Raw genomic sequence first — 106,957 nt, forward strand, 5'->3', positions numbered from 1 at the left:
TGGAATGTTCCCAATTTAATGCTAGGGCCAACTCAAAACCCAGCAGCTGGAGATTAGACAAGGTAGTCTAAGATTCAAGCATGGCTGTCATTTCCTTGTAAAATCTCAGTATCACATAGAGTTTGTGCCATAACAGAATGTCAAGTACCAGTTCTAAAAGTATGAGGAACAGTTATTGTCACACTAGCTATTCAAAGCAGCCCTGCATGGGAAACAATTCAAGAATAATGATCATTATATGACAATCACACGTATTTTAAATATTTTTATTTATTGTACAAACTATTTACATCTATTGGAGACACAGAATCTCATTGGAATATAGTCTTAAGCTAGCTAGCTGAAAACAGGCCTGTCCTAGCTAAAATTAATAGGCATTGGTTTCTAACACATGCAAGAAAGTTCTCAGAGACAGGGCATGACCAAGGCCCTGTGGTATCCATTGCAAGTCCAGCACAAAGAGACCTATTTTGAGACAGTATCATGAGGTTAACCTCTATCTTGGAAACTGACACACATTAGATGGAACAAACAAAGACCAAAAAGGAATTTCTTCAAAATTCACACAAATACACACGATCAATGGCTACAGCACAGCCTGTACCATGTCCCCACTCTGGAATCCGGCAACATACAGGGGGTAGGAAAGAACAAGAAGCAAAACCAGATCTTCTGCACTGAAGTTATGAAACCCTGCTAACAAGGGGGATGCAGACCCACACAGAAGTATTAGCTATTAACCTAGCTGCAGCCCCCACTGTTCCAACTGTGCTTGTGTGTAAAGAAAGTCCTTGGCATCTATACAGCTGCAAAAAGGCAACAAGTGCCAAATACATGTTATTAGAGGAGAGTGGTTTCAAGCAGAGGAGAACTGCTGAATTACCAGCCACTCAGTCCTTAGTATAAAAAAAGGAGAGGATTCCTGAGGAAGATGTAGCAGAACCAACTTCAAGCCATGGCTGAAAAAAGCCTTCAATAGATTAGGGAACAAGACAAAAGCCTAGATCAGTAACAAGCAGCTCCTTCCCAGCCATTCACTGCAGCATCACCCGCCTTTGGCCCCCAGGGTTGTCATAAGTCAATCAGGAACCTCAACTGCACTCTTTTGATATAAGTCACCTTTAATGCAACAAGATGGCATAAAGATGCTCTCATAACACAAGTGACTTGCTTTCAAGAGAGCTTCTGCTTGAAGAAAGACATCTGCCATGAAGGAAAATACAGTGGTGGTCTCTAAACAAGCCCCCAAAGGGAAAAGACTCCCTGAGCTGTCCCCAGTACTCAGAGTACAAACAATTATTTTTGGCAGAGTGATGGCTTGTACTTCTGTACAGATGCAATATGCATTCACCCAAAGGAAAAAAAATGAAAGCCTGCTTTGTCCCCTTTTAAATTGTTATTTCACATTTTTAAAATATGCACAATTATCTTTAAAAAAAATGTAAATCTGTCATCTCAAAAAGCTATAACCATAGCCTATAGCAGAATGGTTGAACTGAAAAAAACTGGCACCGCTGTAAACTATTTTTAAAGAGTTTGCTTTTATGAGACACCAAATGGAGATTCCAGCCTTGGGGGGGACGGGGGAATTCCAGTCAGTCACAGTTGTTAGCTCCTCTCACTAAACAACCTGCCACCAACATCTCTTTGACCTCAAGAAATGCACTTTAGGTACCAACAGATTATTGACTTTACAATCCACTCAGATTTTGGCTTTGCTGACGAAAACTCACTGGACCGCCAGCTAGGATCCCTGAATTCCCACTCCTTTATTGCCAAGGAAATAGGAGTGGTGGAGAGGATGCTGTCAGAATTAGTCAAGAGACATGATACATGGCGGCTCCCACTGTCCCAAATAGCGTGGAGTGGGTAGTGCAACATGTTGCCCTGTGGGCCCACCTGCTGAGGTGCCTGTTATGGACAGCTCCAGTTTAATCCCCATAAAAACAAATGGAATGCTTGGGAACACAGAACACAGGAGAACTGGACAGACAGGAGGGCACAGGTACCAATGCCTGTGACATACTCTGCATGAAGTATGCTAACGTAATAAACCCTTACTACCACATGGAAGAGGTAGACACCGGATCCCATGAAATGGGAAGGAGAGACTGAGGAGTTAAACTCTATCTGATACTTATCACCCCAAATTGTATTTCTATGCAAGCAGAATTTTGATTCACAAAATTGCTGCTTCTTGAGCTACTGCTGTTTCTTCTACGGTACCCTGGAACAGGCATTGGATCTCAGGCACACTTACATTCATCCTCTATGGTGGAGGGGGGGAAATTTCCTGTCAGCGTTCATAACCACTGTCCGGACCAATGATTGGAGGAGGAATTCCTCTTCTAGTTCAGCCAGTGGAAGTCACTGGCTTCACTACACAAGTACATTCTGTAGCCAGTGCTTCCAAGACATAGTCCACTGCCACTGCCCCCGCCAGGTAAACACTTGGGCTCCAGTGACAGAAATGCTACCTTCCCTCTCCAGCAAGAGCAAGCAATGGCAGCGTGCAGTGCAAGGTAGCAGAGAATTTAAAGCCCTAATGGATCAGGCATCAAAAGGAAGGAGGGTTGATTTTACATCCTTCCACAAAACCCAAATTGAAGGGTAATTAGTTATGTGAAAATCTGGGCCAAGGCATGGAAAGGTATTAAGGCTTCCCAAAATCTGGGGATATAGAGCTTCACACTCATCTCTAAAACAACCAGAGTATTTTACATAAGAAACCTTCTGTACCAGATAGCAACTTTTGCTTATGGGATTCCTTCTTTAGAGAGCCACACATATCATACACTGTCAAAGGCAAGTCCTATACCATCCATCCCAGCAGATGCACCCCACTTCATTTCACATACCAAATTGAATGGAGAGAAAGCAAAGGGGGCAAGATGAGCTCCTATTAACATACTCCAGATGTGGGAAGGCCTCCATGTGACATTTGCTGATTGACATTCCTGGTTGCATGGTGCTGCTGCCCTGTCTCCACTACCCCTAAGATGGGGCATCAGAATGAGTAGTGAAGTGGGGCTGGGCTTTACCCTGAAGAACAAAGGAAGCTAGATGGGCTCCTCCCGGGGGGAATCAGAGCATGCCAAAGCCCTCACAGCCCTCACTGATGGCCAGCTGCAACATCTTGTGCACCTCTTCATAGGAATCATATGTGGGGAGGCACAGCTGGTTAAAACTGAAAGAAAAAACAACACTAGTAAACAACACTTGCACACTTCCAATAATTCCTAGGCAAGAGAATCTACTGCACTGGATGGATCTCAAAGAAGCATTAGCTACAAGATACAGGAAGGGGGGCAAGCACATTATCAACATGCAGCGAATTGCAGACACCTGAGATATACCTGCTCTCAATGTGTGACTACCCCAGAAGGTAACTCACCAAGTATGAGCAGTTGGCAGTGTACTGTGCGTTGGAGCTGCAATGATCTGGAAAGAGGGGCAGAGTGCGGCAAATCCTCCAGGAGGCAGCTGAGAAGAGCCGGTAGTGAACTGCAACAGCCTGGCCAGTTCCTCCTGTGTGAAACTGGAGACCACAGTCCAAAACCACCGCATAACCTAGAGGACACAGTATGAAAATAAGGGAACAAAGGCAACTGTACACCACAGGGAGAAGAAACCTGTTAAAGTCTTGCCCAGGCTAAACTTACATTCCTGTATCGTTTTTAGAAATGGGTTTTATCGATTTATGACATTTGTAGACATGTTTTTCTCCAGAGTAGGTAAAGCAATAAAAGTACATCATAATCATAAAAACAGTGAATAAATATTAAAATCATCAACAAATTCAATTATAACTGACTAGTTTCAAAGCCCCTTTATAAAAAGGGGTTTTGAAAGGGGAGAAGGCGCGTCAGACCGGCAGGGAGGGAACCCCCAGCAGCCGCGCTTCACGCGACTGCTGGGGGTTCCCTCGGGTGGCGGTCTGACCGCGTCAGTCCGGGAGCAACTGCAAGCCGCGCTGTGCGCGGCTCGCAGTTGCTCAGGCTGGGAATCGGAGGGACCAATCGGCAGGCGCTTCGCGCCTGCCGATTGGTCCCTCCGATTGTCTGTCGTGAGGAAGGGTCCAACCCGGACCCTTCCTCATCACGGACAAAGCCCACCTCTAGGGGGCTTAACGAATTATTTAGTCCGTGGCGCCCATGGCGCCACGGGCTGTTTAAAGATGATTCTTTTGGGTGGTGGAGTAAGATATGATCCTCCACAAACATGGGAATTTGTTTCCTTTCCCCAACTAAGAATGAAACATAGGAGCATACAGATAGCTTTAGTCTTCATTTAAGAGAGATTGTTTCCTTGTAAATTACTTAAACCTGGGCTAAGTAATATTTTAAATTTACTTTTATTTCTTGACTTCATTATACCCTTTCTCTTTGACGGGGATTCAAAACAGCTAATCAGCTCGAATCAGCCATCTCAGGCTGGTTCACAGTACTTGCAAGTGAGTCTGAAAGGTATGTGAGAAGACCCACGTCACCCAGCAAGCTTCCATACATAGCAGAGTTGGCATTCAAACCTGGGTTTCCAAGATCCTAGGCAAACACTAACCCTAACCCCTAGCAGAAAGCACGTGTATAAACCAAATGTGCAAAGAGCACAGATATATTAAGGGACAAAAGACTTGATAATAAACAAATGTAACAAGAGCTTCTGAAAAGATATACTTAGTCTCATCTTTTCTCCAGTTCTTGTGTTTTTTTTTAAATCCAAAAAGCTTCACTACCTTGACAACAGACACTGGCTGCCCCTTTCACAAGTGGAGAACAATCTATTCATCGTGACTGTGGCTTACCCCGCTTACCTTTTCTCGGAAGTGCCAGGAGCCACCCACCACCACAGCATGTGCTTTGAAATCACAGACACTGATGTCTCCAGTACCACACATCAGCAACTGATGGAAACAAAGGTTAAGTTCTTCAACAATACACCCAAGAAACCATCATTTAAAGCAACATGTGGGATCTGGGAACTCAAACAGACCACCAGAAGATACACAGCTTGTAAGCTTATAGTTAAAAATAACAATAATTGACTTGGACAAAATCCAATCCAAAACATTATAAGTTGGATCCAATCCTTATTTTCTACAGGAGGAAAGGCATTTCCATTGGGGGTCGGGGTGTATTTTTCCTCACTAAAGACCCTCACATTATACCAACACCATTCTCAAGAGTCTCCAAGCTCTGGCAACAGTATTTCAACAGTAGCATTGTGCTGACAGGGGAAGAGGAATTCTATTCTGCAAGTGGAGCTCTGATTGCAGCCCTTTGGACATAACCCATTGTCTAAGGTTCCGTCTCAACATTAAATCTATAGGACTCACAAGCAAGAGCTATATAGGTTAGAATGCCCCCTGCTCCATCTGCCTGCAAAGGATAGGTGCCTCTTGGTGCACTATAACTATACAAAGCTGCTTGAGTCAGATCATTCATACATCGGTGTCTACTCTGACTGGCAGCAGTTCTCCAGGGTGGGAGGCAGAGAAAGACCTTCCCTAACACTTGCTACCTGAGATGCTTTTGCATCGAGATACTGAACACTGAACCTGGGGCTTTCTGCATGTACTTGATCACCAACACACAGCCCACACAAGGTGGTGTTGCTGGAGTTGCAACTTCACAGTTGCAGGGTTTAGGAAGGCACCTTGCAGCAGTGAGGGCATGGAATGGAAGATAAAGTAGACTCAGAAGGATCTACCTATTATGGGTGAAGATTTACTTGGCTTATATGGACAGTCCTGTTAGCAACTACAATTAAAGTTGGGGAAGGGGGTGAGGCTCTGCTTGCCATGCATATATTTCCAGCCTCAGTCCCTGGTATCTCCAGTTAAAAGGGTCAAGTAAGAAGAAGTGTTGGTTCTTATATGCCACTTTTCTCTACTAGAAGGAGTCTCAAAGTGGCTTAAAGTTATCTTCCCTTTCCTCTCCCCACAACAGACACCCTGTGAGGTAGGTGAGGCTGAGAGAGCCCTGATATTACTACTTGGTCAGAACAGCTTTATCAGTGCTGCAGCGAGCCGAAGGTCACCCTGCTGGCTGCATGTGGAGAAGGAGCAGGGAATCAAACCCAATTTGCCAGATTAGAATCAGTGCTCCTAACCATTACACCAAGCTGGCTTAAAGACCTATACCTGAGACCTTGGGGAGCCACTGCCAGTCTGAGTAGACCTTCATGGACTGATTCAGTATTAAGGCAGTTGAAAGTTATGTGTTTTATGCAGATATACAGCATTTAAGCTGGGATTTAAGCTCCTAATGACATTTATCTGAGACACACACAAAAAAAGTTTGGCAGTCTCAAAGACAGCTCTTCCCAATCTTACCTCTAGTTCATTTTCATCAAAAATAGCTAGAAGATTTTCAGGAACCAACTCATTGAGACCTTAAAGAGGATAGCAGAATGTAAATTTATTTAGAAAGGAAGGACCATATACACCAAAAAAGGGCACCATATACAACATTACCTTTCAAGAAATGATCCACTTCCTCTCTAACCTGATTGGCTAATCTGTACTGTGCAAGCAGATTCAAGTAAAGAATTTTGTTTTCATTGGTTACTGGTACTTGAGCACCACCAGTTACCAGCTCAATCACCTGAAACAAAGACAACTGTTCAGTTCATAAATCCAAATGATAAGAAATCCTAAATATATCTCTTCCCTCCTGTTTAAACACTGTTACTTTCCCAATTTGCCCAAACAGTACAATCTCAACCAGTGCCTCTCACCTTCTCAAGTTGGCCCAATTTGCTGTATTTTTCCTCAGCAAAGACTAGCTCCATCTCACTCACATCATTGTTCAAGATAAAGCAAACTTTTGATTTATAAAACTCTGGGTCATCTGTCTCAAAATACTAAGAGGAAAAGCAGTGTGGGAGGGAAGAGAGAGAAAAAAATTGAAATATTTGCCATGGAACCATGATTTGGTCACTGTTTCATACTCTAATCATTGCAAATATTTAAAAAGAGATGTCACCTTATAATGCATCCGCAGTCCTATAATCTGTGCCAAGAAAGAGCGGGTGAAACGAGCTCTCACCAGTTGCTTGTAAGCCCCTCCCAATGACGACTCATAGAGACACTTTCCAACCAAGCGCCCTGCAAATTCGTACACTTTCAACCGCAAATGAAGTGGCCTATTGGGGTTGGGGTGCACCTATAAACAAAGCCCATAGTTACAAATGTCATTACTTGGTTAAAGAAAGCACCTGGGAAAGCATCCAAAGCTCCTCCGATTGTACACCTTCACACCTTTTTAACACTGCTTGTGAGCTAAAGCTCAAGTATAAAGCTCTGTAAAAAGAAAAGGGACCATCTTCTAGTGTGGGTCTATGCAAAAGGATGTATAATTTAATTTCAGTGCAGAAGTGTCTGAATGGAAGCCACATGCAGACATGGCTTTTTCCACCAATGAATGTAAGAAACACTTACCAGTGCTTGGTTGTTGTCACTGAAGCGTGTGAAAAGTTGATTGACTGTGTCAAATAAAGCTTTGCAGATCAATTCAAACCACTCTCTGCGAGGGCCTCCCCAATCCAAAGCTACAAAATAGGACAGGTTCAAGACCAATTAGACCTTGCAGAAACCCTGACCCTTCCAGAAATCAGCTAACAAGAAATGACATCCATCTCTCTTCATAGTGTACTACTATCAAGTACAGTGCTCATAAACCATGATCCTTTAATAATTGGTGGGAGAAATCTAGTAATTCTTTTTTATATTGCGCAGTGTTTTTTAATTGTAAGCCACTTTCTAAAATCATCCAATATACTGAGAGGATGCCTCATAAATTAAAACTATAGTAGGACTAAAAAAACTTGAAGAGCTTTTGGCTTTCCTACATATCTACTATGTACCCTTAAATTAGCCATGTAGCCTATGCCCAATTTTTAATCGATAAAATTAGAACTGTTTTATATTTTATTTGCAAGATATTATGAAAGTTGTCAGAATTTTACAAAGCCAGACTCATCTTACCCCCTCCCCATTTTGCTTAGGTATACTGGCTCTTGTAGTGGGCAAACCAACTCACCTTCTTCATCCTGGAAAATAACTTCAAAGTTCTTGCTCCAGTCCGAAACAGAAAAATTCCGTGTTGCTTTCAGAGACTAGGAATATAAAGGGAAACATGTTAACAATAACTATCATTTCTGTTTGCAAATCAAGAGGTTGACATAAGATCTTAATGATGTGGGACACATCTTCTGGCGCACCTCGTCAAAGGAAATGTAGACGGACATGACATCCATCATCCTGCTTACGAAACATGCCAGAGGAAGAGGAGGGCTCAGCCAGCAGCCATGCTGGCCCATGGGGACTGGGCACCCACTTCGCAACTCACGAGGATCTTCGCAGCAGCTGCCCTGCTCCCAAGGCCATCGCAGCAGCCACACTAGCCCCTGGGGCCTGGGCAGCCGCTACGTGACCCACAGGATGTGGCAGGGAGGAAGGGAAGGGAGAGAGTGTCTGTGTACGTATGTTTGCTTGGAGGGAGGGGGAAAGGGAGATTGGGAAACCAACAGGTAAATGTGGAAATGGGAGGGGGAAGGGGAGAGAGTCTGTGTGTCTGTATGTGTTTGCAAGTGAGGGAGGGGGGAAGAAGCAAGGAGGAGGTTGGGAAACCAACAGGTAATGGAGGAAACAGGTGGGAAAGGGATTGTGTGTGTGTGTTAGGGAGGGAGAGAGAGAGGGAGGAGGCCCTGATCAAGTTGTTCCAGAGCAGATATGTGTCCCACATACCCTCTGAGAGTCAGACTGTCAGGACAATTTTTTCCCATGACTACAACCTTCAGCCAGTTAAACTCTTCCTGAACTATAGAGATCGTGACTATTTTGCAGTGGATTGATTTTAGTTTTGATTTGATCCTCCATTGATACATTCTGCCACATTATGACTTTGGGTCAATCACTCTCAGCATAGCCTACTGTACAAGTAGTTACAGGGTTGAGCTCTGAGCTTCCTATAAGAAGTGCAGCATAAAAATACTTGTTATTGTTATTTTATACAACCTTCCCTATATTCAGATACAACTATTTCTGCTTCTCAATTCATCAGCCAGCTTTGTATTTAATTTCTTCTTCATTTACGTGCAAGACACATTAACTTGCTTTTTAAAAGAAATTCTAGTTTCTCTATGAAATCTAAAACTAGTTTAAACATTTTAGCTCCCTGCAAACTTGAAATTCGCACTCTCCTGTTTTTCATCCTATCCTGTTTTTCATCCTATCCAAATCTTACATGTAAAAGCTAATTCAGTTCACCTGGTATATAACTGTACAAAGTTTCGAGGTCATGCCCAGTGTAAGCAGGAATCCCAGTATAAAGGCTGACAGAGGCACTGGGGGAGGAGCAGGAGAACTGTGTCAGCTTTTGCATGCTTTCACTTCTACCATAGGAGAAGGTAAGGGCAATTTTTTACTGGTTTGGTAGAAGTTGGATACAACTGTGTCTTGAAAGATTTATCACACTCATTATTTAGCAGCCTACTTTTCTAAATGCTCATAAAATCAATTGTTTCATTGACTCATTCTTCTAGAGATTCCTGCTTACTTTTCTAAAGCACTGATCCCACAAGACTAAGTTTGCTTTAAATAAGATCTTGGAAGTATCTAGAATTACTTAGGAATACATATTCAGCCCCAGTTAGACTCACAGGAAAAACAGCCAACAAATTATCTCTGGTAACTCTTAGCTTACACTTAAGATATTCAAATGATTTCAGTCCTTTTTTCTGATCACTAAGCAGAGCCTACTCTCTGGTAACATTCACAATAATTATCCTCCACATTGTATTTTAATTTCTCTCAAATGAGTTTTAACTCCTTTGATCAAATCTGTCATTAGAAGCAGAGCTAGAACCAATTATTTTCTTAAAGTTCATGTAGCAAAGAGTATGGGATTCAATGGTAAATGCCTTTTGAAATTAAGAACAGTTTTTACAATGAGTCACAGGCAATAAATAATACATCTATTTGCAGTTACATGAAACTACTTACTCAACACTGTTGCCTGAGCCAGAGTTAAATCATTCTTGCATATCATACGGAGCTGTTCAAAGCAACAAGAACTGTATGGACACGCAACAGTAAATTTCCCCAGGACTATGCATTTCTCAACATAAAATATGAATAACCTAGCTCTAGGTGGCCCTGAGGATTAGATCCCCTGCTCCTCTTCAATTAATGCTAGAAGTACAATCTGGACATAAAATCATGTACAATCATGCCCAGAATTAAACTTTATTCATAATCAAACAGTTTTCTTCAGTGCCTATTAGCTGGGGATAGAACTAAACTCCATAAATGTATTTAATTTCCTGTTAAAGCCAGCTAAGCTAGTGACCACTACTATACCTTGTGTCCTAAGTCTTGCTTTCACGGCACTCCATCAGTGTGGATGTAGCCCTCTACTAGGGAACATATTGTTAGGCATTGTATATGTTCCAACTCACTGAAAGACACTGCTCTTGCATGAGTGGAAGCACTTGGCTCAAAAGTAGAACCAGTTTAACAGAAATGAGCATATCATAAGTGGAAGCAAGACATGATCCAGACCCATATTTTGTGGTGGCACATTCCATACACTAGCATGCATCTTGTGATGAGGTTCTTTACTTTGTCCTGAATCTACTGCTCAATTTCAATTAGAGATCAAGTTTTTGTGTTATGAGAGGAGGCAGAAAAAAAATCAGTTTTAGACACTTTTATTCTGAACTAAAGAGCCACCACCACTGCTGTCCTTCCTTACATGGAAGATGTCTGAAACTGTGGATCACTTGATTGCTCTCTTTCAGATCTATGGCATCTTCCTTCAATTTGAACTGTGGCCACTCCAAATGCAATTGCTCCATACACACATACATATATTTAGGCATTATGATGCTGGCAGTTTTATTCTTAGTTCCTTCCCTAATACCCATAGAGCAGATTTCACCTTTTTTAAGCTGCCACACACTGACTCATTGTTTTCATAGATCCTAAATGCTGATTTTTGGTTCATCACTGACAGTTCAGACATCAGTTTATGGTGACTATTTGCTCTACTATAAATCATTTTGCTTTTATTTTAACTTAGCAACATTTGACATGGACCTTACGTAGATTTCTTCAGTTACAAGAGCCTGTGTGGGCAAAGTCTGCCAATTCCACTCTCCCATGGCAGCAGAAATCATACTCCAAAATGCTGCTGGTGAGGGATGGGGAGCCCCCAGGAACAACTTAGGGGAAATTCAGAGAGTCCCATGGGATTAGGCAAAACAGGTAAAAATCACTCTCCTCTGCACCCACAAAAATAGGTGGGATACAAGCTGCTGGCATCTTGCTGCTCACTTACAAAGCCTGAACAGCTCTTTTCAGAGCTTGTCACGGTTTACTAGGCTTGTAACCATCTTGAGCAATAAGACCGATCACCTTGGTACTCAGGCTGCACCAAGCCAAACTACTAGCACTCTACTTGGCCCAGAACACCTAGCCACAGTGATCCATGTGACAGTCACCTCTAGACTGGATTTCTGCAATTCACTGTATGCAGAGCTACCCTTATCCTTGATCTGGAAACAACAACTAGTCCAGATCTCAGCAGCCAGGGTTCTCACAGGAACACCTTGGAGGGCTCACATTCTGCCCATACTCCGACCGCTGCAATGGTTATCAATTGAATACCTGATTAATCTTAAGGTCTTGGTTATTACCTTTAATACAGAGTTTGGATCCAGTGTACCTAAGAGACCACCTCTATGCCCATGCCCCCCAAAGAGCACTACACTCAGCTAACAACAACTGGCTAATGATCCCTGGCCCCAAAGAAGCATGTTTGGCCTCAACCAGGGCCAGGTTGTTCTCTGTTCTGGCCCCCATCTGGTGGAATGAGTTCCCAGAAGAAACCTGGGCCGCACAGTCTGCATAATAGAGCTCTTCCGCCGGGGATCTGGTTGAGGCCAGTAGCAACACCTATTGGGCTCCTAGAACCCCCTTCCATCCAGAGACACTCATTGTATGGGGGTGCAGCCATAATATTACTGTTACTGTGAATAAATGTCTTGTTGCTACCTATGTTATAATTACTGTTGACAATGCTGCATTGTTAATGACACAATTATTGAACTATGTTGTACTGTATTACGTAATTTACGTTCTGTACTTCTGTAAATGGCCCTGAGCCACAAGGGAGGGCAGTATATAAATATACAGCAAAATAAGAATACTCACTCCTGACTCCATTTATTAACAAATTAAATGAAGGCTATGTGAGTCCCAACACAGGTCCTTGGTAGAAGCCAACTGCTCACTACTTGCCATTGTGAGCACTGCAATGCCTGTTTATCCCTACCCTCTGCTTCCTGTTCTTTAACCAGTTCCCAGTTTATCAGAGGATCATCTTCACCCCATGACTGCTATATTTGCATAGATTTTATGTAAGGACTTTGTCAAAAACATCTAAGCACCTCTCTCCATACGTTTGTTTGGCAATTTGTAAGGCTCTTTTAACTAGCTATTACCCGCAGATTAGTAAGGAAACTATGAAGAATGAGATATTGCTTCAGTGTCAGAACAAAACAGACATCAATACTAGATGGTAGCAATAACGGGAGCTGTCATGAGAGCACCTGGGGCCCTTTCTACCATGCAGGCCAACTTCCCATCTAGTGTCTGCACCATAAGAAAGGGCTAACAAATGTAGAATTCTTTAGTCATGGCCCCAGCGCTACAGGTCTTAGAGAACAGAAGAGAGTCTCATATTATACAGAAGTGAAAAAATACTATCTGAGCCCCATGCTACCCTTGCTCATTCTGCATCAGAATGAAAGAACATGCATACCCTATGGAAGTCTACACTGTCCTCTCTAAGAGAGAAACACACCCTCTTAAAAAGTCTGCATTATAAATATGCTCACTGATTCCAGAAGATTGTGACGGCTGACTTTTAGAGTAATCTTGGAGTGGGGTCTCTTCATGTGCACTTGACGCAACTCCCTCTGGAAAAAGTTTACTTTGTCTTGTAGAGTCTCTGAACCTCCTGAAACCAATAAATCCTATGGTCATATCTCGATTAGCAAATACCACTGGTATCAAGGCTAAATTACCAGTCCTTTGTTATTGAAGATTGTGATCAAACATGGACAACGTAACACCATACTTGTGCTTCTTCTCAGGCTTTAGGTTTACAGTTAGTCAATTCCACAAGCTCTCAAATCACAATTTTATCTAACTGTCCCAAAAGGGTCACAACATCAATAACAAAGTTCTGAGATAACAAGAGAGGGCTCAACATACTAACAATGTAAGCATTATTTTATAATGCCCAACCCCTCTCCATCCATTCAAAGCTTCCTTGTCCCATAACTTTCCCCCTTTCCTCAACACCTATTTTTTAATTCAATTTATAAGATTCTTGCATATATCCCAGCTCCTTCCCACAAATATGCAGCAGTTCCATATTCAAAAGCTCTTTTCACCTTTTCCCATTCCATGACCACAAAAAAAATTGGAGAAAAGAGGAGACTAGATAATATAAACGTTGTACATACATTTGTTGCAATTGTGCCAAACCTTTCAAAGGAATACCAATGAAATAAATGAGCTGGAAAGCTGAGGAGATGGCTTGTGGCTCTCTGTCACTTGAACAGTCCTAGCTTAACCTCAACTACTGTTTCAATAACAAGACTGTGCTAGACACTGTGCAAAATGCAAAAGTGATGCAATCCCCAAGGAGACTGCTTGCAGTTTGAACCACGTCTATAAAAACCTTGCTACTAGCTGTCCTATTAGTTTATGCCAGCCAGGATGCATTGGAGACTAAGCCATGGATCCCCAGCATGATGCCCTTGGGAACCATGGTGCTCACAGGCATCTTTCCTTGGACCAGCCAAGAATTTTAAAAGAGGGTGAGGCTTCAGCCCAGAAGGGCTTCTGATAAGCTATGTGTATTGAAGAAAATATTTTAAAGCAATGTTAGTTTTAAAAGGCATTCTGTTAAGTATATGCCTGAAAAGTTGCTAAAAGAATTATGCATAACCTCATTCCCTGACATTTTGTGGTCACCTCTGTCTCCTGCAGCAACCAGTCTCTGGTTGCATCCACTACCCCTTGTTGAAACTTGAAAGGTGCACACAAGCGAGTAAAGGTTGGGGACCCCTGGACTAAGCCATAGAAGTTTATACCCCTTACTCTCTTTACCTATATTTTTATGTAGAGAGCGAATGAAAGTGGCTGCCAGGATGTTCCTCTCCTTGCAACTGAGCTCCACGGGGGGCTGTATCCCATCATCCACCACCAGTGTCAGCAGCTTGTGCACAGGATCAGGCCCATGGTAAGAGAACTAGCAGCAAAGAGATGCAGGAAAGGGGTGAAACCATCATTCACCAGAAGAGCACAGCACATGGATTAGATATAGTAAGATCGCCCTCTGTGCAAATTCCCTTGCCCTTCCTTCCACTCAGAGCCACAGCTGCTGTCAAACATCCAGCTAAAATGCCCTGCATGAAGCAGAGTTGATACAAGCAACAAGCCTCAGTGCAAAAGGGACCAGAGCTAGATGTTCATGGAGACAGGAGAGAAAATTATAAAGACAGAAGATGAAAATTATGACCAGGAGCAGAATGCAGTATAAATGGAAACCACAAGCAGGCTCCCAAGCTTTATGGAAATGTAACAACCTATTTCAAATGTCTCTGGTTTTGGTTGATAAATGGGAACAATGCATTCTCCTCAAAGCCTCTTCATAAAAATAGACATCAAAACCCACCACTCAGCACCTGGGAATTTTAAAAAGTCACACCTTGGTTCCGGGACATACTCTGAAGGTAAAGAGACGCCATGGAATGATCTTCAAGTAGAATTCTTTTACGGAGAATTGCTGTGAAGCCAAAGAAAGCCATTCATGGTATCATGAATGCAGTACTACAAAAAAAGTTCAAAAATGGAAAAGTCCAAAGAGAAAACTTTTTGTAACAGAAAGGAAAATGATTTTCACAAGTCTGGACTGCAACAACACTTCATAATATTTCTACTTGCTGCCCTTCCATTAAGCTAAGAAAAGAAAGGTGTGGGGAAAAACCTTTTATCCTTATCCACTGTTGTTCCTCTATATATTTATGAAACAGCCTAGGAGGTGGGACGTGTCCGGCTGTCCAAGTTGGAATAGAGCCAATCAGGGTGCAGCCAGCTTTGCCCTGATTGGCCCTGGCCCTGCAGCTGCCACCCTCCATCCCTGGACTCCAGCCTCTTTGTTCTCAGACGCCTCAGTGTCTGGAGCCAGCAGCAGGTAAGGGGAGAGGCCCTGGCCCCGCCCACCCCACTTGATCTGGCTGCGAGCTGCCACCCAAGGCCACCTTAAGCTGCCTGGCTAGGGGAGGGGGCCCTTTCAAGGCCCGTTCTTTGGAACGGGCTTTGAAGCTAGTATAGTATAACAGCAGTACTGCCTGCTCTGCAATGACTAGGCAGTTAGGGTAAAACTCCCCCTCCCCCAATAAACCTGAGTCACATGAACCTGTTTGTCTGCACACCCTGAATTAATATTTTTCCCAAAATGCTCTGTGAACTTTTGACACTCAGCAACATCCACACTCTAAGTGTTAATCCTTTGCTAGTAGGCATGATAACCAAATCATACCAGTTCCTCACAACTGTAATTTTTTGCAGCAATCAAAAGACTAGTGATTTATTTCTTATGGCGTTCATCCCATAATTAACAAAAATACACATTGCAGGCTTGTAAAAAGCAAATAATCTATTATATCAGACATTTTACCCTCCTGGACCAACAGGGCAGTGACTGTCTAAACCAGGGGTCCTCAAACTACGGCCCGCGGGCCAAATCCGGCCCCCGGACGATTTTTATCTGGCCCGCCGGGTGTTTTTCCCTCCAGCCGCCTGTCAGCAGCCGACTCCCTGCGGTGCGCATGTGTGAAATTTGAGCTGCAATCTCTGAGTCCCGCCTTTTCTCCGTCTCTTCATTCTTCCTCTGTCTCTGGCGTGATTGGAGGGATAACGAGTGTGCCTGTGGAAAGCCAGCGGCTGCCTGATCGAGGTTAAAAACAAGCTAGGATTTTTTTTTTTACGTTAGGAGAGCCTTTTTTCTTAAGTTGGTTAGTTGGCTTGAGCTTAGAGTAGCAACAGGAAAATGAGGTTTACAAAGCAGCGCAGGGTCTGCAGCGCACAGCGGCTGCCTTAGAAAAACTGCTCTTGCAAGGATTTTAATCTTTACCCCCCCCCCCTACCTTCCCGTCGGATCTCTTTTGCCAAGCTCTTTTTGCTGCCTTCCTCCGAAGAGAGACCCGCCCCCCCACCACGTTAAAACAATTAGGATTTTTTTTTAACATAAGGAGAGCCTTTTTTTGAAGTTGGTTAGTTGGTTGGGGTGGTTTCTAGGTGGGTGGCATAACAATGATAATGCAAATTGTCAGTGCTCAGAGGAAATGCAAATGGTCAGTGCTCAGTGTTATTGCATGGGAACTTAATCCAGCTCTGCAGACAGCGAAGGAGTAGGAAACCCAATTTAATTGACAGTAGAAGAAGAAGAAGAGTTGGCTCTTATATGCCGCTTTTCTTTACCTGAAGGAATCTGAAGCGGCTTACAATCCCCTTCCCTTCCCCACAACAGACACCCTGTGAGGGAGGTGAGGCTGAGAGAGCCCTGAGATTACTGAAGAAGAAGAGTTGGTTCTTCTGTGCTGCTTTTCTCTACCCAAAGGAGTCTCAAAGTGGCTTACAGTCACCTTCCCTTTCCTCTCCCCACAACAGACACCCTGTGAGGGAGGGGATGATGAGAGAGCCCTGATATTACTGAAGGAGAAGAAGAGCGGGTTCTTATATGCCGCTTTTCTCTACCCGAAGGAGACTCAAAGTGGCTTACGGCCGCCTTCCCTTTCCTCTCCCCACAACAGACACCCTGTGAGGTGGGTGAGACTGAGAGAGCCCTGAGATTCATGCTCGGTCAGATCAGCCTTTATCAGTGCTGTGGTGAGCCCAAGGTGGCTGGCTGCATGTGGGGAGTGCAGAATTGAACCTGGCATGCCAGATTAGAAGTCCACACTCCTAATCACTACACCAAACTGCATTTATATTCTGATTGCTATTCAGTTGTGTATGATGTTGTATGCTGTGTGCTGTGTAAGCCCTGGTTCACACTGTTGTGATCTCTGAGCAGTGCGAGTTCAGCCATGTGCTTGTATGGCTGAACTCACATTAAATTTGGAAGAAAAAAGGCATATGTGCCTTCTTTTTTCCTGCAGTGGAATCTGATTGCATGGGTCTTAATCTCACCTATGCAATCAGATTCCTATGCGAGTTCACAAATCGCAGTGCAGTTTGCACAGGGTAGTGTGAACTGGAATGGTGGTGGAGGGACCGACTCTGTAATTGTGCCGGTTCCCACACCACACCAGTTTGAGCCTGAAATAAAAGTGGAGTTCCACCAATATGGGCACTGGTGAGGCTTCTTCATTTTATCTTCAAAATAAGATATGTGCAGTATACATAGGAAATTGTTCAGTTTTTTTTTTTTTTAAACGATAGTCCGGCCCTCCAATGGTCTGAGGGACAGTGAACTGGCCCCCTGTTTTAAAAGTTTGAGGACCCCTGGTCTAAACTGTCACTATCAAATTCTGCCTCAGTTCTAATATCTGGTTAGATACAAGGATGGTATGGGCAGTTTGAAATTTTAGATTCTTGCAAAAATTCCTCAGCTGTTTTACAGCACTATGTATGAATTCCCACAAAGCAGTAGTCAACCATCAGACTGAAATGATTTTTGATTGGTTAACAGCAGCCATACACAATTGCAACAGGAGGAGCTGTGCAAAAACAGATACTGCTTCCTCAAATATATTCTTACCTTGGGTGAAACATAACAGTACACTTTTTTGGGTTTCTTCACTTTCTCAGGGGTCTGGCTATCAGATGGAGAGTCCTCATCTTCATCTTCAGTAGCAGTGGAAGGGCGGCGCTGAGAGACACCCAAATGGAGGGGTGGAAGCTGCCACTGGGTGTTGGCGTAGCCACTAGCATTGTAAAGATAGGCCTCAAAATAGATACTGACCCCTGAGGTAGAAACATTGCGTTCTACAATATTCTTCTCATTCTCTGCAACATAAAAGCATATGAGTTTAAAGCATAATGTGCCCACTGGCCAGAACTCATATTGTCTACCAAATGTATATTCAATTCAAACAAGGACCTTCTATACACAAAGTAGATGCATTACTACTAAGTTATCTCCCCACACAAATAGGCTGGATTTATAAGCTTGATGGCTGAGAGATTACTTATCTAAATCATATTCCCACCCCTTTAGACTAATGGTTTCCAGCCTGAGGGGCAAGGAGTTACTACAAGCAGTTTGCGAACCCACATGTAATCTTTGTGATTAGATATTTTCTCAATCAACGGTTGCTAGGAAGTACAACTATGATCACGTGGAAGGTTTACAAAAAATGTTGATGCTAAAAAGTTGTCCTCATTGTGATAGACAGGAGGTTGTCCTGCCTCTGAAGGGAAAACCAGCCACTCAGCTACTTCATCTCTAAGCCTACAGGAATGCTACTTCAGCATCCAATTGCCTTTCAGAGGGGGCATGGATTGTTGGAGGGATCTGCCTTAGGGAAAAGGTAGTGATGGTATTGGTCTGCCCCTACAAAAGATCAATTTGAAAGGTACCTCTGCCTCATACGATGGCAGAGTGGGTTAACTTGATCACTGGCAAAGGACACAGTACTTGGTTGTACCTGTCTCTATTGATTAAACAGACCTCATACCGTTTAGACTGAATCCTGAGAAAGGGCAGGTGTGGGTGGAATCCTGTGTTTGATAAAGGATCCAACCTAGTGGCTACTCACTGAAAGCCTCTTTGTACCTGCAAAAATGTAAAAGAATTCAAACCAAATTCTGAAGCCATAACTATCTTAAAATTATATGCCTCAGTCATGTTTCTCCTTTGACTGTCTGGAAATCTCTACTGCTGATCTGTTCTTCAAAAACACCCTTTAAATAAATAATCCTCTTTATATTTACATAGAACTTCTGCCTCAGTGATCACAGTTCTACTTGCTCACCCCAAACCTCATCTCATGGTAGGGAACCCACCAGCTATCCTGATAACTTCATGCAACTAAGGAGAAGGTTTACAACCTAATTCACCAACATTAAAGAAGCAGCCCATCATATACTGGAAAAGGCTGAGAACCTTCCAGTCAAGCTAGTTAATCAAAATGCCGGATCAAGTTTTGGCACTAAACAAGCAAACCCCTGGGCTTACTCATTCCTCTCCAGGGAAGCACAAGGTAATAAGTCTCTATCTTGTTTGTGGCAAACAAGTTTGCTGTTAGATCAAAGATAAGGAACTATGGTTTGTTCTTGCCCTGCAAAACCAGGACTGCAAGCTAAGAACACAACATATTTTGCAATTCTGCAGGGCAAGCACAAACCAAAGCTTACCAGTTTAAAAGTAACAAGCTACAGTTTGCTGTGAAAGAGAGAGTAATTAGCCTGGAAAATGTCAAGAAAGTAGTGATCACACAAACCAGGCCACAATTCTTTCATGGCTTGCTCATCTAACCATCAAGCCATAGTTTGATACATATCTGAACCAAAATTTTAAATACTTTAATATCTGAATCAAAGCTATATGGACAATCCTTCCTAATGAGAGGAAACTAATTCAAAATTTGTACTACACAGGGAAAAGAATTTCTTCAGATTTAGTTCTCTGGACAGTTTCACCAGGATTCTTTACTATTCATACATTATCAAAAGATAAGCATGGGAAAAACTAAAATGTCAGAACGAACTCACTTCCTCAACAGAATATTTTTTAGTGCTTTCATAAATAACTGAAAACAGTTGTTTATATATATAAAATACAACAGCCCTGGCCCTGAAAGTAGATCCATCAAAGTCCCGCTCGCTACAACAGAAATGCCCTATTCTTCAGGAAAATAGCAAATCATTCAATTTCCCTCCAAAACCATGTCTAAAAGGACTGTACGAGTAAGATTTCCTTGTGCTCTTGAGAAATGGTCACAGGTACTAGCCCTATGGCAAGTGCGTGAACTGTATTATAGGCAGAAAAGCAAAACTATGGTAAAGTGTCTCCTGAGATCCTCCTTCTACCCTGCATAGCCTCAAAGAACAGTGAGAGGGGACTAACCAAGGATAGCAGTAGGGCTCAAAGCCCAATACTCCTTTATTGCCAAAAGGATTGTAAGAATGAAAGTTAGATTCAGGTTTCCTCCAAACTTCATTATTCTTTCTCCTCTCACCCCCTACTTCATGAGTGGGTTTTTATGAGTGAACCAATTGTCTTGCATCATATTTTTGTTGACACTTTAAGTGAATAAGTAGATTCACAAATGTACAAGAGGAAATAAGTGTAACTGTAAGATTTATAACAGCACTATAACAGAAAGGAATGAAACCTACATGGCTTTTAGATGAGAGAATCTTCCCTGCCCATGTGCACTATAATGAAAACCACCCTGCCATGGACATTTTTAGCTTCCCCAATCCAAGTTTTCAACTACAATTGAATTCCTCCACAAAAAAACAATTACACATGTTCATGAACCAGTGCCATTCCTCGGGAGTTCTAAAACAATAAAAGGGAAAGGGGAACAAGGACTGGCTATATTTTGCTTAAAATGTTACTAATATATTCTTCTGGGGTACTATTTGCTTGAAGTGCAAGATAATGTTAAGTTTGCATTTCAGATGCCAGTATGAAATAATGCCTCTAAATGTGATCGTTATTTATTTTTGGCCTTACAAACCAATGGAAGAGAGGTTGCAGATTAGCCAAGCAAGAGCTCAATCCAGAAATAGCAATTATGCTCAAAACGAGGGGCCAAGCCCATTGCATTCAAGAAAACAATGGGCGCTAGATGGGGGGTGGAATTACTCTCCAAACAGCCTCCCCCTCCCCCTAGGACTTGGAAAGGCAGCTGTTAGAGAACTCACTGGCAGGGGCAGCTCTCACGCAGCAGGGATCTGCAGCCTCCAAGTCTCAGAGGGAAGTGGAAGGAGGAAGGGGTGGTCAAGGGTGCGAAATGGAAGGTTATTGGCTGGCCGCTGGACAGACAGGCAAGGCAATCAGGGGCGGAACAGCCACTCTGAGCGGGTATTAAGCGTTGAGTGGCACTTAAGCCATGAGACATGCTCCTCCTCCAAGGCCTTACCAAAAATATTGTGGAACAGACTGTATTGAAGTCAACATTAGCAATAGTTAAGTACCTAGTACTTAGTTGCTTAAGGGACTTGGCAACTAAAACCTTCCATTTTTTTATATTCTGAAAAAGGGAAGGAGCTTGGTGAGAAAAGATATAGAACCCTGAAATAACGGGGAAAAAGGAGAATAGTGTTTAGCCCTTTTTTCTCTAGTCATTCCAAACTGCCTAATGCTAAAATAAGTATTTAATGAAAAGCTTTTGGAGCACTGTTTAAACACACATGAACACCATGTGTAGTTAAGAATAAATTCTTTATTCTTTGGCTCACTCAGGTACATAACTGAGTGACTCCTTGTTCAATAACAGTTTTGCACTGGTTCACCATTGCCCTATTTTACCAGAACTACATCGCTGAAATCAATAAAGGGACAGTGAGTGGTTCGCTAAAGCTGTCACATTTGCATAAGAAACCACACTTCCAAGAAGGAGAGCCCACTAGCATGGCACAGTAGCAACAATGTTTAAAAGGGAAACAAGGGTCTGAAACTCTATTCTTTTATTAAATCCACTTGGCTGACTTGGCTAAGCCAGTACCTCTCAGGCTTCGTTAACTTACAGATTTGCTGCATTACTGCAGTATCAGATCTTTGAAGGAAATGAGATATAAATAAATAAATGCAGTAAATAAAAATCTATCCATTGCAAATGCTCTCGTAGGGAACAGCATTATATGGATGAGTAGTGTTCTTCTCAACTTACCACTCAAAACAATGATATCAAACTCTCCATTGCTAATAGGCTGGTTTTGATAGGAGATGCAGGCACGGAAACACCCCCTACGGAGCAGGGTGAGTCTCAGGAAAACCTGACAAGTCTTTTGATTTGATACCACAGACTTTTCAAACAAATCATCAGAAAACTCTTCTTCTTGGGGACCAAGCTGGATAAAACGAGAAGTATTTTATTAGGATGAATGGGTTTTCTTGTAGCCCCTGAGAAGGCAGAAGGGGGACACAATCTTGCTTACCTCATGGATGGAAAGGCTGTAATTGTGCTCATCTATTAGTGATACTGAGTTACTGGTGGGGTTATCATATTCATCTCTGGGGACTATCTGTAAAGTGTGTGGTTGCCCATAAGTCAACACCAGAGTGGAGAAATGGCAGACAATTTTGGTTTTGGAGGGAACCACCATCCCTGCAGTAAAGGGGGAAAAGGTTTAACCTCACACTGGTGTTGTGAGAGACATTCAGAGGGAATTACTCAAACACTGATAAGACAAAATCAAAAGATCACCTAAGTTTACAATCCCACCTTATCAGGAAAAATACAAAGAATGGTGTCAAGACCTAGGTAGGACCATGGCCTCTTACTCGGGGACAACTAAATATGGTCTACTATTGAAGTGAATGCTTGACCCTCTTGGAGCTTTCAGTTGGTACTACTAATTCTCCATGGGGAAAAGAATATGTGTTTATACAGTTTTATTTGATTATTCGCTATTTCTGCAAGTGTGCGCTACTGTATTTAACAAACCATTCTGTTTCATAAATCTAACTGGCAGCATTCATGGGTTGTCTTGAGTTCACCAGAATCCCACAGCCTACCAGCAGCATTATAACAAAGTGGAACACAACACAGCATGCTAAATAAGTAGAGCAGTAACAGTAATGGAGCATATTGTCATGCTTTTCCTTCTCTTTTGCCTTGGTATTAGCCTATTCATGCCTTACCTGGCTTAAAGACTTTGTAGTAAGGGCTATATGCCACATTCAATCCCCCAATTTTCACGCTGATCTCATAGCGTCCAGCCTTGCGCACAGTGAATGCCACTTTCACCACATTCGAATTGGGATCCTGAAGTACTTCCTGAGTCACTGGAATATCCATTGCTAACTCCACATGACAGATATGAATTCGTAACCCCAAAGGGCGGTGAGCAGGGAAGGGCTGGCCATTCTTGTAGAACAACTGAATTGAAGAATTAAGAAGCTTGAGTGAATAGTTTGCCACAGACATACTATGAACATGGTAAGTGGTGCATCAGTGAAAAGGAAAACATCTTAAAGCTCCATGTTGTGAATTGTGTCCCAAATTAAGGTAAAGTTTGACAATGGAAATACCTCCAGGCTTTCAACATGCTTTGATAAGAGTGATTATATTATTTAAGAAGAGACAACCTTTTCAAGCATGTATCAACATAAGTAACCTCCAAGTTGTATGCTGGTATATACAGCAATCTCAACAAAATTATGCCCAGAAGAAAAGTGGACAAGATCCAAATTGGATCTTAACTTGCGTGAATATGGAAGTCCACACAAACTCACTGCAAAAGCATACGAGATGCCCTTTAGACATCCCTGAAGTCTTTCATAATGATATACATTAGCATGGAAGAAGTTTATCCTGTGTCATAAAGCCATATGCGGAAGGCACGGGGACAGGTGGCGTGGCCTAAACTGAGATTCCATCCCCAGATTGTTGTGGAAACAGAAATATTCCCTTACGTGCACTCGAAAGGCCATGCTGTGGCCCACCTCACAGGGGTCCTTCCAATCCCAGCAAACTTTGCAAGAGCGGGGGTCCAAGTAGTTGCCTCGCACGTAGTCATAAATAGTCCGCTCCCCTCGGCGTTCCCGATCCTCATGCTGGAGGAAGCTGACTACACGTGCGGCAAGCTCAAAGAGGAACTTAATGGTGAAAAAGAAAGCTACCACAGACACTGTGATCCCACCTGTCACGAGTAGAAAATGTACAGCAGTTAGAATTCAGATAGACGTGGAGATAATATAAAGAGACTGAGAACATCATGCTGCTCAAGACTACTCAAAGCAGAATTCAGAAGCACCTAGAAGTCTCACAGGGAGAACAATTTCACCACACCAGTCCTTAAAATTGTGACCTATGAACAGCTGATTCTTTGCTTACCAATAACGTAAAACATTAGGTCCCCTTCAATGAGACACACAGCTGAGGATCACAGCTGCATCTGGAATGCAAAAAAGAAAACCCATTCAGTATTCCCATCTTTGCATATCACACAGGAAAGGTCTGGTTCTTACCAATATACCATCAACTATTTCCAAATCCTTTCTACCCCCACCCCCATCTACTTTATTATCATCATCATTATCATCATCATCAAAACAAAAAAGCAACTGATCCTTCTACAACTTGGAACTGTAAAATCAAGTTATAATGTTTGGTTCTTCTTAGCCAATATTTATGTTAATTTGTGTCAGAACTGGAAATCACCAATATTCTCCACTGCATATTGACAATTATTCAAGTTAATCTAAGCAAGAAAAATTATTGAAAATGAATAATAATCTTAGCAATTTATAATTTCAGGAATTAGTATATGTGTGTTATAATGAAATAAAGAAGATGCCAAGTTGTTTGCAAAACTTTCAGCACGTGTACTGATGCCAAATGACATCTCAAAGCAGAGAAGAAAAATCCTTCTTCAATTTGGGCTATCAACCCCACCATTATCATTGTCCCAGTATGCATCAGTTATGCACACAAATCTCTTTTCTGAAAGAGAATTTAGCAATTCAGATTTGTCAGATCCAGAATTTAAAAAGGGGCTATCACACAGGAAAGGAGTAGCGCTTGCTTCCCCCTCTTTTTATTTAAATCAAATTTAAGTCCAAAATAAACATTGCTCAAGTCTTCTATTCCAAAAAATATGGAGGGTTCCAAAAAGCACATCACAACCCACCAGGTACCTTTATGTATGTTACTCTCAGTGCAAAATGCAGCAAATTATATTACATTGACTTTGTTTTCTGACTGTCAATGATCTAAACCAGGGGTTGTCAACCTGTGGTCCTCCAGATGTTCATGGACTACAATTCCCATAAGCCCCTGCCAGCGTTTTCTGGCAGGGTCTCATGGGAATTGTAGTCCATGAACATCTGGAGGACCACAGGTTGACTACCCCTGATCTAAACTGTAGTTCACTGCTTACAAAAGCATGTCCTCCACACCTGAAGTCACATACCTTTACACAAGCTCCCATGCCTTGAAAGACAATAGGGGAGTCCCCATTCCTCAGCACCTTTTTGTTCAGCACACAGAATCTAGGCAAGCGTCAGGAAGTGATGAAAGCCAGGTCATCATGAAGAAAAGCAGTTTGGGAATTCACAATTCAGATTCACAGCTAGGGATTCAAACATACCAAAGAGTCTCCCATCCCAAAGTGTGGCAGTCTGCACTGTCACCCCACACAGCCCTAGATTTGTCGGCACATCCTCCTGAAATTAAAGACAAGAAATTGAAATCACTACATTCGTGAAATAATCAAACGGCTAGTCAAGCAGATGAAAGAAAAAAATCTTTACTACTACATTGTACACAAGAGTCAAAACAGCCATAGACGTTCTGGAGGAAGGACACGGCATTGGAAGAATGATAAAATATCCCAACACTCAACTTAAAGGAAAGTATACCACCACCCATGCCTACCAAAGCATATCTGCATCTTTATCTTTACCTCTAAATAAAACAGTAAAAGGATCCTGGGAGGGGCTGAAACTCACCGCCTAACCACCAACCAGGTCAGCTGACCTATTCCTGATTGGCAGTCCGTCCAACAAACGGCCAGTCAGGAAGGATGTCCCACCCCTGGTTGCATCCCCTCCAACTTCTTCCGTTTGGAAGAAGTACCAGCCCAGTAAGCAAGAACTGGGAAGGAGGCTGGAGGGCCTGGGACTGTGAGCCGGTGGGGGTGGGAGGGAGCCCCAGCCAGTGCTCCTGCTGCCCCAAGTAGCTCTAGCTGCGGAACAGCGGGAAGAGGAGCGGATTGCCTGCCAGAGTTTCCCCCTGCCCTGAAAAGGGCTGCTGAGGCCTCCACAGCCCTCAGCAGGCCTTTTGGGGGCTGCAGGGGGGGAACAGACTGCCCATCAGCACTTCCCCCCTCCCCCAAAAGGCCCACCGAGGCCTCTGCAGACCTTTTGGAGGCAAGGGGACAGACTGTCCCCCAGCGCTTCTCCTCCTCCCAGAAAAGGCCCACCAAGGCCCCTTATTTATTTATTTTTATTTATTTATATTTTTATACCGCCCTTCTATACCGCTCTGGGCAGTTTACATAAAACATTTTTGAACATTCACATAGAACACTATCAAAATCAATATAACAGCATCAATAACAATAACAACATCAACTGGAACAATTAGAATGGCACTTCAGTCGGCCCCACAAAACACCTGGTGGAAGAGCTCCTTTTTGCAGGCCCTGCGGAATTGTGGAAGTTCCGGCAGGGCCCTGATCTCTTCGGGGAGCTCATTCCACCAGGTGGGGGCCAGGATCGAGAAGGCTCTGGCCCTTGTTGAGGCCCGACGTGCCTCTTTAGGGCCAGGGATCCGTAGCCAGTTGGAGGTGGCGGAGCGTAGAGCTCTTCTGAGGGTATAGGCAGGGAGGCGGTCTCTCAGATACACTGGGCCCAGACCGCATATGTCCTTAAAGGTGATTACCAAAACCTTAAACTTAATCTGGAATTCAATTGGGAGCCAACCAAGTTCTTGAAGTACCGGCCGGATATGAGATCTCCATGATGTCTTAGTGAGAATCCTGGCCGCGGCATTCTGCACCAGTTGTAGTTTCCGGATCAAGGATAAGGGTAGGCCTGTGTAGAGCGAGTTGCAGAAGTCCAGTCTGGAGGTGACCATCGCATGGATCACTGTGGCTAGGTGCTCTGGTTCCTGGTAGGGCGCTAGTAGTTTGGCTTGGCGGAGGTGGTAAAATGCCAGCCGTGCTACCTTTGTGACCTGGGTTTCCATTGTAAGGGAAGCATCCAGGATCACGCCCAGGTTCCTGGCGGAGTGAGTCGCTAGGAGCTGCACACCATCCAGGGTGGGCAGGTGTGCTTCCTCCCATGGTCCCTTCCTACCCAAACACAGGACCTCCATCTTTGCAGGATTGAGCTTCAGACGACTCTGCTTGATCCATTTTGTCATTGCTTCCAGGCATCTGGCTAAATATTCCGGGGGGGGGGGGGGGAGGGCAGTCATCCATCAGGAGGAAGAGCTGGGTGTCATCTGCGTATTGGTGGCAACCCAGCCCAAACCTCCGCACCAGCTGAGCAAGAGGGCGCATGAAGATATTAAATAGGATAGGAGAGAGGACTGCTCCTTGTGGGACTCCACATGTGAGCTGGTGACGGCTAGATACTCTCTCTCCTATTGCTACCCTCTGTCCGTGACCCTGGAGGAAGGAGATCAGCCATTTGAGGGCTGTCCCCCGTATCCCAGCATCGGCAAGGCGGTGAGCTAGGAGCTCATGATTGACTGTGTCAAACGCTGCCAACAGGTCTAATAGTATCAGCAGCGCTGACCCACCTCAGTCCAGTTGGCGGCGGAGGTCATCCGTCAGGGCGACTAGCACTGTCTCCACCCATGGCCAGGCCGGAAGCCCGACTGAAATGGGTCAAGGGCTGAAGGTCCTGGCCTTGGCTGGCTTGCCTGGGATAGAGGGGTGGCCTAGCACCCATTGTATTCAGGGATACAGCGGCCTTTTCTGCTAGTCAATTAATATTAAACAAGGATTGGTACAGTCTCATATCTTCTATGCTGAAGTGCCATGTCCCCTTCCTCTGTGGTGTCTAGTTTTGGTATTCTTCCTCTGCTTACTACAAGCTACCCAATTCTTCAGATACTGATTAAAAAAACTGAGAAAATTTGCTCCAAAGACTTATAACTTGTGTTTCACAGAATCCCAGCTTCCAAATGACTTTGTTCTATACATACTCGGGAAAACACTATGTGATCACACACTTCTTCCTTTTCTAGCTGAGGATTCCAGTTCAACAACATTTGCCTATTGCTGAGCTAGCTATCTGAGACATCAAGTCAGATTTTCCAGTTTCTGACCAGAAAGGCTTTCTGATGAGCAGTCTGAAAAGGTGGCTCAGAACTTCCACTATTAATTGTCCGCCTGTATTTGGAAAATTAATGGGACTGCAGACTCAACTTATAATACAGATTTGGAATGGATTCTACAAACCTTTCTTAACAATATTACTGAACAGCAATTTTAGGTTTACAATTGTGCCACATGCTGGATAGAAAGTTGATGGAAACGGCAGCCTCACTCATTTGCACATGCCCCAACTAGTTTTCATGGAAAACACTCAGAGGGCTACTGATGTTCCCAACCCAAGTGGGTTAGGAACTCTACCAAGATGGACAGACTGGTAGATGATTGGTCTAGCCCTTATGATTAACTGGGGTGGGATATACACAATTTTTGTCAACTCAATATAGTCAGTGCAAAAAAACCACTTTAACCAGGCCTATAAATTCTGAACCATCTATATAGATTCTACCTGTCAGCAACCTCTCCCATAGCATACAAAATTATCCATATATTGGGTAGTTCAGAAACAAGATATGGATGATAAAATGCCTAAACTTGTGCTGCTTAAATTATCTGCAAAAGGTTGCGATAATTACAAAAAGAGCAGACAACTTAAGTGTTATAACCAAAGCATAATTTTCCAGTGCAGGTTGAAGCCAGTGACAAAAAATTGAAGTATACGCATCTTATATCTTTATGATGAAGGTAGTTACAAAGCATTGAGCTGTTTGTAAATGCCACTGAACAATTTTGAAGCTTTTACTTTCAAAGAAGATTCCAATCAAATACAGACATAGAGACAAGAGAGATCTCTTCTCTACTAGCTGGTCTACCATCAGCATCTTCCATGTTTCAGTAATGACATGGATATTTTCTGATTTAATTTTGTATCTGAAACCTGACATCTTTCCTACTCTCTGGAGGCTTGTTTTACAATAACAATCTGTGACTATCCTTCAGTACATTATTTCATAGTTCTCCTTGTCTGAAAGCCTACCTTACTCTGTAAGTAAATTTAACTCTGATTTCATTTGCTTTATGTGAAATGACAACCAAGATTGTCAGACCAGGAACACAGAAAACAGAAGAGTTAACCATCCAAAGCTTGCTCCTTTGCATCACATAAACTGCCACCAGACAGCAAACATATTTAGGGCACAGAGGATCAAGCTACTTTGTGTATTTAGTTACTTATAAAACTCACTACTAGTGATGTGCTTTCTTCAGATTAAGTTGGAGACTATTCTGATGTCCTAAATAGTGTGATCTGAGTTACCATGCTTATTCTGACTTACATTTAGTAAACAAACTTTTAGATTTCATATAAGTTTTATGTTTTAATAGCAACGGATACTTGACCTGAAGTATTTTATCAGGAAAAAACTAAATCTGGTTTAAATGTTATATTCAAGCAAATTCAAATGTTTGCAGAATTTATTTTATTGGACTAAGACTTGCAAACAGCTAACCACAATATCACATTTAGTTTCCTTGTATTTCTAAATAGAAGAAAAAACTGGAGGCATTGGAAACTGTTGAGATACTAATGTTAGCACATCCAAAGAACTGTGCATTATATGTTCTGGACATGATTGGTCACACACTGACTTCAATAAAACTGAATTCTCTTCTACGGGGGTCACAGGTTCAAATGAGTAGCCATGTTGGTCTGAAGTAGCGCAATATAATCAGAGTCCAGTAGCACTTTTAAGACCAACAAAGATTTATTCAAGGCATGAGCTTTCGAGTGCTTGCCTTGAATAAAGCTTTGGTCTTAAAGGTGCTACTGGACTCTGATTTTATGGAGGTCACAGAGGCACCTCAGTTTCACTGTCACCTTCTGTACCATCTCTTGCATTACTTGTTGGTTCCATACCAAGCTGCAGTAAATCTTCTCCAGCACAAGAAAAAAAAAGATATTACGTTTATTGGAAGGGAAACAAAAATCATTTACAGTTTTGATTTTGCTTTCACTTGTAATCTGGGATGAAATGAGAATTTGACTTTCAGTTCAGGCTTGCAACCAGATGAATTCAAACTTGATTTTTAAAATTTTTATTATTATACGTCTTTGTGGTTTTATCCCGGTTTTCCAAATAATAATAACGCACATATGTTCTCATATGCAATTCCTAGGAACAATCATGATAAAAACATGAATTACAGCTTTAAACCTACTAAGCTTGTCTACTATTGTGCTGGCATTGTAACCACTCACCTGCAGAAAAAGTCAGGTGAAAAAGAATCTACGTAAGTAATTAATTTTACTAAACAATACATCTTTAGAAATTTCTGCCCCATGTCCACTCAACTCCAAGCAAAATTCTAGGACTGGGCAAGGAGCATTCGGCAGATGCATCACCCAAAGTGAAGCATGACTGTTTTGCAAGCAACTCCAAAAGCCACTTCTTAGACAGTCATATTATCACCTCAGCACACATAATGCTAGGGGATGTGTAGGGACATCCTTCCTGGTCTTTTTGTGCCTCTGACTGCCATACAGTAAGTGAACATACTTTTACTCCTACAATCCAATTTCAAGCAATTTTATGTCCACATTTTATGACTGCATTAAGGGTAGTATGCTCAAGCTGCTGCTGATGCAGAAACAGAGATAATGGAATATAAGCAAAACTGCAGCCCACCACTTTAATAGGACTTATCCAAGGTGCTGTGTGGTGCTTCTTCCCAATTTTCTACTTTCTGGTAATCGAGGATTGAAATACAACCCACAGCAAACTGTAGCAGCTTTATTTCCATCGTACTTTAACATCAATCAGGAATCAACTACAGAATGGCGATTAACAGTAATTCATCAACAGCTGTGTTAAAAAAACTTTATAGCACACTGAACAGTTTGTTATTACTTATGTAGTTAGAACACAGACTACCAGCAAAGCAGAAATATCTTTTAATAAGCTTAGATAGGCAAAATTAAAGAACATTGATGTATAGTAAATGTAAATTTATAACCTACAGCTGACACATTTACACAACTGTGTCAGTACAAGTGGCAAAGTTCAGGTCGCTATGTCACATCAGTTGCCACCACAAAAATGAACAATTATTAAAAGAAACCCAAAAACCTACCATTCTAGCAGTCCAATGGTACCCTGAAGACTAATGAAATTTATTCCACCTTGTTCATGCTACAATGAATGCGCACACATCTACCTCATCCCATATGCTTAGTAATTAGTTTTCTGCTGTACTGACACAAAGTGAAAGTGGCATAAGTGGTACACTACTGGAATAGGAGGTATGTTAGCAGACCAGAACTATTTGTTTTAAATAACAATAATTTAAATGTTATATTGTTTTTAGTGTATAATTTTGTATTGTATGTTTTAGCTCAAATAATCCACCCTAAACCTTCAAGGAAGGATGGCATATAAATACAACACACACAAAACCAGACAAAATACAACTGGGTTTTGCTGGTCTTGCAAAAGGAAACTAAGATCCTCAAGCTGCCAGTGGTAGTTAACAGGATTGCCCCATACAAGTTGATTTTAAAAAGAACAGAAGAATTTTGATGAATCTGCTTTCACAGTAGTCACTGTAAAGAAAGATCAGGAAAAACTATTATAACAGCCTTGCAAGTTAAGATCAGAAATAATTTTAACCAACCTACTAGAATTGGTAATGTATGGCTTTTAGAAAGTTTTATAAGAGCTCCCAGCTTAGTCACATTTTTTACATATGAGTGGCTATTTATAAGCTCATAGTTCAAGACAACCCCCCACATAAAAATAATCGTAAAAAGCCTATCTTTCCCTGTAATATATATGACCCTTACAATTACATGCCACTTTATTTAATAAGGGTAAAGGTATCCCCTGTGCAAGCACTGGGTCATGTCTGACCCTTGGGGTGACGCCCTCCAGCGTTTTCATGGCAGACTCAATACAGGGTGGTTTGCCAGTGCCTTCCCCAGTCATTACCGTTTTACCCCCCAGCAAGCTGGGTACTCATTTTACCGACCTCGGAAGGATGGAAGGCTGAGTCAACCTTGAGCCGGCTGCTGGGATTGAACTCCCAGCCTCATGGGCAGAGCTTTCAGACTGCATGTCTGCTACCTTACCACTCTGCGCCACAAGAGGCTATTAATAAGGGTAATACAGCACAAATTTCACAACATACCTCATTAAAAATATTTCATACACTGCTCTGAAACATTCCATTGTGGATTTCAAACATCTCCAAATTACTTAATGGGGAGGGGGAGATGCTGCAATGGGGCCAGACCATCCAGACCAACAACAACAAGGCACCTACTGGGCAATTCTGACATCTCAAGCAACACAAAATCCATACCATCAACAAAGTAAGTAAAACGCATCTCGCCCTAAGTTGGATTCTTCCAGAACAACACTCCATTCAGGGCTGACCACCACCAGAACAATGAAAAACAATGGAGCGCCTCATTGCAGCAGAACAGGCGGGACACAGACAATGCAGAAGCGACCGCACGAAGGCTTACAAGAAAGACTCCCGTGTGGAAACGATCGCTTGCCCGTCTGTGAGGGGAAACAACATTTCGCCACATTCGAAACACGGAAGCCACCAACTTGACTTTCAGGACTGGCTTCAGAGTCGGGAGAAGGACGAGACACTCCCCGCCCCCACCTGCCCGTTAACCTGTACAGAGCCACGGAGCGAGGGGGGACAGGCCTCCTTCTGGCCCTCAGCCTGCAAGGTGCCCCGGGGAGGGGGGTGTGGCCAGAAAGAGCGGAGGCCAGCAGCCCTCCAATCCAGGGGCTTCCGCCGCCCACACAACTGCCTCCCGGGGGGCGGACAAACTTCCCCTTGCGCTGCCAGTCAGCAGGCTGGAGACAGGGGGCGGAAGCCCACCAGCAGGCCTCACTCGGGGGGCGGGCGGAGACCCCCCCCCCAGCCAGCCCCACAGAACTCGGACGCGTCCCTTTCGGCAAGGCAGCGGAAGAAAAGAGGGAGCGGTACCCAAGGGAGACGCCCCCTTCCCGACGCCAAGCGGGGCCCTCCTCTCTCTTCTGCCTGGAAGCGAGGCCAAGGCGGCGGCGAAGACGGAGTCCCAGCGCTAACCGCCTCCCTCCTCGTGCCCCGTCCGGACCCCGGACTCCAACCACCCCTCGCCTTCCCTCCTCCCCGGTGGCCGGAAGTGACGTAGGAAACCGCTGGCGAACGAGCGCGCCGGAAGCAGCCCCGCAGAAAGGGAGAAGGAGGCCCGGTGGAGGCGCGTGCGAGGCTTGAAGGGGCTCTGCGGGATGGTGAGTGCCGGGTGTCTCGTGCAGGCGACAGAGATTCTTCCCGAGGGGATGCGAGTGGAGAAATGGAGAGCGTAATCCCACCGGGAGGGGGGGGGCAGTTGCAGCCCATAGTGGTTACTGGTTTTCGGAACATCTTGTTAATTTTAGCGATGTTATATGCTATTTTTGATGACTGTCGTGATGAGGGACGGGGCGAGCAGGTTCTCTGGACTGGCGGCATCTACATTTTCGAAATAAACAAGCCCGTTAAGGGGAGTAGATCTCTAAAGCGTTGCTCTGAGCAACGTGAGGGCCCTGATGAATCACACCAACAGTTTTGTAGCTCAGCCCCTAAGCAGAGGTAAAGAGGCCCAAACCTGTTGTAGCTTCAGTTCTCATGGTTCCCTCATTGAAAGATATGTTGTCTTCAATGTAGACATTCCATTTATCTATGATGGCTTGTAGCCATTGATAGCAATCCACCTCCGTCTCCTCAGAGTACCCAAGAGGCAATGGGGGATCTGCATGAGCAATAGGGTTACACCATTTGGTTCCCCTTCCCTATCATATGGGGTAGTTCCCTGCTACTGCACAAGTCTGTCAGTGGTTTGGAGTACTGAAGCTCTCTAACGTATAAGAACCAAAACCAAGGGCTAACTAAGTTGTACAAGTCACTGGTTTTACCTTGACATTCTTTTCTGTGGGATGGTTGCAAGTTAAGCTGGAGTGTTGAAACAGACTAACTGATGCAGAATTCATTCCAGTTCTCCTTGCCTTCACAGAGTGTGCTAAACTTTTTAACTATTTCTCACCTAACTTGAGGGTTTTTTTCTTCCATTTATCCTGAAGTTGGGTTTGAGTTTCCATGTGTACTGCCGTATTATGCCTTTACCCAACTATAACAAAGTGCTAATCATCAACTTTATGACCCTAACTCAGGATGCTTAATCTTGCTCTTTTTTGGCAAGTGGCCAAATGATCACCTCTTTCCTGCCCATTTGTCTCCATAAAGGGTAACCAGCTCCTTTCAGCCAAAATCAGCCAAAATTCTGAGTTTATTGCTCTATTCTCAGGGTGACCTATCTGTAGGCTGGTGAGAAATCCCTACTCAGTCCAAAGCTCAGTGGTGATCACTATTTCTAACCTGCCTCATGGGACTATTGTAAGAATTAAAATGGAAGAGCCATGTAAGTCCTCCTGAGCTCTTAACACGAAAGAGCATAAAATACTAACTTGTGGGTAGAATGATTTACCCAATTTCAGTGAAGACTTGCTGAAGCTTCAAGTCCAGTTATTTAATTATTAGGGACATGATAATAATGAACAGCATGTGTGGGGTGTTTTCCTGTTATTGATGAATAACTAAAAATAATTTACCTGTGCTATAGGCAGGTGTGAGTTTTTGTACCTTTCATGGTAGAACTCAAACAGGACCCTAAGGTACTGCTACAGAAAAATGTCCTATTATTAATACATCCTTTTCAGGGGAAACAGAAGAAAGCAAGAAAATATGCTACTGTGAAACGTATGATCAGCCTCCGTGACCAGCGCCTGTGAGTCTTTTGGAGTTACTGAGTGGTGACTTTACATGCATCCTTCTTTCTGATTTTATCTCCTGACGTATTTTCTCTAAGCCTTAATACTTTGACTCGAAATTACAAAGAGGGCAGAGATACTTACTGAGTGGTTTGAAACCCACATGTGGCTTTTTCACATGCCAGCTATGGTTCTTTTGAGTACTGTCCCCAATTTTGCACCTGCCTCCATTTCAGATAAGTAAACAAAGCATTAGTCCTGTGGGGTGTGTGGTTGGAAAGTGATTGCCACCTTGAAAAAACAATAAGGTGGAGCAATAAGTAAGCTGCAGACTACCTAAGGTGAAGGCCTGGTACCAAGGAAGGAATTAAATGGTGTTCTTTTGCTTGATCATTGGTAATGTGGTTTTCTGAAAATGTCATTCCTAGCAAGGAGCAAGATCGAGCAAAAACCAAGAAGAAAAAGAAGGATGATCCAAGTGCTATCAAAGAGAGAGAGGTGTAAGTACCAAAGGATTTCTTGTTTTCTGTGAAGTGCTGACAAAATGCATTGTGGGAAACTACAAGAACCAGAAACAAAGAAGTGTGTAGGTAGACTTCCTAGATGTGGTACTTTCTGGCCCTCTCTGGTACTTTCTGGCCCTCTTCATTTAAAAAAAACTCTAGCTCCTTGTGTTGAGATATAAATGGAAATGTGTATATTCCCAATGAAAGGGGCTAAAAACTTGCAAAGCGCCTGCCAATTGGCCTCTCCGATTGCCACCCCGCCGCCAAGGGAGCAACTGCGAGCCGCGCACAGTGCGGCTCGCAGTTGCTCCCTTGCCGGCAGCCTGATGCAGCGAGAGGCGCAAAGCGCCTCCGACATGTCAGGCCGCCATGTCCCGCGTGCCGGCGGCCTGCAGAATTGCCGGCCGCGAGATCATTAGCTAGCGCCCGCTGTATTGTCAGTACAGCGGGCTTGATTACTAGTAAAGATATAATACTCAAATGGTAATTTTAAAAAATCTGATGGTGCATTGGGGAGAGGAGTGGCGGCTTGTGCTGAAGGACTGAGGCAGGGAAACTAGGGAGCAAGCTGCCAATTAGAAGCTCGCTTTCTGCTGTGCTATACTGGCAGCCACAGACACAATGGGGACCCTATACAAGCCTGCCCCTGTGTTTTATTTATTTTAGGATTTATATTCTTCCTTGTCTTCATAAACTATCTAAAGGCTTCCCTTCATGCTGTCTTGCATCCTGTTAAATGAGATAATGTATCTAATCCGAAAATGTTAACAGTAATGATCCAAGTACATAAAATAATATTTGACAGAGTTACAATCTCTATGAATCCTTTCATCTCTACAAATGGCTGAAGTAATTTGTGTAATTTATCAAAGATTAAGTCTGATTGCAAGCTCTGTGGAAGGTTGATTGACTGATTACAGTGCTCAAGAGTTGTTTACCATAACAGCCAAAAGATGAAAAACCCTACCAGAAACATGACATTTTAAAAACCCTCAGATAGTTTAAAATAAGTCAGGAAATAACTCACCAAGATAATACAGCTTCACACTGCTTTGAGAACTGAATGGAGAAAGGCAGCCCTTAAGCGGAATTACTTAAGCCAGGTAGATGCATTAATAAAATTACAAGATATATGTTAGGTTTCTTACAATATGCTGCTGGCCACACATACACACAAAGTACACAATATAATTGGCAATAATAATACCCAATAACATATATCAGATCAGTAAACTACTAGAAAGCCTCAAATTAAAAATACTAGCTACCATTTAACAAAAAGCTTCCGTGAAAAGTGTGTCCTTGCAAGCCTAAAAGCCAACAAGGTGGCCAAATTCCTGTTCCATCAGGTTGGGTGTTGGTAAGTACCCATGCAGCAGGACAAGGGTGGCTGATGGTGGCTGTGGCTGGTGGAGATGACAAAGTACCATTATGGCTGGGGCATAAGGAACAGAGGGCAGGCACCTGACAACAGCAGGTGGTTCCAGCTACTGGGCAGTGATGAAATGGAGTTGGGGGTGAACCAGAAGAGGAGGAGCTACAGAAGTCTGAAAAACCTAGAGAATGCTGTTAAGTTCCCTAGGCTGTGGAATGTTAAACCAGCATATGGCAAAGCCTTAATCAATAGAGAAGAAGTAGAATGTGTCTTTTTTTTTTTGGCCAAACACAGAGCTGCGACTCCCCACCCCCAAGCCTACTGCAACTTATAGCACGCCATCACCAAACTAGTTACAGGCACATTTAGGAGTTGCCTGACAATGTATAGACATTCTGTTTTGTATGCCTGTATTGAAATAACTTGTCTTATATCTGTCTTTGCAGCCCTCAACATCCCTCCTGTTTGTTTTTCCAATACAACACGCAACTAGGGCCTCCCTACTACATCCTGGTTGACACCAACTTTATAAATTTCTCTATTAAAGCCAAACTAGACCTAGTGCAGTCAATGATGGATTGCCTCTATGCCAAATGTAAGTTTCTGTTCTTGTTCCAGTATAATTGTTTTTAAGCACAATTAATGGACACACACTGGACTGAATCCTTTGAACTATGAACACAAGGTGCTTGCCCTTTTTGCTTTTCCCATGCCTTTAATTTCCACCTAGTAGCACCTAGGAGCTACTCAGAAATTAATGAGCAGGAGGAGCTTGTGGATGAAATCCATAAGGCATTTAGGGCTTGTGAGTAAGGGGAAACTGAGCAAAATCACCAGATTTTTGTCTTGGACCAACTGATAACTTCCTCTTCCACTAATCAAAGGAATAAAGTGGGGATCCCTTTGCCTAGTTTCTCCTCTTTACATCAGCCAGGAGGGGTCATGGCTTAGTGGTAAGCGTATTTGCTGTGGATGCAGAAGGTCCCAAATTCAATCTCCAGTTTAAGGTATCAGGCAATGGGTGATATGAAATATCTCTCCCGAAGATCCTGTATAGCTGCTGCCAGTCAGAATAAAAAATACTGACCCTGGTAGAGCAGTGCTCTGATTCAGTAGAAGATAGATTCATAAAGGATTGCCAGGGGAAGAGAAAGTTCCTGGTATCTAATCCATTCTTAATACTGTTAGATCTATGAGTAGGATATTAAGTTCTGGTTTCAAAACAAAGGGAAATTCTCACAGGCAATGGCCACTAACACAGGTATGATGGACTGCATTTTAAAAGCTTATAAATGCTGTGTAAACATGTTATGGACTATGAAGGGTTAATGCCTCAGACAGCCTTGAGTGACAGGCTGCTGAAAAAGAAATGTGATTGGTTAGCATCAGTTGAGAAGAAAGATTTGGGAACTGACTCCTGAAGATAATTCAATTTAGTACTGACTGAGAACAGGAGCAGTTTAGCATTTAGGACTGACTGAAGGAAGTTTAATACTAAATGAGAAGGTTGGCAAGTAGAAATGGGCGGATCTGTGAAGACTCCCATTTGGACCAGAAAAAGGGATAGATCTTCTAGTTATAGAAGTGATTCCCTACCCCATTGGAAAAGGAAGTGGCTCAAAGAGTGTAAGATTCCTGGTGTGTTTAGAGAAGGAATTTGGGTACTTGGAAGCGTATCCCAGCCTTCTGCAACCTGAAGAGTTAGATAAACTCAAGAAAATATACTGGAGTGTTTAGAAAACACTGTAACAGAAGGCTCTCATCTCAAAGATTCTAAGACTTGTGTAAAGCTTTAAACTCTCATGCTGGAGAGTTTGTGAACTGGAGTTAGTGATTATAAGAAGTCACCTCAGACATTTTCAGCTGACCTTTTCTTCTCTATGTTGAATAAAATATTTTGGTTTTGAACATTCTAAAACCTCTTGTGCCTATTTCAGAAATATAAATTAAGAGGGTGGTCCTGTATTTTCCTTCAGTTTTCCTGGACTGATCCAGCATCCAAAATACAGTAGAGTGAAAGGGTGGGCCAAAATAAAATGTTAACATGAAAATGACATGGGTTCCACTTTCATTGAGGCAGTCTAGCTCAGTGGGGCTGATGGAGTGACAGAGATGAGTGACTGTTCATCACCTTACTGAATAGTAGACTAGCTGTCCCCTATGTGGGCCCTCCACAGACAAGGTAGGGAGATTACCTTGAAAAAAGTAACATTCTAATTGAGCCAAAAATAGAAAAAGGAAAACTAGTCTGTAAGGGACTGAATGTGCCCAAACAGACCATATATGGGGGGGGGGGGGGGAGGAGAAGGAAAAACGTATTCTGATCAAGACCATAAATATTGGAGGGTCGATGTTTGGGGATAAGATTTTGAAATTATTGCCTTGCCTGCAGTTTGTTGTATGCCCCTCCCTCAGTTTGTAGGGTTTAAAATCTAATATTTGGTGTAATGTCATCTGTAGGGGATGGTTGTATGCTGCAGGTTAGTGATGTTATTGGATATGTATTCTATTCCTGCAGGTATTCCCTGTATCACAGATTGTGTCATGGCTGAAATAGAGAAGTTGGGACAGAAATATCGTGTGGCCTTAAGGTGAGAGCACAGCAAATGTAAATTATTTTGCATTCTATCCATAAGCTATTAAAAACAGCAACAACAATAAATAATTTTATAGTCCGTCCTTCCCAACTGGCTCATGGCGGGTAACAACAAGGGATATACTAGCCATATGCGACTGTGATTTGGGGATAGCTAAGTCTGTGGATTGGGGCCACATATTTGCATATTTAGGGGAGTTCCCAAGTATGCACAAAAATCTGAAATATTAAACAAAATGAGGAAATTAAATCCATCCCAAAGTAAAACAGCTTCTCTGTACGGGTGCAAAGAACACACATCTTCCCATGGTTAATGATGGTGGTGCTGAGTCCAGTGGCAACAGCTGCACAACCCAGGACTCTAGGCTGGACCCAGCAACATTGGCCATGCAGCCCAGAAGCCTCCTGAGCCATAGCGGGGGGGATGGCTTTTCTTCCCCTTGCAAGTTTCTCAATCCCTCCCTTTTCTTGTAGACAAGCTAGTAGACAAACTATAATATTCAATAACATACATTTAAGTATTTCATGAGAAACAATGAATGACAGGTTCAAGGTGCTTTCCAGCACCTATTATAGCCCCTATGTACTCTTAACAATTTTAGATTTTGAAGTGTGTTCTTAACCAGCTATGCTGATGCTGCATAATAAAAAAAGTGAAGATCATATAGTTGCCTGAAATATGTGTTAACCACTCCAATCTCTTATACTGGAGGGAAAAGAATTAGGATCAAATTACAAGGCTCCTGTGGCTTGCAAATCAGTTGACTGGCCTGTTTCCTAATTTTTGATTTTATGATTCTGCAGGATAGCCAAAGACCCGCGATTTGAACGCCTGCCATGCACTCACAAAGGAACCTATGCAGATGACTGTCTGGTACAGAGGGTGACACAGGTACCTTCTTCCTGTTGGAATTTCTGTGTCATATTTCCAGTTACTTAATTTCTGTCAGTACCAGTTACTTTCAAAGAATCAGATTCTATTCTGGCTCTGCCTATCTAGGTTATATTTATTTCTTTGTAAATAGCCTTCATGATTGGAATGAATTGATTGTAGAAGAGGAAATCTACTTGCCTCTTCTAAAACAGCCTTGGATATTCCAGATACTGAGACAGTAAGCATTCATAAGATGCTTGTGAAGAGGCCTGTTATTTCTGGAAATGTGTATTGTCTAGCACTGTATGGTCAAAGGAACAGAAAGATTGAATTTACTATTTCATTAAAATGTTGCCAAGCTTGCATAAATAGCTTTCCCCCCTCTTTTGCAGCATAAATGTTACATAGTGGCTACTGTAGACAGAGACCTCAAGCGGAGAATACGGAAAATCCCTGGAGTCCCTATAATGTACATATCCAATCACAGGTAGGTGAACTCTCAAACGGTCATCAAATATCAAAGCAAAATTGCCATTTTGTTTTGTGATGTCCTGCATTATTTGTTATTGATGATGTGGAACATCTACTGGCGTGGTCCACTCAATGGAAGTCTACGGACATGACGCCCATAGTCCCGCCCTCAGGAACTACGCCAGTAGATGGGCAGTGGCGGCAGAGCACGCCAGATGGGCAGGGCCGGCCCACAGCGACCGACCTGCCAGCAGGTAAGGGAAGGATTGGAAGAAGGGGTCAGGGAACAAGGATTCTCACCCCTTATGTGGATGTTCCACATAAGAGGTGAGAATCCTTGTCAGTAGATTTTTTAGAGTAGTTTTTAGTCAGCACATATATTTTTTGCATTGAGCACATATATTTGTGCACAGGACCTGGGTGTAAAGACAAGGGTTTAATAATAAAAGAAATTTTTGCAACCATGGCATTTTGACACTTCATACTGGCATTGAGTTATCAACACTGGTTAATCTAGGTGAAAAGCAGAGTTAGTTTGCCATTGCCATCCTCTGCTAGATTGTTATCATCTGAGTCTAGTCTGACACCGAGCCCAGGAAACCAGGAGGAGAGAAGACCCTACCGAATACCCTGGGGCTTCTGCCCAGCCTCTACCAAACTTGTGTATCTTGCAACAATATATCTAATCTGTAAATACTTGAATCTGGAGAATGGGGCCATGAACATAGCAGACATATTTCTACAAACCTGAAAAAGTCCCAGGTGGGGGGATGGGACAGATAAAAGGTTAGCTAGGTTGGTGGGTGGGAAGGAGAGAAAGAAAGAAGCAGGGAAAGTTCAGCTATGAGGGCTGCCAGTAGGAGAGACAAAATAGATGAGGGAATGAGGTGCACCCTGCAACTCATTGCAGGTTCCCCACTGTGCAACTGGACCAGGCCAGGTGGCCAGGATTGCACGGCTGGGCTATAGCATTCCTAGGTGGAGGCTGCTGGGGGAGGAAAGGATGAAACTTGAGGCAAATAAAGGTTGGCTGGTGGGTGAGAAGGAAGCAGGATATGGGGGTTTTCAGGGAAGGAAAGCAGGAAGCAGTGGAGGATGGGGAAATGGGATGTATCCTGCATGTCCTCATGCAACCCTTGCCCTATTGACTGTTCACTCTCTCCTGTTGGTAGCAGGAAGTGCCATCAAGTCACAGCTGACTTATGGCAACCCTGTAGGGTTTTCAGGGCCAGAGACATTCAGAGGTAGGTTGCCATTGGCTGCCTTCACATCATGATCCTAGTATTTCTTGAAGGCCTCTCATCCAAATACAAGTCAGAGCTGACCCTGCTTAGCTTCTAAGATCTGATAAAAATCAGGCTAGCCTGGACTATTCAAGTCAGGGCCTCTCTCCTGTTAGTGTGCTCACATTCCTCTTGGCTCAGTAGAATTTTTTTGTTTTGGTGTTATTCATCTTGTGCAGATAAAAAAACAAAATAAGAGCCAATAATGATCAGGACAGGAGGCCCCTTACTGTGTCTTCCCTGCCTTCCACAAAGGAATTGTGATGGAATGCTTAATGTTAACTTTGCTTTTATTAGGAAGTTAGGAGCACTAAATATTTTATAAGGAATAGTGCAGACAGAGTGAGGAGGACCCTTTATTCTATTTTTCTGTATGGTGTAAAGATATTCTTTGTTGTGTTAATTTAGTTGTTAGCTGGTTTTCTTTTTTTCCCTCTCTTTTCTGTCAATGTATTAGTATTATAAATAAAAACTGTTAAAATTCAAAATTAACTTTATTCTAGGTATAACATTGAGAGGATGCCAGATGACTATGGAGCGCCTCGATTTTAGCTCTGCATTTGGAAAGAATCCAAGAGAAGCCTACTGTGTTGTTCTCAAATTCCAGAACTCTTTGCCTTTTGTTAAGACTCTTTTGTTACTTAATTCACTTTCTGTTGTGCTGGGAGCCAAACTGATTTTATGTAGCTCTTCTATTCTTCCAGAAAAAGTATGCTCCATTTGTTTCTTTGTTCCATGTTTTAGAATAAATATATGATTATTTAAAAGTGGGCTGTTGATAATTTCTTTATATTTATTTGCTTTATTTATATCCAACTTTTCTCCCCAGTAGGACCAAAAGTACCTTACATAATTCTCATTTCCATTGGATCCTCACAACCCTGTGAGGTAGGTTATCCTGAGACTGTGAAACAGACTCAGGGTCACCCAGCAAGCCTTCATGGCAGTGTGATTTCAAGCCTGGGCCTCTCTGAACCTAATCCAATCTTGTAGCCACTACAGCATGCTGGGTCTACTTTATATCTTAGCCCTGTTTAATATTAATTTTAAAAAATCCTCACAAATTGCCTATACATAATGATGAGAAAGCCTTCGTAGAAAGACTGATGTGGAAGTTCTGCAACATGCTTAAATCTATGTAAATGGAGAACAAATTACTAGTAAAAAGACACACTCCTTAGATAGATTCTAGGATGCTTCCCATTCTAATGTCTTGGTTTCAGCTCACACTGTAAAGAGCCAGATCAACAATACTGAAACAGATCAATTCTGTACTTTCAGGAATGTAAGAAAATGATCCTACTGAAGCAAACCTGCTCAGAATCCTGTTTTGGGTCTATTAAGTGAGACTTAAGTGAGAGCCAATTTGGTGTAGTGGTTAGGAGTGCGGACTTCTAATCTGGCATGCCAGGTTCGATTCTGCGCTCCCCCACATGCAACCAGCTGGGTGATCTTGGGCTCACCACGGCACTGATAAAACTGTTCAGACCGGGCAGTGATATCAGGGCTCTCTCAGCCTCACCTACCCCACAGGGTGTCTGTTGGGAGAGGAATGGGAAGGCGACTGTAAGCCGCTTTGAGCCTCCTTCGGGTAGGGAAAAGCGGCATATAAGAACCAACTCTTCTTCTTCTACTCACCAGAAAGTGTTGCTAGAATGGCCATGCCCAGGATACTCACTATCATGGAGATCTCACATCCGGCCGGTACTCCAAGAACCCGGCTGGCTCCCAGTTGAATTCCGGATTAAGCTTAAAGTTTTGATAATCACCTTTAAGGCCATACGCGTATCTGAGAGACCGCCTCCTTGCTTATACCCCCAGAAGAGCTCTACGCTCTGCCACCTCCAACAAGCTGTGGATCTCTGGCCCTAAAGAAGCATGTCGGACCTCAACAAGAGCTCGGGCCTTTTCAGTCCTGGCCCCCACCTGGTGGAATGAGCTCCCTGAAGAGATCAGGGCCATGCCTGAACTTCTACAATTCTGCAGGGCTTGCAAAAGGGAGCTCTTCCACCAGGCTTTTGCTTGAAGCCAACTAACTCAAAACACCTACAAGGTCCCCCCCCCCCCCCAGAGAGGTCGAACCTACTGAGGGAGTGTCAAAGTTATTGTTGTTGAAATGTTGCTCTAATAATTCTAGTTAGTATGTTATTGTTATATTGATATTGATATTGTTCTGTGTAAACGTTCTAAAATGTTTTATGTAAACTGCCCAGAGCTGTAAGGAAGGGCGGTATGAAAATCTGAATAAATAAATAGTCAAGCAGACTAAAATACAACAAAGATGACACACTTTATAATCTGCCTACTAAATTTGCTTCTCTTGGTGGCTGATTCTTGCCATAAGACACCTCGTACTTTATTATTTCGTTGGGACTGTTTTCCTGCTTGTCCACCTGTGTTGCTGTTTGTTTGTTAAAATTCTGTTGCGATCCACTCCTAAGACTATGCATTTAGAAATAAGTTTCATTGGACTGTGACTTCTAAACCTGTGTATTTAAGATTAGGGAATAAGTCTTATTCTTTCCCTGCAGAAATAAGGAGAGGGGGTGGGGAGTCCTGCATTGTTTCCAGTGGTGCATTAGTGATCTGGCAGCAAACCCCAGGGAATGCTGTCCTATATGTTTTAATGTGTTGTTTTTAACTATTTCACAAATTGAACTCTGCTTTTCTCTACCAGGAGGAGTCTCAAAGCAGCTTACAATTGCCTTTCCTTTTCTCTTCCTACAGCATACACCCCATGAGGTAGGTGAGGCTGAGAGAGCCATGATATTACTTCTTGGTCAGAACAGCTTTAATAGTGCTGTGGGGAGCCTAAGGTCACCCAGCTGGCTGTATGTGGCAGGGAATCAAACCCAGCTGGCCACGTTAGAAGTCAGTGCTCCTAACCATTACACAAAGCATGGAAGAAATAAATGCTTTGGTTGACAGCGAAAGGACAGTACTAGTGCCATAACTATTCCTAAGCCCACTCAAATATTTGACTAGAAAGGTGAAATGCTCAGGATGGCTCTGTTAGATGCAGTGATATATATGCCATATATAAACTACAGCCACAGTGGCATATATTTTAAACATTTAATTGTTAGTCTGAGGAAGAGTGCTTGCACTCACACCTTGAATAAATCTTTGTCTTAAAGGTGCTACTGGACTCTGATTTTATTGTGAGCATTTAAATATTTGTTATTCTAAACTACACAAATGCATAATTTAAAGCATAACTATTAGTCTCAAGGCCTTGTGAAGGGGAAGGGGGGAGGATTCTTGAGGAAATGCAGGAACAGGAAGTAATGGCCATTTGATGACACTGTTTCACAGGGCCACAGATATATTATTCATAGTTGTAACAATAAGCCCACTCGCAATATAAACAAATATCCAGGGCAAAGATGAATCAATGCTGAAGTGCTCCAGTTAACTGGGCCGCACCTTTTAGGTTGTTATTCCTTATTAAAATATACAAGTAACTAAAGTGCTGGAGGCAGGTGCCCTTCCCCTCGTAAAAGATGTTGTCCTTCAAGACAAGCCGGACTGAGAAGATATAAGAAAGCAGTGCAAAATGTAACCATACTTTCAAAAAAAACCGCCTAGGGCAGCATGTAGCTCATTGATGGTTAGCCAGCTGCATCCAATCTCCACCTCGCCATCCCTACCGCCTCTCGCCCGTAGCCGAACATATTCAGCAGGGGGCGCTGTGCCTCTGGGCGCCCTTTCCTTCCGGAAACGCTCTATCAAGAGGAAATCGCGCTCTGTGGCGTTGGCGGTCACGTGGTCCCGTCGTCGACCGCTGCTTCTGCGGCCTGCGGAAGGAGGATTCGCGCTCCGCTGCCGGCGACGTCCCCTGAACTGCTGCCCCCCTCCCCCCCTCCGACCCCATGTATCCGACGTGGGGTTTGTATGGGGCGGCCCAGGGGTCCTACCCGCCGCCCACGATGCTGCCGCCTCCACCATTGCCCGGGCCTCCGCCGGCTGTCCTGTCTTCTGCCCTGCCGCCGCAAGTCCCAGTGGTGCCGCCGCCTTACGCGGCCTCCTCGGGGGCTCCCGCCGCTGCCCCAGTGAGCGGCACGTCGGGCTTCCTGAGCCTGCAGGAGCAGCACCTGGCCCAGCTGCAGCAGCTCCAGCAAATGCACCAGAAACAGATGCAGTCCGTGCTGCTGGGGGGTCCCCCGCCCCCCGGGGCGCCTCCGCCCAGCCTGCCGCCGCCTCCCCTGCCCAGCTCCTCGGCCCCCGCCGCCCCCTGGCAACCCCCCGTCCCCACCGGCCCGCCTCCCGCCCGCTCTTACCAGAAGCAGTTTAAGCAGCGCGACCCGCCCCCGCCCCCTCTTCCTCGCGAGCAGCAGATGCGCAACCCCCCAATGCCCCCTCTTCCCCGGGCAGAGGAGAGTCAGGAGCTGTCTCAGCCTCTCCAGGAGTGGGAGGCCGCAGCCCCCTCGGCCAGTCCCCACATGGACATGGATATGGACCTGTCCTCTCCACCACAGTCGCCGAGCCACTCTTATATGTCTCCACTTGAGACTGACTCTTACGCCCTCCCCTCTCAGCATCTGCCTTCGCAGACCCGCACTCCACCACCTCAGTCTTACCAGGCCCATTCCCAGTTGTCTCAGACTTTCTCTGAGCCACCTCCCACTGCTGTTTCTCAGACTTACCAGTCTCATTCTTATCAATCTGCTTCCCAGTCATCATCTTCTCAATCCGGTCAGTCCAATGCTCCTTCAATCTCCCAGGCTGAATCTTGCTTCACCTCATCCCAGATTTCACAGCCTACCCCTGAACCGCAAGAGTTCAGGCAGGGCAGTGGTGAGAACATGGATAACAGGTGTGAGCGGCTGCAAAGTACCTCCCATCCAGATCTCTCTTCCATGACACCCCAGGTAAGAATTAAGTGTAGATTGAAAAATCGCTAGACAAGGGGCTCAGGTAAGAAACTTCCAAAAACCGTATGTGCTGTTTTTGAGAGAGAGAACTCAAATCTAGATTTCATGTAGGTGGGAGGCACTTGACTAAAATCAATGTATGGAGTCCAAAAATGCATATATACAGCTTTCCTGGATTAAATTGTGGCTCCTGTTTTCTGTTACCAAAATAAAAATCTCATTGAACTGTGTCCAAACTGATATTCATTGGTGGACATAGGAAAGAATATTTATTGATTTGGGTTTTTAGAATTTTCAAATGTTTTTGGCCCTCAACAGGTATCTTTAATGTTGCAGAAAATAGACAATTATCTTCTATTGGTAACTTAGCTAGATAGCTACTGGGGAGCATCTTCATAACTGTTCCCCCATATTATTATTGACTGAGTATAGATCAACTTTGTGTGGAAACTTTGAATAATAGAGTTGGAAGGGACCTCATGGCTCATATAGTTCAGGGGTAGTCAACCTGTGGTCATGGACTACCATTCCCATGAGACCCTGCCAGCGTTTGCTGGCAGGGGCTCATAGGAATGGTAGTCCATGAACATCTGGAGGACCACAGGTTGACTACCCCTGCTCTATATGGCAGCCTTTTAAATACTTGAAGATGGTTATCAAATCCCCTCTCAGCCACCTCCTCTCCAGGCAAACAGACCAAGCTCCCCCAACCTTTCTTCATATGTCTTGCTCTCCAAACCCCTCACCATCTTTGTTGCCCTCCTCTGGACACGCTTCAGTTTGTCTATATCTCTCTTCAACTGGGGTGCCCAAAATTGAACACAGTACTCCAAATGAGGCCGAACCAGAGCAGAGTAAAGTGCTACCATCACCTCCCATGATCTGGACACGATAGTCCATTTGATAGAGCCCAAAATCTCATTTGCTTTTTTAGCCACCGAGTCACACTGTTGACCCATGTTCAGTGTGTGGTCTACTAAGACTCCTAAATCGTTTTCACACTTGCTACTGCCAAGACAAGACTCCCCCATCCTATATTGGTGTATTTGGTTTTTCCTACCTAAATGCAGAACTTTACATTTGTCCCTATTAAACTTCATTTTATTCAGTTTAGCCCACTTCTCGAGCCTATCAAGATCATCCTGTATTCTGATTCTGTCTTTGGTTATGTTTGCTACTCCTCCCACTTTAGTATCGTCTGCAATTTTAATAAGTATTCCCTCTAAACCCTCATCCAAATCATTTATAAATATGTTGAACAACACAGGCCCCAGGACAGCTCCTTGGGGAACTCCAGTTGTCACTCTTCTCCAAGAGGATGCTGAACCATTAGCAAGTACCCTTTGGTTACGATCTGTCAACCAGTTATCGATCCACCTGACAGAATAAGAATCCATACTGCATTTTACCAACTTGTCAAGAAGAATATCATGTGATACTGTTTTTTTTTAATATATATATATATATGTTTTGACATTTGAAGGAGAGAGTTGTGCGGTTCTAATGGGCCTAATTTTAGAGATGAAATAATGAAGGTGGCGAAAGGAAGGGACAGGAATGTTAAAAATGATTCATTTTTGTTCCAGTATTACTCTGGAAGAACTTGCATGTTCTTAGCTTAGTATGCTTTGCTGTGCACAAAGTATGATCAAGGCCTTTCAGGCTTTGGGGGCCCATGTACACTTGATTAATTTCTTGCAGATTACTTGGTATGTGATGAGATAATAGCATCAGTTTTCATTTTCTCTTATGTTTATTTCCAGATAAATCTGTGAAAGGAATTGTAACTAAATTTGATATGTGTTTAGAAGATTACTAACACTCACTTGTGCTTATCAGCGGCACTGGCTGTATGTGCTTTTCCTTAAAGCAGTCTTAATAAGTATTTTACCATTGAGAAACCCCTGAAACATACGCCAGGCTTTGAGAAACCACAGAAGTGGCATGATCATGAAGAATATGGTTGGGAAGCATAGCTATGTACATGCCCACCCAGGGCCCCTCCCCTTCCCACACCCTTAGGCCCCTCTTTGGCCATTTTGGGAGGGGGTCAGCATAACCATATATCACCTGGTAAACGTTTAACAAAATATATAAATTATTAACTAATTTGGGAAACCCTTCCAGGGCCATCAAGAAACCCCAGGGTTTCACAGAACCCTAGTTGAGAAAGCCTGCCTTAAAGATATTAATACTAGAGGACAGTGTAATATCAGTCTTGTTCTCTTAGCACTTGTGCAATCACTGCAGCTACCTTTAATTAATGTGGTTCTTTGACATCTATGTGCTTACCCTAGATGTAACAGGTGTACTCAGTTCTGTATATGAGACCTCAGATCTTCTGCAAGTTCTTTTGGAAGAGTTTTTGTATAGCTGTTCTTTGAGAGCAGAGCTTTTCTTTTGTCAATAAACTGTCCTGAGGAAAATATTACTTCAGGAATAACACCTATTGCTGCATTTATTGTCGTATTCCCCTTCTTGCTATGAAGGATCACATAATATTGAACCCTTACCGCTCTTGCCTTTGTGAATTGAACCCTAACTAGTTTGGTCTTCTTGGAAATGGGTTCAGATTTGTGCCTTCACAGCCTCTTATTCCATGCAAGGTATTCAAGCTAGAATATGTCTTAAGCATTGAGGGATGTGTTCAGATTAACAAGAGTAAGGTTAGAGGAAAGCAGCTGTAGCCTTCATGTCTTAACATGATTGGCAGCACAATTTAGCATCCTGATTATTGCAGTTATATATATTGTTAGTGTGATATGTTTACATTTTTACCTTGTATATATATTAAAAGTTCCTAAGTCTTCTTGCTATACTGAAATGAAGCATGTTTTTTGGGGGGAAATAACAGGCCTCCATGTTCATGTGTGTTGCTTATGTAGGGGAACATGAACCCACATCTTCCTTGGGCTGTCCTTGTGATGTCCCTTTAATTTCCCAATTACAAGTAGTAAGTGTGAGCACTATTGTTGACTTGTTAGAGGACTTGTTCGTTTTCAGTATTGATAATATGAGAAAAGCTGTGAAGGGTGAAGCAGCTGAATTTGCTGGAGATACCAACACATGAATGAGCAATAGGGCTTTAATTTTAATTGGTAGGCTAAACACTTGAAGCTTTGTTTCTATCCTGCTGCTGTAATTAGGATTGAGACCAATAGAAACCTTTCCTATCTACTAATAATTGACCATTTTCATCTTAGTATCTCAAAAGGTATTGAGGTTTTTGTAATATGCTGTTTATTTAAGCGTAATGAATTCATGAAATTTAATGCATAAAACTAACAGCCCTAGTGTTAAGCAATTAAATGTGCTGAAGTATAATATAAACAGTTCAGTGTTTGGAAATGAAAACAGCCTCAAGGACCTCACTAAGAAATTCCTTCGTTTCAGAACCCTCCCTACTTTCCATCTACCATTACTGGTATGGTCAGAGGGAGAGGAAGCAGCAGCAACCCTTTCATTGTACCAGGAAACAGATCCACTCAAGATGTCTCCCACAGACCTTTTTATATTATTGTTTAGCCAATATAAGGCTAAAACATTTCTGAAGGTTTTCAGTGTGTGGAGCACAGTTTCTTGCCTCGCTTTTCCCCTTGCAGGCCCAAATGCCCCGAGAGCAGCATTTCAGGTGATATTTTGAACTGTAGTGGGAGGAGGGAGGTGAAAAAGTTGCTCTGCAGTCAGGAATCCTTTTGTCTACAGCAGGGGTAGTCAAACTGCGGCCTTCCAGATGTCCATGGGCTACAATTCCCATGCGCCCCTGCCAGCATTTGCTGGCAGGGGCGCATGGGAATTGTAGTCCATGGACATCTGGAGGGCTGTAGTTTGACTACCCCTGGTCTACAGAAACATTTGTTATATATAAGTCAGACCCAGTGGGGTGGGGGAGTTTCACATAGGATAAACAGTAGTTTCCAATATTGAGGTAAACTCTGTTCTGAAAAGCATATAAATCTTCAAGAAAATTGTCTGCTTTAGCCTGTTCTAAATTCATCTGAGGACAGGGAAGTAAAAATAGTAGTCATCACAGTTAAACTCAATGGTATTCTGCCACTTCACTCAGCTAACTATGGTCAGCATATTCAGTCTGTGGAAGCACCTGTTGCATTGGAGAGACATGCCAATGTGGTGTAGTGTTCCAAGCAGTAGTGGGAGAAAACTCAAGAAAAAAAAAACATTTATGGCTTCTGTGCCAGTCCCCCACTTCTGGATTGTGCCTGAAAGTGATGTAGTGATGTCCCCAAACCCTCCTGCAGGTTGCCAGGCTTATAGAGATGTTGTGAGGTTAATATGGAGGAGTGGATAATTATATACACCATTTTGAGTCCTCATTGAGAACAGAAGCAGGGTTTAAATTAAGGCCTTTTGTTAATAGAACATGCCAGTCTTGGGAATTTGAATACATGACACCGTTGTAAAGGCAGAATAGTGAGATACAACCTGTTGTTGACAAGGCTATTGCTAAAGTTTTGTATGGTGAACAGTTGTGGGTTTGGAATACCATAGTCTACTAGAAATCATATAGAATTTCTTGACTCTCTTTTGTGACTCTTCATTGGTGGGTTATGTGATATTGAAATGAAACAATTAAGTAATAATGTTGCCTAAGTGGATACCCTGATTGTGTTGCTATCTGGGCTTGTTGCAAGATCTGAACTTCTGAATTAAATGATTCACTGTTTAAAAATGTGTTTATGATACCATCAGTAGAATATCCATTGTCTAGAATGAGCTGCAGATCATCAGTGAAGCTTTGAAGTGTGTATGTGACAACTGTGTTGGTGATGTCCTGTCACCTCCCCCCCCCCCCTTCTATTGCATGGATCTAAGATGAATTGTCATAACAAGAGTAACTTTTGAGAACTTGTTATTTCAGGGCATGCTCTGCCAAATGTTGAACTGTATCTTGGAGGCATCCCCACCTTTTTTTTCTTCTTGCTAGGAATCTGTATAATGTAATGATATCTGATGGAACCACAATCCCTTTTTTCTACTTATCCCAACTAAAAATTTCCCCAACAAAATAAATACTAGTAATTTATGTAAACAATAATTGTGCTGTTATAATTTGGCAAAGGTTTCATGGGAGATGCTTGTGGAAACTAAAAGTTCCATGGAAACTTTGCCACAAATGCTATTTTAGACCAAAGAGCCATCAGATCAGCTAAAAAAATGAGCTGTTTCCAATTGAATATGTTTGTTTCATATTGTCTCATTGTCTAAAATGTTTTTGTGCTTCAGTTGGTATCTAAAGAAACATGTAACAATCATTCAATGTGGCCATTGTAATTGTTTGTAAAAATAATGTTATGAAAATCCATTTGCACATTTTAGACTAATTCTATTATTTACTTATGCTTTAGTCTTGTTTTCCCAGATGGTACTGATATTCTGAGTTGCAAGTTAGGGAAATCAATACATCGTATATGACTGCAAGAACTCTTAAAGGGAATTAGAGTATTATACATGGGGATGTCAAAGATACAAAAACAATTTTACTGTAAGACTTTATAGCAAGAGAATAAACTGTAGTCCCTTTTAAGTCTCTAAATGACAGTTAAACAAATATTTGTTCCATCACTTTGCACTCAGTCCATTCTGATTTATGGCTAGTCTGAGGTCTCTTATAGAATGACATGTTCTTCCATGGACTTTCTAGAATATTTGTTCTTTATATCAAATTTGTGTCTCTTTAATTATTATTATTTTTATTTATTCGATTTTTAGCCCGCTGCTCCCAGTTGGCTCATGGCAGGTTACATAATCTCACAGTCATGATACAACAATACATAATACAATAAAACAATAACCCATTAAAATCCAGTATCCAGATGGTGAGTCCCTGCTCGATATTATATAACTATCAGAGGCAGTCTGGGGTATGATGTTCAGAACCAGATGATATCGTTCCAACTAGACGGGGGCTCAACTTGACTCTAGCACTGGCCCCAAGCATATACCTGGTGGAAGAGCTCCATTTTGCAGGCCCTTCGGAAAGCAGAAAGCTCTCTGAGGGCCCGCAGCTCCACTAGGAGCTCATTCCACCAGGTAGGGGTCAGGACCAGGCAAGCTTCCCTGGGGCCAGGAATGGTCAATTAGTTGACATCTGCAGAGTGTAAAACTCTGCCAGGGACATATGGCGGTCCCTCAGATATGTGGGTCCCAGACCACGAAGGGCCTTATAGGTCAGAACCTGACCCAGGCTACAACTGGTAGACAATGCAGCTGCCTCAGCTCTGGCGGAATATGAGCCCCCAAGATTTTCCAGTGAGGACCCAAGCAGCCGCATTCTGCATCAGCTGCGGGCGGTGGACTAATAACTCGTGGTTGATCGCATCAAATGTGTCTGACAGATCTAATAACACAAGAATCGCCGAGCCACTTCGATCCAACTGGCTCCAGACATCATCCAAAAGGGCAACCAACACTGTCTAAACCCCGTGGCCAGGACGGAATCCAGACTGGTAAGGGTTGAGGGCCAAAGCCTCTTCCAAGAACGCCAAGAGCTGTTCTGCCATGACCCATTCAACCACCTTCCCCAGAAACGCTAAATGCGAGGTGGGGTGGTAGTTGGCAGGGTCCTCTGGTTCCAGCGATGGTTTCTTGCGGAGAGGGCACACCACCGCCTTCTTGAGCAGTATAGGGAATTCCCCCATAGAGAGGGAAAGATTAATAATGTCCCTTATCTGGCTTCCTATCAGCTGACCACCTCCCTTGAGGAGCTAAGACGGGCAGGGAGCGAGGGAGCAAATGGTGGCCCTCACCGAGCCCAGCAACATGTCCACTTCGGCTAATGAGAGCCACCTGAAGCCATCAAACATTTATCTCCAAAGACAGCCAATGGGCTTCTAGCTCCCTTTCTGTATCAAATGTAGTAGGAAGGTCATGGCAGAGTGACAAAATTTTATTCATAAAGAAGCTCACAAAAGTCTCACAGCCAAGGTCCAAATTCCTAATAATTTAGTGCCCTCCTCAAGGGCAGTGAGAGATTGAATCACCCTAAACAATTGGGCCAGGCAGGAGCTTGTGGACGCAATTTCCGTTGCAAAAGTCACATTTTGCCACTTTCACCGCCATCTTGTACGCTCTCATAAGCGAGCGATAAGATGTTCTTGTCATTTCATCACAAGTTCTCTGCCATACCCGCTCTAGCTGTCTCACTTCCCTCTTCTTCTCACGAAGCTCCCTGGTATACCATGGAGCCTGTTTTAGATGATGGCGAAGAAGGCGTCTGGGGACGATCTAGTCTGTGGCTGCTGTTAAGTGGCTGTGCCAATCAGTCGCCAGCACCATTAACAAGTCGCCAGAAGGTATCGGGTCTGGCAGAGTGTTCTGGAATCCACCCACCGCACAAATAGGGAAGGGGTGGCATTCTTAAGCAAATCTACAGGTCATAGTGGTCTCACCATGGCACAGCCAAAACTGACTCCAGAACCACCTCTATCCTAGCCCCAAAAATCAAACCCTCAACATAGCAAGCATTTTATTCCACCTTGGGTTGGTATGACATAAGGTGCATTTAATCAACTTCCCAAGTAATTACAGTTCCAATTCATAATAGAATTGTTTTGGCATAATTGCAAATTGAGACTATTCATAGAGCATTTACTTGGTATAACACTGCCAAATAACTTTTGCAATATTATCGTGCCTGGCCACAGGCATCCCACTGATGGTCAGTAGAAAGTTTCAGGCAGAAATATATAGAAACCAGAAGAAGTCAATCCATTTGTCAAGATATCTGAATCTTCTGTTTTTATCAAACCTGTTGACTACTGTTTTGTCTCATTCCATAGCGATCTCAACCAAACCTTTCCTTTTTTGCCATTAATCTTTAATAATTTATGAGGCTGTTGCCCATCCTGTTGTTGCATTCAATTGTTGGTCATTTTAAAAAATCTGCATATTGTACACCATCACTCATTAGCTTTAACATTTGTTAAGATTCCTTTTGAAATGAAATGTTTGGTAGCATATTGTAAACCTGAATTAACTTTTGTTGCTTTTCTGTACACGAATCAACAGATCATTCTTAGTTCAGCACCCCCAAAAGTACACTGCTTCTTTTTCAGTGTAATGTCAAATTTTGAACCTTTCCAAACTATTTTCTCTTGCTTGTTTTTTTATTCATACTTCTGATTTTTATCTCAGCACTCCTAGTGTTGCCAGCCTGTGGTGGCTTACAAGAACTTTAAAATAGTATACAACAATCTGCCCCTTCTAGTACAGCTGAAGGAAGGGCATTGCAGTGAGCTAAAGTAAAAGTCCTCCTTCTGGGTACCTCAGATAAATATACCATGGGGAAAGTGAGATACCCATTGCTTTCACTAAGCAGAGTTACTTGCTAAATCATGCTGGTGTTCTATATCCACTACTCGCTGTTTAACAACTTACAGAAGTTGTAACTGGGTTTTAAAAGATACAGCTATCCTATTGAAGAACTGTGTTTTTTTTTCTCCATTTTGCAGTGATTAATCTATCTTCATTCTAGGATATGATCTTATTTAAGCCTTGAAACGACTGTCCTTCTCACATCTTTTCTGTTATAGGAACAGCAGCAATATTGGTATCAACAGCATCTGCTTACTCTGCAGCAGAGGGCAAAAGCACATGCACTGGGACAGAAGCTGCCACAAGATGTAGGTGTTGCAAGTGACACTCCTGAGCAGAGGCAAGAAGAAAGGGAACAGTCTCTTTCTGACCAGCTTTCTGAGCCCACCTTGCATTATGAACCTCTATTACCTCATTCCAAAGATGATGACCTTCCTTTGTCATCTGTTGAACCCAAGGTAGGCTGTGCATAGAGATGTCAGTCTGGGTATTGTGTCCATTCATAGGGATTTGTTTCCCTTTTTTGCCTGTTTCAAATTTATCTCTCATCATTGGAAGGCTGTGCTGAAAAAAAATTGTGCCAGGACGTAGTCAAGCGTTAGGATGATTAGTGAAAGCCATTTGCTGGTGATTGGGGTTCTAATGCTGGCCTGAAAAGCTTCCTGACTTCTTCTCATACTGGAGTTGGTTTATTTTTGTTTTGTTGTGAGTATATACATTTGCTTTTCATTTGCAGTGAAGCTTGAGAAGAACAGTCTTCAGTGGAGCACAATTGAGCTAGAGCTCTTCCCCTCCGTGGGACTAGTTAGCCATTTTGGCTTAAGAATCAACAAGGCTTATAAAGCTCTAGGTCAGTGGTTCTCAACCTGGGGGTCGGAACCCCTTTGGGGGTCGAACAGCCCTTTCAGAGGGGTCGCGGCAGGGCTAGCAGCTTGGGGTGGGTGAGATAGAGCACTTGTCTATCTGGAACAGTGGAAAAGAGCAAGATCAGTATGGTGGGACAAGAGGCAGAGCTGAACTGAGAAACCCCGGGGGGAAAACCAATTTATATACAATCATGAACAATGGATCTTCATACCATTTGTCAGTGAAATAACACTTGCATAATTTTATGGTTGGGGTCACCACAACATGAGGAACTGTATTAAAGGGTCACAGCATTAGGAAGGTTGAGAACCACTGCTCTAGGTGGTGCCATGATGTCAGTGGATGGAGATGCTGAAAAGCACAGAGGCTTTCAGAGTAGGAATACTCAAAATTGACTAGCATTTCAGAGCTCATGCTGGGTTTGCTTGAGACTGCTGTGCCTGAGGCTGTTTTCTAGAGGTTTTAGAGCAGGGGTAGTCAACCTGTGGTCCTCCAGATGTTCACGGACTACAATTCCCATGAGCCCCTTGCCAGCATTTGCCGGCAGGGGCTCATGGGGATTGTAGTCCGTGAACATCTGGAGGACCACAGGTTGACTACACCTGTTCTAGAGGATTTGGGTGTTCGAAGAACAGCTCAGCAAGACAAAGCACTGTAGTACAGAGATACTTAGATTTAATAAACAACAGTGTAAGGATCCTCATGTCCTGTCATTGGCAGCAACAATTTCCAGCAGCTTCAGTGAAGACTCCGGTTGATGCCCCACGCTGCTGCTGTTTCCTCTGTTTTATCATGTGGATCCCATTTGTTTCTCAAAACGGATAGCAATTTATGGACTTTTTCTCCTTGATCTTTTTCTCATTTTTATAAAAAGCCAACTGAGCTAGTTGCTATCTGTTTCCTCATGTGGGGGATTCTAAATGTACTGTGGGAAGTAGTAGGTTTTTAAAACTGTTTTAAGTCTATCACTAGATAATATAATTATGGCATCAAGTTCAAAAATGTTAGATTAGGAAAATATTTTTTCTCTTGTTTCTGTCATTGTTTCTGAGCGCCAGCTTGGTGTAATGGTTAGGAGTGACAGTTTCTAATCTGGCGAGCTGGGTTTGATTCCCCGCTCTTCCACCACATACGTCCAGCTGGGTGACCTTGGGCTCGCCACAGCCTCATACGGATAAAGCTGTTCTGACCGAGCAGTAATATCAAGGCTCTCTTAGCCTCAACTACTTCACAGGGCATCTGTTGTGGGGAGAGGAAAGGCAAGGCAATTGTAAGCTGCTTTGAGACTCCTTCCGGTAGAGAAAAGCAGCAAATAAGAACCATCACCTATTCCTACTCCTCTTCCTCCAAAACCTCATTATGTCTTCCTTAAATGTCTTTTATCTAGATTAAAAAGTGTCAGTCTCTTTAGAGTTTCCCTGTAGGTAAGGTACTCCAACTCCTTGATAATTTTAAGTGTTCTTTATGTATATCTGTTTACTAAGGATTTTAATTAGGTGGATCTGTCTTAATAGTTGGCTTATGGTCTGCTCTGCGCCTGATTATCATTTTAGGTTGTTCCATTTATTGTATATCACTTTTTATTGACTTGGCCTTATGCCCTTGACTTGGTGTACTGTTTTATTGGCTTGATGGGTATTTTTTAAATTATTGTAAGCCATCTTGAGTAGCTTCTGCAGAGAGGACATACAGATTTTCTAAATCCATAAATAAAAACATTTTTTCAGCTATAAGATGCCATACAAATGACAGAAAATACTTCAGAAATCCTAACTTTACAGGGTGTCTAAACCGACTGCAACATCCAGGGAACCAAAAGCATAAATTCAGTGTGCTGGAACACCAAAGAGGTCAAATACACAGCTAGGATTTTTTTATTTTTTTTTGAGACTGAAAGAAAACAGCAAGTATCATGCAGTCAGAAAATTAGAAGAGAGACTGTAGTTTGACCACTCCATCTTTAAAAGGATTTAAAAGACTGCTCTTGGGATATTTTGAGAGGCACATTGAGTGAGTGGTAAAGGGGATATGTTTTGCATGCATGAAGTCCCAGGTTCAGTCCTTGGTATCTTTAATTAAAAGATCTCAGGTAATAATAATTGGGGAAAGACTCTTATTCTGACTCTGGAGAGTTGCAGTTGGAGTGAGAACACTGAACTATGGGTCTGCCTTGGTATAAGTATGCTTTCTTTGTGTTTATAAAATCAACAAAAAAGATATTGCGTTTTAGAGAAATCTTTTTAGTGTGCTCTTGGATTCTGCCATTCTTAATAATTTGTTACTATCCATAAGCCTACTGTTTGCCCATACTTCCAAATTATTTATGAATATTATCATGTCCCAGTGAAGATTTTTGTGGGGTTCTATCACTTGCATATATCTAGGAAGAAGACTATCCATTTAGGGCAGAGTACTGCTAGGCTGGCATGTATTTTATTTCAAGGGTCCCTATCAAGGACCCAAGCCTGGATCCCCCTGAGTCACTGTCTCTTGGGCAAGGAAACCATGCTCAGAGATATAGGTTCTCCGGGCTTAATGTATACAAGAAACCAAACCTTGGTTAATCATATGAAGGTTTATTAAATGTTTTAAAGAATAATATGTTATTAGACAACACAGTCCATACAGTCCTGCAACGAGAAAATAACAATGCTAACTTCTCTATCTCATACTTCAATACCTTGTATTTGGTGGTACACCCTTTAAACATGGAAGTCCAAGCAAAACGCTGAAGCATTTCCTACAGAACTATCCATTGCGTCGAAGCCTGTCATAGTCAGTGCCACTGTCCTGTTGAATCCCAAAGTTATCAGGGCTTCCCTCATGCCTATAGCTTAGATATAGTCTTTTGCTGTCTGACTTCAGGTGGTTCTTCACATCCAGTCAGGGCACTTGCTTGCTGGAACTCTTTAGAAGCTAATTACAGAGATCCTGTCTCCCCCTTCCCATTGGGCTATGAAGTTGACCACAGGTTCCAATGATTAGCCAATTACCACATTCCTGAATTCAGCCTTGAAAGAGAGAGGGATGGTATAGACCAGGGGTAGTCAACCTGTGGTCCTCCAGATGTTCATGGACTACAATTCCCATGAGCCCCTGCCACCAAATGCTGGCAGGGGTTCATGGGAATTGTAGTCCATGAACATCTGGAGGACCACAGGTTGACTACCCCTGGTATAGGCAAGGAGACCCAATAGTGGACAGCTGCAAGAGGACATAGGCAGGCCCACTAGTATTCCCATTAACCCTTGAGGGACACTATGGGTGCTTTACCTCACAGTGCCCACTGAATCATTTTCTGAAAACTGATGTTATGTATCTACGTCTTCATTCTCTGATGAGAAGGTTGGCTGAACAGAAGCTCTAAAGGAGAACACAAAAACAATATAGCAAAGCAAAAGAAACAACAAATCGTAGGGCCAGCTGAGAGTTGATGCTGAAAGCTGAGCTGAACAAGGTTACAGTATATCATTGTTTCAGCTGTATTTCATCAGCAGCAAAAGCTAAGAATGAGAAATAAGATAATAAACAATACAAAATATGTCCCAAGTTAAAATTTCCAAGAAGGGACAATGAATAAATGAGACTTACCCTATACAGCATAGGAAACAGCTCTAAGAAGGAATCGAGCAGGGTAGGACTTGGGTGTTTTTTTAATAGATTGTCTCATCGCTGGAGCGGGCTTTTGGATTTATATGTAATTGGAGGATTTATCATTTCGTAGCCCACCATGAGATGCTGTGCAATAGCAGTGGGTAATCAATCCACATAATTAATTAAAGTGGCTGCTTTAGCTTGTCTTGCTCTAATCAAAAATTGCAGGGAAATAATATGAGTAGAGATTTTTTATTTTTTTTTAAACATAATTTTGCTGTTCTGGCCAAAATTGGTGTGTGTTACAAATCATACCGTACTGGCGAAAGTGAAATGCACACCTCCATTGTAAGTACTTTCTTCCTGATTTGGCAGTTGGACTACTGCCAGCATTTCTATTGAATGTGAAAGAATCCCAACATTACAGTTGTATGATGTACCTGAGTACTATGATTCTGTTCTGTAATATATAGGAGTAAAGTAGTGGCAAAATGGACACAAAAGATTGGTGGAGGACAGTGCATCGTTGATACGCATATTAGCCTACTCTAGAAAAGTGAAATTTATATTTTGAATTGTTACATTATAATTGAAGAACACCATTAGGACTATGTCCTGACCCACTCCAAAAATCAAAGAGCCCTCTATTATGTTTCAGTCAGTGACAACATCAATCAATAAATAGCAGAAGAGCTTAATTGTGAAAATGCACAGCAGGGAGGCATTTGCTTTAATTCAAGCACAAGGTATACCTTCCCTTCCTGAGCTGTGGAAAATATCATCCCACTAATACCATGCTGAGAAAAAACTTTTTTTTCCCCTGGTATAAAAAAGAGTTTCAGTAGAAAAATTTGGTGGCACATAATCCATGCATGAATGGAAAATGATGTGTCTTGCTGAAATGGAGAAACACCTCCATTGAGTGACTTCCCAGTACCATGCCTCCTTTTTAGTCTATGTTCTACATGTAGATTACAACATTTTGTGTCTTAATATTTTTTTATTTATTGACCCTCTATATTGCCATTGACAGCACCACAACAGCCTGTTCTATCCTTTCTGTGGATTTCATCATAGCAAGGGATATTTTCTGATACAAATGCTGTATCTCTGCTCACTTTTACTATGAAGCATTCATGGTATTGAAATGGGTGGCAAGAATTCTGTTGCCAATTGGAAGTCCCACCCCCCCCCCAAAAAAAAAACTTGCCAACAATAATATTTTGTTTCTTAAGTGTTATTTTAAATTTCCATTTGAGAATATATAATCTGTTTTCAACCACACATGTTAGGAATAGAAATTCTCAAGTTTGTCATCCACAGTGCTTGTTTGTTAATATGGTTAATCAGTATCATCCATCAGGAATCATGATGTTGCTAGTGCTATTTTGGATGTTTCTCATACAATAGCAATATCTGTTAAATGATCTCTGTCAGGCCAAACATGTGAACTAGTACCTGTTAGATTGTTCTGTTTCTACTGGATTAGATGAGTTTCTGCAGTTCATTTGATGACACATAACACAATTAGTTGAAAACAGAAAAGGAGAGAGAAAGACAGACTGCCTTGTATTTGTTAAACAATTAAAGTTGTGTTAATATAGTAAGTATATCATTTATTGCACAGTTTACTTGAATACTTTTGTGTTGCTCCAGTCTAAGCCCATTAGTTTCTCTGGATTTATAGTATAGTAGCTGAGTATAGGATTGCAGTTTATTAGTCTTCACCTAGCATTCAGTGTTATTCATATTGTATGGACACCCAACCTTTAGGGCCCTAGCTGTTTTTAAGTTAGGATTTTTTGTTCCTGTCCTTTCAAGTTTTTTTCCCTTTATGGTTCTCTTCCTAATTTATTCCAGAATATCCTGGATCCCAGTCCAGAAATTGTCTAATCTATGTTTGATAGTAGTTTGTATCAAGGTAACTGTATAAACTATGTGAAAGTTTTGGAATGAAATAAAAATCGTAAACCATCTTCTTTGTAAACCTAAGAAATATAAATAATCCTGCTGTATTTCATATTTACAGATAATATGCAATTGTGGCATGCAGTTATATAACAGCATGCTTGAACCAGGAATTAACAAGGAAAATATGTGTAAACTGGGGCACACAAATACATCATTGATTGGATCAAAACCAGTCCTGAACAGAGGTAGTTTGCAAAAGGGATCCTTGTGTTATAGAAGGAATCTCATGCTTCAGGAAGTCTGCAGAAGGGACTTTGCTGTGTGGAAGGGAACAGCATGAGATGTGCACATAGCCAAAAGGAAGAACTGGAAGGAATTTTCACTCTTCCATGAGCAGATCAGAGTTTGCACAAGAAATATCTGCTGATTTTTCCCCTTTCCACTGCAGTCCTTTAACCAGATTTCTTGTCATTTCTGGAGGTCTTGTGCTCCTCAGTGGATGCTTTCCTAGAGACACAGGGAACTGCAGCTGGAAGGGTAGTGTGGTAAAGATGCCTTCCGTGCAAAGGCTCTATTGAGCATTAGTTGTATAGTATCTTTAGTGATGAAAGCCATACAGCACCTAGGCCTTATGTTTCATCAACATTTCGGTTGGTTCTGACATTTATTTGTGTCTTCAGCTGAGCATTGAACCGCCAGAGGATCCTGAGGAAAGCTTGAGGTTGCAACAGCTGCAGGCTGCAGCGACCCAATGGCAGCAGCATCCACAGCAGCGAGTGGGCTTCCAGTACCAGAGAATCATGCAGAAGCATTCACAGTTGCAGCAGATTCTGCATCGCTATCAACAGATCATACAGCAACCACCTCATTTGCCCGTGAGTCATTAAAGGAGCAGGATTAGATTCCTTTGGTCTGCTACTTTACTGTTGTTACTGTGCTTTAATGATGAGTGTGATTATAGTTCGTAATGGTCTATTTTATCTGAGTAGACTTCTGCCTGTTGGCTAAATGTTAGCTTCTTAGTCATTAGATTTTACATTCCAGTATAAAGGGCAGGGGGAATATTCAAACTGCAATTCTATTTGAAAGGCAGTTTACCGAAACAACTCCTGTTTATTTCAGTGGGACTTAAGCAAGCAGTATGTTTAGGATTAGAATGAAAACTATGGTGTTTGTACATTTGTTGCTTGTATAATTTTATTATATTGTTTTTATTCATAAATCTCCTTGAGCAGGTTTCCAGAGATGAGCTTAAGCATTGTCTCAATATGTAAATAATAAATGATAGCTACTTCATGCTCTGACAGTAACAGAAAATAAAGGAAAATTGTGTTTCGAGGCTCCAGTGTATGGCTTAACCATCCGAGCACCATAGCAATTCAGCTGTGACAGCATTAAGTGTTTCATTTGAGATTGTAGATCCAGGTTTCTACTACATTGACTACATGAAATAGTTTGTACCTTTGTTATTACTTTCACTTTCAAACAGACAATGTCAACAGAGATGCAGCTACAGCATTATGAGGCACAGCATAAAAAATTCCTGCCACTTTATAAGGAGTGGGAACGGGAATTTCAGCAGTGGCAGGATCAGCTCCATACCTATCCTCACAAGGACCAGCTTCATGAGTGCGAGAAACAGTGGAAGATATGGCAGGGACAGATGAAAGCCACTCAGAACCACCTGCAGGAGAAAGTGAAGTCCCTTCGGAAGATGAACAGTCAATATGCTGGGAGCACAACTGTTCCACCTCAGTTTTCTCCATATTCTCAACCCCCTCAAGGTGGCATGCCTATTATGCCTTCGACGTTGCCCTCAACAACACTGCCCATGTCATCTACCGGGTTCTCTTCTGGTCCTCACACATCTAATATCTCTGGTCCGAAAGAATCCGGTCCTCAGAGTACCCAGATCACTGAAACTGCAAGACCAGCTGCATTTTCTTCCTCAGCGGCTTTTCCATTTAAATTGGCCGAGCCATCCGCTACTTCCCATACAACAGAGGTTGCCAGGCCAGCTCTACTTCCTACCCCCACATCTTCTCCCTATACATATAAACCAACAGAGCCGCTTGCTGCCTCTCAGTCCATTGAGACAACCAGACCAGCTCTCCTTCCTACCCCTGCCCCTGGTTCTTTTCCTTTTAAAATGACCGATTCTTCAGCTACTTCCCAGGTCACTGATATGGGCAGGCCAGGTCTCCTTCCTACCCCTACTGTTGGTTCCCTTTCATTCAAAATGCCTGATTCACCTCCAACCTCCCACGGCAGCGAAGCAGCAAGGCCTGCTCTACTTCCTACTCCTCCTACGCCTTTTTCTTATAAAGCTTCAGATCCATCGACCGCTATGTCTTACCACCCGAATGTGACATCATCTGCTTGTTCTTCTGATCAAGGCAGTTCTTGCATTCCATTGGGCAAGCAGGCAATGCCATTTGGTTCAGTCTCATCTGAACTAGGCCCTGCTGAAGTGAAGCCCCCTTCTACGGTATCCTCATCATCTGCAGCCACCACCACTGCCACCACTACTTATCAGAACAAACCAGTGAGATCAGCTGCATTTCCTGAAACTCCCAGAGGATCTTGCTTTGATGGTCCCAGGGGTCCAAGGTAGGATTTAGCCCATTGATGGTTTTTAAACATTATTGCAAGGTTGTACAACTGTGTAGCAGAATAGGCTGTTAAAGGTTTATTTTCACTGTAGTTCTGCTGTATTAAGCACTGTAGAGGTGAGACATTTGATGTGAATTTGCTTGCCACATGATATGATCACTGCCACCAATAATATCCCTGTTTGGGATTTAATACTGTCTCCTGGTACATATCAGATACTCCTCTGGAATGACTCTGGAGGGCCTGGAGGTGTGCAGATCTGCTTTGTATTTGAGAGAGATCCTTTGTTAAAAGTTAATCTTGAGACTGTGCTGTGGGGATTGGTAGTAATTTGTGGTCACTTTTGCCTTATTTACCCAATATGTCCTGTAACAGAAACAATCTGCTTTCTTTTCACTACTTTTTAAGTCAAGCTTGTTTTACAAATGGGGCAGAAGGGGGGGGTGTTATATTAACTTCATGGATTCTTAAATGTTTATTCCTTCTGTACTGAAATGTATTGTTAGTCCCATTAAGACCAATGGAAGTTGTTGCAAAGTATGTGCATGTACATAGGGTAATATCCTTAATGTTTTTCTGCATGGTGATCAAGAACATAATTTATTTGATTTTGAAATGTTTAGCAAATTCTTTGACTATATATCCCTTTGGAATTCAGGATCAATTTTTCAAGCATACACGTAAATAATTTGCCTGTTTCCCAGCATGGGATCTTTACAAACTAGAACTGACATTCTTCCATGCAGAAAGTAAGATTAATATTCAGTTGGAATCTCACAGGTCTGAGAATCCAGCTTTCCATTAAGGAGCTTCAAAGATGCAGTGTCCTACACACCTAAAACTAATTTTTTTTAAAAAAAAGAGCTCTGTCCATAGACTTTTATTTGTTTTGTTTATATCCCACCTTGCTCCCCAATGGGAACCCAAAGCAGCTTTGATCATTTCCTTCTTCTTCATTTTATCCTCTCAGCATCTCTGTGAGGTAGGTTAGGCTGAGTGTGAGTGACTGGCCCCAAGGCCTCCCAGCAAGCTTCCATGGCAGAGTGGGGATTTGAACCTGCATCTCTCAGATCCTGGCCTGATACGCTAAGCATTATACCACACTGGTTTCTAGCACCATGTGTAGTTTAAAAATCTAGATTGCGTGACAGTTTTGCTTACTATTTTGAAAGGTGCAAATCATCCAGTACTTCCCTGAAGCTAGGGTACTTTCAGCAGAATTATTTCTTTCATATAGCAAGCAATGAACATTTTCCTCCATAAATATCTTGATATTTTGATATGCTCTAACTACCAGACAGTATGTTGTGTGGGAGATCTCTAATCAGATCTTCTGAAATGTTTATTTTTACTTAATTCAGGTACACCGATTTGAGCCGGTCCATCAGGATGGGCAGTGTAAAAATCATATAAATAAAGATGGATGCTCTGATGTTGATGAAGAGGGGTTTTTTACTCTTTTCCTAATATGTTTCTTATATAAATGACGGTGTTTATAAATTTTAATATTTTCCTTTGTTGCACCAAGGTAGAGACATCCAGATACCAAAACCTCGTTTCAGATCTGCTGCTTCGGACATGTGTAAATTTGCAGCTGATCATATTTTAGGGAGGGAAAGCCCATTATTTGTTTTTATGCTACATAAGTAATTTCCAGTTTCCTGGTTAATAGTGAGGCTCATTACTTTGTGAGGCTTAAATTTGGCAGATAATTTCCTGCCAACCATGTGGGTTCTGTTGTAAGCAAGTCTAACTGAACTGCCTTAACTATTAAAAAATCAGGGTATTTTTATGCCACCCTTGAATCAAATGTCTCCTTGTAAACATACAGGTTTGATGGACCACGAGGAAGGAGCTTTGAGAGATTTGAAGCTCCAAGACAGAGAGGGCCCCATTTGCAAGGCCAGCGTCTAGAAGGTCCGAGACCAAGGCTTCAAAATCAGCATATGGATGGGTCTTCCGGCAAACAAGGGACAATCCCCCGAGGCCCAGCAGCAGCATTTTATTCTTCAGGCACATCCCAAATGCAGGCTTCCCAGGCAACTGGACCACCTTGGCGGGGGACTAGGCCGCTTTCTGGACAGCCGCATCCCCAGGCAGATAATGACTCCTTTAGTGATGTGGCCAGCAATCAGGCAGATAGTAAAAATTCTGGTCCACCTCAGCCAGGGAAAGGCCCATCTACCATGCACCCAAATACCCCCAGAACAGAGGGCAAAGAAGTGACATCGGAAGCAAAAAAATGGAGCAGCACTACAGAGTCTGGACTGCAGACAGAAGCATCAAAAACAGCTCCTTGTGCTTCATCAGTTTCTACTCATCCTCCAAAACCTGGAGGAAAAAAAGCATTGCTGCCAACTCCACTTGGAAATAAAGACTTGAACTCCACAGAGAATAAATTAGCTTCATCTGAAAATAATCAGAACAAAGAACCATCTAAACTAGAAAACAGAACAAGGGGACAAACTAAGCCTGGAGATAACCAGGCGAAAGTACCAGCTGGCAGAGGTAGGGGCCAGGCAAGGATAGAAGATACAAAGGGTAGAGGCCAGACCCGATTAGAAAATGTCAGGGGCAGGGGAATGCCAAATAGAGGTAGAGGCAGAGGTCAGACTAGGGATATAGGTGGCAGAGGCTTAAACAGTGGAGCAGAAATCCATGAGAAGCTGCCAGAGAGACAGCCAGGCAGCTGGGAAACAGGCAACCAGGAGAAAGTACTGGGCAGGCAGTCCAGGAGCCAGGACAGAGGATTGCCAGCTAGAGATGGGGAGCCAGGTCATCGGATGGGCAGCAGAGAGAGAGGCCGTGCACATAGCCGTGAGAGGGAACCAGCCAGACGGCCTAGTAGCCGAGAGAGGGGACTGGATCGGCAGACTAGTAGCCGAGAAAGGGGTGCTAGTCGACAAGCTGGTAGCAGAGAGCGAGGCTCAGATCGGCAACCTAGTAGCCGAGACAGAGACTCAGTCAGAAGGCCTAGTAGCCAAGAAAGGGAACTGCATAGGCATGATTTAGGTCTTGCAGGCAGTACTGAAAATTTACCTCCATTCCGTGATGAACCACGCAGGCCTCCATGGGCTTATGGAGATCCAGGCATAGAAGAAGGACATCCATTTGAATACGGAGACGCTCCTCCTTTAGAGCGCAGGCGATTGGAGGATTGGGAAAGTGACAGATACTGGCCTGAACGTGACCGCCGGTATCGTGATGGACCTATCGATCCATACGAAAGAGATGATTCATTAGTACATCGTCGTCCTCTTTCACCTCTTCCCCCTCTACCTCCTTTACCTCCATTGTCTGGTGACCTTGATAGACGAGATCCATTTTGGGATGACTGGGAAAGGCCAGTGGCTAGGGAAAGGGAGATGGACAGAGATATGGACAGGATCAGAAGACCTTTGGATACATATGATTGTGATTTTGAAAGAGACTGGGACAGAGAATACTTAAGACCACTGGGTGACAGAGATACACTGAATCGTGATCTAGACATACCTCCTCTCCCACCTTTGCCTCCCCTTCCACCGCTTCCTCCCTTGGACAGGTATCGTGAAGACCGATGGATGGAGGACAGAGAGAGAGATTTCTATGACCGAGATCCCAGAGATAGAGGAGAACTTAGAATCCGAGAGTATCCAGATACATGGAGAGAGCCATCTGACTTTCCTCCTGAGAGGGGTGATTGGGAGAGGAAAAGACTTCCAGAGAAATGGTATCCAGAGGACATAGATAGATTCCCACCTTTAGACGATATGGAGCCACCACCTCTGCCACCACTCTCATCTGACATACTGGGAGAAGAGCCAAACTCAGCTTCTGACCAGTCACTAGGAGGAGTAATGGTCCTTAGTCAAAGGCAGCATGAAATAATCTTGAAGGCTGCCCAAGAGTTGAAAATGCTGAGGTGAGCCGGTTGTTTACTGTGCAATAACTTCTATTTTTCTCAGTCTATATTAATGAACAACTCTCCCCCTTTCCCTCTCCCTCTCCCCTTTCCTTCTCAGAATGTTAAGTAAAATTAGGGTATTACATGAGACTGATAAAAGGAAAAACTTTTGGGTAACTTAGCTGGTGATGGCCATTGTTATTCTAGGATCTAGTCAAGGAATGCAGAGCAGGAGATTCTTGCTTTTAAAGACTTGTGACAGGGTAGGGGAGCTCTGTGGAATTAAAAGTCTGTGGAAAGGAAATGGTCGGCCTTCCATGCTGTCTGGCAAGAAGAGTCACTTCACCTCTTGATCCAGTTACAATGCATACGGAAAGTAATGCTAGGACAGATCAGAGGCCTGTGCACCTCCTGAAATTTGTCCCCCAGAGGGAAGTCTCCTTGTGAATGAGTAGGACTAGACCAAGAATTGAGTTGTAAAAGCAACCCTTCTTCATATGCAGCAGATAAAACAGAAATAATGCCATTTCTGTTTTACTCAGTATAAATGAGTTGTTGAAAGCCATCCTCTGAAACAATGGATGGTGTTCAGATTATATGCTCTACTACATTGCATCCTATTGGATGCATTAAATTCTCATCATATCAGTGGATATGTCTTGACATGGTCTTGTTTCTGATAGTAGATAAAGGAGAATTAATGAAACTTGGAGATCTTTGTATCTTTATGTTCCTGTGATAGAATGGTGGTAATTTTTTGTCACCTACTAGGCTGGATGGTATAAATGTTCAGATAAGAATCTTAGTATTCTTAGAATTTTTCTGCATGCTGTTGTTACTCTTGATTTTCTCAGGAGTTGACCCACAACCACTGGAATCTGGGCAGTTTTACTGCAAGTCTGAAGCCAGTTCATTTTCTTCCACATGTGGCATAAATAATGACAGTTGTCATTGGTGCTGTTAACGGTGGCATCATAGCACCCTCCTTATTTTTTTTAAAAGCCCTAAAATATTGATATAATGCTATAGCGTTGTAGTTTAAGCAAGTTTTCTGTTTTCCTGGCCTTATACACTGAAGCAGTCAGAGGCCAAAACTGATGGAAAAGCTCTGTGTCGAAAAGCCCTTAGTGAAGGCCGCCATTTTTTTTGTTCTTCAGCAAGTTGATATTGTCAAGAACTGTAACAGTTGATTTGAGACAAGGGCATAAAAATACATCTTGGGGGATAGCTGTTGGCTGCTCATACGTGACATTAAATTACTAAATGTGCTGGATTAGTCAGGCATGTGTGTTACTGGTATGGATTCTTAAAAGGGATACTTATGGCAAATGCTGTACCTTCTGGCTCTGCAGAGAACAAAAGGAACAAATGCAGAAGATGCAAGACTTTATTCCTGAGCCTGATCTGCCACCACAGGAAATGACTAGAGTGCCAAGTGCAGTGCCTATGGGGCAGGAGAACTTCCAGGCAAGTTTACTGTCAAGTGCATGTTGGGTGAGGGGCAGCTGCAAGGGCAAGTTTGTTGTGGTGTGTCTTCATCTGTATTGGCTTTTAAATGTTGTCATCTGTCCTCTAGAAAAACAAGTCCAAAATCACATTTACATAATTGACATAAAACATTGTCATAAAATTAGAATACAATATAAACATAATGTCCTTAACAGTCCAGTAAAAACAAAGGTAAAATTTAAAAGTTCAGAAGCTATAGTTATCCTCTGTGATAGACTTATCTATTTTTTAATTTATTTATAAGTGGTTTGCCTGTACACCTCGAATAAAACGTTGTTGGACTTAAAGATTCCACTAGACTCGAAGTCTGTTCTGATGCTTCAGACGAATGCCGCTACACACCTGAATTTATTTATTTATGTTACTTCTGTCTTCTTTTTTTCACTGAGACTCATGGCTGATTACGCAGCCTGATAGGATGGGAATAGCCAGTAAACCTCTTTGTTTCCAAGATGGAAATCGAAACCATCGTGTCACCAGTTGTTTGGCTGTATTTATTGACTGTTGTGAACTGCCCTGCGACGGCAGGGCCGATAGGGACAGTTTATAAATTTAATAATAATAAATAAATATAGCAATAAATAATAATAATAATGTTTATTTGTACCCCTTTAAAACACTGAAACATTTTGAAGTTAAAAGGCCACCTTTTGATGCCCAGCAGTAGAATCCGCAGTCTCTTTCCCATGATTAGAGCATTCTTCCTGAATAATTCCATTATATCACAGTCTTACTATCTTAAAAGTTGTATGAAGCAACGATGGTTTGAAAAATAGCTTTGGTGTATGTACTGTTTTTGACAATGAACTTCTCCCAAAAGATATGGATCCATTAAATGCTTCCTTTTATCTAGGCCTCTTCTGAAATGCATCCTGAAATACCAATAGAAGAACAACCAATTACACCATCTCCAGCTGTAATTATAAAGCCACCGGTCTTGTTTCGGAAGCCTACCCCAACAACAAAGGCAACTACCCCCGTAGCAAAGCTTTCTGCCCCAGCAGTGAGGCCACCTATTCCAGCTGCAAAGGTCCCTCTTCCCATGGCCAGGCCACCAGCTCCACCAGTGCAGCCAAACCCCCCCGTTCCTATTGCAGCTGTAGCACCAGCTCCAGTTCCAGCTCCTGTGGTGAAGCCATCGCTTGGTATGAACCAAGAGCGCTGGGATGAAGATTCTTTCCATGGACTTTGGGATACCAGTGAAGACAAAGGAATGAAATCAGAGTACAATTTAGCTAAATCAGAGACATCACCAATCCCAACATCCAATGCGTCAGGTATGCCGCAGGTTTCCAAGCCACCAGTCATTCATCAGACTGTTGACTATGGACACGGCCATAGCCACGGTCAAGGTGAGTACGGCTAATATTTTTAAAATGTTAATTATGCCTAACATAAAGGAAACAAGTAACTGCTGTCTTCAGAGCAGTACACTGGAACATAATCTCTGCATTGTGAATGAGTTGCTGAAGACATCTTTGTGTTAAAATACTGGAAAATTTGATATCAGTTATCCTAATACCTTCCCAGCTAATTGCTGAGAAAAGGACCTTTTATAGACTTGGTTGCCTTCTTATGTTGGAATAAAGTAGAGATTTATAAAATTGTAAAGAGTTAAATGAATAGAAAGGTTTCTCCTTCCTTTAATGCTCAAACTTGGAGTCATCTGATTTAGAACTAACAAAAGGAACTGCTTCTTTATAGAATGCATAGTTAAGTGATGGATTTTAAGCCCTGTTTCTTAAGCTGGGGTCTAAGAACCCCTGGCAAGAAGTGATCAGTGGTAGCGCTTCTCATGCAGGAGTTCCCAGGTTCAAACCTTGCATCTCTAGTTAAAAGGCTCAGCAACAGATGATGTGAAAAACCTCCACTGGAGACTCTGAAAAGACATTTCCAGCACAGTACTAACCTTGATGAATCAGTAGTCTGATTCAGTATAATGCAGCTTTGTGCGTCTCTGGATAATGTAAAAACGGTACCTTCTTGGTTTCTGGTAATGGGGGCAGGAACACTTCACCCCAAAGGAGTGGGGGACTGTACCAATTTCCCCCTCTTTTGACGGGCAAAACCTGCCACCACATTCATCTAGTTTCTAGATCATCTTGGAGCATTTGCAAGAAAACATGATTGGTTGTTTGGGGGGAACCCGCTGCTCAGTTCTAGAAACTGCTAACTGTTTTAGTGACACCAAGGAGGTGCAGTCTTAATCCATATCATTGTTACTTCTAGTATGAAACTGAACTGTTTTTCTATTTCCCAGATGAGAAAGACGCATTAACAGCCAATTTTAAATTAAATATCAGGGTTGTGTTTTTGTTTGTTTGTTTTTATGCTGCTCTATTTCTTTTGTGACCTCTCTCTAGAAGTTATTTTAAAAAGTAAATTTCTTACTGTCCCTGGTGCAAACACCAGTCCAATTAAAGGCTGAAATTGATTAAAACTTGTGAGTTGCACTCCATCAGCAAACCAAGCTTGCAAACAATACCTAAACAGTAAATCTTTTCTCTCTGAAACCTGCTTTTAAAGCCTAGCTGATAATGGCTGGAGACAGAACCACCTGCAGGGGCATACATGGGTTGCGTAGTGTGTTTTTAAAAGGGCTGTGTGGTATGTGCTCGTGAGGGACGTGGTGAAGATATGAGGGTCTGTGAAAATCTTAAAATCAAAGTGAGGCTCTAGGGTTGGTAAAGATTGATCTTAGATTATGTTAAATTTTTAAAAGAGAGAATAAATCTTTCAGTGGTTTGTACAGAAGTTATAAGAAAACCTGAACTTTCATATACATAGTCTATGATGGATACAGAAAAAACATCAAGTTTCCACTGACAACTGGCTTCCTTGATTGTGTATTCACTATTTATTTGCCACCTCTTCAGGCCAAAACACTGATTCTTGTAAAGGCTTAACTATGTATTACAAAAAAAAAAAAATCGAAATGGCAGCAGATTTAGGGGCCAGCGAAATTATTCTAGCACTGGTAAGATATGATCTGTACAACAGGAATCTGTCAGCCATTTCTTATTGGCATTCAATACCAGTTGCAGTTTCTGAACTGACCTTAAAGGCAACTCTGTGTAACCTGGATGGGAGGAGTACATGAGTCACGAGGGACATACCCCATAGTTTACTACTGTTAGAAATCAAATCCCTGCCAGGCTAGATGGACCTTGACAGTATTCATGGTCTGTATTTTGGGCCCTTACCAGTACATATGTTGCCTTTATGCTGAAACATATATTGGCATTTGTTGCACTGTGTCCTGTTTGCTCCCCAATCATACATTCTATGCTCTCAAGTAGCTAGTGGGATTTGGGAATCATCTCTTCTCAGACAAATGAAAAAACAACTTGTGTTTTTTGCTTTGTCATGAGCCATCATTAATAGGCACAGTATTGGCACCTGCTCCTTTGTTTTTGGAGAAAGATATGTTAGACATGTCGCTACGTTGTTAAGGAGTTTTCTCTTGAGAATTTTAGCTAAGTAATTTTTAAAAATTTAATTACACAATTGTTAGTATGGTATATTGGGTAATTTGATGACTACAGTGGGGATTTTTTTTTAAGCAGCAGATTCCTGTTCCTTCCCCTCTTGTGTCTGATGAAAGCAAGCACAGATGTGTTTAAAGACTGGGACAATATCTTTACAATATTGCCAATTTGCCTTTAACAGATATAACAACCAATAAAGGTGGACCAATTCCTTATGGGGAACGAATAACTTTGCGCCCAGATCCTCCTCATGAGAGGCCATCTTTTTCAAAAGGTGAGTATGTCCTTGGTGAATCTTTGAAGAAGGCAGGCATCAGTTTAATATTTGGTAGGTTCCAGATCAAGAAACAGAAATGCACTGTCCTCTTCCCTTTTATTAAAAATAATTTGTGTACTTTCCTCATGATTTGGAGACTTTTAAATGTTAAAAATAATTGTCATTATACTCATTGTGTAAGATGTGACGGCTGTGCACCACTTCAGGCTGCAGGTGAGAGAATAAAAGTATTCCCTGAATGTAGTAAACTAGCATTCAGTGGTGAGGGCTGTATTAAACTTTTCTCCCTGGTGTGCTGGTTTTCTGCATAAGGGGAGGTTTTTCTGTGGCAGTGTGTTCAAAAATGCAGTCCCTATCTTAGGGTTTGACTTTCAGAACAAGAGTTTTATTACTTCATTCTGAAGCCTAGATCTGTATAATTGTCCCTAGTTTATATAAGCAACAGAATGAAGTGGTAGATAGAGCAGTTGTATCTTTTGGGTGTTCTTCCATGAAAATTCAGTTTATATAGACAACAACCTAACCTTGTTACCATACTGTGGGTTTGTTTTTGTTTTTCATACAAGGTGGGTTTTTTTTTGGGGGGGGGGTTAGCTAAACTTCCACTGTGCTGCTACTGCCTATAGCCTAAAGTGGCATAGTTTAAGAAAGCCACTTGATTCTGTTACCTAATTTATAAAATGGTACTTAAAGATGATTTTGATGTCTTTTTTCAGAATAAATAAAGCTGTTCCATTTTTGTTTTTTCAGAACATCCAGGCCAGAGAGATCGATACATTAAGGACAGAGAATCTTACTTTGAGCGACAAAATAATACAAATACAGACCATCGAGATTTCAGAAGAGAACGAGAACCTTATAGGGACCGTAGTTCGGGAGACCACGAACGGGAAAGATTTGATAAAGATCGTTATCCAAGAGAAGACAGGTATGCAGTGTGGGATCAACTGGCACACAAAAGGGTATCATAATCATTGTTGACCAGAAGTCTTACATTTCAGTTTTTTATTGAACCAATAATCCTCAAACACTATTCTAGAGATTAGTGTTATTTATACTTGAGTATCTTTGCACAAAATTACTATGATTCTAATTTAAGTAAAATCTGCTTATATCTTCTGTGCTATCTTTTAGCAAAAAAAAAAACTTTAAAAGACAGGCAAACCAAACCAGCATTAGTGCAAGGATATATAATAATCGAGGGCAAAAGAAGATCGAGGGGCAAAAGAAGAAGGGGACGACAGAGAATGAGGTGGCTGGATGGAGTCACTGAAGCAGTAGGTGCAAACTTAAATGGACTCCGGGGAATGGTAGAGGACAGGAAGGCCTGGAGGATCATTGTCCATGGGGTCGCGATGGGTCGGACACGACTTCGCACATAACAACAACATATAATAAAACACTATAGTAATCAACCACTATAGTAATTAATTTACAATCATGTAAATTAAATATTCAGTCACTAGCCATGTGTGCCCCCACCCCTTGCTCCCTTGTGGTTTAAAAACATCCTTAAAGCAAAACCACTCCAGGTAGGATACAATAAGAGTTTTCTGCAAACTCAAGGGTTTGCTCATGTTTGCAAAAGTAGAGAGAAAAAGAAAATTCCCTCGGATTAGTGTAAAGCAAAAAAAAACAAATAAAACATTTGTACATGAATTGCAACTGAGTGAGAAGTAGAGACAGTGTGGGGTAGAAAACACGGGGAATTTTTCTTCTCTGTGAGACCTCATAGGACCCCAACTTGAATGTTACAAAATGCTTTCTCTGTTGGCAGGCCATCACCTTCAAGAGCTCAGTCTTATCGTGACAAAGACCATTCAAACTCAAGAAGGGGGGGATTTGAAAGACAATCGTATGAAAGAAAACCGGATCGTCCTTCCTATGACCATGGGCCTTCTGTGTTTGGAGGTACGGTTCTTCAGCCTTCGACAAATATTACACTATTGGGATTGGACACAAATATGCCTATGAATAGGCTTGATTAGGAAAGAAAATATTACTTATTTGTGAAGCAGCCTTGTCACTGTTCAGTCACCAGTAGCTGCTAAAGACAAGAATTTAGCATCTTGCTTTTTAAAAAGGACTGCAGTTTCTGCACTCGTGTGTTGGCTTGGATGTAGCATGGACACAAGAACTTCTGTCTGCATAGCATGACTTTCATTGCTACATTCTTGCATACAGATCTTTTATAGCAGCATTTATCCAGAATGTTCAAGGATGTTAAGTGTTCAAAATATTACACACATTTTTTAGTCTTTCAAATGTGTCCCTCTTTGTGGAAGAGAGGTTAACTAAACTACAGAAGATGTCAGTGTCTATGGCCCATTTTATTGTTTTTCCCCACACCATGGTATGTTTTTTATTATTTTAAATACTTCATTATCAAATAAATTAAGGACATATACAGATAGGAAAATGTACTAGTGATCCCTGTCAGAAGCAGAAGCATTGTCTTCTTTCCATTCATTACCAATTTTTACTTTGCTTCTCCTTTCTCTTTGTCTTCTAAATCTTACGTTAAGGTGACCGAAGAAACTACCCTGAGGAGAGAATGCCTATTCCTGCTCCATCAATACCCAGACAGCCACCTCCTGCACCCCGTGTAGAGAAGAAACCAGAATCTAAAAACGTGGATGATATACTGAAGCCACCTGGGCGGGAGAGTAGGCCAGAGAGGGTAAGTGAACATTTACAATCAGTCATAAAGAATATAAAACATACATCTAGGAAACATACATCAGTTACTCTTTTCAGTAAATTGAGAAAGAACTATGCTGTGTATTCAGTATTCCTCATATTTGGTAGATGGTCATTTAACTTAAGCTGTATTTTGTTCTAGATTGTTATTATCATGAGAGGGTTGCCTGGCAGTGGAAAAACACATGTTGCTAAACTTATCAGAGTGAGTAGTAAAATTACATATTCTCCATTTGTACCGCACAATGCAATTTTGTTATATCTTGGTCTCATCCATCTATGTGTGAATTTTCATTTCTGATCCATTCAGAACACAAAGGAGATGAATGTTCTGTATCAGTGGTCCCCAACCCGCGGCCCGCGGCCCGGTGCCGGACCAGGAAGACCATGGCGCTGGGCCGCGGCTCCCTCTCCCCGCCCCCCCCCGCAGTAAAAAACTGCGCAAGCTGGCAGCCCGGGAAGCTTCTTACTGCGGGAGGGGGGGAGAGGGAATCAGGGGCAAGCCCGCGCATCACACATGCGCCATGCATGGCCCAAATCATGCATGTGCGGAAGTGCAGCGCATGCGCAAAAGTGCAGCGCATGCGCAATTTCGGCTGCGCACGGCGCATGCGTGCCATGCGCAGGCGGGCAGTTGCCCTGCCGGTCCCCAGCCTCAAAAAGGTTGGGGACCACTGTTCTGTATGATCCAAATAAATTTGGGATTTTGAATTCCTGCCAAATTCTACTTACTCAAATACCTTGAATGCTATAGGGGTTCAGAAACTCCTGAAATATTCTTCAGGCTTTGAAAAACCCCCGAAGTGGCATATTCATACAGAATATGGTTGGAAAACATAGCTGTGTTCACACCCACCCAGGTCCCCTCTAGGCCCATCATTGGCCATTTTGGGAGGGGAGAGTCAACATGATTATATATGGTCATGTCACCTGATAAATATTTAACAAATTTTAAAGAGACAAGTGTATAGAGTGGAAAGTGGAATTATATTTTACAAATGGTAAGAAGGCTATACTTGGGGCTTTGTATATTCAAAATGAAAGTGCTCATAGCAGAAATCCAAGTTACAGTCCTATGTTTCCTTTTCAGGATAAAGAAGTTGAATGTGGAGGAGCAGCACCTAGAGTGCTCAGCCTGGACGACTATTTTATCACTGAGATAGAAAAAGAGGAACGAGACCCAGATACAAAGAAAAGAGTGAAAAAGAAGGTACTCTTCTTAATATCTTTGCCATTGTATCTGATGGAATGGAACAATGCAGTAGTATGCATAGCTGCTTTTAATAGGCAAAGACCATCCATCCAACTCCAAATAACAGTGGTTTGTCTTGAGAAGAACAGAAAGCTTTTTTGCCCAAGCAAAGTGAAGCATTGCTTTAAAGTTGTTTATGTTTAACATTTTCTTGGATGTTAAGACAGTGAAAAGTTAAATCCAACAATAAACTTCTAAGGCCCTTACCTGGCCCTTAAAATGGCCAGCTGTCAGCCTGTGAGTCATATCTAGTTCTCCCAATCATTTTATCCAACACATGAATATGCTGTGAGATTTAAATCATGATGCAGTAAAAGATTTGCGTACAGTTTTACTTCTAGGAAAAGGAAAATGTTACAAGATGTATTGCATACATTTTAAAGCCATATCTCTTTGGAATTTGTATATAATACATTGTATTGTATGGCTAGTCATGTTGTGTTCCATAATAACAGAAACTTCATGGCTAGTAATTAATGAGCATATCAGTTTGTTTGGAGAATATACTACTCTTCCTCTCCTCCCCCCCCCCCAACTGCTATCAGAAGAGAGTGACTCTTGAGTGTAGAAAACTGTCACTTCTGTCTCAAGCCACAGTAATAGAATTTTAAGGCCTTGATCCAACATTGCAGGGGTGTAGACTAAACCCTGGCTTAAACATGTTGGCAACGTGACAAAGTAACCCACCCACAGGACTTTGCATGTGTACATGTCTCACTCACCCAATGAGGTAGCCGTTAGAATGCTGTGTCCTCTTGTATAAATCTTACTAGGCAAGCTTGTAACAGTCATTGTCTCAGCCTAATCATCTCACAGGGCTGTTGTGATAATAACATGGAGGAGAGAATTATATAAGCCACACCAAGCTCATTGGTGAGATAAAAATATACTAGATTTTAAAGAAGATAAGCAGGGCTGCCACCAAATGCAAAACAGCTGTGCAAGCTTACTAAGCAAGCCAACCCAGTACTTGCCTAGACTACCATACTCTGGTGACCTTAGTTCATCTGGTGACAGTAGGAGCTGAAAATTCACGCTTTTAGTAGGGAGGTTTGTTCTCCTTTTTGCCTAATGTGCTGTTTTTTGGAGTAGGTTTTGGAGTATGAATATGAAGCTGATATGGAAGAGGTCTACCGTGCCAGCATGTTCAAAACCTTCAAAAAGACCCTGGATGATGGGTTTTTCCCCTTCATTATCCTTGATGCTATCAATGACAGGGTGCGCCATTTTGAGCAGTTCTGGAGTGCTGCGAAAACAAAAGGGTTTGAGGTAAGCTTCCTTGGATAACCTTTTAGGTGGTTAGCACTTCTAGAATGGCCCATGAGAGTCAACCCTTGGGCTATAAGGCAGAATCAGGCCTCAGGACCCGGCAGAATCTGGGACCAACATTGCTAAGGAGCTCCAGCAGTTCATCACTCGTCCCAAAGTAGCAGTCTGCAGATTCTGTGCTGCATTAATGTGGCAGGTAAGGCAGAATGCAGAAAAGGTGATCAACTTTGAAAGCAAACTACGCTGTTGCAAAGCTGGAAGAGACAGGCCTGACCTGGACATCTATATAGGCTTGGTGTTGTGTTGGAGCCTGTGAAGATCATTGTGCTGCTCCCTTTTCCCTCTGCAACTTAGACTGGCAACCCAACTGTGGAGCTTTCTGCAGGCATAATTCCCCAAAATCCACCTGCTGTTTTACTTAAGAACCATTCAGCTCTGTCCTTGGTAAACTTGTCAACAGAAATGAGCTAGCTGTTGATGGGAACTGCTGTATTTTACTAGAGATTTGTTTATTCCTGCCTTGGATGTTAATGTTGTATTTATAATTTGATTTATATTGGGGGTTTGGTTTTATTATTGTTCTGTGTCCAAGGGCATTACTAGAAAATGGAAATAGACACCCAAGGAAAAAAGAGGCACCTGCACACAGAAGATCAGGTTCCCACTGCAAGTCCAAATTTGACAGCCTCCTTGCTTCAGCCTTGCTTGTTCTGTCCTACTTTACATATTATCCAGTGTGTTCACAAGTGCTCCTTAGGCCACCAACTGGACCTGGGCAGCAGGTGCATTCAGCATATTTCCTTATCTCCTTTGCATCCTAGGTCTATGTAGCTGAAATAACTGCAGACAACCAGACCTGTTGCAAGAGAAATGTCCATGGACGCAAGCTCAGAGAAATCAACAGGGTAACTCCATATACACTGAAATTACACTGCATATACATTGATGATATTAATTTTCTCAGGGCTGACTGAAGAAAGGGGCTCTTTTTTAGAAGATACATGTTCTAAGGATGTGTTCGTATTTGTTTTAGCAGGCAAAAGCCAGTGTGGTGCAATGATTAGCACAATGTGGGTCTGGGACACTTAAGCCATGGAAGCTTGCTTGAACCAGTTACTCTTCTCACCGCAACTGATCTCACAACATAGTTGTTGTGAAGATGAAGTTTAAGAGGGGAGAACACTATTCTAAGAAACTTTGGGCCCCCAATGGGGAGAGAAGCAGGCTATGAATTAAGTACCTAATCAAATATATTCCATTTATCAATTGCAAATATTTATACATCCTCTGTCATCATGTACTCTGTTTTTATTTGAAAGATATTGCTGTCATGCACGCAGGATAAAAACTACTATTACCAGGAAGCAACAGGCAATACGGAAACCCTAGGTTACATTTGTGTTTCTCGTAAAATTCCCTGTACTTGGGGAAAAGGTTATTTTCCCAACTAAACCCAGCATTTATTTAGAAATTATTGTCCTTTTCTGGATAATCTTCCCCTATGGCCTACTGTTCAACTTTCTGAGATCAAAAATTTGATAGGTACACTGCGGCTGGGTAAGGCAGATGGATTTGATTTAGTCCCCCCGGACCTAATTAAAAGAAATGCAGAATGGTAGGCACCAGTATTGGCCAATTTATTCACGATAATTGATAAGACAGGGAAAATTCCAAAGGGTTGGGAGGTGGCAATCATTGTACCCATACATAAAAAAGGGAATCTGAATGAACCAGCCAATTATAGACCGATAAATCTACTAAGCGTAATAAGCAAACTCTACGCAAAACATCTTCAGTGGAAACTTCGGGATTGGCTGGACCAGAATAATTTTCTGGCAGACGAACAAGGAGGATTTAGAGAAGGTTGTTCAACTCAAGATCACTGTACAGATCATCTCGTAGTTAAATACTCTTCCAGCTCTATGACAACCCTGTATGCAGCTTTTGTTGATTTGAAATCGGCTTTTGACTCTGTGCCAAGGGAACTACTATGGGAGAAATTAGTTAAGACTAACATAGATAAGCGTCTTCTATTTTTGATACGTGCTATGTATGAAAATACTACCATCAGAATTAAGTGTAATGCCCATGGTCATCTGACTAATTCTATTAAAGCTCTTAGGGGAGATAAGCAGGGTTGTGTTTTATCACCCCTACTGTTTAACATCTTTATAAATGATATGGTTGAACATTTTCAGAATAGTGAATTACGTCCCCCTAGATTAGCTAACAAACATATCTCGCTACTGCTCTATGCAGATGATGCTGTCCTGTTATCAAGAACGGCAAATGGAATGAGAAGGGCCTTGGTTCTACTGGGTACTTACTGCCGATTGAACCAGCTAGAGGTCAATCATTCAAAAACAAAGATTATGGTTTTTGGTAACAAACCTAAAACATATACATGGCATCTCAATTCATCACCCATAGAACAGGTCAGATTTTACAAATATCTGGGAGTACTATTCCAATCAAATGGCCGTAGAAACTCCCATATATCATATACTTCCTCAAATGCCCAGAGAAGCTCAGGTGTCATTCAGAAATTTTTCTGGCACAAAGGTGGGCGTAATGTTCCCACAGCCCATAAGCTGTTCAAGGCAAAACCTCTAGCACAGATAATGTATGGGGCCCCATTGTGTATAAATGCCAATATTTCCAGCCTAGAAAAGACCCAGGCTAAATTTTTAAGATCCCTGCTCCATGTACCAACCAGCCTTTCCAACGTTTCAATCCGGATGGAAATAGGAATGTACTCTGTCCAGACCAGAATATGGATATGTACATCCATGCACTGGTTAAAATTGCTTTTTTCCACAAAGGGTTTGCTTTACCTAATGGTGTCTGAATCATTGGTTGTTCCGTGGATATCCACTCTTGAGAAAAAACTTTGCTCATATGGTCTATCCAAACAGTTAATACTGTCTCTGGGTTTCAACTGAGCAAAGGAAACGATAAAACAAAGAATCCTAGATATCCATCGCCAACAGGATTTCAATCAAGTAAAAAAAAACACTTTTTCCAATGCCTCCACTTAATAATTTCAGGCCATTACCTTATTTATCTAATCTTGTTCCCCCAGAACCTAGGAGATCATTTACTCTCTTACGATATAACATGCTCCCATCCGCTTTTAGGGAAGGCTTATTCAAAAAAATACCCATCTGTGATCATTTATGCATCTGCGAGGATGGGAGCATTGAGACATCTGAACATGTATTACTCCAGTGTAGGCTATATGATCAATTCAGGGGAGAACTTATATCTTCTCTTCAGAATAAGCCCAACTCAGAGGCAATCACAGACATGTTGTCAGACAAAAGCACAGAAATAACTTCTGTTGTGGCCAGATTTGCTTGGAGAGAAATCAAAACAAGGAAGAGCTGGTTGGATTCGGAGCAACTTAGGTAGAGATAGTCTCAATTGCTTGAGATAATGCTTGTGAGTTTTAAAACCAGAATGATTCTTATAGCTGGAATGTTTTTATCTTTTATAATATTTAAGTCATCAATGATTCTTTTTATCTTGTTAATGCCAGATGTTTTTGTGTACCTTGTAATTTGACTACTGGTCTAGTACCGTAATATTTTTTTTTAATTGTCCTTTTCTTTAGAAATACTCTAATACAGAAAAACTTTCTGCTCCCATTCTTCCATTTTTTAGATGGCTGATTATTGGGAAATGGCACCTCGTCACATGATACGTTTAGACATTCGTTCTTTGCTACAAGATGCTGCTATTGAAGAGGTGAGATGTTTAAGAAGTAAAATTGCAGAAGCAATCGTATGTAGCTGAGCAAAAGCTTAATTTTCCAGAGTATAGAAGAAAGCTGGTTACTAGTATATGGTTGGAACTACAGATTGAGGAGTTCATGGTTTAGTGAAATTATAAGCAGAAAAATACTAGAAATCTAGAAGAATTAACTGCCAAAGTACCACAGTGAGCAGATTTACAAACAAGTGTCAGTAGTACTCCTTGAGCAAGAGAGGCATTACTTGTAAAGAACACTTGCTTGCCATTTTCTTAGGCTTGGCATGCAGTCTCAGTGCTTTTTTGAGTAGCTCAAGCCATATTGGAGTATATAGATACACAGATAACATACAGCTTGTGTGCTCCACACATTGATTTTGATGTTAGAAGCTGCTGGAAGAGCCAGGCTAAGCTAAGAACAAGAATTCTGTAAAAGAACTGCTGCCTGGTAAGTCCTGGCTTCTAGTGTCCTGTGTTATCGCTGATTGCTTTTTTCAAGTAACTTCAGAGGGGAGAGCAAGAGCTTCAACTTTCAGGAACAAAAATTTCTTTGAGTAAAAAGATCTAGTAGACAAAAAAAGTATTAGGGATGACCATTTGCAGGCTCTGTTCTGTCTCTGAATTAATAACACTGGGGTGTTTTGTTGTGTTTTGTTGTGTTTTGTTGTGTTTTGTTTTCAGTCTACTATTTGAGCTTGTGGCCTTTAGTGCCACTCCGTTTTCATGAGCAGATATTACAGTCTGTTATAATCTTTTATCTGTATGTTACTTAGGTGGAGATGGAAGATTTTGATGCCAACATTGAAGACCAGAAAGAAGACAAGAAAGACGCAGATGAAGAAGAAAGTGAACTGGTAGGAAATACATCAGCCACCCAGAGAGCAACAAAAGTCTTTACTTTCAGTGCTCTAACAGGAATTGTGTCTGTCCTAACCCCTCGCCCCACTATTGCTACATATAGCATAATAGGAGCAGTGGGATATGCTTGGTAGTTTTCAAGCAATCTTAAGTCTTTGTCAGTTAATTTTACTAAAGCTGTGTTATTATTTTCTCTGTGAGTAGATGTTATAATCTTGATGGATTTGGTAACACAACCCAAGGATTTTAAAATCTGTAGCCCAGTGCCTTGGAAGAGATCAGGTTTCAAATATTTTTCGGTTGGGAAAGGAGATAGTTCTCTTTAAATACTGAACGTAGAAAGAGTCTTTCTAGCATTTGATCTCAACAGAACTGTTTTCTAGTTCCCCTACAAATAAAATTGCTTTGACTTGTGGGGGGGGGGTGTCTTTATTCTCATTCCGATGGTAGGAAATGAGTCAGCAAAGAGCTAGTTCCTAAACCAGCTCAGAAAGCAGAAGCAACAAATATGACACTTTGGTCAAAGATATTTTCAGTCTTATCTTCTCTGCTAACATGGAGCCAAAGTCAGCTTTCATCTCAGATGACCCTGCATGGAACATTGGTTTTTGCCTTGTTGTATCTGCCTCCCCACTTGATTTATGAGGCTGGAGGAAAAGGGCAAGGCAGAATTTGTATGCATTTAATCCCAGCAGTCCGTGCTGGCACATGGTTCACCTGCCTGTTCTCAGATGATCAATCCTGCCTCAGTCCTCAGGAAGGTGCAAGGAGTTCTTTTAAGTGCTCTTTTGCTGTTTATGTTGCCTTTTCTGGCTTAGAGATTGCTTTGGGAGCAAGAGCCGCTGTAGAGACAGGACAGGTTCTCTCCATGGGAAAAGGTTGGATGCTACACAGATACTTTATAGGTTGCATGGAAGACAAAGCCTGCCAGAGGAGAGGAGGCATTTGCCTTCATGCTACTTGAAGTCCCATCTGGGTCAGAAAAGCAATTGCAAGAGATCCTCATTTAAGGGTGAAGATGGCCACTCCATCTTCAGCACATTCCAAGAAAAATAATAGTGCCAATGATACTACATTCTTTTAAGAGAGGCAGCCAGCAAGGCATAGTGATGGGGCATTTGCTGTGTCCAGAAAGAAAGGAGAATTATTCTCACTGCATCTAGTCTCCAACAGATTTACCTGTCAAAGGGCTAATGCATCTTCCTAATTCAAACTATATATTGTGGAGTGAAGTAGGGTGGAGATTAACTGGAAATGCAGATAAGAATATTCTCCATGGAGATATGTGAAGTTATCCTCACGTCAACCCAAACTAAACCTATGGATCCAGTTTCTGATTCTTCCAGAGAGAAGAGTTAAAGGATGGAGCAATTGGCAGGATCCTTTGTAATCTGGCTCTTAAAAACAATACTGTGGAGGTTCTCAGATAATGCATTCTGCAAATACATCCTTTGCATCAGCTTTAACTACAGTGGCAATTCCAAGAGAATGATGAGCAAGATGCTTCAGGATCATGAGGGAAAATCAACTTGGTGAAAGAGCTTCAAAGACCCACTGGGATTGCTGATTAATTTTACCTAGGCAGCATTTACAGTTGATGCACGTGGTGCAATGATCTAGTGTAATAATCTGGAGAAATGCATGACTAAAATACTGATATGTGAGTTTCTAATACTCCTTGTGATATGTGAGTTTCAGGTGCATAGTGAAACAAATGCTGTTGGAGAACGGAGAAGAAATGAAGATTCTTCTTCCCTTTTTTCCCAGGAGGACAGAAACTAGGAGAATGTATCTCCTTGGAGAACCTAATAGACCTAAACCTGCTCATTCAAGAGAATGGCAACCCAAGCACATTGATAGCCACTTCAGTTCCAATGGGACAGTTACCTGCCCATGGCTATAAGTGGTAACAATCATCTGTGAGAATCCACAACCCTAAGCAATTGTATCCTGGGGAGAGCACAACTGAATTGCTCCCTGGGGGTAAACAGCATGTCATTGGACAGCTTTGTCCGACCTCTCCACAAACAAATCAAGCAAAAACATCAGGAAGTTCTTGGTAGCATAGTTTCTTTTTTGGGAGACAGAAGCCAACAAGGTAGATTCATATCTCTAAAGATCATTCTTTTATCCATATAAACCAGTTTCTAAAATGAATGAATGAAAAGCAGTTTCTGAAATCTAATATTTTACACCAGTGCACCCCCACCCCTGAAAGAATACTGAATGGAAGTGTTTGAAAGTCAATAAGAGGAAGAGCTCAACAGTCTAGTATTGACTGCTTTGACCATTTAAACTGAATTACTAGTTTCTATAGAGCCTCTTGTGGCGCAGAGTGGTAAGGCAGCTGTCTGAAAGCTTTGCCCATGAGGCTGGGGGTTCAATCCCAGCAGCCGGCTCAAGGTTGACTCAGCCTTCCATCCTTCTGAGGTCGGTAAAATGAGTACCCAGCTTGCTGGGGGGTAAACGGTAATGACTGGGGAAGGCACTGGCAAACCACCCCATATTGAGTCTGCCATGAAAACGCTGGAGGGCGTCACCCCAAGGGTCAGACATGACTCGGTGCTTGCACAGGGGATACCTTTACCTTTTACTAGTTTCTATTTAAGAAGAATGGCAAACAGAGACTCTTCAAGAAATAATTGAGAAATAGATAACTGCATTCATGGACCAGCTTTTCACTTTGGCCAACAGCAAGCAGAACATAATGAGATCAAGAAGCCCAAGTGAAATGTGCCATGCCACTGAAGTGACTTTCTTGGACTTCCTTTATACATTCTTGCCCTTTGGCTGAATGCTCTGGAACATGAGGTGATCCTGATTCCCTCAAGGTGACAACAGAGTTCATGTTACTTTGATTTCATAATCAACTTTAAACTTCCAGGAGTCTCATCCAGCACCTATAATTTGTTGCATGTATATTGTTGGAGCAACAACTGAGGCTGAAAGAGTATGCCTGGCAGTGATTGATCTACACCATTTTGTCCTCGCATAAAGTATCTCAATAGCAACTATGGCAACAAATGCTATGTGGAAAGCATTTCAGAAGTATAAGCATTTGAGAGCCCATCACTTCAGCAGATGTCTTAGTTCTTCTGCAGGAGATGAGAAAAAAATGTCATCCCAACAACCCTAAAACAAGTCAAGGTAGGTTCACTTACATCTCAAAAGAGTCATACTGCATAGCAAGTGTAGGTTATGGAGCCCTTCATTCAGCTGTTTCACACTGCTCAGTACTTCAGAAGTTCCCAGCTTCTCTTCTCTGGTTTAACAAGAGCATTTTCTGAAGCTTTGCCAAGTGATGCATTGCCTGTTAGTGAGATCTTGAAAAGGCTCATTGGAATATCTGCTTTTTATAAGATGCTAATTTGGATTGATTGTGTAGTGTGCATAATGGATGCGCATTTATCCTCATGGATTTCTAGGTGACATGTTTATGTTATATTAAAACTTGAGGAATTGTCCTTGTATAGACAGCTCCTTTAATTTGTAGTATTTACATTATTGCAAGGAAGATACTATCACTGAAGATCAAGATGGTTCGTATTATGGTACTCTTCATTAGTAAGTATCAGTATGAAAGTTGGACAACAAAGAAAGCTGATAGGAAGAAAATTGATTAATTTGAAATGTAATATTGGTGGAGAGTTTTATAGATATCACTGACCACCAAAAAGACAAATAAGTGGGTTCCAGATCAGATCAAGCTTGAATTCTCTCTACAATCTAAAATTACTAAATTGAGGCTATCATTGGTCACATTGTAAGAAGACAAGACTCACTGGAAAAGACAATAATGCCCAGAAAAACTGAAGGTAGTAAGAGGAAGACTAACATGAAATGGATTGACTGAATAAAGAAAGCCACAGCCTTCAGTTTGCAAGACCTGAACAAAGCTATTCCTGATAGGATGTTTTGGAAGTCATTAATTCATAGGGTTGCCATAAGCCAGAAGTGACTTGACTACACTTAACAAGCACACCCACATTATAGCATGTTAATATATTAATGCCTCTTCTTCTGTGTCTCCATTACTAGGATTTGGTACTAAAATGCATTGCTGGATAGGCCTACCATTGCTCTGGAGCGGGGTTTGCAACTGAGTACATATGCCTAGTGAAGAAGAGGAGGTTTTATACCCCACATCTCTACTGTAAGGAGTCTCAAAGCAGCTTACAATCGCATTCCCTTTCTCTCCCCACAAGAGATACCTTATGAGGTACATGGAACTGAGAGAATTTTGAGAGGACTATGACTAGACCATGGTCTTTGTATGGAAGACTGGGGACTCAAACCTGATTCTTCAGATTAGAGTTCACTGTTCTTCACTATGATGCTACACTGGCTAAGTGAACTGTTCCAATACTGTACTACTAAAGCAAGACAAGATGTTGATGTGGCAGGCATAGAAGATTCAGGATATACCTCAGAAGATGAAGATCAGACACTGGAATTCTGTTCAATTTAGGCAAACAATAGGCTCCTGTGGCTGTAAGCATTCTAATCCAGTATTGTCAGGTGGATTATCAGGTGTATGCCTAAAGGGGACTGTTACTTCCTTCTGAGGAATGTCTTACAGGGCTGTAACTCAAGTCTCACAGAAGTATCCACAGAAGTCTCCACTCCATTGAACAACATTCCTAGAACTTGTGCTATAGGATCCCCATTATTCCTATTTGGATCCATTCTTAGGATATGGGTACTGTTGCTGTATAAGCTGATCTCTTACCAGCTGAATGAGAAAGTGAAACTGGACTGGCTGTGAGATTCTGTTCTGTTCAACAGGTGGGAGATCAGTTAGGTTTAGCCTTGTAACTGCATTCAGTGGGAATGGGCCTCAAAACCATAGGTCACTGCAGATATAAGATATGTACCTCTACTGATGTCTATCTCTTCTATCAATCCTTTCCCCTTTTTCAAGTTTTCAAGCCTAAAGGTTGGCTGAACTTTATGTCACTTTAGAAGCTGACCCCTTTTTTTCCTGATGTATGCTTCCAAACTCAGTAGGAATCCCTCCCCATAAGGAATGCCAAGTTTGCAGGCCATGCCTGCTGGGAATTACGTTAATCCGTTGCTGATTGCTGTTCTGCTTGCTTCACAGCAAGGTAGTTCATGAGGTTCCTTTACCCCATCAAGATAATTCTTCCAGAGAGAAGTTTCTGCCTCAGAATTAAAACATGTCTCATTTAGGTAGGTGAAAAATTGAGAATGAAAATAGAAGTTTTAAAAATTAAATTAAAAAAACCCTAACAGCCCCTCTCTCTTTCTCCGATGGAGCATTAGTGTTCCATTCCATGGCATTTTACATTTCGAATTCTAGCTCTTAATTGTTTCACATTAAATTCCTCCCCCACTGAAAACTGAATATATTTTGGTGATAAGCATTTCTGTATTTCTTAATGAAGGAATTAAGCATTGGTTCTTTCTAGAAGGAAAACTTCTTGTAAAAACGAAGTCTGATCTCCTGTTTTTTTAGTCTGTACTTTAGTGGGAAGAAAACCCCAAATCTGAATCCTTTGTTTAAGATCTCGGTACAAAGGTCCTTCCCTGTCCTGGAAGACCATATTTATCGATTGCAGTCTTGCAGCTTTCTTTTACAGCGGACTACATTTCTGAGAATATTTCTTTACTTTCTCATACTTTTTGGATCAGAAGAGTATATGCTGGTGATGGACAGAAGTGATTAAAGTATTTACAGAGACACGCCAAAGATAGGAAGGCTTGGTAGTTCACAAATCTATGTAACAAAAAGGTGCCATATATATGAAATGCTCTCTAGATATGGAAGACAACAAACCACTGCTGTAAAATGGCCTGTTTGGCATGGGGCGCTTTACAATGAGGTATGGTGAATGGTGGCCTCTATCAGTTCATTTTAAGGAATGTACATTTTAAGGAATCGAAGCCACTGTCACCCTCAATTAAGTCATGTAGGGATGTGCAGCAAAAAGAACAATCATAATTTTCAGATCCAGATATATTGGAGCCAAAAGTACCAGTATTCCCAGTTTCCTGGACTTCAGATACCTCTATGATATTTGGATCTGGCTTTCGCAACCCCCTCCTGGTGTTTTTTCCCCCTCTCTCTCTCTCTCTGGGTTTCTGGTGGGTTTTGGCTCCATTATTTCCTATGGGAAATCTTTCAAGTCGGGCTGGGGGAGGGCGGGGGGGTAGAGTACTTGCACCAAAATTGCAAAAGAGCTGATGAGGCCTGTTCTTAAAATAACCCACAAATATTGATTCACGTGAACCAAGGAGTCCAATTCTCTGGGACCCTGAATAAGGTGCTTCCAGTCATCCTTCATTGTTTCCTATGGAGCAAAAAACCCTGCAAATAAAACCCAGGAATCTCTTCTCTCCTGCATCCCCCCCCCCCCCAAGGAATGCGATTGGAAGCTATTGCTAAACCCAACCAATGTAAAATGTGAAGATCTGAAGCTACATAAAACACAGTAATCTGAAACTGAGAATCTCAATGGAAAAATGCAAGAATCTTCCAAAAACTGTCAACTGAACATCCTGTCAACTGAACACAAACCAACTCTAGTGAAGAACAGACTTCTTTAAACTTCTTTAAACAAAAAAACATTAAAACCCAGAATCTTTCCTTAAGCTGTCTAGCAAGCCAATACGAAGATCCAGGAGACACAGAAACACAAGAGAAAAAGAGAAGAAAGAAGGAACAGTCCTGGAAGCCCGCAAATGTTAGCTCCAAATATTCCTGATTAATTCCAGATATTTCTGGAATTTTTCAGGAACAGTTATATATATATTCCACTCAGGAATATCTGAATGCACATTCCTAAAGATACAAGAGTTTAGGAAGCCCTCTGAGGCATATGTGGCTTGTGAGCGCTGCTTAGAGATGCCAGGGGAGGAGGAGGGATGAGGGAGTCCCCTGCTGCTGCCCCTGGAGGGTGGGAGGACCCACCACTGCCTGTGAGGCAAGCAGAGAGTCTGTCATTTGCCTGTGACGTCGAGCAGATGACTGTTCTTGTGTTCATGACATTTTTGCTACCCATTGAGAGGACCAGTTTGACAAGTTTGTCTCTGGCTGCAGTTCTTAAACGTCTCATTCCCCAGTGGCCCTGTTGAAGTCATTATTAATTGAAAGAAGTTGGAAGAAATCCAGCGAATAGAATCAGCAGGTTTATCTCTTCACTATGCTGCATACTTTTCACCCTCCCCATCAGAAGCACTCCATTTTTAGCTCAACCTTATCACGTTACTAATGTTCTCTCTATTTTTATTATTGCTTGGACAAATCAGTATTTTGGGTATTGTTTTTATCTTTGGATCATGGCATGTATGCGGTAACTTATGCAAGACAGGAGTCTTTTTAACCAGTTTATAGATAGGTTAGATTTAGATATAGATACAATAGATATAACTTTGTTCATGTACTAGTAAAAGTGTCAGGATTCCTAAAGACAGTAATCCAAATCTTTTTGTACTGTCAAATTATTGGTATGTTTATGACAGTCAGTGTAATGATATTCAAAAGAAAAATGGGGTAAACACAGAAAGAACTGCTAAACGTTTCAAGAAACCTACTAGTAAAACACTGTTTATTTCTTTTACAAGATTAATGTCAGATTAATATCCATATAATGTACTGTACTGTATTGGTATAGATTTGGGGGTGTAAATTTTCTCCTCTTTCTGATGAAGCCATTGGACACCAAAAGTCAGAACTAAAGGGGGAAGAGCAGATTGGAAAAAATGGCTGCAGGAAGGAGACCTGGAGAGGAAAAACAGCTAGGAGCGAAGAGAAGCACCTGTTCCTTCCCTGCCTTTTCATCGCTCCTGAATCCTCCGCTTTAGTAGATTACTTTTAAAACATTAATCCCAGTTAGTGGCCTAACAAATCCACAACATTGCTGAAGCTGAACCTGGGCGGGCTTGAGTCAGATTTTTTAATGGTGGATTACTGAGATATACAATTTTGTTTTGAAGTTGATGATAATTGCATGGTAAGCTTAGTGTAAATAAACAAACCTGCACTGAGCAAAATTTTACTTTAATCCATAAAGCTAAAATATTTACTTATAGAGTTCAAGCTATTGACTTGCACGAACTAAATTGCCTAAGTATGATTAAAATATGTAACAATCATTTGAGATAACCTGTTAGCCAGATATGCACTATGGTAGGGTTTTATTTGTTTACTTAGAGACTTTCACACAGATCCATTTAGGGGTAATACATGTCTGTCTCTCACTGGATGGGACCTCAAGCACTACACTCCTCCTACATTCACACTTCCCCTTTCTGATTTAGGAGCCAGGGCTGTGTGTGGTTTTGGTCTGTTTAAAAAAGATCAAGTTATGTTTATCAACTGTTTGGTAGTACAAACAGAGGACAGGATTCAGCACGACTCGACACCAAAAAAGCTAATTGTCAGTGTTTCAGTTTTGCTGGCTGCGTTACAGATGCTGCAGCAGCCCAGAGTCAGGGTTCTTTACACATTCATAGTAAATTCACGTTACATGTTGTGTTGGTAATTCTTACCCCTTGACCATAACATTTTATTTAAACTAGTGGAGGACTAAAACTCAAGTGACTCTTCACCAGTAGACTCACTTTCTGCATACTAATTTTTTCCCATTTCTAAAACCCAAGTATCTAGTGAAGTCTGACTGTAAAGTAGAGTGATATATATTAAGAGGATCTCTGTGGCAGAACAGTTATTTGCAGTTGTACATGTGGAGAACATTCTGGGCAGTATCTAAAGTACATCTACTCACACCCTTCATCTTCTGAGATTCTGTTCCCATCACAGCCTCCCTGCCTCTTTTCTATAACCGCTCTAAAAAATTGGGGCACTCCAGCTTAGCACATGGAATTACAGTTGTGGCGTAGGGTGCTGCAGCAATGCTTTGGCATGTACGTTGCTTCTTTGTATCTATACAGTTATGCTGAAATTACGATACATCTTGTGTGAAACAAAGCTCTTGTAAGTTGAGGAGTGTGAGTTTTGTCTGTAGAAAATGCTTCAAGAGCTCTTTGTTATAGTCTTGCAAACTAGGTGCCAACTGAATGTATGAAAGTTTAGATTATTTCACATTTAAGATCTTTCATTTCACAATCTAGAAAGCAATGTTTGCAGTATTGTGCTGTTGTAATGTGACATGTCTGAGTATCTCTTTCGCTAATCCTTCGAGCTTCTCTCTGTATATGATTTAGGGTTACATTCCGAAAAGCAAATGGGAGATGGATACTTCTGAAGCAAAACTAGGTGGGTATTTCATTTCTTTAACAAAAAAATAATCTGATAAACGTATTTGCACAGCTTTAGTTTTCCCTCTGAAAGAGAGAATTATCTGTGCCTCAAGCAAAATGATGTGAAATTAATTGCTTTTGATATGAAAATATATCTCTGAGAAATGGAGCACGTTTTCTGTCTTCTTCAGTAACAAGAGTACAAATAATCCAATACTTTAAATCGTAGCTTTTTATATGCTTTGTATGATGTTATTTCTATACTGGTATACAAGTACATTTGTGGTGGCCAAAAACGAAACATTTGCAGTGTGTTCATGATTTCTGCGGAGCCTGAAGAAGAACATCGTTTCGCAGTGACTCAGGATGACCCAGTTCACAGGGCATTCCAGGCAAGGGATGAGCAGAGGTGGTTTGCCATTATCTTCCTCCACACAGTGACCCTGTGCTGCTTTAGTGGCCTCCCCTCCTGGTCATGGCCAATCCTGCTTAGCATAAATTCTGACAAACCCAGGCTAAGCTGGGGTATTTGTGTTGATACAGAGTTTGCCGAAGTCAATATCATTAATATGTGTTACAGTCCACTCTGTGTTTGTTAATGATGTGTACTCATTAAACTCTTAATCATTTTACATCCATTGTTCAGCATTATGCCTTCTTGTTTTGTCATGGTGAGGAGTAACAAGGGGCCACCTCCCCACCCCACCCCAGCATGGGAAGTAGTAGCTCTTCAGCCTCACTAACTGTCAATTCATTTTTAGTGTTGTTGAAATTTCGGCATTAATTCAGAAAAGGGGGATATGAAAAATCAGCTTGTTTGTCTCATGTATGTGTTCAGATATCTTCCTTAATCATAGCATTTTGTTTTCTTGGGGGCCATAGTTGTAAAACAATGATTTAACTGGACAGCTTGAGCGTATGCTTTCCTAGTTTTGAATCTGGTTCCAGTCAGCTACATCTTTAGTATGTTCTTTCAAAAGCAAGCCTGTCAAAATTACTCAAAGTCCTTATAGGGCAGGAGTCTTTTTCATAGGGTTCATAAGAGTATATCTTGTTCAAATCATCTTCTTTTTAAAACGCTGTAGTATAGTTTGCTCTTTTTTGTAGAAAAACGTCCCTGGGAAGATTCAGTGCGTGCAGTAATGCTGAACAATGGTATTTGTGTTGCTAGCAGGGAATTTCCATGATACTTCCGTTTCTGTTATCATATACTGATTTAAGTCAGAGATACATATATTTTCAGTATTGGACCTAAGACTGCTCCCCTTGCACTTCCTTTCATATACTTGGAGTTTAATATATTTGAAGCACATCAGCACAAAGATGGATTCATTAAGTATCCTACCTAATTGCTGTTCCTGCATTTATGTATGAAAATTATTACTTTGTGTAGCATTTATTTAATTGTCTAGCTGGTTGAGTATGTGCAACTATATGCAGAAGCTTTTGAAAGAATGACTTGGAAGACTGGCACTTGATGCTGAATCCTGTTTACATTCTCTAATGGTTTAGGGTATAGTAAGAAAACTCTGTAATTTTTGCTGCAACTATTTGTATTTGCATACAACAGTTTTTGTCAGGCCTTGACACTTTTTCTGCTGTGCTCTGCTGACATTGCAGAGGAATATCATGACTTCTGGAAACGTGTAGCACATCCAGTGAAAAGGCACTGGGGGGCATCCTATACAATCCTACCCTACATGTGCATTCCTAGAATCAACATTTTAGCTATGTCTTTAAGCTGATTGCTTAAGGTTGTGATTTTGTTATATTCGCATGTAATAGAATAGAATTGTAATGGGAATGTGAATACAAATATACAAATGCACAAAAAACACAGTTACTATGCAAGGTTGTCGCTGTCTCCTGCAGTAATTTTATGTCCAAATGCACAAACCAAGCATCTTGAGAGTTCAGTCACATGGCTTTATCCTGTAGTCAAGACACATCATATGACATTCCTATTACACACATTTTGTGCGACCATTTCAGCATTCTAGATGGCCCTACATGCTCTCAGTTTTATTAGGATACTTAGACTTCAAGGGTCTGCATCCCAGTCGCCAAGGTTGCTGTGTTTTCTGTGGAAGAGAAATCAGTACATCAAGACGGGATAATGGTGATCTTTGCTACATACCATGAGTATGAAGCAAAGAGTTACGTTGGGAAAAATGCTTCCATGACGCTGTGACTGAGGATTTCTGTGATTTCCCAGCTACAGTACCGGAGCAAATAATAATAATATAAAATATTTGGGTTGTAACGGAGGCTGGAGGCTGCAAGTGACATGTAGGTAAGTGTCTGTGAATCTGCTATTGGCTTCCTGCCCTTGCTGTAGTGGTGTGGCTGATTTTCAAATGGTTGCTGTGAACATACAATATTCTTCTGAGATTATTGGTATGTGAATTGAGGCTGAGCCCAGTATTAACATTTTTACAGTAAGGAAGAAATTCTTAGAGACAAAATCACTAGTGCCAACAAGTGATACTGTCCCCCTTCTAAGTTAAACCTGAAGTTCAAATTATGTTTGAATACTATGAATTAAGCAAGCTGCCTAGAATTCTGCTCTGTGGATGCTCTCTAATCGGCTGGTAAAATGCCTTTCTGTATTACGTCTCTGATTCATGAAAGTATATAAGACATTGAACGTTTGTGGTGATTTTTTCCCTGTGACTTAACACAATATAGTGGGGATGCATTCTTATGAATACTGTGTACGTGCAAACTCCTAACATAGTTTGTGTGAAAACAAAACATATCTAGATAAATTTTAATGGCTGCTGCATCATCGTGACTCCATCTCTAACACTCTTTTTTGAAATAAGTGCTTTCCTGCATTTGTTTCAAAATTATTTCTGCACAAAAATCAAATCCCCCAAAAACAAATTGATTCCGTTAGAGACTGGATGTTCCCACCACTCAGTAGTTTCATAAAAATGACGTTTGTATGAAATAGCTGTTTGCATTATAAACTGGTGTTGGTCCTTTTCTAATTATTGAGGTGAGTATTCTTTCTATTTTGCAGGATTTTAAGATGATTTTTTTTATCACGTTTTAAAAAAGCAGAGTGAAACAGGAATAGAACTCGGAAACAATAAAAAAATCAGAGCATAATATTTGTTGAACAAAGATATTCTGCCTAGTACTTGTCTCATCTTTATCTTTATCCCAGTCATTACACAGTCCTCATGCATTATTAAATACTCCTGGGCTAGTGATCTTAATATATTGGTGGTCTCAACTATGTACTACTAGTTGAAGCTTTTATTGAGAACAAGCTGACACTTGATCTGGGATCCATCTAAACTTTTGTTCCCTTACCAGCCCTGTAGCCCCTTCTATACATTCTACTCCCTGAACAACTCGGGGGAACCTTTCGGAGTCGCATTGGGTACTGTGGACAAGCTGCAGGTGGAATGGATAACTAGCAGTCCTTGAATGGAGTTTCTTTCCATTCTATTTCTCAGGCTATTTTGATTCTGTTTCTAGTTTGGGGAATTCCGTAAGGCCTATATCTTGTGCCTATATTTTTGTGTTCTTGTTTTTAAATATGACTGTTTCTCTCTTGAGTGCATTTTTTACATATAAACTGGGACTGTTCACTGTTTAAATTTGGCTTACAAAGCTAACTTGTGAATCAGTTTCAAAACTGTTTTGGAGAACCAGTGTGATGCAGTAGTCAAGAGCAACAGCTTCTTATCTAGAGAACAGGGTTTGAGTCCCCATTTCTCCAAATACAGCCAGCTGGGTGACCTTGGGCCAGTCATAGTTCTCTTAGAGCTGTTCTCACAGAGCAGTTCCATTGGAGCTCTCTCTGCCCCACCTACTTCACAGGCTGTTGTAAGGAGAAAAAGGGAACGGTGTTTGTAAGCTGCTTTGGATTCCTTTGGGTAGTGAAAGGCAGGGTAAAAAAACAGCTGTTCTTCTAATTCCCATGTCTGTGTATTGGCACATGGCATCTTTCTCTGGAGCTGAAAATGCCACTTTGATTAGGATATCCTTCATGATATTTAGCTGATGTTGTAAAAATACAGTTAAAGTTAACTTACAATAGCAGCTATAGTTAATTTAACACATCATCATTTTGACTGCCTTGAACAGGTAATACTGTGAATTCATACTCTATGCTTCAGTGTCTTTTATCTGATGTTATATTACATATAGCTGCTATTATATATATATATATATATATATATATATATATATATATATATATATATATATATATATATATATATATATATATATATATGAAATTTTCTGCATTATGGCAAATATGCATATACTTTACAAATAGAATTAAGACAAAGTTTGCTGATTAGTCATTTCTAATAGCCATTGAGTCTACATATAACTCTGAAATACAATATTTTCCTCTCAAAACATCAAATAATTATCAAAACTATGTAATGTTTCTATACAGTCTGCTGCCTGATATCATGAAACTCGTCTAGCTCATGCAGATAGCAGGAAAGTCTTCAGTGCTCAAAGTCAATTTCACATACTCACACCAGTTCACATATACTTGAAACCTGCTTTGTAACAACAAAAGGTTTTAATGAGAAGCTGACCACAGAGGAATGACAGATCAGTCATATTAGTTCAACCAAAAGAAGGAAACAGTAAGCTGTGGAAAGCCACAGCCCTCCTGGAGCTCATATTCCGCTCTGCAGTCAGAGTTCATCTAACACGAGGCATCGATAACTGCTTTGACCATTAAACTGCTGGTAGCTGGAGTGTTAGTTTTCAGAAAACATTGGAGTACCACCTCTGCTGGGATCATCCAAGACCAAGAAGCATTTCTCCCTTCTACATAAATATAATCATCTATTACAAGCACAAGGTTGATTTTTAAAAAGATCATAATGAGAGATTACTGCACTCCCGAAGATACCCAGGAACTTGTGGATTGTGGTGCTCTGATACCATCATGGCCTCTTGAGAGCATTCCCAGTTATCTTGTTTGTGTTGGACATCAGGCGAGTTTTCTTCTTTAACCCTAAGGCTATGTGTTTGTTCTCAGACAAATTGGATGGGCTGCGAACTGGTGCTAAGCGGAAACGTGATTGGGAGGCAATTGCCAGCAGAATGGAAGATTATCTTCAGCTTCCCGACGACTACGACACCCGCGCCTCCGAACCTGGAAAGAAGAGGGTAATAAATGTCCTTTTGGATTTAGGGTTTCAGAGAGACTCACTTCAGAAGCATTTCACAAAGCAGCAGTTGTCTAATTCAATTCGCCTGTAAGGTCATTGCATTAATTTTCATTGTTCAGTGAGTTTTCAGAAGCACGGTCTCCAGTCATGGGTGTGTGGTAGATGGGATCAAAACAGGGGCTTAATAATAGGCTTGTAGTGAGTGGTAAAGCAGGAGATCTTGTGTGGCAAGGGGATGAAGTGGACAATGGTGAGTCATTGCATAATTGAGGGAAACGGGACACATAGCAGGCCTTGTGGGTTGAGGGCACACTTCATTAACGTCTTAAGTATAAGCTACCAAAAAATTCATTTAGTGTTCCACTACATTTTCATCAGGATCAGTTGTTTCAAAAGTGTCTTTCTTTCCACTCTTACTGGATTCATTTAATGCATGCTTGTGGCCATTGGTCTCCAGGGGAAAAAATATACCCCTGATGCTGAGGCAGCGTGCTGTCATTCCCCACAGTGCCACAGCAAGACCTTGATTCAACTCCAATGGCAAATAGTTAAATTATTAAAATGAGGGCAAACGCAGATACAGATGTACATCCCACTGACAGTAATGCGGCACAGATGTAGTCCTTCCATACTGCAATATTTCTAGTAAGAATCACCTCCAGACATGCTTCCCATCTGCTTTCTGCTCTAAGTGTGCAACTGCATTGACATGAGGGCTTATTGCTCCAGTTGCCTTAGCATATTCCCTTTCCTCAGCTTCACACTCTTCTATTGGACTTTGCAGAGGGATGTGAAAATCTGTAAATGGGAAGCTCTACCCCCCCCCCTCAATTCATTATTAATTTTTGTTTACACTTTCTGCTGGCAAGCTCTGGGAGGGTGAATGTATATGTTCAGCAAATCTTTTAACTCATTGCTGCCTCAGTTCTTCTGTCTCAGTTCAGATGCATGTAGATATCCCCACACCTTGACCTGGATATTAGATCATATTTGCTGTGCTATCTCCCCAGAAGAGAGAGACATTTCTATAGAATAAATCTAACTTTTATTGATTAATATGTGGATAAAAGAGACAAATATATATGGCAGCCAAGAATGGCAACTAAAAGCAAAAATACACTTTGTTTATTAGCTTTATTAACCACCACTCTTGGGCCAGCTGGCTCTCGGCAGTTTAAAACAGAAGGAAAATAGTAAAATAACAAAATAATAAATAATAGATCCATAAAAAAACCCAATCCCCTTAAAATTCATAACTCAACTCAACAGACCAATCCTGGCTCAATGCCTCAAGGTAGGTGTTTGGAGGAGGAACCCCACAGATCTTCCTTGCCCTGACCTCAACCAAACACCTGGTGGAAGAGCTCCATCTTGCAGGCCCTGTGGAACTGAAGTAGCTCTGACAGGGCCTTTGGCTCTTCCAAGAGCTCATTCCACCAGGTCGAAACCAGGACCGAAGAGGCCCTGGTCTTGGTTGAGGCCAGGCATACCTCATGCAGGCTGGGGTTCACCAATCTAATAGAATTCACAGAGTGAAGAGCTCTGCAAGGGGCTTAGGGAGTTAGACGGTCCTTAAAGGTTAACACCCAGACCTTGAAACTGATCCAGAATTCCACTGACAACCAATGCAGTTGTCACATTTTGAACCAGCTGCAATTTCTGGGTCAGAGACAAGGGGAGACCAGTGTAGAGACAGTTACAGAAGTCTAAACTGGAAGTGACCGTCGCATGGATCACTGGCTAGGTGCTCTGGGGCCAGGTAGGGCGCTAGTAGCCTTGCATGGCGAAGATGAAAAAATGCCAATTGGGCTACCCTTGTGACCTGCGCCTCCATAGACATGGCAGCATTGAAGATCACCCCAAATTCCTGGCCAATGGTGAGATCTCCAGTAGCACCCTGTCCAGCCAGGGGAGGCACCTTCCTGATCTGACCCTTTCCTACTTAGCCACAGGGCCTCCGTCTTGGGAGGGTTGAGTTTCAGGCAACTTTACTTGAGCCAGACTCACTGCTTCCAAACATCTAGCAGATGTTTCTGGGGGGCAGTAGGGGCAGCTGTCCATCAGGCGGTGGAGCTGGGTGTCATCTGCATACTGGTGACAACTCTGCCTAAAACTCCGGATCAGCTGGGCCAGAGGGTGCATATAAATGTTGAACATTGTGGGAGAGAGTATTGCCCTTGCAGTCCTCCATAGGAAGGTTGATAGCAATGTGATTGATTCCCCCCTACCGCAACCCTATGTCTATGGTTTTGGAGGAAAGAGACCATGTCAAACGCCGCCGACATATCTAATAGCAGGAGGAGCACTGTACGGCCCCTATTCAACTGATGCCAGAGATCGTCGTATCTGGGCAGCCAACAGAATCTCCACCCCACGGTCAGGACAGAAACAAGCCTGGAATTGATAGTGCTGAAGTCTCCTCCAAATATGCCAGGAGCTGGTGCATAGCAGCCCTTTCAGTCACTTTCCCCAGAAATGCAAGGTGCAAAATGGGGCAATAACTGGCTCAGTCCCATGACTCAAGCAATGATTTTTCAGTGGGGAGCAAACCACTGCCTCCTTTAGTCTCTCTGGGAACTCCCTAGATGTAAGGAAGAGATTTATAATATCCCAGAGAGGACCTCCTATCTTCCAGTCACCCAGCTTGAGCAACCAGGAAGGACAGGGATCTAGGAGGCAAGTGGTTACCCTCACTGAACCTAGCAACTTGTCCACTTTGGGTAAAAAGAGCCGCCTGATGCCATCAAACGTAATCTCCCAAGACGGCCAAGGGGCCTCCAGTTCCCTCTCTGTATCAACTGTGGTATGAAGGTCGCAGTGGAGAATTGAGATTTTATCTGTGAAAAAGCTTGCTAACTTCTCACAGCTCAGCTCCCATTGACTAAACCTTTGGCGCCCCTCCCCAAGGATGGTGAGTGATCAAGCTATCCTAAACTATTGTGCCAGGCCTGAGCTTGTGGACACAATGGAGATAGCATAAAACTCCTATTTTGCCGTCTTCCCCTCTCTGGCCTCATAAGCATGTGATAAGATTTTCTTAATGCGTCATCTCGAGTCTTCCGCCTCACTCACTCTGGCCATCTTACTTCCTTCTTCCTCTCCTGAAGCTCCACAGTGTCCCAAGGAGCCTGTTTGAGGCGAGTGTGGAGATGGTGTCGGGGAGTAATCTCATCACAAGATTTTGTGCACCTTCTCCATTCACATATTACCCAGAAATACAAACGCTCAAACCACACACTGCTTTTTGTTACTTCTTAATGGAAATATACTGAAAAGTTGTATGGAAAATATTGTGTTGTGTGCCTAGGCTCTGTGTGTCAGTTCATATGACTGGCAGATTTATTACTACATGGTATGGTGCCAGTGGTGAATTATAGAATGGCAAGTTCATCTTCGTGTCTTCTGTGCATTCCCACGTTGGTACTGCACTGACATAAGTCAAATGTGTGCCTTCACAGAGGACTGCATGATGATCAACAATACATGCAACCCTGTTTTCTTGCATGGACACGTATTCTAAATTATTCTTTCCTGTGTGGAGCCATAATTCTTTCATTATGGAGGCAAGAGAGGAATGTTCCCATGTTCTCTGGTATAGGCAAAATCCTCATTGGTATGTTTAGAAACGGGAATAAATTCAAGGATAATATAGCAGCTTGTAAAATTACAGAATTTTGTCTATTTCTCAGTCCTTATAAAGTGGCTCTTAAGGCATTCAGTTTTCAGATACTCAGCAGATTGCAGTGGGAAGGTGGCCATTCTTGTTCTGCATAATCTTAAATCTTTTCTACATGCAAAACTGTGTAGGGATGAAGAATGTCTCACTATTTTCTGAAGTGAGTATCATCCTGGCACTATTCTTTGTAGGTGAGGTGGGCAGACCTTGAAGAGAAAAAGGATGCAGACAGGAAAAGGGCCATTGGTTTTGTTGTTGGGCAAACAGATTGGGAGAAAATCACAGATGAAAGTGGTCATCTTGCTGAGAGAGCCCTCAATCGCACCAAGTATATATGATACGATTCTTTCATGGGATTTTTCTACCTTTTAAGGTAAGTACTAAGCCTCTTTTGTCTTTAATGTGGGAGGGAGGGTTGAGAATGTGCCATGCCATGTACAGTGGGAAGAATTCTCTAGATACTGGCTTGGATCCAGCAGTGTGCACATGGAACCATAAACAGACACAGCATAATTCTGTTTTTGCAGTATCTTGTGTAACAGCTAGTACTTCCCCCTTGTACATTATAGTGCCTGTAAATGTGTTGTACAAGATCTTGACAAAGTGGGAACACAAACTGAGATGCAGGGGAGTTTGACTTGTCATTTGTGAATCTTTTATTGATCTCTAATTTCCATTGTGATAACTGGAGGAAATTGAATGACAAAGTTAAGACATCTGGTTCTAAACTGCACAAGGAAGGCAGCTGTCAGCAGTGTGGTTATTTCTCTCATTGACTAGACACTGGTTGATTCTCCGTAACAATTTTCTTTTCTCTGCAGGCCATTTGCTTTGATGAGAACTGAACGCGGGGTGGCATCCCCCCATCTGGAGCATTGTGGGGCAGTCTTTCTTTAGAACCTTTTTATTTTGTTGTGTTCTATGAAATTTTGAGTAGTGATGTCCAGCAGCCCCAAGTTACATGGGATCCCATTGCACCTAAATGTGAAAGAAGGTTTTTGTGTTAACATAGTAGTTTTAGCTTTTATGTGTGCAGTAGAATGGAAAGATTAGGCCAAGAACATTTCCACTGCTGTTTTTGTCACAAAATATCTGCATTTACCATTGCGTTGTTGCTTTGTGGCTGTTATTTTATACTGTACAAACTTTGTAGTTTATTGTACTACAAAATGGAACAATAAACTTTCACTATGAACCCAGTGAATGATGTAGTCGGCTATGAATGATATGGGTTGTGGTGTTTGTCTGTGTTTTTATCTTTAAAATACGGGCTCTCTCTCTTGAAAGAATGTCAAAAACCAGTATAGCAGAAGACTTAAAAATGACCCACTCGATAATTGTTTTTGGACATTAATGAGTTGTGTTATCTTTTAAGTCTTCTCTAAAGGATTTTTAGTCTTCATACGAAAATTCTTTTTAGACAAAAATGAAGCTTGCGTGCAGACATCAGACAACAATGGTGTAGAAACAGACTGAAACACATCTCTGTTGTCTCAAGGAGGAGAAAATTGCCTGCGTCTTAGAAGATGGCTGAATGACTTCAGATACTGTGTTCTCTCTGTCATATGACTAACATCGCTTCACATGTTTATTGATGAACAAACTTAATTGTTTGTCTCCATCCAGATATCTCATCCAGTGGTTAGTGTTGTGAATTATATGGATGCAAGGTACCACACTACCAATAATTTCAATTGGTAAAACATTTGAAATTGTTGTGTTAGTTTCTGTACTAAAACAGAGAGACTTGAAAGCTGCTTCAACAATTCTTGCTAGCTCATCTGTATAGCTGATTGCCTTTCAAAAGTTTTCACTTCATGAATATAGTAGTACTGATCAGGGTATTTTGCTACATTGAAGGAAGGCTGTTGTTAAGTAGCTGATAAATAGTTTAGTATGGTAATGCATTTGTTTGTCATTTTCTACTCTGATTATGTATATTTTGAAAGTTATGCCCAGTATGAATAATCATATATTTGAATGCAATGCAGACTGTTAAGAAGCCACATAAGCTTATTCATATGTATACTTTCCCATTATGTGATAGTATGACTTTTTATTAGTAAGCTATTTTTGGACCCGCATTATCAGCAAATAAGAGCCATTAATTGCAAGGAGCTAGGAAGCTGGACGCTTTTGTAACCTTGTCAGTGTCAGGAATTGCACACTTACTTTGCTAAAAAAAAAAAAAAAAAACACCTTTTGATGAGAAGACTAAGAGGATCTGATAACATTTTCAGGTTAAAAATAAAAATGCAATAAATGTATCTCCCAAACAGAGATGCCCAGGGAAATATCTTGGGTGATCATTTTTCACTGTTATTTTTATAGTTGATTTCTATCTAATTATGCGTGTCTTTTCTGACTCTACCTCGTTCTACAGTTTTCCCTTCTTTCCCCTCCAGAAAAGGGTAAGAATTGCTTCTACCAGTATACTTTTCAGTGTGATATGGCTTGCTGCTCTTGTATTAATATTAAGTGAAGCATTTAAAAAAGACCCATGGCCCTCGGTGATCTTGTTTTTTAAAAATGTGTTCGTCCAAAGGGCACTTCTGTGTGTGTAAAGAGGCAATTTTGTTCAAAATGATAACATGGCTTTGAATATAAGGACATTTTGTTCATCCTGTTCAAAGTTAATCCCATTCAAAAGCTCAGTGTTATATTTCTCTTTACCATTTGCAACAAATTGCTTTCATCCTATTGGAATAGTATGTGAATATGTATGTATTCACAAGAATAATCTTGAATCCATTTGAATGAGGAGAAGCAGAAGAAGAGTTTGCTTTTATACCCCACCTTTCTCTACCAGAAGGAGTCCTAAAGTGACTTACAATTGCCTTCCCTTCCTCTCCCCATAACAGGCACCCTGTGAGGTAGGTGGGGCTGACTGAATCCTGATGCTACTGTTCTGTGAGAGCAGCACTATCAGGGCAGTGATGAGCCCAAGGTCACCCAGCTGGCTGCATATGGAGGAGCAGGGAATAAAACCTCGCTTGCCAGATTAAAAGCCGCCACTCTTAACCACTATATTGAGGTGGCTCTGAAAGATAGTGTAGGAAAATAATAGGTTTTTATTCTGCACTTTTCTCTACCTTAAAGTTTTAAAGCAGGTTACAATCACCTTTCCCTTCCTCATCCCACAACAGGCACCTTGTGAGGTAGGTGGGCCTGAGAGAATTCTGAAGGACTGTCACTGGCCCAAGATCACTCAGCAGGCTTCAGGTGGAAGAGGAGTAGGGAATCAAACCCAGTTCTCCAGATTAGAGTCCGTTGCTCTTAACTACTACACTCTGCTGGATCTTAGGCAGAGTTAAGAAGGTCTTTGTCTTGTCATATCTCTGGGCTGCCAGATCTCTCAGTGGTGGAGTCAGATTCATTGTGGTGGGATTGCACTTCTCTTTCATGGGATTTTGTGGCAGTGCTTGCAATGAAGTCCACCTAAGAGAAGTCCTCTTTAGGCAGATGTAAATCCATATCAGATGAGCAAGAAGAACTTATCTATGGCAAACAATTGCTATCACTTTTACAGCTACTATTCATGCAGTTTTGGGATAGCAGCAGAGTGCCTGGCTGGAGTGTAAGCTGTACATGTAGATAAGGGGGAGTCAGATTTAAATGATACACTAGACATGAACAATTTCAGAAGGGTATCATGTTCATGCTATATAGTATCACATCTGAATTCCTTCTTTAGATTATTGTACTCCTATCATAATTCCTGCTTTATCTTGGTTTAGCCACCACCATTTGTTCTCTCTTTGGTGCAGTAATTTATAGACTATTTTGGACCAATTATACATTTTGCATGCCTGTGTCCTGTCCCTGCCTCTGGTATTTGTCAGAACATTTATGTATGGTTCCCACCATTTGTGGAAACCCTGCCACACATATTGGAATGCACCAATTGCTGCACTGGAACACCATGAATAAGATATTCCCTGTTTTTAAACCTTGATTCTTTTCCTTACTTATGGTGGGCCAGAATTCAGGAATTCAGGAAGAGGCAGCATGGTTTTACATTTTTATATATTTTTACAAAAAAAAAAATCTTGTTTACATTTTTAATAGAGTATTCCATTCTCATTTTTTTGGAATTTTTTTCATAATTTTATGTACCTTATAAATTTTTGTTTATTATCCCAAGAGAATGGCTGTCAGAACAAAATGAAAATGGGTGCCTCACATCATTGAAAATTAAGTGCTGACACTATTCCCTGTTGTATCTAAACTGCATTGTTAACTTTGAAATTGATGACAGTTTTAATGGAAGGGAAGAACAAACTTTCTACCTCAAAAGGAACTGAACATCAAGCTTATGTCACTAAAGTTGTTCTGTTCTATTCCAGTCAAAAACAGACTATGAATGAAATAATCTTCACATTATCCTTTACATCGATGACATGACACCCTCACGGATAAAAATTCATGCTTAATAGGTAACATTACAGGTGATACAGTTCAAAGAGAAGTCAGTGAGCTTATCATAATGCAATCTTGAAAAGAATGAGATCATCCCTGAAGATGGCCTGTGAAAACAAATGCCACTGAAAAATATGGGCTGTATACTGCAGTTTACTTTGAATATGACATGATGCCATTCAAGATTGATTCACCTTAGCATGTATCAACCTGTTCTCTACCTGCACAGAGGAATGACAACCTAAGGTAGAGTCAACTTCCCGTCATATTCAGTGTCAAAACCATCCATTGATGTTAATAAAGTTGAATTACTCGTTTCTAAAACCTGGAAAATGAGAAGGTGGGTAGATTTCTTACCCTATCAAATGTGTAAACCTAAACTATATTTGTTGTAATGACTTTTCCATGTGATCAGATCTGCCCAGAGAATTTCTTAGTATGACAACTGATAGCATCTTAAACCAAAAAGGCAATTTGGTGACAAATTGCTGGGCTACAAATCCTTTCCTGTATAGTATGCAACTCCCACAGAAACCTCTGGTCCATCTTTTAAAAACTATGGCAGATGGCAAATATTCCCCAAGTACAAATTACAAGATCACTATGTTGGTGGTGCATAAATCAGGGAAGGGCCCTCAGTCCTGTGCATCAGTTTATTAAATGTTGACAGTAAAACATAGTCATGGTATTGGCTGATTCATTGTGTACCTTTGGTTGCAGTCTATATTGCTTTCCTCTCAGTAGTGGCATCTCCTACAATATAGGACAGCGGTAATGATGACAGTTCCATTTTTGCACATCCTGCAGCAATATATCTGCCAGTCATGTATTGTGGGGACTTGCTTCTGACAATTCTACCAGTGTTTACTAATTACAGGAGATCATGCCAATATGCCCATTACACAGAGATACAAACTGAACAACATTCCGCTGATTACCATATGCTTGGGCCAAAATGACTTCTCTTCATAGGACTGTGAACTCCCAAGTGGCATCTGTCTGGCCACTGTTGAAGAAAGAATGCAGGATTAGATTGTTCATTGGCCTGATCCAGCAAGTCTATTCCTACATGAAAGCAACGTGAGTTACATTGGTAGGCCTGGCTGGATCCCACTTTGCTTCCTTCGATATTTGACACATTTCAATAGAGCATAACTGCTGGTAGCCCAGGATCACAAGCATCCATAATAATCCATACAATTTGCTTTTCCTTGGCAGTAGTCCTTATAAAATTCAGGAAAGAAGTTACTTAAGGAAGGATACATAGTAGAATTTGCAGCCATCATTCCAGGAGTGATGATCTTACAAAATTAAGGTAAGTATAAAGGTGTAGAAGAGTTGGGTTTTATACCCTCCTTTTCTCTACCTTAAGGAATCTCAAAGGGGCTTATAACCTCCTTCCCTTC

The 106,957-nt window shown here is 41.8% G+C and overlaps 3 protein-coding genes across 6 annotated transcripts; 2 read left to right on the plus strand and 1 right to left on the minus strand.

Annotated features, from left to right (window-relative positions):
* Nucleotides 1–252: 252 nt before the first annotated feature.
* AREL1 (apoptosis resistant E3 ubiquitin protein ligase 1) lies at nt 253–33,142 on the minus strand. 2 transcript variants are annotated; one of them, XM_077323235.1, is made up of 20 exons: nt 32,990–33,142; nt 25,175–25,427; nt 24,097–24,157; nt 23,676–23,902; nt 22,902–23,139; nt 22,196–22,365; nt 21,928–22,108; nt 17,844–18,091; nt 14,787–14,864; nt 14,186–14,327; nt 12,904–13,025; nt 8,043–8,118; nt 7,442–7,551; nt 6,987–7,166; nt 6,739–6,864; nt 6,476–6,605; nt 6,335–6,393; nt 4,814–4,903; nt 3,395–3,570; nt 253–3,187 (listed from the first exon to the last, which is right to left on the minus strand). In XM_077323235.1, the coding sequence occupies exons 3-20, from the start codon at nt 24,110–24,112 to the stop codon at nt 3,085–3,087; spliced, it is 2,472 nt and encodes an 823-aa protein (XP_077179350.1). In that variant the 5' UTR covers nt 24,113–24,157; nt 25,175–25,427; nt 32,990–33,142; the 3' UTR covers nt 253–3,084. The 2 variants fall into 2 exon arrangements, with proteins under 2 accessions (XP_077179350.1, XP_077179351.1); XM_077323236.1 differs by lacking the exon at nt 32,990–33,142 and adding an exon at nt 32,511–32,676.
* Nucleotides 33,046–42,663, plus strand: FCF1 (FCF1 rRNA-processing protein). Its single transcript, XM_077323238.1, has 8 exons — nt 33,046–33,276; nt 34,741–34,808; nt 35,220–35,291; nt 37,119–37,267; nt 39,191–39,263; nt 40,073–40,160; nt 40,535–40,629; nt 42,400–42,663. Exons 1-8 carry the CDS (start codon nt 33,274–33,276, stop codon nt 42,446–42,448), a joined length of 597 nt encoding a protein of 198 aa, XP_077179353.1. The 5' UTR covers nt 33,046–33,273; the 3' UTR covers nt 42,449–42,663.
* A 2,971-nt stretch (nt 42,664–45,634) lies between these two features.
* Nucleotides 45,635–102,336, plus strand: YLPM1 (YLP motif containing 1). Of its 3 annotated transcripts, XM_077323240.1 has the most exons (21): nt 45,636–46,767; nt 55,323–55,562; nt 62,157–62,351; nt 62,966–64,086; nt 65,921–67,993; nt 69,328–69,442; nt 70,338–70,836; nt 73,154–73,246; nt 74,000–74,177; nt 75,027–75,160; nt 75,775–75,929; nt 76,092–76,154; nt 77,040–77,159; nt 78,294–78,470; nt 79,292–79,375; nt 82,134–82,217; nt 82,994–83,074; nt 92,265–92,316; nt 97,324–97,454; nt 101,324–101,505; nt 101,954–102,336. In XM_077323240.1, exons 1-20 carry the CDS (start codon nt 45,769–45,771, stop codon nt 101,468–101,470), a joined length of 6,741 nt encoding a protein of 2,246 aa, XP_077179355.1. In that variant the 5' UTR covers nt 45,636–45,768; the 3' UTR covers nt 101,471–101,505; nt 101,954–102,336. The 3 variants fall into 3 exon arrangements, 2 of the variants coding, with proteins under 2 accessions (XP_077179355.1, XP_077179356.1); XR_013228531.1 differs by lacking the exon at nt 92,265–92,316 and having other exon boundaries at nt 45,635–46,767; XM_077323241.1 differs by lacking the exon at nt 55,323–55,562.
* Nucleotides 102,337–106,957: the final 4,621 nt, after the last annotated feature.

Source organism: Paroedura picta, chromosome 2, assembly GCF_049243985.1.
Source record: "Paroedura picta isolate Pp20150507F chromosome 2, Ppicta_v3.0, whole genome shotgun sequence".
Lineage (NCBI taxonomy): Eukaryota > Metazoa > Chordata > Lepidosauria > Squamata > Gekkonidae > Paroedura > Paroedura picta.

What these genes read in the sequence shown, in the direction of transcription:
- YLPM1 (XM_077323240.1), top strand. Translation starts at nt 45,769, where the DNA reads ATGTATCCGACGTGGGGTTTGTATGGGGCGGCCCAGGGGTCCTACCCG. An exon ending in TGTCATCTGTTGAACCCAAG is followed by an intron (nt 55,563 to 62,156) that starts GTAGGCTGTGCA and finishes TTGTGTCTTCAG; the next exon opens with CTGAGCATTGAACCGCCAGA. An exon ending in TGGGGCAGGAGAACTTCCAG is followed by an intron (nt 69,443 to 70,337) that starts GCAAGTTTACTG and finishes CCTTTTATCTAG; the next exon opens with GCCTCTTCTGAAATGCATCC.
- AREL1 (XM_077323235.1), bottom strand. An exon ending in ACAGCCTTTCCATCCATGAG is followed by an intron (nt 22,109 to 22,195) that starts GTAAGCAAGATT and finishes CGTTTTATCCAG; the next exon opens with CTTGGTCCCCAAGAAGAAGA. An exon ending in TATTTTCCAGGATGAAGAAG is followed by an intron (nt 7,552 to 8,042) that starts GTGAGTTGGTTT and finishes CCTATTTTGTAG; the next exon opens with CTTTGGATTGGGGAGGCCCT.
- FCF1 (XM_077323238.1), top strand. An exon ending in GCTATCAAAGAGAGAGAGGT is followed by an intron (nt 35,292 to 37,118) that starts GTAAGTACCAAA and finishes CTGTCTTTGCAG; the next exon opens with CCCTCAACATCCCTCCTGTT. An exon ending in ATGTACATATCCAATCACAG is followed by an intron (nt 40,630 to 42,399) that starts GTAGGTGAACTC and finishes ACTTTATTCTAG; the next exon opens with GTATAACATTGAGAGGATGC.